Source organism: Entelurus aequoreus, linkage group LG15, assembly GCF_033978785.1.
Source record: "Entelurus aequoreus isolate RoL-2023_Sb linkage group LG15, RoL_Eaeq_v1.1, whole genome shotgun sequence".
Classification (NCBI taxonomy): Eukaryota; Metazoa; Chordata; class Actinopteri; order Syngnathiformes; family Syngnathidae; genus Entelurus; species Entelurus aequoreus.
The window spans coordinates 50,886,694-51,017,016 of record NC_084745.1 but is presented as its reverse complement, the minus strand read 5'-3'; the positions used below and the strand labels follow the sequence as shown (position 1 = coordinate 51,017,016).

At 39.2% G+C, this 130,323-nt stretch overlaps 2 protein-coding genes and 1 pseudogene across 3 annotated transcripts; 1 reads left to right on the top strand and 2 right to left on the bottom strand.

Moving 5' to 3' along the window:
* Positions 1-8,995: 8,995 nt before the first annotated feature.
* LOC133630564 (U2 spliceosomal RNA) lies at positions 8,996-9,173 on the bottom strand (annotated as a pseudogene).
* Positions 9,174-23,010: 13,837 nt separating this feature from the next.
* Positions 23,011-28,820, bottom strand: LOC133630243 (major histocompatibility complex class I-related gene protein-like). Its single transcript, XM_062021714.1, has 4 exons — positions 28,671-28,820; positions 27,718-27,984; positions 26,623-26,901; positions 23,011-24,608 (listed from the first exon to the last, which is right to left on the bottom strand). The coding sequence occupies exons 1-4, from the start codon at positions 28,768-28,770 to the stop codon at positions 23,971-23,973; spliced, it is 1,284 nt and encodes a 427-aa protein (XP_061877698.1). The 5' UTR covers positions 28,771-28,820; the 3' UTR covers positions 23,011-23,970.
* A 9,351-nt stretch (positions 28,821-38,171) lies between these two features.
* On the top strand, positions 38,172-92,164 carry rnpc3 (RNA-binding region (RNP1, RRM) containing 3). Of its 2 annotated transcripts, none has more exons than XM_062021703.1 (16): positions 38,172-38,286; positions 58,047-58,203; positions 59,790-59,837; positions 68,726-68,835; positions 68,935-69,024; positions 72,176-72,287; positions 72,794-72,862; positions 72,947-73,086; positions 76,027-76,152; positions 76,494-76,642; positions 81,242-81,448; positions 81,527-81,621; positions 81,798-81,856; positions 86,153-86,285; positions 89,250-89,327; positions 92,103-92,164. In XM_062021703.1, the coding sequence occupies exons 2-15, from the start codon at positions 58,051-58,053 to the stop codon at positions 89,316-89,318; spliced, it is 1,560 nt and encodes a 519-aa protein (XP_061877687.1). In that variant the 5' UTR covers positions 38,172-38,286; positions 58,047-58,050; the 3' UTR covers positions 89,319-89,327; positions 92,103-92,164. The 2 variants fall into 2 exon arrangements, with proteins under 2 accessions (XP_061877687.1, XP_061877686.1); XM_062021702.1 differs by having other exon boundaries at positions 91,848-92,164.
* The last annotated feature ends 38,159 nt before the right edge of the window (positions 92,165-130,323 follow it).

The following is a 130,323-nucleotide window of genomic DNA, read 5'->3' as shown; positions in this document are numbered from 1 at the left end:
ACCGCCGTAAACACCAATCATTTTATACGGACTGGTAAACATTTTTATTATACAACCTTAGTAATGGTAAAAGTAATAGTCTTTATGCCACAGTGCTCAACAACGATCTGCCCATATCAAACCTGACATTTTTGGACAAAGTCCTGAAAAAAGGTGTCTCTCAAAAGCTGGTGATGTGCAATACCACTGATTTTTATTCAGAACCGATACCGAGTAAAATCCAAGCTGGTATCGGCAATACGGGTCCGATACTGATACTTTGCGCACATATACATAATGGGTCTGGTAATGTTTAAAAAGTAGTATTTTAAGTGTTGTTGATCTTGGGGAATCATCTTCTAACGATATAAAGTCCGAGGGCGAAACAAATAATGGTGATATTCTGCACTAAATGCATTATCTTGTCTATAGTCAACTCTGTATGAAGTGTCTTCAAATAGTCTACATAAAAGGAAACATACACTTGCTGTTTTATAATACTGACTGACTCGTTTTACTTGCCGGTAATTGTCTTAAATAAACAAATGACCGACTGAAGGACTGAGCACAGCACAATGTACGTACTTACCTCTGCGGGAGAAAAAGTAGTTCCCACCAATCGCGTTTCATTTTGCCAAGCGCTCAGTGATTTAGTAACTTTACACTGTGTTCATGTTAATGATAGACATGATCTCAAATAACTAAAGTATCAAAACTATCAATATTTGGACTTGAGAATCGATATTAGAGCATAAAGAGCTGGTATCGGCCGTATTGAAATTTCAGTACATCTTTCCGTACATCACTACCAAAAGCTTGGTGACTTTCTCCTGTTTAACAATGTGTTTGATACTTTCCAATCAGGCTTTAGGTCCCACCACAGTGATACAGTGACAAATGATATCGGCCTGTGCAGATGCAGGACAAGTCTCAGTCTTGGCTCTGCTGGACCTGAGGGCTGCCTTTGACACCGTTGACCATACTATCTTATTACAGAGGGTACAAAAGTGGGTGGGAATATCCGGTTCTGCTCTTAACTGGTTCAAGTCCTATCTCGATCACAGGACATACTTTGTTGGAATTGGTAACTGTGTCTCTGACCAAATGGCTATGACCCGTGGGGTTCCTCTGGGCTCTATTCTGGGACCCTATTGTTCAACGTGGACATGCTGCAACTTGCACACCTTGACACTGTGAATATTCATGATAGACATAACAAGTCCGCCATTGTTTATTCATTTTAATAAGTGGTATGACCGTGTGAGAACTTCTGTAACTGAGACAAATCTACATGTGTGACACATTAGCCTGGTGAGAATGTTTCTTACCACCCTGCCACCAATGTATGTGACACGGTTGTCCGGTAAGGGACAGTTCTGAGGTGGTGTCCAGTTGGCATAGTCATGCTGGACAAGAACTCTTGGCACCACCTCAAAGGCATCTGGAATGCTGTCCTCCGAGTCCTTGGTCATAGGGAGGATCTTAGTGTTGTCTTGTGCTGTGGCATGTCCAGTTTTGCTGGGTTCAATGCCACAGTGTCCAGCCAGCTTGGCCTAGATTGAGTGGAATTGCTGTGTGTTGTTGCAGCCTCCTGTTTATAATAAGAGAAGAGTACATTAATAACATTGTGCATTAGCACCCTCATCTTACATTATTATTGGCGCATACCAGGGGTCACCAACACGTAGCCCGCTGGCCTGTTCTAAAAATAGCTCAAATAGCAGCACTGTAGCGGCGAACAGCTGTCTCGTCAGCTGATGCGCGAGCGCGTAACTGCGGCTGCTTGGCAACCAGCCAAACCCCACTTAATAAAATGATATTTTATTTTAGAGCACATCCACATCCCTATTCACCTAGGCAACCCCAGGAAATGTATATCATTCGGCATTATTATCAGTTGACGTTCACACGCAGGTATAACGCGGCGCGCTCCCGTCTCGTCTGCTGGTGCGCGAGCCCGGTAATTAGACAGCTGTGTCCAATCAAGGAGTACAAAAGACGCCAGCGCAGAGTGGAGAAAGGTTTGGTTCATTACAGATAACACAGAGTTGTGCCAAAAGTGTACCAGAAACCAAAAGCTGAACGGACAGCCGGTAAGATTGCACTTTATTTCTCTTTGTGGGTGTGGCGCACCTGTTGCGCAGGTGAGATGGGGGGTGCGGGGAGTTGTGTGCATGTAGCGTGCTTAGTCTGGAGGCTAAATACACACGGTGTTTTGTGTAACTGTTGTTTAGTAAGGAAGTGTTGTGATTCTTTGCTTAGTTTGATAAATGTTGGAGCAGTTTGCTTCATCAGGAGGGTGAAGTCGCTCAACTTAAAGTGTTGGATTTAACTGTGTTGGATCATTGGCTGCTGGTGAGGCCATAGAAAAAGGGTCTTTTTCTATCAGTAGACAGCGTTTAAGATTGAGTGTTTCACTGCTAAATTAATAATATATTGGATATGGATTTTAAATATGTATCTAAAATAGGTGGTTAATTGGTTAGGTATTTATGTATTTGCATATTGGGTTTTCTGCTGCATTTATCCATTGTGTTTCTGCTGTTAAATGTATTTTATATGTATCTTGGTGCATTTATGTTGAGACTATTTATTTAAAATCTGAATTAACTTAAAGGGAAAATATTAATCCATTTTCTTGCACTTGTTTAATTGTTAAGTGTTTGATCGCCTAATTAATAATTGTAAATTATGGGATTGATAATTGATTGATTTTTTACAGCATGTTAATCTTGTGGTGTTTTGTCCTTAAAGGTTTTTCACCTACTAAAGAAGCTAAAGGCTACTAAAGACAGCTAAAGAAACTAAAGTCTACTAACACTGCTAAAGACTGCTAAAAAGACTAAAGAAGAAAAAAGAAGCTGTTTCTTCGTTGGAAAAACGGTTGCAAACTAAAGGAAAATAAAAGGAAAAAAGTAACTACGGTCTGGTCTTTTGAGTGAAGTCCAGAAGCCACATTCAGCATTGGTACATCCCTTCAAGTGTGGGATAAGCACAGTGAAAAAAGCAAAACACTTGACAAGCACTAACCAGTGAGCTGCCTCTATTTTTTAAATGTTATTTATTTACTAGCAAGCTGGTCTCGCTTTGCTCGACATTTTTAATTCTAAGAGAGACAAAACTCAAAAAAAAAAGTAAAAATCCAAGAAAATGTTTTAAAGACTTCACTAACTGACAAAGAAACAGATAACATATTTGGTGTCCAGTTCAAAGTGTGACATGATTTATTTAAACATTTGAGAGTTGACTTTTGTATTTTACATGAGTTATTATTTGTACAAACATGGTGCAAAGTAATTCCTGATTTGTTCAAAAATGTTAGTGGCTAGCTAGTTAAAATGGGATATTGTGATTTCACAAGACTGTCTTAGAAGTGATCATTTGAAAATGTTCAATTTGAAAAATGTGCACTTAGAGAAAATATAAAAATAAAGTGTTACACATTGATATTTGTATCTATATATATTTATTGTGAGAAATCATTAAGATGATCAGTGTTTCCACAAAGATAAATATCATTAATTATTAATAATAACATAGAGTTAAAGGTAAATTGAGCAAATTGGCTATTTCTGGCAATTTATTTAAGTGTGTATCAAACTGGTAGCCCTTCGCATTAATCAGTACCCAAGAAGTAGCTCTTGCTTTCGAAAAGGTTGGTGACCCCTGAAGTAGAGGCTTAATGATAAACTTTTGAATTAAACCTTCATTATTTTGTCCTGGAGCAGAATACAGATGCTGGCGAGACAATAGAAGAGACCGAGCAAAGCCTGGATGACTTGATGGCTCAGATGAGAAAGTTGTAGACTGCACGGCCACCAAAATAAAACAACTAGTGTCCTTGACATTGCATTCTTTAATGACATCCCACAACTGGCCAATGGGAAAGAAAGAAAGAAAGGTGTGGATGCATGGAAATTGCTGGACAAAAAGAGGAATTCGATTTTTTGGACACTCAAAAGTGGAAAATATCTCTGTTGAAATGCTGCAATGCTTATGAAACAATATTATTAATCTTGTCTTAATAAACATATTTATTAGCAGAGTTTGTGAAATATTGGATTCCATCTTTTATTCCAAAACATTTATAAAAAACTACAAAAATGATAGAAATACACATTTACAGTACACAGTATACATGCACTGATAAAATAAAAAACACTAATTAGGTAATGTGGTCGCTATCTTTCTGCGATGAGGTGGCGACTTGTCCAGGGTGTACCCCGCCTTCCGCCCGAATGCAGCTGAGATAGGCTCCAGCGACCCCGTAAGGGACAAGCGGTAGAAAATGGATGGATGGATGGATGGGTCGCTATCTTTATTTAGAGTACAATATATATTTATTTTTTCAGATTAGGACTTAAATTCTTCTTAAATGACTTGAGAGGCTGTATGTTACAATACTAGCTGGCAAAGTATTGTTTTCACAAATACAAATATAAAACAATAATGAATTGATTAACGTTGAAAAACGTATTGGGGTGTTACCATTTAGTGGTCAATTGTACGGAATATAAACTGTACTGTTGACGACCAGAAGAAAGAATGCTGCCACAGAAAGACGTGTTTTATGCCTCTCCTACTTTGTCTCTATTTGTCCACCAAACTTTTTATACTGTGCGTGAATGCAAAAAGGCGAGCTTGGTTGATGTTATTGACTTGTGTGGAGTGCAAATCAGACATATTTGGTCACTGCATGACTGCAGGCTAATCGATGCCAACATGCTATTTATGCTAGCTGTATGTACATAATGTTAAAAGTTAAAGTACCAATGATTGTCACACACGCACACGAGGTGTGGCGAAATTATTCTCTGCATTTGACCCATCACCCTTGTTCACCCCATGGGAGGTGAGGAGAGCAGTGAGCAGCAGCGGTGCCGCGCCCAGGAATCATTTTTGGTGATTTAACCCCCAATTCCAACCCTTGATGCTGAGTGCCAAGCAGGGAGGTAATGGGTCCCATTTTTATAGTCTTTGGTATGACTCGGCCGGGGTTTGAACTCACAACCTACCCATCTCAGGGCGGACACTCTAACCACTAGGCCACTGAGTAGGCATAATGCATCATTATGCCTCGTATTTTAGGTATATTTGAGGTCATTTTATTTGCAGTTTCCTTCAACTTGAACACACACATCTTTACCTTTGGCCATTCTTAGCCAGTAATTTACAGGAGTTATCACACCTTCTGAAAAGCCTCCGTTTTGGTAATGTTTTCCAATGTTGTAAAAATGTGTAGAATAAATATTACAATTCAACATTTCTGTCAACGAAGATTTGCGTCAGCCTGCGACACATAGTCATTTTGATAGTAGTCTAATATAGACACTTACATCATGTGTTGCCTTCCTTATAACACTTGGAAAAGGCTTTACATTTTTTGCGGCTTTTTGTGCGTATTTTTGGTCCAATATGGCTCTTTCAACATTTTGGGTTGCCTACCCCTGCTATAAACCAATGCTATTTATAACCTACTCTATTTTAATTATTCTGTACACACTATTGTTCTTGTGGTACTCATTGGACTAAATCGAAGACATGGGATACTAAATTCTGTGCCATCTCATGTGTACAGTGAAGGGTGTGTACCTGAGCACGGCAAGATTCTTCAGAGTCTCTCCAACGCGGGGGTGTGAGCGTCCCAAAGCGTCCTCGTACTTGTAATATCTCTAATTCTGGTGGTGTTTTATGCTTTTTTCTTTTTGGAACATGTACTATACATATAATACAGTGGTTCTTAACCTGGGTTCGATGGAACCCTAGGGGTTCGGTGAGTCGGGCTCAGGGGTTCGGCGGAGGTCAAGACACACCCGACTCATCGTGTAAATACAAACTTCTCCCTATTGGCGGATTACGGATACGACAACAGCAGAAGTCACACTGATTTGCAGGTGTGTCATTTGTTGTGAGTTTATGCACTGTGTTGGTTTTGTTGTTTGAACAAGGTGATGTTCATGCACGCTTCATTTTGTGCACCAGTAATAAAACATGGTAACACTTTAGTATGGGGAACATATTCACTATTAATTAGTTGCTTATTAACATGCAAATTAGTAACATATTGGCTCTTAACTAGTCATTATTAAGTACTTATTAATGCCTTATTCGGTATGGCCTTTTTATAACCCTAACCCTCTAACCCTAACCAAATAACTCTAAATTAAGTCTTTGTTACTTAGAATATGTTCCCCTAGTGTCCAAAAAACTCTAAATTAAGTCTTTGTTACTTAGAATATGTTCCCCATACTAAAGTGCTACCAAAAACATAACTTTGTCTTGAATTTGACAAAAAAACAACATTGTATTTTTCACTAAAGAAGGGTTCGGTGAATGCGCATATGAAACTGGTGGGGTTCGGTACCTCCAACAAGGTTAAGAACCACTGATATAATACAATAAAGTCCCATATAAAGGTTTCTAGCAATACTTTAATTTTGCCTTTGAAAGTAACACTCCAACGTCCATTAGTGGAGCTGTACACATTTGTAAACAAGCATGATTGTCTAACAATAAAATAACTAGAAAAGCACTCGAAGAGGGTAGACTTACTCAGCGAAATGGGACATTAGTTTTAACGGTAGAAAAACTAGCAGCTAAATTTCCAGAATTAAAAGAAAGCCATAACAGCCATGTGGCCCTCAATGAAGACCAGTTTGCCATTCCTGGCCTAGAGTAAATTACTCCTTAATAGTAATTTAATTGAATTAAAATAAAACCCTTTAAGCCAGACCATTAAATTGTTCTTTGTAAGGCAGGGGTCCCCAAACTTTTTGACCCGGGGGCCGCATTGGGTTAAAAAAAATTATTTATATATATATATATATATATATATATATATATATATATATATATATATATATATATATATATATATATATATATATATATATATATATATATATATATATATATATATATATATATATATAAATACAATCTAAACTGTCTTTTCCTTAAACTGAACAAAAGTCATATGTCCACTGATATTTATAAACTCTACACTCGGAGTCTAATTTATGTTTCCCCAACGATTTCGCCATTTTTTCCCCTCGTGCACTAATTGACTGAAAGATCGCGCACTTGCCGCCTTTGTGGCGCAACGTGATGACGTCCCGTTACCGCTGGGAAAATGCATTTTTAGACAATATGATTTGCGGCTAGGAAACCCAATAACAAGCGGTAGAAAATGGATTGATGGATGGGCGAAAAAGGACAGATAAAACATTTTTTTATATACCTTTTTTTTTTTTAGTCGGGACTACCCGCGGGCCTGATTTTGGACGCTGGCGTGCCTTATCTGCGTAGGAGACCCAGTAACAAGTGGTAGAAAATAGATTGGTGGATGGGCGAAAAGGGACAGATTAAAACAAATAATAATTTAAAAAATTTTTTTTTTTTTTAAATTTTATTTTTATTTGGTATTACCCGCGGCCCGGATTTTGGGTGCTGGCGTGCCTTATCTGCCTAGGAGACCCAGTAACAAGCGGTAGAGAATGGATTGTAGGATGGGCGAAAAAAGGACAGATTAAAAAAAATTATAATAAAAAAATACAATTTTTATTTACTTTTTAGCCAAGACTACTTGCGGGCCGGATTTTGGACGCTGGCGTGCCGTATCTGCCTAGGAGACTCAGTAACAAGCGGTGGAAAATGGATTGATGGATGGGTGAAAAAGAACAGATTAGAACAAATAATAATTTAAAAAAAATAAAAAAATATATTTTTTTTACTTGGTATTACCCGCAGGCCGGTTTTTGGACACTGGCGGGCCGTAGTTTGGGGACCCCTGTTGTAGGGCTATGACAGGGGTGGGCAATTAATTTTTACCGGGGGCCGCATGAGCAACCCGAGCACTGCTGGAGGGCCACATCGACAATATTTCAATTAAATTTTGCTCAATATTATTTTGATATATACCGTAAGATAAATAATAATAATAATTAATAATAATAGTAATACTTCAACATAGTGTGTGTAACAGCATTCCATGACTAATATAAATAAATTAACATTAATAATAAATGACAGTAAAATAAGCACACGTATGACTGAGGAGTCATAGTGTAACTTTGTGTGGTGTTTGAGTTGTCCGACTTTTTGTGTGGCCATAAACGCACCAGTGGTTTAGTGCTATGCGTGTTGGTGACAGATGACAAGTTGGTTTTGGCCTGGTTTGTACGGCAGAAAATGACTAGTTTTGTCGAGATAGAATTGTTTTACTCATGTTTTTGGTGTGGTTATGTCCGAATATAAACAGTTTTGCTCAATAAAGTGATCGATATAATTCCTGTCCTCAAGCATCTCGATAGACGTTACAATAATTGAACGGTGTTCAATTGAACGGTGTTGACGAACACCATTAGGGCCGCTTGTTGTCACTGTCACTCAGAGTTGCATTGCAAAATTACACAGAATAAATATGTTTATTTTGTTTAGAATTCAGATGGGATTTGATTTGGTGCGCGGCATATATTTGCTGCGCGCAGCAGACGCTTGAGCAGTGCGCAATTGCGCAGGCGCGCACCTTAGAGGGAACGTTGCTTTGCAGTCCCTGTCTTGTTGAAAACACGCCATTCTTCATCAACTTTTCTCTTTTTAGCGTCTCGGGTGTAAACCGTGCATCACTTGTCGCTGCATGTGCACCTTCACTCGCAGGTTACACACGGACACACGCCCATAAATAATACTTTTCAAAATAAAAGCAGCACAGTTGTATTGCGCGCACGACATAGATGTTTTTTCAACTTTATTTTGTCATTTGTGATTGCAGCTGTTCACATTCACTCACAATCACGCACACGTCCACACGGAAGTAATACAAATAACGATTTTCAAAACAAAAGCAGCACCGTTGTATTGCACACTCGACATAGATACTTTTTAAAATGTATTTTGTAATTTATAATTTGCCTCACTCGGGCCGGACAGGGACGCACAAAGGGCCGGATGCGGCCCACGGGCCGCAAAATGCCCAGGTCCGATCCAGTTACTTGATAGTGATTTTCAACAAGAGAGGAGGTGCACCGTTCCTGGTGGTACTGCAATACCAGGTCGATGCGTGGAGTGGACGGAGCAAGCCCCTGTTCCACAAATCAATTTAATATAAGGTACCTGGATAGGGGACGAATCAGGTATTAAACTGATAAGAACAGATACTACACTTGATCTTAGCCAAAAGGCCGAGAAGCGATGCTGCTGGTTAGTCAGAAGGGAGGATGTCATTCCGGACACAACTAGCTAAAGTGACGGTTACACACACTAAATAACGATGACGTCACATATCAACACACCAAACAACAACCGTGACATTTTTGAATGATTGCATTGTTTTGAATGGCGTTAATACTTTTTATGAATGGAATTGTTGCCGACATATCCCAAAAACTCCTGGCTGCAGCCCGCAGATCGAGGAGGGGCTTATTTTCCCTCAATGTGGGCGGGTCTCAAGGTTGAGCCCGCGGGCTCCATCTGGTGGCGGAGATCCGGCAGCACACATTCTCAAACGTCAATAAAGCTACTTTTAACTTGTCAAATGTATTTTTTTTTTACCATGAAAAAACAATTTAAAAAAAAATATATATAATATATATATATATATATATATATATATATATATATATATATATATATATATATATATATATATATATATATATATATATATATATATATATATATATATATATATATATATATATATATGTATATATAAACCATAGTATGGAAAAAGGTTAATGTATTTGATAGACTTAGACATTCCTACTTGTTATAAATTCCCTTTGTCAGAAGATTAAGAGAAAGTTCCCTATTTAATATGATAATTGTTGAATATAATTGACTATATTATTGTTGACGTAAACAAGCTATTATTGTAGTCATGCACCTTTAAGTTACGTCTGTTTTGAGTCAGGCAGTTTACCGGGCAGCTATGTTTACTTTTCCGGGGTCCTTCGGGCAATGTGTTGAACAGTGTGTGTATGTGAGAGTGTGCTTAGCTGCTGCTGCTACAAAGCAATATATAAAGAAGAAGTTCAAAAGTAAAACGGTGTCCTTATTCCCTAACCGGAGTACGCTCACGGGTGAAGAGTCCCAGCACAACAACAACAACATCAGTTTAAACATATAGTTCTTTAATACTACTTTTAACTTGTCAAATGTATTTTTTTTTACCACGGGAGCTCCATCTGGTGGCGGAGATCCGGCAGCACATTCTCAAACGTCAATAAAGCTACTTTTAACTTGTCAAATGTATCTGCCATCTTTTTTGTAGTTTTATTCCTTTTTTATTATCTTTATTATTTTCTGTATTGATCCTACACTATTATTGTGGTTTTTTTGTTACTTCTGATATGGCCTTGCCACGGTTTACTTGCTTATTTATTTATTTATTTTTTGTGTCTTTTTATTTTGTATTTTTTTACATCTGATCAACTTCTGTGACTTTCCTTTTCTTTTTTAAGTGTGAACGGTGGAGAGGTTCTCGAGAGGTGATCTTGGGATCACTTCCTGAGGATCCTTGATGCCGAGGAATGTTCATCCATGGTCTGGATAGCCTGCTGATCCTGAGCCAGAGCGGGATATATATATATATATATATATATATATATATATATATATATATATATATATATATATATATATATATATATATATATATATATATATATATATATATATATATATATACAATATCTGGGTATCTTTTCTAATAATGTTTATACTGTAAACCTTGAATTGTTAAAGTTTAAGTGCACCTCTCTCCTCAAGTGTGCATGTGAGTGGGTATGAGTGGATGTGTGATTGTATGAAGGTTTTGCGTGACCAAAGTATGACTGTTAAATGTGATTTTAACTGTAAAATTCAATAAAAATATTTGCAAAAAAAAACAAACAAAAAAAAACTTGTCTGTCTTGGAGTTTCTGTCCCCAGTATGCTCTGTGTGCTGAAAACTTGTGGAGACTAGGGAAGTCTCCATGAGATCTCTGCTCACTGTCATCATTTACTAGTCTAGAAAGCAACAACCGAAAAATAAAATTAAGTGTGAAATGTCACATTTCTCATTTGAATGATGTGCAAAATAGAGCCAAAACTTTTTTATTTGAAGTTCCAACCTCTTCCTTATTCAGTTATATATATATATATATAATTATTATTTATTTTATTTTTTTCATTGTAAAAAAATACATTTGACAAGTTAAAAGTAGGAATGTCTAAGTCTATTAAATACATGAACCTTTTTCCATACTAAGTCATTGTGCTGTGCCGGATCTCCGCCACCAGATGGAGCCCGCGGGGGTGAACGTTGAGACCCGCCCACATTGAGGGAAAATAAGCTCCTCCTCGATCTGCGGGCTGCAGCCAGGGGTTACTCACATATCTCGCCCCAAATGGTCACGTGGTTCACGTCGGTCCAATAGTAAGCGGCGAAACAAATATTTCATACACTCGCAGCATAGCGGTGTCATTTAACCAAATAAAACAATGCATAGTCTTCAATATAAAATACATAAACGTTGGTCGGTGGTAGATCATTATTACTAAAAGCAAACAAGCCGTTCGGTCAACATTTGATCAATCCAATCGTCGAGCCCGCCTTGTCAACAAACTACTTCCGGTTTTCTTGCTGAGCCACGGAGACTAACGCTGGCGCCACCAAGTGACGTGGAGTGGTAACTACACCACTTTAAACTGGACATGAAGCCAACACATAAAAACATTTGTCACATGATAAGCGTTATAGTAACTGACGCGTAGTGAAATTCATTAAAATAAAATGCATAGAATGTATTAATAGTATTTTAAAACAACACAAGCATAGCTAGTCGCCGTAATATCTTAGTTTGAACTTTGCTTGTAATGCTAAAGTGCAGACTGCAAGTGTTACCAGTAGGTGGCAGTACAACCTTTCTGTACACTGCATTCTCAGTTAAAGACGACATATCATTTTAAAACGATATAACTATATACACAAACAACAATGTAACCATATAAACATCACAATGTAGATATTTATGAATATAAGATAGACGAGAAAATATTGACATGTTAATGCACGTGTTAAGGTTGTAGTTCTTACCTGTCGACAGCTACTTTCTTCCGTTTGGTTACTTCCAAACAAGTGAAAAAAGCACCAAGACAATTAGTATAAAAAACATTCAATGTTTTTGAAGAGGTTTAAATTGTATATTCAATGGGTAAAGATAGGAAAATGAGGCCTTGCACGGAGTTTGAAGGCCATGTCACTTCGCTGCGAAGCTAACATCACTCAACTATGTCGGCGTTGCCAGGTGGCAAATGACAAATTATCGTACCACAACCTGAAAATTGTATCTTGAGGGAAAATGATCATACATTACCGAGTTGATGTTGCTCAGAAAATCTTTAACAGTAAAAAAATTACCACAGATTCTGAATTATATATATTGTTATTGCAGTTTTATCTTTAAAAACCCCCTACAGCAGTGGTCCCCATGATTTCTTTTTTTTCTTTTTTTAATTAAAGTTTAACAACAAGTAAAAGAGTCAAAGCAGCACTTGTCTGATATTGCTATAGTGCTATCTCCAAATTGTCTCCACTCGCTTTACATTGGGAAGGCCAATGGTTGCAGAAAGTACAAAGTAATTTAATACACTTTTAAGAACCAAATGTTGAAACCGTGAGTCAGGATGGTGTGTGGAAAACCTAAATGCCTGTGTCAGTCTCCCAGTAAGAAAAATAGTAAAGCAACAGTTAGTAACAAAGTTCCGCTAAACAGTGACGTTGCATACTGGATTTGCCATTGACTGCTTGGTGATTTTGGATGGCAATTCAAAAAGTCTCAGACAGCAAAGAAGACTGACAATGTTCTATTAAAAACAAAAGTCTTGGACTTTGAAATGTTTTGAGTTGTTCTATCATTCAAACTAATTGGTTTGAGATATCAGTGAATGCCTTTGCAGAAAACACCACCTTAATGAATTATCTGTACCCCAGGAAATGTATATAAGTCGTGTATGTCCATGTATGTTAGTGTGGGACGTTTAACTGTCCCCCAGGAAATGTATATAAGTCGTGTATGTCCATGTATGTTAGTGTGGGACGTTTAACTGTCCCCCAGGAAATGTATATAAGTCGTGTATGTCCATGTATGTTAGTGTGGGACGTTTAACTGTCCCCCAGGAAATGTATATAAGTCGTGTATGTCCATGTATGTTAGTGTGGGACGTTTAACTGTACCCCAGGAAATGTATATAAGTCGTGTATGTCCATGTATGTTAGTGTGGGACGTTTAACTGTCCCCCAGGAAATGTATATAAGTCGTGTATGTCCATGTATGTTAGTGTGGGACGTCCTCTTGACCGATGCCCATGTGTTGGCTTCGGTCAAGAGAACAAAGTTGGATGAAAATAAATTCATAATTTTACCCAAAAATATGTAATTTTACAACTATAAAGTTATCATTTACAGAAAAAAAAATATTTCTTGCGAGAATAATTATTTAGTTTATTTGAAAATAAAATTACTAGTGTAAAATGTTTTTAATTTTTTTTAACAAGAATAAAGTAATCATTTTACAAAAATAAACTTATTACATGAATAAAGAAGTAATTTTACAAGAATAAAGTTGTAACTTATTACATAAATAAATAAATCATATTACAAGAATACAGTTATAATTTACAAGAATAAAGTTGTAACTTGTTACATAGATAATTAAGTCATTTTACAAGAATATACTAATAATTTTACAAGAATAAAATTGTAACTTATTACATGAATAAATAAGTATTTTTTTACCAGAATAAAGTTGGAATTTCACAAAAATAAATTTATAATTTTACCCCCAAAAATTGTAATTTATAAAAGTGTATAAAGTTATGATTTTAAAAAAAGCTGTTTTTTCAAGAAGAATGCTTTGGTTTATTTAAAAATAAAGTTAAAAGTCTGGGTAATAAAAGTTTAAATTTGAAGATAAAATTCCTTCTCTTGTACATGAATAAAGTTGTAATTTCTTTTTCAATTTTTTACAAGCATATAGTTGCAATTTATTACATAAATAAAGAGTGATATTTTTACAAAAATAAAGTCATTTTACACAAACACAGTTATAATAAATAATAAAGTAATAAATACATTTATAATTGTACACATTATTAATCATAATAATTATAATAATTAATATTATTAATCATACACAAATATGGTTGTATTTTTTGTAAGAATAAAGTTTTGGGTTGTTTTTTTAAGAATAAAGTTACACTCCTACAAAAATAGTTAACATTTTACAACAACAAAGTGTCAATTCCCGTACAAGAATAGAGTTGATTTTTTTATTTTTTTTTACAAGCATATCATTTTAATTTATTACATAAACAAAGTAACAATTTTAAAAGATAAAAATGATCATTTTACAAAAATAAAGTCGTAATTTCACTAAAACATATTTGGCATTTTACACAAATAAAGTTGTATTCTATTACAAGAATACAGTTGGGAAAGTGTGCAAAAATCCCCGAAATGTTCAAAAATCACACCCAGGTTTGAGTGCCACAAGTCCCGCAGCAGGTCACCCGAGTCCAGGGGTGCCCGACATGCACAAAGCGCCCCCAGCAAAGTCACGCCCTCCTGTGGACTTCCGCCGCAAATGCACCCAGAATTAAAGGCATTATTTCCAGGCCTTTTGGGGCGCTATTTTAAACAGTTTGTAGTATTTCGGTGACGCCGAGACGTCCATCTGGTCTTCCCGGGCAATGTGAGGCCTTTTGGGGCCATAAATTACAGTCATTAGGGGCCCTGGATGCCTTTTGGGGCCCTATTTTCAGACAGAAAACAGCAACCCTCTTACACTATAAAAAGGACAGCGGGGAATTAGAGCCCTCCTGTGGACTCCGGCTGCAATTGCACCCCTAAAGAAATGCATTATTTCCAAGTGTGCACTATAGAGAGAAACCCTACTTATGAAGGGAAATAAACCCCGGGCTGTTGCACATGTGTCTTAGGACAGCAATAGACGGGCTTTTTAAACAGAATCGCATATTTTGGGCTACCCGAGGTGTCCAGCGCGTGTCCCCAGGGAATGGGAGGCCCTTTGGGGCATGCGGACAGGAAATGTCCTGAACAATCCAAAATCACACCCAGGTTTGAGTGCCACAAGTCCCGCAGCAGGTCACCCGAGTCCAAGGGTGCCCGACATGTACAAAGCGCCCCCAGCAAAGTCACACTGTGCGTGGGGAAGAAAAGTTGGGAAAGTGGTCAAAAATCCCCAAAATGTTCAAAAATCACACCCAGGTTTGAGTGCCACAAGTCCCGCAGCAGGTCACCCGAGTCCAAGGGTGCCCGACATGTCCAAAGCTCCCCCAGCAAAGTCACACTGTGAGTGGGGAAGAAAAGTTGTGACAGTGGGCAAAAATCCCCAAAATGTTCTAAAATCACACCCAGGTTTGAGTGCCACAAGTCCCGCAGCAGGTCACCCGAGTCAAGGGGTGCCCGACATGTACAAAGCGCCCCCAGCAAAGTCACACTGTGCGTGGGGAAGAAAAGTTGGAAAAGTGGTCAAAAATCCCCAAAATGTTCAAAAATCACACCCAGGTTTGAGTGCCACAAGTCCCGCAGCAGGTCACCCGAGTCCAAGGGTGCCCGACATGTCCAAAGCTCCCCCAGCAAAGTCACACTGTGAGTGGGGAAGAAAAGTTGTGACAGTGGGCAAAAATCCCCAAAATGTTCTAAAATCACACCCAGGTTTGAGTGCCACAAGTCCCGCAGCCGGTCACCCGAGTCCAGGGATGCCCGACGTGTCCACAAGGCTCCCAGCAAAGTCACGCTGTGAGTGGGGGAGGAAAGTCAGAAAAGTAGGCAAAAGTCCCGAAATGTATAATCTATAATCATACATGAATAAAGTGATAAAAGTGGTAGTTTTATGTAAACAATACATTTTAAATTTATTTCAAGAATAAAGTTACAATTCTACAAAAAATGTGCTTAACATTTTACAAGAACAAAGTTCTTGTACATGAATAAAGTTGAATTTTTTACATTTAAAAAAGGTTGTAGTGTTGTAGAAAATGTTTTTTTACTTATTGTATAGGAGAGGAAAATAATTGTATCATATTGTTTGTCTCTATCAATGCTGCAGTAAAGTATGAGAAAACTAAAATGCTGACCGTCTCCAAAATATTATAACCAGCTCTCGGTATGACGCAAAACTATTTTACACAACTTCAACTACAAACCGAAGATAAATATGAATTTAATCAACTCGTCTGAAAAGTAACTTTTTTCTCCTTGAAACTCGTCTAAAAAGTGACTTTTTTAATGTTTTTGCGAATGATTGCACCTCATTACATAGTGTACCTAATGAAATGACCCTGTAAAATGTTATTTAAAGAAAAAAAAAATACTTTTAAAGATTCCATGCTTTCTGTGTCAATCACTCAATAAATATGATTACTGCTTGAGTTGAACTACAATGTGTGGAAACAGTGACCTCTGTTGGATAAAAGACACATAACAAAGAGTAATATGTAATATGGACCACCAGAGGGCGACATTGAAAACTAGATGAATTATAAGGCACACTACATGATGGAAAAAATTGGAAATAAAAATTTGATTTTATCTTTTTATTCATTTTTTCAGATAATAAAATAGAAGCAAAAGCTTTATTCATTTCATTAGTATTCCTATTATATATGAAAATATTAATACAACAAGGCATATATATATATATATATATATATATATATACATATATATATATATATATATATATATATATATATATATATATATATATATATATATATATATATATATATATATATATATATATATATATATATATATATATGTGTGTGTGTGTGTGTGTGTGTGTAAGTGTGTGTGTGTGTGGGGGGGGGGGGTTATGGTATTTAAAAAAAAAAAAGAAGTTTTGTCATAAAGAAATACAATCATGTGTGCTTACGGACTGTATACCTGCAGACTGTATTGATCTATATTGATATATAATGTATATATTGTGTTCTTTATGTTGATTTAATAAAAAATAAAAACATATTTTTATTTTTATTTTTTTTATTTCTTGTGCGGCCCGGTACCAATCGGCCCGGTGGTTGGGGACCACTGCCTTAATGAACTCATATCTTGGAGAAAGCACACCATCACTTTAAGTAAATAGTAGTATTTCAGTTTGAACACATCATTAAATATCGTATTTTTCGGAGTATAAGTCGCTCCGGAGTATAGGTCGCACGGCCGAAAATGCATAATAAAGAAGGAAAAAAACATATTTTAGTCGCTTTTTTTGGGGAAATTTATTTGATAAAACCCAACACCAAGAATAGACATTTGAAAGGCAATGTTATGTTCGTGAGGGTTGGAAGGAGACGACACCACGAAGAGCTTAAGGTTACCAGGTTTATTGTAACCTTTTGATGATTGTGTGGGATGTGTATGCTACTCTAAGTGTTGGATGCAGGATTAAGTGTAAAATTAACCATGTAAATAATTCAAGAGGATGTTGTACATGCGTGATGGATGAAAAACCTGTCTGACCAAGAGGGGAGGCACAAGGGAGATCCGGGGACAGGCAGATTGCAAGAAAAAAAGACTGGAATGTGCCCAATCCAGGACCCGGGGCCGAAGTTTGCGGTGGACGAACAGCTTGCCTGGCGGTCCGCTCCCAGGACCTGGACGAGCCTGAAGAGCCTTTTTCAACTGGTCCTCCACTCTCCAGGATACCATTCCCACAGTACGGGTTGATGGTAGAATGGTTTCGGGGGTAGTAGGGCAAGTGTTCTCCGCTAAGTGCACTCTAGATAGTGCGTCCGCCTTCTGGTTCTTGGATCCCGGTCTGTAAGACAGTATGTAGTCGAACCGGGAAAAAAACTGTTGCCATCTCGCCTGACGGTTGTTGATCCTTCGGGCTGATCGGATGGCGAGAAGGTTGCTATGGTCCGTCAGAATTTGGAACTGGTGCTTTGCCCCCTCCAACCAGTGTCTCCACTCCACTAACGCCTCGTGGACGGCCAACAGCTCTCTGTTCCCAGCATCATTAAGCTCTGCCGGAGAGAGTCGCCTGGAAAAAAATGCACATGGGTGAAGCAGGTTGTCAATTTTAGACCGCTGGGAAAGTATGGCCCCTATCCCTGAATCAGAGGCGTCCACCTCTACCAAAAATGGACAGTCCCAGTCAGGATGGATGAGAACAGGTGCGGAGACAAAGCTGGTCTTGAGCCCACGGAAAGCACGGTCGGCCTCGGGTGACCACAAAAAATTTACCTTGGACGAGGTGAGAGCATTGAGGGGTGCAGCGATGCGGCTGAAATTACGTATGAATCGTCTGTAAAATCCAGCGAAGCCCAAGAATCTCCTCAGTTCCGTTCTGGAAGCGGGTAGTGGCCAGGCTACCACTGCCTTGACCTTCCCGGGGTCAGCCCTGACGTGACCCCTCTCAACGATGAAGCCAAGGAAGTCCACCGATGAGGCATGAAAACAGCACTTCTCCGCCTTGACAAAGAGTCGGTTCTCCAGAAGTCGCTGAAGAACCAGACGAACATGCTGCTGATGTTCCTGCGGGTTGCGAGGAAAAAAAAGGATGTCATCCAAGTAAACCACAACAAACTGGTCCAGCATGTCACGAAGGATGTCGTTGACCAGCGTCTGGAAAACTGCGGGAGCAATAGTGAGACCAAAAGGCATGACCTTGTACTCATAGTGGCCGAGGTGAGTATTGAACTTAGTCGTCCATTTGTCACCCTTCTTGATCCCGACCAGGTGGTATGCATTGCGAAGGTCGAGCTTAGTGAAGATGGTGGCAGGTGCCAGGGGTTCAAAAGATGCGTTCAGAAGGGGCAGTGGGTACTTATTCTTGATAGTTATGTTGTTGAGGTGCCGGTAGTCAATGCAAGGTCGCAAGGACCCGTCCCTCTTGGTCACGAAGAAAAACCCTGCCGCCACAGGGGATTTGGACATGATTCCGGAAGCCAGTGATTCAGAAATGTAATTCTTCATGGTCTCTCTTTCGGGAAGGGACAAGTTGTAAAGACGGCTGGAAGGTAGGGGAGCCCCGGGAAGTAGCTCGATAGCACAGTCGTAAGGTCTATGCGGCGGAAGGGATTGAGCACGTTCCTTACTGAAAACTTCAGCGAGGTCATGATAGCACTCTGGGATGGTAGTGAGATCGACCGGGGTTTTATGGTTCTGAATGGTCCTGCTGGGGGCCGAGGCTGCTTTCAAGTAGTTAGCGTGGCAGCAGGTGATCCATGCCAAGATCTCTCCGGAGGTCCAAGAGATGTGCGGGTCGTGCTGCTTCAGCCATGATCTCCCTAAAACCACAGGCGCGACGGGAGCCTCCAGCACCCAGAAACGGATGGTCCCTGAATGGTTCACGGATAAAGAGAGTAGCAGGGACTCCGTGCGGTACCTGATGGGACCCAATGGGCGTCCGTCCAGAGCTTGGGCTGGGAGGTCCTTTTCCAAGGATACTATGGGAATCCCGTTCTGTTGGGCGAACCCGTAGTCCATCAGGCTATCGTCCGCCCCAGAGTCCAGAAAAGCCTGAACTTCCACTCTCCTGTTGCTCCACGTCACGGAGGCGGAAAACAGGATGCCCGAATTCCCTTGTTCCTGGGGAAGTGTCGAATGACTCACCAGGATCCCCCTTGCTGGTGAGCCTGGTCTTTTGGTTGGGACGGACAGTAGCGGACCATGTGTCCCGCACCCCCGCAGTAGAGGCAAAGGCGCTGCCTCAACCTTCTCTCCCTCTCCCCCGCCCCCAAACGGGTTCTTCCCACTTGCATGGGTTCATGTGCTGCCACTGCAACCGGTAATGGGGCAGGTTGTCCTCCGGAAGATTGGAGGGCAGGAAGAGCTATCATAGCTGGGGATCTCCTAGCGCCACTACGGGCTCTCTCGGTTGCTCGCTCAACAAGTCTCTGGTCGTACTGGAGTGCTAAGTCGATGAGGGCTCTACAAGAGGTCGGTCTGTCTCTCAGCAGACCGTCCTTGATTTCTTCAGAGAGTCCTTGACGAAAAGCACTCTGTAGAGCCTTGTCGTTTCAGCCGCTGTCTGCAGCAATGGTCCGGAACTCGAGGGTGTAAGCTGCCACTGAGCGAGTTCCTTGCTGGATGGTGTGCAGACGTCATGCGGAATCCCCCCCATCCTTGGGGTGGTCAAAAACGGCCAGGAACTCGGACCGGAAGGCTGCGTAGTCGGTGCCTAGGCCCAGTGACTTGTCCAAGGCTGCTGTAGCCCACTTGAGGGCAGGTCCGGCAAGTAGCGAAAAAACAAAAGCAATTTTAGCTCCATCAGAAGTGTAGCGTGATGGTTGGTGCAAAAAAATAAATTCACACTCCACCAAAAAGCCTCTACAGAGCTCAAAAGCACCTTCAAAAGTTCTTGGACTCGCAATCTTGGGTTGTCGGGCAAAGGGAACGCTTCCAGGGCTAGGGGCAGGTGTGGCATGCTGACTCGTTACCTGGTCTTGCACTGGGCTGGGGCCAAGCTGGTCCAACTTGGTGTACAGCTTGGTAAATGCCTTCTCTAAATTGTCCTCTAAAGCCTCAAAACGAGTCTGGTGCATCTTCAGGACTGAGCACATTACCTCCAAGTCCGGATTCCTGGGGGTCCAAGACTGGGGAGCGAGACTCGGCTTGGGGGTGTCGTCTGGTTCCGACATGGTTGGCCGGAACGTACTGTTATGTTTGTGAGGGTTGGAAGGAGACGACACCACGAAGAGCTTAAGGTTACCAGGTTTATTGTAACCTTTTGATGATTGTGTGGGATGTGTATGCTACTCTAAGTGTTGGATGCAGGATTAAGTGTAAAATTAACCATGTAAATAATTCAAGAGGATGTTGTACATGCGTGATGGATGAAAAACCTGTCTGACCAAGAGGGGAGGCACAAGGGAGATCCGGGGACAGGCAGATGGTCGAGGGCAGGCGGCAAGCAACAATGTCCAAGTCCAAATGAGTGATCGAGGATTGAGGAAGGCAGTCCAATTTCCAGGTGGAGGTCGAGGTACAGCGCTCGAGCACACAGAACAAGGCGGGCACTGCAAGGAGAACAGGGGACATCAGTCAACAAGACAAAAAGGGGCAAAAGACAAAAAAAGGCGAGGACAACGAGAGGGAAGCCAGAGACGTAATGCTTACTACAAGAGTTAACGACGTTCCGGCGTAGGTTCCAAGGAGTGACTGAACTTTATGCTGTCCTCCTGATTGCTGCCAGGTGCGCTGATTGATGAAAGCCAGCAGCTGCGGCGAAGTGTGGGTGTGAAGCGCACGACGCGTGCGGGGGCGTGTCCTGGCATGCTGCCAGACAGAGTGTTGGATCTTGCAATGGGAGGGTTGTGGGTTCGAAACTGAGCTGTGACAGGCAATTTAAAATAAATAAAGAATAGTGAACAACAGGCTGAATAAGTGTACTTTATATGAGGCATAAATGACCAACTGAGAAGGTGCCTGGTATGTTAACGTAACATATTATGGTAAGAGTCATTCAAATAACTATAACATATAGAACATGCTATACGTTTACCAAACAATCTGTCACTCCTAATCGCTAAATCCCATGAAATCTTATAAGTCTAGTCTCTTACGTGAATGAGCTAAATAATATTATTTGATATTTTACGCTAATGTGTTAATAATTTCACACATAAGTCGCTCCTGAGTATAAGTCGCACCCCCGGCCCAACTATGAAAAAAACTGCAGCTTATAGTCCGAAAAATACGGTAGTTAGTTTGACATTTGCATGTAGACTGGAGTAGTTCAGGCAATACATGGGCAATAAGATGGGATGTTGGTATGTGACAGGAAGGAGGAATATAAAACTGCTTCGGCTTCTCCAAGTTAGGAGTGCCACATTTTTTGGACTTGACCTCCTCCAGGAACTGCAGTTCTGTATGACCACGCTCGCTTGTAATAAAGCAACTTTTTGTTCAGTCAAGCGTCTCTGACCTCATTTTTGATCCAGCCGCACTGCCGCACAAGACCAGAAATACACCAGAAATACACGTCAAGACCAGAAATACACGTCAAGTTCAAATTGTTTAGTGATTGACAATAAGATAACAAGAAATGTCTTTTTTAAATATATGGCCACTCCTCCACCTTTTCCAGGACGATGGCATGGGAAGACATTATATGCATTAATAGCAACGTCCTTGTCAGAGACTGCTTTACTTAGCCACCTTAAGATAAGATAAGGAAGTCTGCATTTTCTTGCTGGAATCCAGATTTTGACTAAGTCTCATTTTGGCAGGAGACTCCTATTATTTAAATGGAGGCCTGACCCGGCTCTAAATTCATCAGCAGTACTGATGTTATTGAAGCTGGGTCCTGGATTTGGTTGCACATTGCCTGATAGCAGAAGTAAAAGCAATATCAAGATTTTCTCTTTCATTTTGGGAGATAACCCAATGAAAACATTCTTTGGCGGAATTGATTGTCACACACACACTAGGTGTGGTGAGATTATCCTCTGCATTTGACCCATCACCCTCACCCCATGACCAGGTGTGGCCAGGCTGCCAATCAGCGACAGGTGAGGAGGGAAAAGCGCTCAGGGAGACAAACAGGAAGTGGGACCAAAATAAGAGCGCTGACTAGGAGATAAACACAAACGCAAACAGACGATGTGACACCTGACAGGTCGTCACAGAAACGAGGGATGGATCTGAAGTTTATCCAGAGACTTAAGTGTTGAAAGTAAAAAAATAAATACATTTTTATGACATGTTTTAATTGTCATTGCTCAAAAAATAATGAATTGAAATCAATGATGTTATGAATTATTGACCTATTTAAGATTGCAATTACGTTTAGTAAAAATGATTAATTAGTGGTTTTGCCATAACAAAACAGGGTTTTGACAAAAAAGGCATAAAATATTAAAAAAAGAATATGATATGGACGGATAAACCACAAATTGATCTAGGGATTTAAGTGTTGAATGAAAAAATACAAGATGAATAAAAACGACCTATTTCTACCATCGTTATGAGCGAGACCCTTCCTGGTCCCCAAGAAAGCAGTGCGAGGCGAGTGGAGAACAAACGGATTTATTGACAGAGATGTGACACAATGTGATATTGATCATAAGCAGCGGCCATTCAAAGAAAGAAGAAATCCTCGTCATGATGTCAAGGCCATGAAACGTGAGCCCCGAATGATTTTATAGCCACCAACGTTTGATGTTGAAAGTATTTTAACGGCCAAAGAAGAATAGATGGAATAGCGTGAGGAGCAGTGGGATGAAGAACAAAGCACATCTCCATGACGTCCCTCAGCGATGGAGACATCTCTCTGTGTTCCAGTGCACAAAGCATCCTGGAGGAAGAAGATGACTCAGCACATTCCCAACAGAACCAAGTTGAACATCATCTTCACACAAGAACATTTGGAGGTGCAGACTTACTCAGCCTTCAGCCGCCACCCTCTCGGAGAGCTCCACGCCGCCGTGGCGAGCTGCGGGACAAACGCAAACGGTGAAGGAAGAACATCCAGAAGGTGCCTCGTCACTCACATCAGATCTTTGAGGTGTGACTTGGAAACATGAAGAAGCAGAGTGCTGCTCTTCTACTTCCTGACTAGGATACCTTCTTGATGAGTCAGCACACTTGAGGTCTCATTTGGCTGATCCTCATCATGAGGACTCATGTCAAACGTGAGATATGCCACACTTTGTATTGCGTGTGCTCACAGGAGGCTCTTTTATTGTGAAGGAGTCAGCCCAAGTTGGGATTTTCAGGCTAAACTTGTAACAAAGGTCCACATCAGACCTCCATGTGAGTGACGCTTCACCACGGCTTTGTTTCTTGCGGCTCAAAGAAAAGATGTTTTACTTACGAGCTGGATCGTACTGGGCTGAAATGAAAGGGAAACAAGGTGAAATGGACTTTTTCCTCACGTGTTTCTATGTGAGAGTGTGCGCTCTGTCTCTGTGGATCTTTGAGTGTTTGGCTGGAAGGCAACTAAAACATGCAGCCCGGATGAAAGCATCAACTCACGGCCTGGACCGAGAAGAAGAAGAAGAAGAAGACGGAGGACATTGGTGTCCCTCACCTTGTCTGTTTCTGTGACGCCTGACCATGACCATGATGATGGCCGCCAGGACGGCCGCCACAGCGACGACCGCCGCCGTGGCAGCGAGGGCGACGCTCAAGTTGTCTGTGGAGAGCAAAAAAGCACAAGTGGAGTGACAAAGCATGAAGAGGAAACCTTCATGACTACTTTGCATGCAGACGTCAAGCGTTGTCATGGTGACATGGATCAATAATGGTGACAGGTGGACTTGTGATGGGAAACATCTCCAACTAAATGTGTCTTTCTCACCTTCATGGCTTGCGTTGCTCAGGATGCTTCTTCTCTCCAGCTTGGTGACCAGGTCCTCCTTGACGCCAGACAGCTGGAACACACATTCGTACTTGCCCTCCACCTCGGCCGTCACCTCCACTTTCAGCTCCACCGACATCTGGAAGGTTCCGTCGTGGTTGGGGAGCAGCTCTCCGTGCTCCACGTCCTCCAACATCTGCTCGCCGTCTTTCCTCCAAAACAGGTCGGCGAAGTCGGGATAGAAACCTGTCGCCATGCAGGTGACTGGAGAGGATGGCGTCTTCTGGAGGAGGAACACCTCTGGAAGCTCTGCACAGGAAGTGATGTCACGTGTGAACAGAAGACAACGTGGGGAGAAGGTGTGGATGGAGGTAAAGATGGAGAGACGGTGTGGATGGAGGTAAAGATGGAGAGAAGGTGTGAATGGAGGTAAAGATGGAGAGAAGGTGTGGATGGAGGTAAAGATGGAGAGAAGGGGTGGATGGAGGTAAAGATGGAGAGAAGGTGTGGATGGAGGTAACGATGGAGAGAAGGTGTGGATGGAGGTAAAGATGGAGAGACGGTGTGGATGGAGGTAAAGATGGAGAGGAGGTGTGGATGGAGGTAAAGATGGAGAGAAGGTGTGGATGGAGGTAAAGATGGAGAGAAGGTGTGGATGGAGGTAAAGATGGAGAGGAGGTGTGGATGGAGGTAAAGATGGAGAGAAGGTGTGGATGGAGGTAAAGATGGAGAGACGGTGTGGATGGAGGTAAAGATGGAGAGAAGGTGTGGATGGAGGTAAAGATGGAGAGAAGGTGTGGATGGAGGTAAAGATGGAGAGACGGTGTGGATGGAGGTAAAGATGGAGAGGAGGTGTGGATGGAGGTAAAGATGGAGAGAAGGTGTGGATGGAGGTAAAGATGGAGAGGAGGTGTGGATGGAGGTAAAGATGGAGAGGAGGTGTGGATGGAGGTAAAGATGGAGAGGAGGTGTGGATGGAGGTAAAGATGGAGAGAAGGTGTGGATGGAGGTAAAGATGGAGAGACGGTGTGGATGGAGGTAAAGATGGAGAGAAGGTGTGGATGGAGGTAAAGATGGAGAGAAGGTGTGGATGGAGGTAAAGATGGAGAGAAGGTGTGGATGGAGGTAAAGATGGAGAGGAGGTGTGGATGGAGGTAAAGATGGAGAGAAGGTGTGGATGGAGGTAAAGATGGAGAGAAGGTGTGGATGGAGGTAAAGATGGAGAGACGGTGTGGATGGAGGTAAAGATGGAGAGGAGGTGTGGATGGAGGTAAAGATGGAGAGAAGGTGTGGATGGAGGTAAAGATGGAGAGAAGGTGTGGATGGAGGTAAAGATGGAGAGACGGTGTGGATGGAGGTAAAGATGGAGAGGAGGTGTGGATGGAGGTAAAGATGGAGAGAAGGTGTGGATGGAGGTAAAGATGGAGAGACGGTGTGGATGGAGGTAAAGATGGAGAGAAGGTGTGGATGGAGGTAAAGATGGAGAGAAGGTGTGGATGGAGGTAAAGATGGAGAGACGGTGTGGATGGAGGTAAAGATGGAGAGGAGGTGTGGATGGAGGTAAAGATGGAGAGAAGGTGTGGATGGAGGTAACGATGGAGAGAAGGTGTGGATGGAGGTAAAGATGGAGAGGCGGTGTGGATGGAGGTAAAGATGGAGAGGAGGTGTGGATGGAGGTAAAGATGGAGAGAAGGTGTGGATGGAGGTAAAGATGGAGAGACGGTGTGGATGGAGGTAAAGATGGAGAGAAGGTGTGGATGGAGGTAAAGATGGAGAGAAGGTGTGGATGGAGGTAAAGATGGAGAGAAGGTGTGGATGGAGGTAAAGATGGAGAGAAGGTGTGGATGGAGGTAAAGATGGAGAGAAGGTGTGGATGGAGGTAAATATGGAGAGAAGGTGTGGATGGAGGTAAAGATGGAGAGAAGGTGTGGGTGGAGGTAAAGATGCAGAGAAGGTGTGGATGGAGGTAAAGATGGAGAGGAGGTGTAGATGGAGGTATAAGTGGAGAGAAGGTGTGGATGGAGGTAAAGATGGAGAGACAGTGTGGATGGAGGTAAAGATGGAGAGAAGGTGTGGATGGAGGTAAAGATGGAGAGAAGGTGTGGATGGAGGTAAAGATGGAGAGAAGGTGTGGATGGAGGTAACGATGGAGAGAAGGTGTGGATGGAGGTAAAGATGGAGAGAAGGTGTGGATGGAGGTAAAGATGGAGAGAAGGTGAGAGAAAGAGAAAAGAGTATAAAGAGACAGAGTGTAATGTCAGTAATGTTCCTATAGGGGGAGTGCTAACATGTTAAAAGGTGAAAGTACAAGGTGTGCTTCTACCTGTTCTCATTAGGACCTTCTTCCCATACTTCACATACTTCTTCAAGTAAGAAGGACATTCCTCAGTGTAATAATACTTTTCATGGTCTAGTACAAATCTGTCCTGGTCCAACTGGAGTTTGGTGGGGAAAGCTTGTGGTTTTGCTGCAGTCCATGTCCATGTCTTCATGTCCAACGATATGTAATCTTCTCCATCATAACCGTGCTGATCCCAACCTGTAACCTCATCAGTCTCATCATTCCATTCACATCCTGACATCCTCTGAAAAATGTGAACACCTGAGACACACAAAGTGTTGTAAAGTAGTCACACACACACCACACACACACACACACACACACACACACACACACACACACACACACACACACACACACACACACACACACACACACACACACACACACACACAAACACACACACACACACGAAGACAAACACACACACAAACACACACACACAAACACACACACACAGAGAAACACACACACACAAACACACGCACACACACACACAAACACAAACACACACAAACACACACACACACACAAACACACACACACACACACAAACACACACACACACAAACACACACAAGCACACACACACACAAACACACCCACACACACAAACACACACACACACAAACACACTCACAAACACACACACAAACACAGACAAACACACACACACACACACAAACACACACAAGCACACACACACACAAACACACACACACACACAAACACACACACACACACAAACACACTCACAAACACACACACAAACACAGACAAACACACACACACACACACACACACACACAAACACACAAGCACACACACACACAAACACACCCACACACACAAACACACACACACACACACACACAAACACAGACAAACACACACACACACACACACACTCACAAACACACACACACACACACACACACACACACACACAGTATTAGTGTAGGTTATTATGGGATGGACAGAGACAAGGTATATCAGTGCAGTAATGTGTGTTTTACTACAGTATAACAAGAGTACATCAAATATATTTAAGTAGTAGAAAGTTCAACATAAACAAACCTCCAGTTTGGTTGAAACGCTTCTTAAGAACTTCAAGGTTGTGTTTGGCCCTAAACTCATTACCAACATTGATCTCTGTTTGTCTCTGCCAGTATTTTGGATCCTCTGCTGTGATTTTGTTCATCCAGTCCTGTTTGGATTCTGCTTTCCTGATGTTGTTGTCATAGTAACTAATCTCAACTCCATCAACATAACCAACACTCACAAACTCTGGGAAGTTTGGAACTTGAGAGGATGCAGTGTGGAAATACTGCAGCGTGTGAATCACTGAAAGAAGAACACAACAACAAGATGACTTTTTATTATTTAGTTTCATGTTCAACAATCTTGCACTGTGAATATTTGAGCTCATTCAGTCTTCAGTAGGGTCTTAAAGTCAACATCAAACACTGCTAGATATCACAGTCAAGACTCACATGGTGTTCTATGACAAGTACAACACATGAATAATATATTTTATTATTGGACATCTGTTGACACTTTCAACATTTTGAAAATAAACATATCTTTTCTCCAATGGAGGCTGAATATGAACACAAGCTGTTCTGCCCATTTGATGTCGACTCTTACTGACACCTTGTGGCGGGATGATGTTACTACACTTGATTACTTTCTAACACTTCCGTGGTTGAAGATTTCAGGAAGTCAGTGTTCCTTCTTACAAGCCTTGGACAAATAAGTCTTTCAACAAGAAAAAACTGAAGCCAAAACAAATAACGGATTTCTCTGCTTCTGGAACTTTCTTGGAACACTTTGAATATTTTGTTGAATGATGAAGAAAAAGGGAAAACAATAAAATATGTTTAAAAAGAACCAGGTTTAAGTAATAAAGGGCTTGAATAATATAAGAATGAATATAATGAATAAGTAATAGAAACCCTCAGAAGTCAAATAAGTGAAGGCACAAAGAGGATTGATGAATAATCATTTATAAAGTTATAAAAAGGACTTACCAGGCGTCACGCTGTGCATTTGCACGACCAGAAGAAAGAATAAAAACAAGTCCATGATGTCGGCACGAAACAAAAAGATGTTTGTCACTTTTAATGCCATTGACTGGCTGTGGCCAAAGTGCTGAACGTGGGGGAAAAGTGTGAGGCAGACGCTTCTGCTGGCACAATATCAAAGAAAGTGAAAGTGAAATTAGACACGGTGAAGCCAAACATTGACTGGATGCTTGTTTCTAAACGCAGCGACCGTCACGAAAGATAAAGATGGTTTCTTATGACAAATAAATAATTTTTATTATGTTTTTACTTTTATTTTGTTGTACCTGTCAAATGTGAACACACTTATCCACATAGGTGAGTAGTAACCAGTTACATTTACTTAGATAAGAAACACAACTTTTACTTTGCTATATAACATTGTTACATTTATTGATATCATAGTTATTTATCATCTATTTAATATTGCTTGTCAAGGCCCTTGCTGGGAATTGTGGTCCCTCTGAAAGAGTATCTTTGTGGGCCCCTCTACCCCATTCATTGCCACCTTCAATGTTTGTCTTTTTTACTCTTCTTGACAGTGCCTGGCGTCATGCACCCAATTTCTTTCATTTTCTTTCATGATGAACCACTTAACAAGTCAGAGTATTATTATGTAAATGCTGTATTATTATTCAATGACACATTTTACAAGAGCACATGAAACACATCATGATAAGGTAACTAAGGTCATTAGCAGAGGTGGGTAGTAACGCGCTTCATTTACTCCGTTACATCTACTTGAGTAACTATTGGGATACATTGTACTTCTAAGAGTAGTTTTAATGCATTATACTTTTACTTTTACTTGAGTATATTTATAGAGAAGAAACGCTACTTTTACTCCGCTCCATTTATCTACATTCAGCTCATTACTCGCTACTGATTTTTATCGATCTGTTAATGCACGCTTTGTTTGTTTTGGTTTGACAGACTGACCTTCAAAGTAGGATCTATCGCATGCCTGCGTTTCACCAATCAAATACAGTCACTGGTGACGTTTGACTCCGTTTCACCAATCAAACAGAGCCAGGCGGTCACGTGACCACCTTTCAGCGGCAAAACAACAAGTTTAAGCTTACATGAATTCAACATCAAATTTGAGGAAGCACATCGCGGTAAGTAACGTTAGTAGATATTTTGGCGGTCACCGTAGGCTGATGTTAGCTTCCCTGCTATGAATCACTGTCAAATTTACATCGTGTGGGGACATTTATTAACGCACTGCAGCCTCATAGACAGTCAGACAAAGACACACACAAACACACACACACACACACACACACACACACACACACACACACACACACACACACACACACACACACACACACACACACACACACACACACACACACACAAACAAACACACACACACACACACGCATAGAAACACCAATCAGAAGTGCACAGTGTGTTCCCAGGTGCAGCCCACACCTATCAGTTTATGGTTTGCGTAAAGGCTAACTTGTTATTTTCCTTTGTAATCTCTGCCTACTGAGCCTATGGTGCTGTTAAAGGCCTACTGAAAGCCACTACTAGCGACCACGCAGTCTGATAGTTTATATATCAATGATGAAATCTTAACATTGCAACACATGCCAATACGGTCGGGTTAACTTATAAAGTGCAATTTTAAATTTCCCGCGAAATAATTAGCTGAAAACGTCTCGGTATGATGACGTTTGCGCGTGACGTCACGGGTTGTAGCGGACATATTGGGACAGCATTGTGGCCAGCTATTAAGTCGTCTGTTTTCATCGCAAAATTCCACAGTATTCTGGACATCTGTGTTGGTGAATCTTTTGCAATTTGTTTAATGAACAATGAAGACAGCAAAGAAGAAAGCTGTAGGTGGGAAGCGGTGTATTAGCGGCCAGCTGCAGCAACACAACCAGGAGGACTTTGAGTTGGATAGCAGACGCCCTACCATGAGTACGCAGCTTAGGCTTCCAAACATTTGATCGCTTGCCCGTACGTGCGTGCCGCTATGTGCATGTCACGTACGTAACTTTGGGGAAATATATGTGCTGTATGAACTTTACGGAGGTGAACGGTACTTTGGGCTGTGGGATTGAGTGTGTTGTGCGGGTGTTTGAGTTGTTTTGGCGGGTTGTATGGACGGGAGGGGGGAGGTGTTTGTTATGCGGATTAATTTGTGGCATATTTAATATAAGCCTGGTTGTGTTGTGGCTAATAGAGTATATATATGTCTTGTGTTTATTTTCTGTTTTAGTCATTCCCAGCTGAATATCAGGTCCCACCCGCCTCTCACAGCATATTCCCTATCTGAATCGCTTCCACTGTCCTCTAATCCTTCACTCTCACTTTCCTCATCCACAAATCTTTCATCCTCGCTCAAATTAATGGGGTAATCGTCGCTTTCTCGGTCCGAAATGCTCTCGCTGCTGGTGGCCATGATTGTAAACAATGTGCAGATGTGAGGAGCTCCACAACCTGTGACGTCACGCTACTTCCGGTACAGGCAAGGCTTTTTTGTCAGCGACCAAAAGTTGCGAACTTTATCATCGATGTTCTCAACTAAATCCTTTCAGCAAAAATATGGCAATATTGCGAAATGATCAAGTATGACACATAGAATGAATCTGCTATCCCCGTTTAAATAAGAACATTTCATTTCAGTAGGCCTTTAATGTCTTTAATGTCCTTTGTGGTCTTTGATGATTCCCTCTTACACACATGTTTATTTGTGCTATGGCTATAAGGTTTTTTTCCCTTGGCCTCAGTCTGGACCCCCTCTCCAGGGGCCCAGGCTTACACTGATTTTTTTTTTCTCACCTCCCACCCCGACCCCAGCGTTTACCTGTTTTTCACCTTTTTTTAAGGGGCGCCGGAAGTTGGCAGACCCATCAGTGATCCTGTTCTGTCCCCCTGTAATGTTTGATCCTATTCTGTCTCCCTGTAATGTTTGATCCTGTTCTGTCTCCCTGTAATGTTTGTCTGCTCTTGAATGGGATTGTGCTGAAAATCTGTATTTCCCCTCTGGGATTATTAAAGTATTTCTGATTGTGATTCTGTATGTGGTATGTCTGGGTGGGTGTCCTACTGTGTAGAATATGAGACATGTAACCCTTTCAGAGATCACATTTTGTTCCCCTTCAAACATTCACATTTTTCACAATGAGATGTGTGCTGTTGCACAAGCATGGGATAAAGTGTGTCACTAATTGTCTGTAAAATACATCATTGCAGAGTTTTTTTTATTAGCATGTATATAATCTAGGAACAGCATTTCATAATTAATATCCAAAACCCCAAACCAGTGAAGTTGGCACGTTGTGTAATTCCTAAATAAAAACAGAATACAATCATTTGCAAATCCTGTTCAACTTATATTCAATTGAATAGACTTTCAAACAGATTTTCAATGGGAGACAGGTCTGGACTACAGGCAGGCCAGTCTAGTACCCGCACTCTTTTACTATGAAGCCACGCTGTTGTAACACGGGGCTTGGCATTGTCTTGCTGAAATAAGCAGGGGCGTCCATGATAACGTTGCTTGGATGGCAACACGTGTTGCTCCAAAACCTGTATGATGCCTTCACAGATGTGTAAGTTACCCATGCCTTGGGCACTAATACACCCCCATACCATTACACATGCTGGCTTTTACACTTTGCAACTAGAACAATCCGAATGGTTCTTTTCCTTTTTGGTCCAGAGGACACGACGTCCACAGTTTCCAAAAAATTTTTGAAATGTGGACTCGTCAGACCACACAACACTTTTCCACTTTGCATCAGTCCATCTTAGATGAGCTCGGGCCCAGCGAAGTCAGCGGCGTTTCTGGGTGTTGTTGATATATGGCTTTCGCTTTGCATAGCAGAGTTTTAACTTGCACTTACAGATGTAGCGACCAACTGTAGTTACTGACAGTGGTTTTCTGAAGTGTTCCTGAGCCCATGTGGTGATATCCTTTACACACTGATGCCGCTTTTTGATGCAGTACCACCTGAGGGATCGAAGGTCACAGGGATTCAATGTTGGTTTTCGGCCTTGTCGCTTACGTGCAGTGATTTCCCCAGATTCTCTGAACCTTTTGATGATATTACGTAGCGTAGATGGTGAAATCCCTAAATTCCTTGCAATAGCTGGTTGATAAATGTTGTTCTTAAACAATTTGCTCATTCATTTGTTGACAAAGTGGTGACCCTTGCCCCGTCCTTGTTTGTGAACGACTGAACATTTCATGGAAGCTGCTTTTATACCCAATCATGGCACCCACCTGTTCCCAATTAGCCTGTTCACCTGTGGAATGTTCCAAATAAGTGTTTGATGAGCATTCCTCAACTTTCTCAGTCTCTTTTGACACTTGTGCCAGCTTTTTTGAAACATGTTGCAGGCATCAAATTCCAAATTGCAAAAAATAAAGTTTTCCAGTTTGAACATTTAATATCTTGTCTTTGCAGTCTATTCAATTGAATATAAGTTGAAAAGGAATTGTTGTATTCTCTTTTTATTTACAATTTACACAACGAGACAACTTCACTGCTTTTGGGGTTTGTATATTGAAAAAAAGAACATGAAAAAAAAAATAAAGTCCACAAAAATGTATCAATCAAATGTGTTTTGATTAGCCCCTTAAGTGGTTTAGCAGCTATAAAATGATGTTGCTGAAAAGAGGATATGTGTAAAATGTGTGTGTGTGGAGCACAAGCACTGATCCTGCAGCCGTGTGTGGAAGTGTCAGTGTGCACACTTACTAAATAAAAACTAAATAGTGCTGGCATCCTGGAGAAGAGGATTGTACTTTGTCACACCTGTGCAACTTGGGTGTGCCACCTGAAGACTAAGCTCCTGCTGGTAGCTCTTAACCACAATAAGGTGACAATCTCAAATAGAAAAGTCAAATCAATTCAATAAAGTATCCTTGATCCACATTTTTCACGCCATTTATCTTAACTTGACGGCCTAATTCTTCAACTGAATGTTCACCTTTAGTAGGACTTCACACACAATAGTCAATATTTACAAAAGTGAAAAGTACAGTCCACTTATGAACAAAACAAAAACATTCTTCTCAAACTAGTTTATCAACAAGTCAGCTGCATCATGCCTCAAAGTTTCCGCATTCTCCACTTATTCACACACAGAGAAACTTAACAGCACTGCCTACACTCTAGACATAGTCATCTTTTTTTGCAGCTTGTCTTTTTAAAAAAATACAAAAATGAGGGGTATTTTATTTGAACTAAGCAAAATTATCTGCCAATAGAGCAATAAAATGTGGCTTGTCAAGACTTTCCAAAACAAGTAAAATTAGCTAACCTCAATGAACCCAAAAATATCTTAAAATAAGTATATTCTCACTAATAACAAGTGCACTTTTCTTGGTAGAAAAAAAAAGAGACCTTTTTGCTCAATATGTTGAAAAATATTCTTAAATGAAGTAAACGTTGGTGCCATTATCTTGACATAATGATATGCGCTCGGCATTACATTTCTTGAAACCAGCAAACTTATACTAAAAACTAGTTTATTGTTCTCAATGGAAAGGCAACAAGGCAAGCGCTTGTTACTCTCGGGGTCTCCTAGCCGCTCAGGCAAATCATATGGTCTAAAAATGCATTTTTCCATCCACAACATGACATCATCGCGCCAAGTGCGTGCTCTTTCAGTCAATTAGTGCGCATATATACAGCCCGGCCCCCGGCCAAAATGTTTTTAATTGTCATTTTGAAGAATTTATCTGAATGTGCATGAACTATTTCTGCTCAAAATAGTTAGAAATGTGAAATGTTTAAATATTAACTGTCAGTTTACTGTACTGTGCCAACTGTACTACTATATGAGTACGTGTTTTCTATTGTTTCATTGAAAATAAAACAGCAAAGTCCATTTGGCTGTCATCTGTTTTAATTATGAGACACAATTGTGTCAAAGTCATGATTTTTTATTTCATGCTTGAAATAAGAAATTATTACTTTAAAAAAGTAGTTTTATACTTGTGAGTGTTGATGACACAGCTTTGCAACAGTTGATATTCTAGTTTCAAGCATGTTTTACTCAATATAGGTCATCAAATCTCAGCAACAAGCTGTAATATCTTACTGAGATCATTTAGGAGCAAAACACTTAAAACAAGTAAAACACTCTAACATCAAATCTGCTTAGTGAGAAGAATGATCTTATCAGACAGCAAATAAGCAAATATCACCCTTATTTGAGATATTTCATCTTACTTAGATTTCAGTTTTTGCAGTGCACCCCCTGGTGGCGTTATTGCTGAAAAGTGGCAGCAGTCAACTGACAAGAAGTCTTCTACAAGCGCCCCTTGTGGCCACGTCAGGTAAATGCCTGCGTGGCTTTTCTGGGAAATCACCTGACCTGACAAGCACAACAGGTGTGACAAGTTTGCCGCCAAACTTCCTCATCGGCTGTTTTTCTACTGCTCACCAACTTATTCATTGAATCAAAGAAAAGAATAGAATAGAATGGACTTTATTGTCATTATATTTGCGTATAACGAGATGAAGGACTCCAACTTAAGGTGCGGTAGTGGGAACAAATAGGGGATAGTGTTTCAGGGCTGTGAAGTCATCAGAAAGCACTTCTCAATAACTCTTACAGTTATTAGAACATTTAGTGTTTTGCAATGGACAATGCAATGTATACAATGTATGAAAATGTATGTTGTCCTACAGCTGTGCTTTTCCATCTTTACACAAGCTCAACACGTTGAAGCTTCCAAGTAGCATGTTCTAAGACCTCACTAATGATCAAAGCAGCTCCATGCAAATGTTTTGGATGACCGCAAAAGTGTAGCTGAGGTTCAGGGCACGCATAAGTCCAAACAGCATAACAACAGCCAATGTGACATTGTCCAGATGGTCCAAAACCTTCATACCCTCAAGAACCATGCCCATGTCCTCTACTTCATGACTTGAACTTTGTCTAACAACCTAGATTCCAACTGTGGTGTTTTCAATGGCCCCCTCCAATCCAGAACTCTGTGTAAAAGCAAGGATCAGTGAAGCAAAGTTGGACAAAAGCAAGCTATACACCATGCAGGCTCCATCAAGAACAAGATCAAGATGAAATAGTGACACACTGACACTATGAATGCAGGTATGGTGATAGTGACATGGAGATACATTTACACACACCTCACTACACTCAATTAAAGACATTGTCAAATTGCAGGGATGTGAGCACCCTTTGATAAAAAACAAATATATTTATCAGCAGAAAGTGCTGCCACACAAACCCTGAAAGAAAATGTATGACTTAAGTGTTATTATGACAATGACAATAAAGGAATTGATTGATTGATTGATAGAAAATGAGGGTGGGGGGGGCGTGGTTGGGGGCGTGGTTAAGAGGGAAGGAGTATATTTACAGCTAGAATTAACCAACTCGAGTATTTCATATATATTTCATATATATATATATATATATATATATATATATATATATATATATATATATATATATATATATATATATATATATATATATTTATTTTATTGTACATATAAATTTATCATTATACATATAAATAAAAGAAATACTTGAATTTCAGTGGTCCGTAGGCTATCCAGTAGATGGCAGTATTGTCCTGTTTAAGAGTGTCACAACATTGCTGTTCACGGCAGACGAACTGCTTTACGGTAGACGAAAACGTGACTGCTGTTGTTGTGTGTTGTTACCGCGCTGGGAGGACGTTAATGAAACTGCCTAACAATAAACCCACATAAGAAACCAAGAACTCGCCCTCGACCATTCTATAGTTATAACGTGATTGGGCAGGCACGCTGTTTATATCGTGGGAAAGTGGACGTGAAAACAGACTGTCGCCGCTGTCCCCACTCAGGTCCGCATGGAGCTGGAGGGGGCGTGGCCTCCAGCTCCGGCTGAATTCCGGGAGATTTTCGGGAGAACATTTCTTCCGGGAGGTTTTCGGGAGAGGCGCTGAATTCCGGGAGTCTCCCGGAAAATCCGGGAGGGTTGGCAAGTATGGGTTACTTCCTTCTGGAGCATCAGCTGTGTTTCTCACTTTACACATGGAGGAGAACAGGAGCTGAACTCATTCACGTATGACTATCATCAGTAGATAATAATAATAATCACTCCACAACCCCTATTGACCTGTAGGAGTCAGGGCAGAGGAGCACAGAAAGTGAGAGGGGAGAGGCCTCTACTGGAAAGGTGAGTAGGAGAATAATGATACAATAAATAAATATTAAAATATATTTTTTTTCTAAATGGCTTATCGAAAAGCCATTTGTTTTATTTATTTCTGGGTGGATCATGTTGACTATTGGTCCTCCTAATTGTCAATCATTCTGGTGATGTTACGTAAGGACAATACGGAGGCACTTGAAGAAAAATGGGCTGCATGGTCGAGTGGCCAAAAAGTTCAATGTTGGTCTCATCACTCCAAATTACTTTGTTCCAGAAGTTTTGAGGCTTGTCTCTGGGCTGTTTAGCGTATAATGTAAGCGGGATACTTTGTGACATTTTTTACTTTGTGAAACGGCTTTTTTCTGGCGACTCGACCATGCAGCACATTTTTCTGCAAGTGCCTCCTTATTGTGCATCTTGAAACAGCCACACCACAATTTTTCAGAGAGTCCTGTATTTCAGCTGAAGTTATTTGTGGATTTTTCTTTGCATCTCGAATAATTTTCCTGGCAGTTGTGGCTGAAATATTTGCTGGTCTACCTGAATCCCTCATTTTCCACTTCTTAATCAGCAATTGAACACTGCTGATTGGCATTCTCAATTCCTTGGATATCTTTTTATACCCCTTTCCTTTACTTTACTCGCAGATCCTTTGACAATTCTTTTGCCTTGCCCATGACTCAGAATCCAGCAACATCTGTGCAGCACTGGATGAAAGATGCAATGGTCTGTCAGAAGCCCAGAAACTCACTGACCTTTTATACACACACATTAATTACAAACAAACAGGTCACAGTTGAGGATTGGAACCTTGATTAGCCATTCAAACCTGTTTTTGTCAATTTTTGTGCATGTTATCAGATCAAAGTCACTGGGGTATGTAAACTTTTGTTCAGGGTCATTTGGGTACTTTCTTTTGCCATTTCAGTTTAAAAAGAGTAAACACAGTTGTTTGCCAATAAATAGCTTCACAGAACCATTAAGCATGAGTGGAAGAAAGATTGTTGTGTTATCATTCATATTCTCTGAAGAATGGCCAAGAAATCATAAATTCTCCCAGGGTATGTATGTATATATATATATATATATATATATATATATATATATATATATATATATATATATATATATATATATATATATATATATATATATATATATATATATATATATATATATATATATATATATATATATATATATATATATATATATTCGGTGAAGTAAGTTATATATATATCCATCCATCCATTGCTACCGCTTATTCCCTATGGAATATATATATATTTGATGTGGATGTTTTAAACCTGAACAAAGGGGGCGACCGCGTACATTTCCACTTAGCGCACATGTTTTTGTCGGAAGAAGAAGAAAAAGCCGGAAGTTGAGTTTCTCCTAGCGTTTTTTGCTAACATACGGAACTATCGTCCAACGAAAGGTGAGCTTTTGTACACGTTTCTGTTCGGTTAACGGTGTTATGCAGGTGCTAACATGTGTCGGAAGTGGTACAAATGAAGAAAAGACAGTATAAACGATCAGAAAGTCGAGGCAACTCGTGTTTGTGTACGTAGTTTCACATTAGCATAAAGCTAAATGAGGGTCCTCCAGTAACACTTGCTGTTGCTTTATTATTGTACGGTGTAAAATAAGGCATATTTGGTGCTCATTTGGAGATAACACTACACTCTCTGATAGTGGTGAGTAACAATGCAGTCGTTTTTTTTTGGTAGTTATTGCTGCTTTGCTTTACCATGAATTGATGAACGTGGACCCCGAAAGGGACAAGCGGTAAAAAATGGATGGATGGATGGATGGATGGACCTCGACTTAAACAAGCTGATAAACTTATTCGGGTGTTACCAATAAATTGAAAGAGTAAATGAAACCAAATGTCTAGGTATAATGATTGATGATAAATTGGACTGGAAAATATACAACATAAAGTAGCAAGAAACACGTCAATATTCAATCAATCAATCAATCAATCAATGTTTACTTATATAGCCCTAAATCACGAGTTTCTCAAAGGGCTGCACAAGCCACAAAGACATCCCCGGCTCAGATCCCACATCAGGGAGAGAATGAATAAAGCAAAACATGAAAGGGACAAGCGGTAGAAAAATGGATGGATGGATGTTCTAGACCAAAAATCACTTCATATTCTCTACTGCTCGCTAGTGTTGCCATATCTGAGTTATTGTGCAGGAATATGGGGAAATAACTACAAAAGTACACTTCATTCATTAACCGTGTCACAAAAATGATCAGTTAGAATCAATCGATCGGCTCAGGTCCCACATCAGTGCATAATATTGTGAGAGTCCAGTCCATAGTGGATCTAGTATAATATTGTGAGAGTCCAGTCCATAGTGGATCTAGCATAATATTGTGAGAGTCCAGTCCATAGTGGATCTAGTATAATATTGTGAGAGTCCAGTCCATAGTGGATCTAGCATAATATTGTGAGAGTCCAGTCCATAGTGGATCTAGCATAACATTGTGAGAGTCCAGTCCATAGTGGATCTAACATAATAGTGAGAGTCCAGTCCATAGTGGATCTAACATAATAGTGTGAGATTCCAGTCCATAGTGGATCTATCATAATAGTGAGAGTCCAGTCCATAGTGGATCTAACATAATAGTGAGAGTCCAGTTCATAGTGGAAGTGGATCCAACATAATAGTGAGAGTCCAGTCCATGGTGGATCTAACATAATAGTATGAGAGTCCAGTCCATAGTGGATCTAACATAATAGTGAGAGTCCAGTCCATAGTGGATCTATCATAATAGTGAGAGTCCTGTCCATAGTGGATCTAACATAATAGTGAGAGTCCAGTCCATAGTGGATCTAGCATAATATTGTGAGAGTCCAGTCCAATATGGATCTAGCATAACATTGTGAGAGTCCAGTCCATAGTGGATCTAACATAATAGTGAGAGTCCAGTCCATAGTGGATCTAACATAATAGTGAGAGTCCAGTCCATAGTGGATCTAACATAATAGTGAGAGTCCAGTCCATAGTGGATCTAGCATAATATTGTGAGAGTCCAGTCCATAGTGGATCTAGCATAACATTGTGAGAGTCCAGTCCATAGTGGATCTAACATAATAGTGAGAGTCCAGTCCATAGTGGATCTAACATAATAGTGAGAGTCCAGTCCATAGTGGATCTAACATAATAGTGTGAGATTCCAGTCCATAGTGGATCTATCATAATAGTGAGAGTCCAGTCCATAGTGGATCTAACATAATAGTGTGAGAGTCCAGTCCATAGTGGATCTAACATAATAGTGAGAATCCAGTCCATAGTGGATCTAGCATAATAGTGAGAGTCCAGTCCATAATGGATCTAACATAATAGTGAGAGTCCAGTCCATAGTGGATCTAACATAATAGTGTGAGAGTCCAGTCCATAGTGGATCTAACATAATAGTGAGAGTACAGTCCATAGTGGATCTAACATAATAGTGAGAGTCCAGTCCATAGTGGATCTAACATAATAGTGAGAGTCCAGTCTATAGTGGATCTAACATAATAGTGAGAGTCCATTCCATAGTGGATCTAACATAATAGTGTGAGAGTCCATTCCATAGTGGATCTAACATAATAGTGTGAGAGTCCAGTCCATAGTGGATCTAACATAATAGTGAGAGTCCAGTCCATAGTGGATCCAACATAATAGTGAGAGTCCAGTCCATAGTGGATCTAACATAATAGTGTGAGAGTCCAGTCCATAGTGGATCTAACATAATAGTGACAGTCCAGTCCATAGTGGATCCAACATAATAGTGAGAGTCCAGTCCATAGTGGATCTAACAAAATAGTGAGAGTCCAGTCCATAGCGGATCTTACATAATAGTGAGAGTCCAGTCTATAGTGGATCTAACTTAATAGTGAGAGTCCAGTCCATAGTGGAAGTGGATCCAACATAATAGTGAGAGTCCAGTCCATGGTGGATCTAACATAATAGTGTGAGAGTCCAGTCCATAGTGGATCTAACATAATAGTGAGAGTCCAGTCCATAGTGGATCTATCATAATAGTGAGAGTCCAGTCCATAGTGGATCTAACATAATAGTGAGAGTCCAGTCCATAGTGGATCTAGCATAATATTGTGAGAGTCCAGTCCAATATGGATCTAGCATAACATTGTGAGAGTCCAGTCCATAGTGGATCTAACATAATAGTGAGAGTCCAGTCCATAGTGGATCTAACATAATAGTGAGAGTCCAGTCCATAGTGGATCTAGCATAATATTGTGAGAGTCCAGTCCATAGTGGATCTAGCATAACATTGTGAGAGTCCAGTCCATAGTGGATCTAACATAATAGTGAGAGTCCAGTCCATAGTGGATCTAACATAATAGTGAGAGTCCAGTCCATAGTGGATCTAACATAATAGTGTGAGATTCCAGTCCATAGTGGATCTATCATAATAGTGAGAGTCCAGTCCATAGTGGATCTAACATAATAGTGTGAGAGTCCAGTCCATAGTGGATCTAACATAATAGTGAGAATCCAGTCCATAGTGGATCTAGCATAATAGTGAGAGTCCAGTCCATAATGGATCTAACATAATAGTGAGAGTCCAGTCCATAGTGGATCTAACATAATAGTGTGAGAGTCCAGTCCATAGTGGATCTAACATAATAGTGAGAGTACAGTCCATAGTGGATCTAACATAATAGTGAGAGTCCAGTCCATAGTGGATCTAACATAATAGTGAGAGTCCAGTCCATAGTGGATCTAACATAATAGTGTGAGAGTCCATTCCATAGTGGATCTAACATAATAGTGTGAGAGTCCAGTCCATAGTGGATCTAACATAATAGTGAGAGTCCAGTCCATAGTGGATCTAACATAATAGTGAGAGTCCAGTCCATAGTGGATCTAACATAATAGTGTGAGAGTCCAGTCCATAGTGGATCTAACATAATAGTGACAGTCCAGTCCATAGTGGATCCAACATAATAGTGAGAGTCCAGTCCATAGTGGATCTAACAAAATAGTGAGAGTCCAGTCCATAGCGGATCTTACATAATAGTGAGAGTCCAGTCTATAGTGGATCTAACTTAATAGTGAGAGTCCAGTCCACAGTGGATCTAACATAATAGTGAGAGTCCAGTCCATAGTGGATCTAGCATAACATTGTGAGAGTCCAGTCCATAGTGGATCTAACATAATAGTGAGAGTCCAGTCCATAGTGGATCTAACATAATAGTGAGAGTCCAGTCCATAGTGGATCTAACATAATAGTGAGAGTCCAGTCCATAGTGGATCTAGCATAATAGTGAGAGTCCAGTCCATAGTGGATCTAACATAATAGTGAGAGTCCAGTCCATAGTGGATCTAACATAATAGTGAGAGTCCAGTCCATAGTGGATCTAACATAATAGTGAGAGTCCAGTCCATAGTGGATCTAACATAATAGTGAGAGTCCAGTCCATAGTGGATCTAGCATAATATTGTGAGAGTCCAGTCCATAGTGGATCTAGCATAACATTGTGAGAGTCCAGTCCATAGTGGATCTAACATAATAGTGTGAGATTCCAGTCCATAGTGGATCTATCATAATAGTGAGAGTCCAGTCCATAGTGGATCTAACATAATAGTGTGAGAGTCCAGTCCATAGTGGATCTAACATAATAGTGAGAATCCAGTCCATAGTGGATCTAGCATAATAGTGAGAGTCCAGTCCATAATGGATCTAACATAATAGTGAGAGTCCAGTCCATAGTGGATCTAACATAATAGTGTGAGAGTCCAGTCCATAGTGGATCTAACATAATAGTGTGAGAGTCCTGTCCATAGTGGATCTAACATAATAGTGAGAGTCCAGTCCATAGTGGATCTAAAATAATAGTGAGAGTCCAGTCCATAGTGGATCTAACATAATAGTGTGAGAGTCCAGTCCATAGTGGATCTAACATAATAGTGACAGTCCAGTCCATAGTGGATCCAACATAATAGTGAGAGTCCATTCCATAGTGGATCTAACATAATAGTGTGAGAGTCCATTCCATAGTGGATCTAACATAATAGTGTGAGAGTCCAGTCCATAGTGGATCTAACATAATAGTGAGAGTCCAGTCCATAGTGGATCTAACATAATAGTGAGAGTCCAGTCCATAGTGGATCTAACATAATAGTGTGAGAGTCCAGTCCATAGTGGATCTAACATAATAGTGACAGTCCAGTCCATAGTGGATCCAACATAATAGTGAGAGTCCAGTCCATAGTGGATCTAACAAAATAGTGAGAGTCCAGTCCATAGCGGATTTTACATAATAGTGAGAGTCCAGTCTATAGTGGATCTAACTTAATAGTGAGAGTCCAGTCCATAGTGGATCTAACATAATAGTGAGATTCCAGTCCATAGTGGATCTAGCATAACATTGTGAGAGTCCAGTCCATAGTGGATCTAACATAATAGTGAGAGTCCAGTCCATAGTGGATCTAACATAATAGTGAGAGTCCAGTCCATAGTGGATCTAACATAATAGTGAGAGTCCAGTCCATAGTGGATCTAACATAATAGTGAGAGTCCAGTCCATAGTGGATCTAGCATAATATTCTGAGAGTCCAGTCCATAGTGGATCTAGCATAACATTGTGAGAGTCCAGTCCATAGTGGATCTAACATAATAGTGAGAGTCCAGTCCATAGTGGATCTAACATAATAGTGAGAGTCCAGTCCATAGTGTATCTAACATAATAGTGTGAGAGTCCAGTCCATAGTGGATCTATCATAATAGTGAGAGTCCAGTCCATAGTGGATCTAACATAATAGTGTGAGAGTCCAGTCCATAGTGCATCAAACATAATAGTGAGAATCCAGTCCATAGTGGATCTAGCATAATAGTGGGAGTCCAGTCCATAATGGATCTAACATAATAGTGAGAGTCCAGTCCATAGTGGATCTAACATAATAGTGTGAGAGTCCCATCCATAGTGGATCTAACATAATAGTGAAAGTACAGTCCATAGTGGATCTAACATAATAGTGAGAGTCCAGTCCATAGTGGATCTAACATAATAGTGAGAGTCCAGTCTATAGTGGATCTAACATAATAGTGAGAGTCCATTCCATAGTGGATCCAACATAATAGTGTGAGAGTCCATTCCATAGTGGATCTAACATAATCGTGTGAGAGTCCAGTCCATAGTGGATCTAACATAATAGTGAGAGTCAAGTCCATAGTGGATCTAACATAATAGTGAGAGTCCAGTCCATAGTGGATCTAACATAATAGTGTGAGAGTCCAGTCCATAGTGGATCTAACATAATAGTGACAGTCCAGTCCATAGTGGATCCAACATAATAGTGAGAGTCCAGTCCATAGTGGATCTAACAAAATAGTGAGAGTCCAGTCCGTAGCGGATGTTACATAATAGTAAGAATCCAGTCTATAGTGGATCCAACTTAATAGTGACAGTCCAGTCCATAGTGGATCTAACATAATAGTGAGAGTCCATTCCATTGTGGATCTAACATAATAGTGAGAGTCCAGTCCATAGTGGATCTAACATAATATTGTGAGAGTCCAGTCCATAGTGGATCTAACATAATAGTGTGAGAGTCCAGTCCATAGTGGATCTAACATAATAGTGTGAGAGTCCAGTCCATAGTGGATCTAACATAATAGTGTGAGAGTCCAGTCCATAGTGGATCTAACATAATATTGTGAGAGTCCAGTCCATAGTGGATCTAGCATAATAGTGTGAGTCCAGTCCATAGTGGATCTAACATAATAGTGTGAGAGTCCAGTCCATAGTGGATCTAACATAATAGTGCGAGAGTCCAGTCCATAGTGGATCTAACATAATAGTGAGAGTCCAGTCCATAGTGGATCTAACATAATAGTGTGAGAGTCCAGTCCATAGTGGATCTAACATAATAGTGTGAGAGTCCAGTCCATAGTGGATCTAACATAATATTGAGAGTCCAGTCCATAGTGGATCTAACATAATAGTGAGAGTCCAGTCCATAGTGGATCTAACATAATAGTGAGAGTCCAGTCCATAGTGGATCTAACAAAATAGTGTGAGAGTCCAGTCCATAGTGGATCTAACATAATAGTGAGAGTCCAGTCCATAGTGGATCTAACATAATAGTGTGAGAGTCCAGTCCATAGTGGATCTAACATTATAGTGTGAGAGTCCAGTCCATAGTGGATCTAACATAATAGTGAGAGTACAGTCCATAGTGGATCCAACATAATAGTGAGAGTCCAGTCCATAGTGGATCTAACATAATAGTGAGAGTCTAAGGCTGAAACGACGCGTCGACGTAGTCGACGTCATCGGTTACGTAAATACGTCGACGCCGTTTTTGTGCGTCGACGCGTCGCATATTTACGTCACACTACCGTCATGGCGGACCGCAAAGCAGACGATGCGAGCGGTGCGAGCGAGGGGGGAAAAGCATGCCAAAAGTGGTCAAAAGTGTGGGAGTATTTCAATAAACGGCCTAATAATGTTGTTGTATGCACACTGTGTCGAGCGGAAATGGCCTATCATAGCAGCACAACGGCTATGAACGAACATTTGAAAAGAAAACCATCAACTAGTCAATCGTCCGCGCGAGCATACGTGGTCATCATTACACAAAAACATGACTGTGTCATTTGTATCTGCTAGGGGTGTAACGGTACATGTTTTGTATTGAACCGTTTCGGTACGGGGCTTTCGGTTCGGCACGGGGGTGTACCGAACGAGTTTCTAAGCTAAAGCTAACTTTAGCTGCTAAAGTCTTAACAAGCTGCTTCGCTCCTCTGCGTCTGTCTCAGCACGCAGCATTGTCCCACCCACACAACCATCTGATTGGTACACACGCAGCATTGTCCCACCCACACAACCATCTGATTGGTACACACGCAGCATTGTCCCACCCACACAACCATCTGATTGGTACACACGAAGCATTATCAGCCAATCAGCAGTGCGTATTCAGAGCGCATGTAGTCAGCGCTTCAGCGTGGAGCAGATAGGTGTTTAGCAGGTGAGCATCAGGCAGCGGACTCTCCCCAAATGATAATAAACACCTCCCAGTCAACTACTAGTAACATCACTATGAGCCCGTTGACCTTCTAGAAATATAAACTGCAGCTCAGCTCACTCGCAGTCCTGGCTTGAGGTGAAGGCTAATTACCTCTCGTTCCAGCCACATCGACCCCTTCTGAGCGCCTATTTTCAGCTGCTGGGAATATTGTAAACAAGAAAAGAACCAAACATGTACACATGCTAACCTTTCTTCATTACAACTGTTAGACACTCACTGGAATGAGTAGAATTGGTTATTGTGTACGGTGTTGGACTGGATGTTTATTTTGCACATTTTAAAAGCAATACTTAATGTTTACAGTGCTCCAGAATATTTAGATTGGCACTTTTTTGTATTGGATGTTTATCTTTATTTTTGCACATTTTAGCAAATAAGCAATACTTTCACTTTTGTTGAAATGTTTACACTGTTGTTACAGAATATTTCGTTTTGCACTTTTTTGTATTGGATGTTTATCTTTATTTTTGCACATTTTAAAGCAAAATAAGCAATACTTTTACTTTTGAAATGCTTATACTATTGCAGAATATTAAGATTTGCACTGGATGTTGACTTTTATATTTGCACATTAAAAAGCAAATAAGCTACTTTTAATTTTGTTAAATGTTAAAAGTTTTAAATGTTTACATTGTTACAGAATATTTAGTCATGTTGTTGTCAATGTTGACTGAGTGGCCATACTTCTTTTTTTTTGTAAATAAAAGCCATGCCTTTTGAAAAAACGGGCCTACATTTATTTTTTCATCTTCATTTTGAATAAAAAAAATAATCGGTAAAAGGAAAAATAATCTATAGATTAATCGGAAAAATAATCTACAGATTAACCGATTAATCGAAAAAATAATCTATAGATTAATCGATAGAAAAATAATCGTTAGCTGCAGCCTTATGAGAGTCCAGTCTATAGTGGATCTAACATAATAGTGAGAGTCCATTCCATAGTGGATCTAACATAATAGTGAGAGTCCAGTCCATAGTGGATCTAACATAATATTGTGAGAGTCCAGTCCATAGTGGATCTAACATAATAGTGTGAGAGTCCAGTCCATAGTGGATCTAACATAATAGTGTGAGAGTCCAGTCCATAGTGGATCTAACATAATAGTGTGAGAGTCCAGTCCATAGTGGATCTAACATAATATTGTGAGAGTCCAGTCCATAGTGGATCTAGCATAATAGTGTGAGTCCAGTCCATAGTGGATCTAACATAATAGTGTGAGAGTCCAGTCCATAGTGGATCTAACATAATAGTGCGAGAGTCCAGTCCATAGTGGATCTAACATAATAGTGAGAGTCCAGTCCATAGTGGATCTAACATAATAGTGTGAGAGTCCAGTCCATAGTGGATCTAACATAATAGTGTGAGAGTCCAGTCCATAGTGGATCTAACATAATATTGAGAGTCCAGTCCATAGTGGATCTAACATAATAGTGAGAGTCCAGTCCATAGTGGATCTAACATAATAGTGAGAGTCCAGTCCATAGTGGATCTAACAAAATAGTGTGAGAGTCCAGTCCATAGTGGATCTAACATAATAGTGAGAGTCCAGTCCATAGTGGATCTAACATAATAGTGTGAGAGTCCAGTCCATAGTGGATCTAACATTATAGTGTGAGAGTCCAGTCCATAGTGGATCTAACATAATAGTGAGAGTACAGTCCATAGTGGATCCAACATAATAGTGAGAGTCCAGTCCATAGTGGATCTAACATAATAGTGAGAGTCTAAGGCTGAAACGACGCGTCGACGTAGTCGACGTCATCGGTTACGTAAATACGTCGACGCCGTTTTTGTGCGTCGACGCGTCGCATATTTACGTCACACTACCGTCATGGCGGACCGCAAAGCAGACGATGCGAGCGGTGCGAGCGAGGGGGGAAAAGCATGCCAAAAGTGGTCAAAAGTGTGGGAGTATTTCAATAAACGGCCTAATAATGTTGTTGTATGCACACTGTGTCGAGCGGAAATGGCCTATCATAGCAGCACAACGGCTATGAACGAACATTTGAAAAGAAAACCATCAACTAGTCAATCGTCCGCGCGAGCATACGTGGTCATCATTACACAAAAACATGACTGTGTCATTTGTATCTGCTAGGGGTGTAACGGTACATGTTTTGTATTGAACCGTTTCGGTACGGGGCTTTCGGTTCGGCACGGGGGTGTACCGAACGAGTTTCTAAGCTAAAGCTAACTTTAGCTGCTAAAGTCTTAACAAGCTGCTTCGCTCCTCTGCGTCTGTCTCAGCACGCAGCATTGTCCCACCCACACAACCATCTGATTGGTACACACGCAGCATTGTCCCACCCACACAACCATCTGATTGGTACACACGCAGCATTGTCCCACCCACACAACCATCTGATTGGTACACACGAAGCATTATCAGCCAATCAGCAGTGCGTATTCAGAGCGCATGTAGTCAGCGCTTCAGCGTGGAGCAGATAGGTGTTTAGCAGGTGAGCATCAGGCAGCGGACTCTCCCCAAATGATAATAAACACCTCCCAGTCAACTACTAGTAACATCACTATGAGCCCGTTGACCTTCTAGAAATATAAACTGCAGCTCAGCTCACTCGCAGTCCTGGCTTGAGGTGAAGGCTAATTACCTCTCGTTCCAGCCACATCGACCCCTTCTGAGCGCCTATTTTCAGCTGCTGGGAATATTGTAAACAAGAAAAGAACCAAACATGTACACATGCTAACCTTTCTTCATTACAACTGTTAGACACTCACTGGAATGAGTAGAATTGGTTATTGTGTACGGTGTTGGACTGGATGTTTATTTTGCACATTTTAAAAGCAATACTTAATGTTTACAGTGCTCCAGAATATTTAGATTGGCACTTTTTTGTATTGGATGTTTATCTTTATTTTTGCACATTTTAGCAAATAAGCAATACTTTCACTTTTGTTGAAATGTTTACACTGTTGTTACAGAATATTTCGTTTTGCACTTTTTTGTATTGGATGTTTATCTTTATTTTTGCACATTTTAAAGCAAAATAAGCAATACTTTTACTTTTGAAATGCTTATACTATTGCAGAATATTAAGATTTGCACTGGATGTTGACTTTTATATTTGCACATTAAAAAGCAAATAAGCTACTTTTAATTTTGTTAAATGTTAAAAGTTTTAAATGTTTACATTGTTACAGAATATTTAGTCATGTTGTTGTCAATGTTGACTGAGTGGCCATACTTCTTTTTTTTTGTAAATAAAAGCCATGCCTTTTGAAAAAACGGGCCTACATTTATTTTTTCATCTTCATTTTGAATAAAAAAAATAATCGGTAAAAGGAAAAATAATCTATAGATTAATCGGAAAAATAATCTACAGATTAACCGATTAATCGAAAAAATAATCTATAGATTAATCGATAGAAAAATAATCGTTAGCTGCAGCCTTATGAGAGTCCAGTCTATAGTGGATCTAACATAATAGTGAGAGTCCATTCCATAGTGGATCTAACATAATAGTGTGAGAGTCCATTCCATAGTGGATCTAACATAATAGTGTGAGAGTCCTGTCCATAGTGGATCTAACATAATAGTGAGAGTCCAGTCCATAGTGGATCTAACATAATAGTGAGAGTCCAGTCCATAGTGGATCTAACATAATAGTGTGAGAGTCCAGTCCATAGTGGATCTAACATAATAGTGACAGTCCAGTCCATAGTGGATCCAACATAATAGTGAGAGTCCAGTCCATAGTGGATCTAACAAAATAGTGAGAGTCCAGTCCATAGCGGATCTTACATAATAGTGAGAGTCCAGTCCATAGTGGATCTAACATAATAGTGAGAGTCCAGTCCATAGTGGATCTAACATAATAGTGAGAGTCCTGTCCATAGTGGATCTAACATAATATTGTGAGAGTCCAGTCCATAGTGGATCTAACATAATAGTGTGAGAGTCCAGTCCATAGTGGATCTAACATAATAGTGTGAGAGTCCAGTCCATAGTGGATCTAACATAATAGTGTGAGAGTCCAGTCCATAGTGGATCTAACATTATATTGTGAGAGTCCAGTCCATAGTGGATCTAGCATAATAGTGTGAGTCCAGTCCATAGTGGATCTAACATAATAGTGTGAGAGTCCAGTCCATAGTGGATCTAACATAATAGTGAGAGTCCAGTCCATAGTGGATCTAACATAATAGTGTGAGAGTCCAGTCCATAGTGGATCTAACATAATAGTGTGAGAGTCCAGTCCATAGTGGATCTAACATAATATTGAGAGTCCAGTCCATAGTGGTTCTAACATAATAGTGAGAGTCCAGTCCATAGTGGATCTAACATAATAGTGAGAGTCCAGTCCATAGTGGATCTAACATAATAGTGTGAGAGTCCAGTCCATAGTGGATCTAACATAATAGTGAGAGTCCAGTCCATAGTGGATCTAACATAATAGTGTGAGAGTCCAGTCCATAGTGGATCTAACATAATAGTGAGAATCCAGTCCATAGTGGATCTAGCATAATAGTGAGAGTCCAGTCCATAATGGATCTAACATAATAGTGAGAGTCCAGTCCATAGTGGATCTAACATAATAGTGTGAGAGTCCAGTCCATAGTGGATCTAACATTATAGTGTGAGAGTCCCGTCCATAGTGGATCTAACATAATAGTGAGAGTACAGTCCATTCTGGATCTAACATAATAGTGAGAGTCCAGTCCATAGTGGATCTAACATAATAGTGAGAGTCCAGTCTATAGTGGATCTAACATAATAGTGAGAGTCCAGTCCATAGTGGATCTAACATAATATTTTGAGAGTCCAGTCCATAGTGGATCTAACATAATAGTGTGAGAGTCCAGTCCATAGTGGATCTAACATAATAGTGTGAGAGTCCAGTCCATAGTGGATCTAACATAATAGTGTGAGAGTCCAGTCCATAGTGGATCTAACATAATATTGTGAGAGTCCAGTCCATAGTGGATCTAGCATAATAGTGTGAGTCCAGTCCATAGTGGATCTAACATAATAGTGTGAGTGTCCAGTCCATAGTGGATCTAACATAATAGTGAGAGTCCAGTCCATAGTGGATCTAACATAATAGTGTGAGAGTCCAGTCCATAGTGGATCTAACATAATAGTGTGAGAGTCCAGTCCATAGTGGATCTAACATAATAGTGAGAGTCCAGTCCATAGTGGATCTAACATAATAGTGAGAGTCCAGTCCATAGTGGATCTAACATAATAGTGAGAGTCCAGTCCATAGTGGATCTAACATAATAGTGTGAGTGTCCAGTCCATAGTGGATCTAACATAATAGTGTGAGAGTCCAGTCCATAGTGGATCTAACATTATAGTGTGAGAGTCCCGTCCATAGTGGATCTAACATAATAGTGAGAGTACAGTCCATAGTGGATCCAACATAATAGTGAGAGTCCAGTCCATAGTGGATCTAACATAATAGTGAGAGTCCAGTCTATAGTGGATCTAACATAATAGTGAGAGTCCATTCCATAGTGGATCTAACATAATAGCGTGAGAGTCCATTCCATAGTGGATCTAACATAATAGTGTGAGAGTCCCGTCCATAGTGGATCTAACATAATAGTGAGAGTCCAGTCCATAGTGGATCTAACATAATAGTGAGAGTCCAGTCCATAGTGGATCTAACATTATAGTGTGAGAGTTCAGTCCATAGTGGATCTAACATAATAGTGACAGTCCAGTCCATAGTGGATCCAACATAATAGTGAGAGTCCAGTCCATAGTGGATCTAACAAAATAGTGAGTGTCCAGTCCATAGCGGATCTTACATAATAGTGAGAGTCCAGTCTATAGTGGATCTAACTTAATAGTGAGAGTCCAGTCCATAGTGGATCTAACATAATAGTGAGAGTCCAGTCCATAGTGGATCTAACATAATAGTGAGAGTCCAGTCCATAGTGGATCTAACATAATGTTGTGAGAGTCCAGTCCATAGTGGATCTAACATAATAGTGTGAGAGTCCAGTCCATAGTGGATCTAACATAATAGTGTGAGAGTCCAGTCCATAGTGGATCTAACATAATAGTGTGAGAGTCCAGTCCATAGTGGATCTAACATAATATTGTGAGAGTCCAGTCCATAGTGGATCTAGCATAATAGTGTGAGTCCAGTCCATAGTGGATCTAACATAATAGTGTGAGAGTCCAGTCCATAGTGGATCTAACATTATAGTGAGAGTCCAGTCCATAGTGGATCTAACATAATAGTGTGAGAGTCCAGTCCATAGTGGATCTAACATAATAGTGTGAGAGTCCAGTCCATAGTGGATCTAACATAATAGTGAGAGTCCAGTCCATAGTGGATCTAGCATAATAGTGTGAGTCCAGTCCATAGTGGATCTAACATAATAGTGTGAGAGTCCAGTCCATAGTGGATCTAACATTATAGTGAGAGTCCAGTTCATAGTGGATCTAACATAATAGTGTGAGAGTCCAGTCCATAGTGGATCTAACATAATAGTGTGAGAGTCCAGTCCATAGTGGATCTAACATAATAGTGAGAGTCCAGTCCATAGTGGATCTAACATAATAGTGAGAGTCCAGTCCATAGTGGATCTAACATAATAGTGTCAGAGTCCAGTCCATAGTGGATCTAACATAATAGTGAGAGTCCAGTCCATAGTGGATCTAACATAATAGTGTGAGAGTCCATTCCATAGTGGATCTAACATAATAGTGTGAGAGTCCAGTCCATAGTGGATCTAACATAATCGTGAGAGTCCAGTCCATAGTGGATCTAACATTATAGTGTGAGAGTCCCGTCCATAGTGGATCTAACATAATAGTGAGAGTACAGTCCATAGTGGATCCAACATAATAGTGAGAGTCCAGTCCATAGTGGATCTAACATAATATGGAGAGTCCAGTCTATAGTGGATCTAACATAATAGTGAGAGTCCATTCCATAGTGGATCTAACATAATAGTGTGAGAGTCCATTCCATAGTGGATCTAACATAATAGTGTGACAGTCCAGTCCATAGTGGATCTAACATAATAGTGAGAGTCCTGTCCATAGTGGATCTAACATAATAGTGAGAGTCCGGTCCATAGTGGATCTAACATAATAGTGTGAGAGTCTAGTCCATAGTGGATCTAACATAATAGTGACAGTCCAGTCCATAGTGGATCCAACATAATAGTGAGACTCCAGTCCATAGTGGATCTAACAAAATAGTGAGAGTCCAGTCCATAGCGGATCTTACATATTAGTGAGAGTCCAGTCTATAGTGGATCTAACTTAATAGTGAGAGTCCAGTCCATAGTGGATCTAACATAATAGTGAGAGTCCAGTCCATAGTGGATCTAACATAATAGTGAGAGTCCAGTCCATAGTGGATCTAACATAATATTGTGAGAGTCCAGTCCATAGTGGATCTAACATAATAGTGTGAGAGTCCAGTCCATAGTGGATCTTACATAATAGTGTGAGAGTCCAGTCCATAGTGGATCTAACATAATAGTGTGAGAGTCCAGTCCATAGTGGATCTAACATAATATTGTGAGAGTCCAGTCCATAGTGGATCTAGCATAATAGTGTGAGTCCAGTCCATAGTGGATCTAACATAATAGTGTGAGAGTCCAGTCCATAGTGGATCTAACATAATAATGAGAGTCCAGTCCATAGTGGATCTAACATAATAGTGTGAGAGTCCAGTCCATAGTGGATCTAACATAATAGTGTGAGAGTCCTGTCCATAGTGGATCTAACATAATATTGAGAGTCCAGTCCATAGTGGTTCCAACATAATAGTGAGAGTCCAGTTCATAGTGGATCTAACATAATAGTGAGAGTCCAGTCCATAGTGGATCCGACATAATAGTGTGAGAGTCCAGTCCATAGTGGATCTAACATAATAGTGAGAGTCCAGTCCATAGTGGATCTAACATAATAGTGTGAGAGTCCAGTCCATAGTGGTTTTAACATAATAGTGAGAGTCCAGTCCATAGTGGATCTAACATAATAGTGAGAGTCCAGTCCATAGTGGATCTAACATAATAGTGAGAGTCCAGTCCATAGTGGATCTAACATAATAGTGTGAGAGTCCAGTCCATAGTGGATCTAACATAATAGTGAGAATCCAGTCCATAGTGGATCTAGCATAATAGTGAGAGTCCAGTCCATAATGGATCTAACATAATAGTGAGAGTCCAGTCCATAGTGGATCTAACATAATAGTGTGAGAGTCCAGTCCATAGTGGATCTAACATTATAGTGTGAGAGTCCCGTCCATAGTGGATCTAACATAATAGTGAGAGTACAGTCCATTCTGGATCTAACATAATAGTGAGAGTCCAGTCCATAGTGGATCTAACATAATAGTGAGAGTCCAGTCTATAGTGGATCTAACATAATAGTGAGAGTCCAGTCCATAGTGGATCTAACATAATATTGTGAGAGTCCAGTCCATAGTGGATCTAACATAATAGTGTGAGAATCCAGTCCATAGTGGATCTAACATAATAGTGTGAGAGTCCAGTCCATAGTGGATCTAACATAATAGTGTGAGAGTCCAGTCCATAGTGGATCTAACATAATATTGTGAGAGTCCAGTCCATAGTGGATCTAGCATAATAGTGTGAGTCCAGTCCATAGTGGATCTAACATAATAGTGTGAGTGTCCAGTCCATAGTGGATCTAACATAATAGTGAGACTCCAGTCCATAGTGCATCTAACATAATAGTGTGAGAGTCCAGTCCATAGTGGATCTAACATAATAGTGTGAGAGTCCAGTCCATAGTGGATCTAACATAATAGTGAGAGTCCAGTCCATAGTGGATCTAACATAATAGTGAGAGTCCAGTCCATAGTGGATCTAACATAATAGTGAGAGTCCAGTCCATAGTGGATCTAACATAATAGTGTGAGTGTCCAGTCCATAGTGGATCTAACATAATAGTGTGAGAGTCCAGTCCATAGTGGATCTAACATTATAGTGTGAGAGTCCCGTCCATAGTGGATCTAACATAATAGTGAGAGTACAGTCCATAGTGGATCCAACATAATAGTGAGAGTCCAGTCCATAGTGGATCTAACATAATAGTGAGAGTCCAGTCTATAGTGGATCTAACATAATAGTGAGAGTCCATTCCATAGTGGATCTAACATAATAGCGTGAGAGTCCATTCCATAGTGGATCTAACATAATAGTGTGAGAGTCCCGTCCATAGTGGATCTAACATAATAGTGAGAGTCCAGTCCATAGTGGATCTAACATAATAGTGAGAGTCCAGTCCATAGTGGATCTAACATTATAGTGTGAGAGTTCAGTCCATAGTGGATCTAACATAATAGTGACAGTCCAGTCCATAGTGGATCCAACATAATAGTGAGAGTCCAGTCCATAGTGGATCTAACAAAATAGTGAGAGTCCAGTCCATAGCGGATCTTACATAATAGTGAGAGTCCAGTCTATAGTGGATCTAACTTAATAGTGAGAGTCCAGTCCATAGTGGATCTAACATAATAGTGAGAGTCCAGTCCATAGTGGATCTAACATAATAGTGAGAGTCCAGTCCATAGTGGATCTAACATAATATTGTGAGAGTCCAGTCCATAGTGGATCTAACATAATAGTGTGAGAGTCCAGTCCATAGTGGATCTAACATAATAGTGTGAGAGTCCAGTCCATAGTGGATCTAACATAATAGTGTGAGAGTCCAGTCCATAGTGGATCTAACATAATATTGTGAGAGTCCAGTCCATAGTGGATCTAGCATAATAGTGTGAGTCCAGTCCATAGTGGATCTAACATAATAGTGTGAGAGTCCAGTCCATAGTGGATCTAACATTATAGTGAGAGTCCAGTCCATAGTGGATCTAACATAATAGTGTGAGAGTCCAGTCCATAGTGGATCTAACATAATAGTGTGAGAGTCCAGTCCATAGTGGATCTAACATAATAGTCAGAGTCCAGTCCATAGTGGATCTAGCATAATAGTGTGAGTCCAGTCCATAGTGGATCTAACATAATAGTGTGAGAGTCCAGTCCATAGTGGATCTAACATTATAGTGAGAGTCCAGTCCATAGTGGATCTAACATAATAGTGTGAGAGTCCAGTCCATAGTGGATCTAACATAATAGTGTGAGAGTCCAGTCCATAGTGGATCTAACATAATAGTGAGAGTCCAGTCCATAGTGGATCTAACATAATAGTGAGAGTCCAGTCCATAGTGGATCTAACATAATAGTGTCAGAGTCCAGTCCATAGTGGATCTAACATAATAGTGAGAGTCCAGTCCATAGTGGATCTAACATAATAGTGTGAGAGTCCATTCCATAGTGGATCTAACATAATAGTGTGAGAGTCCAGTCCATAGTGGATCTAACATAATAGTGAGAGTCCAGTCCATAGTGGATCTAACATTATAGTGTGAGAGTCCCGTCCATAGTGGATCTAACATAATAGTGAGAGTACAGTCCATAGTGGATCCAACATAAAAGTGAGAGTCCAGTCCATAGTGGATCTAACATAATAGTGAGAGTCCAGTCTATAGTGGATCCAACATAATAGTGAGAGTCCATTCCATAGTGGATCTAACATAATAGTGTGAGAGTCCATTCCATAGTGGATCTAACATAATAGTGTGACAGTCCAGTCCATAGTGGATCTAACATAATAGTGAGAGTCCTGTCCATAGTGGATCTAACATAATAGTGAGAGTCCGGTCCATAGTGGATCTAACATAATAGTGTGAGAGTCTAGTCCATAGTGGATCTAACATAATAGTGACAGTCCAGTCCATAGTGGATCCAACATAATAGTGAGAGTCCAGTCCATAGTGGATCTAACAAAATAGTGAGAGTCCAGTCCATAGCGGATCTTACATATTAGTGAGAGTCCAGTCTATAGTGGATCTAACTTAATAGTGAGAGTCCAGTCCATAGTGGATCTAACATAATAGTGAGAGTCCAGTCCATAGTGGATCTAACATAATAGTGAGAGTCCAGTCCATAGTGGATCTAACATGATATTGTGAGAGTCCAGTCCATAGTGGATCTAACATAATATTGTGAGAGTCCAGTCCATAGTGGATCTAACATAATAGTGTGAGAGTCCAGTCCATAGTGGATCTTACATAATAGTGTGAGAGTCCAGTCCATAGTGGATCTAACATAATAGTGTGAGAGTCCAGTCCATAGTGGATCTAACATAATATTGTGAGAGTCCAGTCCATAGTGGATCTAGCATAATAGTGTGAGTCCAGTCCATAGTGGATCTAACATAATAGTGTGAGAGTCCAGTCCATAGTGGATCTAACATAATAGTGAGAGTCCAGTCCATAGTGGATCTAACATAATAGTGTGAGAGTCCAGTCCATAGTGGATCTAACATAATAGTGTGAGAGTCCTGTCCATAGTGGATCTAACATAATATTGAGAGTCCAGTCCATAGTGGTTCCAACATAATAGTGAGAATCCAGTTCATAGTGGATCTAACATAATAGTGAGAGTCCAGTCCATAGTGGATCCGACATAATAGTGTGAGAGTCCAGTCCATAGTGGATCTAACATAATAGTGAGAGTCCAGTCCATAGTGGATCTAACATAATAGTGTGAGAGTCCAGTCCATAGTGGATCTAACATAATAGTGTGAGAGTCCAGTCCAGAGTGGATATAACATAATATTGAGAGTCCCGTCCATAGTGGATCTAACATAATAGTGAGAGTCCAGTCCATAGTGGATCTAACATAATAGTGAGAGTCCAGTCCATAGTAGATCTAATATAATAGTGAGAGTCCAGTCCATGATAAACATTCTGAATTTATTTCATCCATCCATTCATTTTCAAAATAATCTTACTCATCTCACTATATGAGTATTATTTATTTATTTATCTTTATTGTGATTACTTATGGAGTATATTGTGAATACATTGAGAACAGGAAGTAAACAAAAGTTTTAGCAACTGTTAAGTAAAAGAAATGGGGTAGGATTACCGTAGATAGGCTCTGCTGCTTCCTACTCCTTTTCGAACATGTTGAAAAGAGAATCTGGAAATTATGATGTATCATGTTGTATGCTTGCATGTTCCAAATAAACTCAAACCATTTAGTGGTCAATTGTACGGAATATGTACTGTACTGTGCAATCTACTAATAAAAGTTTCAAAAAAAACAAACCTGCAGACAAATGGAGATGTGTGAGGAAGCAGCCAGGAAAAGAGGCAGCAAGACTCTGCTGGTCCACCATCTGCCAGCCGAGTTGACTGAGGATGAAAAGGAGGATCTGCTCAAGTACTTTGGAGCGGAGTCCGTCAGAGTCTTCTCCAACTTTGGCCGTATGGTAGGATTAAACGTCTTTCTTTCTGTCTTTAGTTTATTTCGAACATGAACACACTTACAGCATAATACATCACACAATTTCATGTCATTTCACTTTGCATCATGTCCGAAAAGGAGTAGGAAGAAGCAAAGCTTATTTAATCCTGCCCTTTTCCCACTCCAGAGCGTTGACAAATATATACATTCATTTACTGACTTTTTATAGTAAAATTACATCCGTGAATGAGTAATACAACAGTTTTTAAGTCAGTCATTATTAACATACTGAGATGAAGAATATCTTATTTTCAATAAGGTTGAAAGTGTTTCTCATAATTCTTCTTCTTTGTACTTTGTAAGCACTACTAATTTGAACAACCTCTTAAACTTGGTCGTATCAGTACAATGTTTAACTTATTTACTTAATCCATTCCATAATTCAATTCCACATACTGATGTGCTAAAGGTTCTAAGTGATGTACGTGCATACAAATGTTTTAAATTACATTTTCCTCTATGGCTATATTTCTCCTCTTTAGTTCAGAAGAATTGTTGTACATTCTTTGGTAGCAGGTTATAGTTTGCTTTGTATATACCGTATTTTTCGAACTATAAATCACATTTTTTTTCATAGTTTGGCCGGGGGTGCGACTTATACTCAGGAGCGACTTATGTGTGAAATTATTAACACATTAGCGTAAAATATCAAATAATATTATTTATCTCATTCACGTAAGAGACTAGACGTATAAGATTTCATGGGATTTAGCGATTAGGAGTGACAGATTGTTTGGTAAACGTATAGCATGTTCTATATGTTATAGTTATTTGAATGACTCTTACCATAATATGTTACGTTAACATACCAGGCACCTTCTCAGTTGGTTATTTATGCCTCATATAACGTACACTTATTCAGCCTGTTGTTCACTATTCTTTATATATTTTAAATTTCCTTTCAAATGTCTATTCTTGGTGTTGGCTTTTATCAAATAAATTTCCCTCAAAAATGCGACCTATACTCCATTGCCACTTATATATGTTTTTTCCTTCTTTATTATGCATTTTCGGCAGGTGCGACTTATACTCCGAAAAATACGGTAATTTTAGCTGTTAGCAATTTTACCATCGGATTTTAATATTTTTAACTCAATAAATAAAATGTTTGTATGTTCTCTATATCCATCATTATATATTATTCTTATTGATCTTTTTTGTAACACGGTTAATGAATGAAGTGTACTTTTGTAGTTATTTCCCCATATTTCTGCACATAAACTCAGATATGTAACACTAGCGAGCAGTAGAGAATATGAAGTGATTTTTGGCCCAGGACGTATTTTGTCTTGTTCATTATTGAAATGTTTCTTGCCACCTTATGTTGTATATTTTTTATATGAGATTTCCAGTTCGTTTTATCATCTATTAATACTCCCGAAAATGTCGTTTCTTTTAATCTTTCAGTATCTACTCCGTCTATTTGTATTCGTGTATCATGCTCTTTTCTACTGTTGCAAATAGCATTATTTTAGTTTTACTGAGATTCAAGGACTTCCCCAAACACTTTGAGAGACTTTTAGTTGTACTCATGTCTTTTCTTCTCCACAGAAACATGCAGCATTTGCAGCTTTTCGCAGTGAAAAAGCTGCAGAGAAGGTGAGTGTGTTTTTATTAGCATATATTGTATAGTGTACCTCAATATACGAGTGTAATTGTAGAGGTGGGAATCTTTGGCCAACGCACAATTTGATTAAAAAGCCGTTATTGATACATTTTTGATTTACAGCAGTGGTCTATAGACTACGGCCCGCCAACGTCCAAAATCCGGCCCACGGGAAGCACAGAATTTAAAAAAAAAGTTTTTATTTGTGTTTGTATTATTTTTTTGTCCTTTCTAGCCCAACTATCAATCCATTTTCTACCACTTGTTACTCTCAGGGTCTTTTAGCTGCTCAGGGAAATCATATTGTCTAAAAATGTTCCTACTGACAACGTGACGTCATCACGCTCGCGCGGCAAGTGCACCCTCTTTCAGTCAATTAGTGCACGAGGAAAAAAATGGCGAAATCATTGGGGGAAATGTAAAATAGATTCCGAGTGTAGAGTTTTTAAACATCAGTGGACATTTGACTTATTTTTTTTGTTTAGTGTAAGGAGAAGGCAGTTTGTCTAATCCCGATGAGCTTCAAGAGGCAGTCACCTGAAATGGCTTTCACTTCACAGGTGTGCTTGAAGCTCATCGAGAGAATGCCAAGAGTGTGCAAAACAGTAATCAGAGCAAAGGGTGGCTATTTTGAAGAAAGTAGAATATAAAACATGTTTTCAGTTATTTCACCTTTTTTTGTTACGTACATTCAGTAACTCCATATGTGTTCATTCATAGTTTTGATGCCTGCAGTGACAATCTACAATGTAAATAGTCATTAAAATAAAGACACATTGAATAAGAAGGTGTGTCCAAACTTTTGGCCTGTACTGTATTATATTGTGGCAGTTTTACATTTATTTTCGTTTCACTAAGCGTTTATCACTTGCAACTGTTAAAAACATTTGTAATAGGAAATTCCCATCACATGTTTTATAATTCATGGAAATGTGTGTCAAACTGGAATAAAAGTGCCCTATAATAAATTACCTGGTCGGATCTCTCGGTGAGGTGGCTCGCTGCAGTCAGCCAAATTTTAAAACTGTCTGAGATACTTTATTTACAATAAATAAATCGATTATTGCCGTTTACTAATTGATTTTATAATCGTCATGTCCAAATTGCAATGCATAAAAAAATTGATTATTTCCCCCACTTGTATTTAATTGGTCTTAACTTAAGAACCCTTGTCTTAAATCAACACCTGACATTGAAATCAATTTAAATGTCGCTTGGCCCCTCCAGAAGAGCACCATTTTAACATGTAACATGCTTTTTAAAAAGGAAATTTAACTTAGTGATGTTGCTACACTGCAAAAACTGAGATCTAAGTAAGATGAAATATCTCAAATAAGGGTGATATTTGCTTATTTTCTGTCTGATAAGATAATTCTTCTCACTAAGCAGATGTTATGTTAGTGTTTTACTTGTTGTAAGGGTTTTGGTCCTAAATGATCTCAGTAAGATATTACAGCTTGTTGCTGACATTTTATGACCTATATTGAGTAAAACATGCTTGAAACTAGAATATCAACTGTTGCAAAGCTGTGTCATCAACACTCACAAGTATACAACTATTTTTTTAAAGTAATAATTTTTTATTTCAAGCTTGAAAAAAAAATCATGACTTTGACACAATTGTCTCATAATTAAAACAGATGACAGCCAAATGGACTTTGCTGTTTTATTTTCAATGAAACAATAGAAAACATGTACTCATATAGTAGTACAGTTGGCACAGTACAGTAAACTGACAGTTAATATTTAAACATTTAACATGTGACTTTTCAAACAACTTTGAACAGATATAGTTCATGCATATTCAGATAAATTCTTCAAAAATACAATTAAAAAAAATTTGGCCGAGGGCCGGGCTGTATATATGCGCACTAATTGACTGAAAGAGCACACACTTGACGCGATGATGTCATGTTATCGATGGGAAAATGCATTTTTAGACCATATGATTTGCCTGAGCGGCAAGCGGCGAGAGTAACAAGCGCTTGCCTTGTTGCCTTTCCATTAAGAACAATACATTAGTTTTTAGTATAAGTTTGCTGGTTTCAAGAAATGTAATGCCGAGCGCATATCATTATGTCAAGATAATGGCACTAGCATTTACTTTATTTAAGAATATTTTTCAACATATTGAGCAAAAAGGTCTCTCTTTTTTTTCTACCGAGAAAAGTGCACTTGTTATTAGTGAGATAATACTTATTTTAAGGTATTTTTGGGTTCATTGAGGTTAGCTAATTTGACTTGTTTTGGAAAGTCTTGACAAGCCAACTTTTCTTGTTCTATTGGCAGATAATTTTGCTTAGTTCAAATAAAATACCCCTAATTTTTGTATTTTTTTCTTTTCTTGTTTTTGAACACTGAACACAGTGCAGGTATGCGTCTGCGTTGCTGATGCATTCAAACCTTAAATGACCCGGTAACCTAACAGTCTATGTGTCCCAGAGACGCACCTCATTAATTCATACAGCACACTTCGCACACGGGCAAGTCAAAGTGCTTTATAGGAAATTACAATAAGGCAAAAATTAAATAATCATAAAAACAATCACAATTCAAATTAAAATCAGAGTGTGGATAGAATATTTTTAGTTGTCATATGCACAATTAAATAGTTTTTTTTTTTTAGCCTGGATTTTCCCATTGAAAAACAATACACTGTGAACAAATCGTGTTTGAAAATCACAGTTACGAACAAAAATATTTGTTGCCAGCCAACTTGACAAGCGCTGTTTCAACCCTCTGCAATCTGAGATGCTCAACACAGCATCACAACGTGCTAGTTTAGTCGCTACTATCCATTCATCGCAGATTTCATTTCAACGATTAAAGATACTTATGTAATTACAAATACACCCCCATTTCAACTGTTTGATATTGTGCTCATTCATGTCGGTGGTGTTTTAACGTTTATTACAGGGGCTCTTAACCTTTTTGAACTTGAAGCCCACTCAGATATTAATGCTGAATTAGTCGTCTTACTCGTGATTTTAATCGCATTAGCTAAAAAAAGTGTCATAAGGCATTCACACAATTGAATATACTGCAACACAAAGGACACATCACACATCACATAACTAAGGTTAAGAAACACTGGTTTTCAGATTAGTTTTTATGTACTGCAACATTTTCACTACTCATAACACAGGAACATCTATAGCGGTTAAGAATGTTTTGTTTGTGTTAAAATCAGCACTTTTATTTATATTTTTTTGGTACTACTTGTTTTCATTTTCATTTTAGTCATTTATTTTGGTGCTTTTTATGTTGCTACATGTCATGTCCCTGTTTCAATAGTCTTTTGTTTAATTTCAGATATACTTTCAACATAAATTCATACATCCGTTATTTATAACCATGCCACCATTAAAAGAATTTAATACTACATTTTTAGAAAAATAAGAACATAAAAACTAGAATGAAATATATATATTTTTTTTTAAAGGGGCTGTTTGCAAATTGATCTGTTAGATTACAAAATGAATTACAATTACAAAAAATCGAACAAGAACACCACCGGCTGGCTAGCTTATGTTACCATTCGTGGTTTAACAGGACATACCTTCTTTTTTTTTTTAAGTTTTCCAGATTTTTTTTTACAAATGACCAATTATATAGAATAAAAATTGCTCGTCGGCCCGAGAAATTTGTATGGCGCTCATGCTTTACTGATATAAATGTAGCTTAAATGTAGATAATGGGTTTTTCAATTTAAAGCACTTTGAGTCACTAGAGAAAAAACTATATATAAATATAATTCACTTTACGCCACGGCTTGTCACTAACCATGCCGTGTACACACGGACGCATTTCAGCTGTGTGTGTCAGCCTTCAAAGATGAAAAAAAGCGTTTAGGAAATAAAAGACAATTAGGCCAAACACAATAACTGAGGGCACATCTTAACATGTATAATTAAACCTTAATTAAGCAAAAATATGATTTATTCAATTAATCGATTGGGATATTCGATATAATACTCGATTACTAAAATATTCGATAGCTGCAGCTCTACATACGTTCATTTACTGACTTCTTTTTGTAGCACACTGACAGCAGTGAATTATTAATACAGCAGTTTTTGTTATAGATAATTAAGTCAATCATGATAACCATACTGAGATGAAGAATATCCCATTTTCAATAAGGTTGACAGTGTTTCTCATAATTCTTCTTCTTTGTACTTTACGCCACTGCTTGTCACTAACCATGCTGTGTACACACACACACACACGTACACACACAAGTCCAGTCCCAGAGAAGCAACTAACAATTTACAGCCGTCTTGTTATGATAGACACATTCAATGATTGCTAATGCTAGCTTAAAAATCCTTGGAAAGAGTTTGCTAATATCGCAGACACATGTAATCGATTGACTCCTGCACACATGACACATGTTCTGGTCCTGTCCTTGTCTGACAGCCTACTGGATTAATATTTTTAAACATCTTGCAGTTCTGGTCCTGTCCCTGTCTGACAGCCTACTGGATTAATATTTTTAAACATCTTGCAGGTGCACTAAATTTTAAGTTGACTCCTTGGCTATTTTTGGAATTCTACCAAGCTCTCAAAAAATTGAGCAGACTTTTAAGGATAGTATCGACTTTGCATCAATACTAGCTCGTAAAAGGATTTTGTTGGCGTGGAAATCAGTTTGCCCCCGAGGCCTCCTATGACCTCATGTTTTACTTACATCTAAAGAACATTAAAGGCCTACTGAAAGCCACTACTACCGACCACGCAGTCTGATAGTTTATACATCAATGATGAAATCTTAACATTGCAACACATGCCAATACGGCCGGGTTAGATTAGTAAAGTGCAATTTTAAATTTCCCGCAAAATATCCTGCTGAAAACGTCTCGGTATGATGGCGCCTGCGCGTGACGTCACGGATTGTAGCGGACATTTTGGGACACCATTGTGGCCAGCTATTAAGTCGTCTGTTTTCATCGCAAAATTCCACAGTATTCTGGACATCTGTGTTAGTGAATTTTTTACAATTTGTTTAATGAACAATGAAGACAGCAAAGAAGAAAGCTGTAGGTGGGAAGCGTTGTATTAGCGGCCGGCTGCAGCAACACAAACACGTAGAGAACTGGGACAACAGAGACTCTTACCAGGAGGACTTTGAGTTGGATACGCGCTACCGTTAGTACGCAGCTGCGGCTTCCAAACATTTGATCGCTTGCCCGTACGTGTGTGCCGCTATGTGCATGTCACGTACGTGACTTTGGGGAAATATATGTGCTGTATGAACTTTGCGGAGGTGAACGGTACTTTGGGCTGTGGGATCCAGTGTGTTGTGCGGGTGTTTGATTTGTATCGGCGGGTTATATGGACGGGAGGGGGGAGGTGTTTGTTATGCGCGATTAATTTGTGGCATATTAAATACCGTAATTTCCGGACTATAAGCCGCTACTTTTTCCCCTCGTTCTGGTCCCTGCGGCTTATACAACGGTGCGGCTTATATACGGCCTGTTCTTCTCCGACACCGACGGAAGAGGATTTCGGTGGTTTTAGTACACAGGAGGAAGATTAAATGATTAAAGACTGACTTTTCATATACCGGTAGGCTGGTTATTTTGATAACGTACAGGCGAGCACTTTGTATTACTTTGCACCGTTGTATTATTTGTACTCTGCATGAATGCTGTTCGCCATGTCAAAGATGTGAAAGTTTGATTGAATGATTGAAAGATTTATTGTTAATAAATGGGACGCTTTGGGTTCCCAAACAGTCATCTCTGTCCCAACAATCCCCTCTGTGGTAGCAGGAACCCCTATATACTACGGTAATTACACATCAAAACCCTGCGGCTTATAGTCGGGTCCGGCTTATATATGGAGCAATCTGTATTTTCCCCTAAATTTAGCTGGTGCGGCTTATAGTCAGGTGCGGCTTATAGTCCGGAAATTACGGTATAAGCCTGGTTGTGTTGTGGCTAATAGAGTATATATATGCCTTGTGTTTATTTACTGTTTTAGTCATTCCCATCTGAATATCAGGTCCCACCCGCCTCTCACAGCATCTTCCCTATCTGAATCGCTTCCACTGCCCTCTAATCCTTCACTCTCACTTTCCTCATCCACAAATCTTTCATCCTCGCTCAAATTAATGGGATAATCGTCGCTTTCTCGGTCCAAATCGCTCTCGCTGCTGGTGGCCATGATTGTAAACAATGTGCAGATGTGAGGAGCTCCACAACCTGTGATGTCACGCTACTTCCGGTACAGGCAAGGCTTTTTTATCATCGACCAAAAGTTGCGATCTTTATCGTCGATGTTCTCTGCTAAATCCTTTCAGCAAAAATATGGCAATATCGCAAAATGATCAAGTATGACACAGAATGGATCTGCTATCCCCGTTTAAATAAGAAAATCTCATTTCAGTAGGCCTTTAAATATAATCTGAGGGGTACACCAAAACAATTGGACTTGACCTGGGGCTGTATGATTAGTGATATAGCTAAATTAAAGACACTATAGGACAAATGTGACACTCACTGTTGACAATTAACCTTTCTGTAGTTTCCTAATGAAGCCTTAGCTTGACGCTCCTCTACTTTCTCCTGGTCCAGCTTGCTGCGGCAACAACAAACACAACTCCAGACGCTCCTCTTCCTTTTATATCGTTTACTTGTGAACTTTAATCATTCCAAAACGTAAAACAATAACGATATGGGAACAAATGAATGGCAAAATAAAGCGAGTTTGTTACAGTAAGAAAGAGTTAAAAAAAGTTAGAGTAAGGTAAAAAAAACTGTGTGGCTCGATTCTACCATACCCGACTGCCATTACCCATAATACATTGTGTCCAAACCATATTACCACACAGATCCTTCCGCCATATATGCAATTAAACAGTTACGTAATCTTCACTGTATTAAAGCAGTATAAAATAGTACGTCATCAAATTATTCAGACAAATGTAATAATTACAAATAGTGTACCTTATAATTATTCTAAGCATGCAATATATACATTTTCGTATTATGCAAATAAAGTAAACAGTCCCCTTTTGGCTGACTAAACATAAAGCACCTTCCATAAAATGTAAATTAACTTAAACATCATTTAGGCTCCTACACTTTCCACTTACCTCAATTCACTTTGTTTTGTTTTTATTCAGTGACACTTGTCTGTATGTTTTTTTAATTTTTTTTTAATTTTTAGTCAGTTCGTTTGATTTTATCTGCTTGTGGTGAAGAGGAAGGCAGTACATTGCCACCCACAGTGATTGTGACTGAAATGTAGGACAGGGAGGCAGGGGGAGGAAAGTTTAATTTTCTTTTTTCTTTTTTTCTTAATTATTCTTTTTTTCCTAATAACATAATTTTTTTGTTTTGGTTTTACTTTTATTGATTTATTTTTTTTGGGGGGAGGGTAGTTTGTTTCTCAGTACCTGTATTATTTTCCCTATCAAATGAATAAACAAATATTTTTTTAAAAATCATTGGAAAGCTAGCACATTAGCGTTAAGGTTACAAACAGCCCCTTTTAGTGGGGAATCACTGAATTTTTCATGGTCCCAACATATTTTACAATCAAGCGAAACGCAACAAAAATCCTACAAACACAGCGAAATATGAACGCGAAGGGTAAAAAAAAAATCCTCCTACTATTTGATGTATCTGATATATCACCAAGCTTTAAAACTTTGTTGTAAAAATCTCCTTCCACGTCTGTCCCTGACACCCACATTTCAGGCTGGCCGCTCTGGAAACACTCTGTGGAAACGCTCCCCACCCACACTGCTTGGTGCCTCGTCTGAGCTGCTGTGAATTTGATTACCATAGTAACTAATTATATGACCATGGTCACTAGCATATCATGCAAAAAGGCATATTGCAACCATTGAAATACTTTGTAGTAGGGGTGTGGGAAAAAATCGATTCGAATTTGAATCGCGATTCTCACGTTGTGCGATACAGAATCGATTCTCATTTTAAAAAAAATGTATTTTTAAAATTGTATTATTATTATTTTTAAATTTAAAAAAAAAAGTATTTTTATTTTTTTAAATCAATCATGCCAACAAAACAATACACAGCAATACCATAACAATGCAATCCAATTCCAAAACCAAACCCGACCCAGCAACACTCAGAACTGCAATAAACAGAGCAATTGAGAGGAGATACAAACACGACACAGAACAAACCAAAAGTAGTGAAACAAAAATGAATATTATCAACAACAGTATCAATATTAGTTACAATTTCAACATAGCAGTGATTAAAAATCCCTCATTGACATTATCATTAGACATTTATAAAAAATAAAAAAAAAGAACAATAGTGTCACAGTGGCTTACACTTGCATCGCATCTCATAAGCTTGACAACACACTGTGTCCAATATTTTCACAAAGATAAAATAAGTCATATTTTTGGTTCATTTAATAGTTAAAACAAATTTACATTATTGCAATCAGTTGATAAAACATTGTCCTTTACAATTATAAAAGCTTTTTACAAAAATCTACTACTCTGCTTGCATGTCAGCAGACTGGGGTAGATCCTGCTGAAATCTACGTATTGAAAGAATAGAGAATCGTTTTGAATCGAATCGTGACCCCAAGAATCGATATTGAATCGAATCGTGGGACACCCAAAGATTCACAGCCCTACTTTGTATAGTTCAAGACTTACAGTCATTGGAAAACATCACTGCACATCATTATAGCAGCTACACTTTCCATCTTAAAGATCTAAATAAATTATTTGGGAATGTCCGGAGGGCCAGATTAGATTGAAAGACTTAACGGGCCGCATGTGGCCCCCGGGCCTTAATTTTTGCCCAGGTCTGCTCTAAGGTCACATGGTATAACCCCCCCCAACAATTACTTTGAGTCACCTGCGCTTATTGTCTTTCTTTTAAAGGCTCTCGCGCGCCTCCATCAGTTAGAGATTCTCAACCGGAAGCTCATTGTGGAATTTGCAAAGGGCCAGGATAATATCACAGTATTAAAGGATCCACCTGTGACAGAAAGGTACGTGACCGCACTGACAACCAAACGTTCCATTGTTCTCAGATTGACATATTTAATATCCCAGTTTGCATCTGATTTTTTTTCCCTTCTTCCTCGCAGTAATAAACATGGCGCAGAAGCGAAGAACAAACAGGAAACGAAGCAGCCAAATGTTCCTCTTATAGAGACCGGCATCGCTCCAAGTCTTGGGTGAGTAATGTGTGTGGTTGTATCAGCTTTTTGTTCGTTTGTAAGTTCATGTTACGGTTGGGCATGCTTTGCTCAAATAAGAAACATGAATGATTTGTAAAATTTGGGTATGCTCAGTACCCTGCTGGGTAGGTTGACCATCAATCCGGAGCTGATTGTGATATATATATATATATATATATATATATATATATATATATATATATATATATATATATATATATATATATATATATATATATATATATATATATATATATATATATATATATATATATATATATATATATATATATATATATTCTAACACTATACACTAATTGACTGAAAAGAGCATGTACTTGGCGCGATGATGTCATGTTATCGATGGGAAAATGCCTTTTTAGACAATATGATTTGCCTGAGCGGCTCGTAGACCCCGAGAGTAACAAGCGGTTGCCTTGTTGCCTTTCCATTAAGAACAATAAACTCGTTTTTAGTATAAGTTTGCTGGTTTCAAGAAATGTAATGCCGAGCGCATATCATTATGTCAAGATAAAAGCACGAGCATTTACTTTATTTAACAATATTTTTCAACATATTGAGAAAAAAAATCTCATATTTGTTTTTCTATCAAGAAAAGTGCACTTGTTATTAGTGAGAATATACTTATTTTAAGGTATTTTGGGGTTTATTGAGGTTAGCAAATTTTACTTGACAAGCCACATTTTCTTGTTCTATTGGCAGATAATTTTGCTTAGTTCAAGTAAAATACCCCTAATTTTTGTATTTTTTTCCCTTGTTTTTGAACACTGACTTTTTGTATACAACGTTCAGAAGTTGATCATATTTTTTTCATAACATGAGAAAAAAACAGTTGACTCAAAATCACACATTTTCATCATCATGATTTTAATTTTTTTTTAATTTATACAGAAATATAATTACTAGAGGTGGGAATCTTTGACCACCTCATGATTCGATTAGATATCTGTTATTATTATTTATGTATATTGATGCAGTTTTACATTTCTTTTTGTTTCACTAAATAAGCGTCTATCACTTGCAACTTTTAAAAACAGTTCATTTGTATTAAGACATTCCCATCACATTTATTAAATGAATGAACATGTGTGCATAACTGGAACATAACATAAAGGAGCTGGTCTGACCTCTTGTCGAGGTGGCTCGCTGCAGTCAGCCAAATTTTAGAACTGTCTGCATTACTTTATTTACAATAAATAAATCGATGATCAATTACTGACGTTTACTAATCGATTTTTATAATCATCCATATAAAACCTGGTTAAAAGACTTCCGTGTGGATAAGTACTTTTTGAGCACATTAAATCATTTTGGCCACAGTCATCGTGATGTGCAATTTAAAACTATCGTCTCGTATCATGTGGATAAGCAATTCATTGCGTTTATGTAAGTCTTTATGTTAATAAGTTGTGACAATAACAAAAACAGTTTAATTTGTTTGTTACAGCATGTTTGAATGTTGCAAACCCCGTTTCCATATGAGTTGGGAAATTGTGTTAGATGTAAATATAAACGGAATACAATGATTTGCAAATCCTTTTCAACCCATATTCAGTTGAATATGCTACAAAGACAACATATTTGATGTTCAAACTGATAAACATTTTTTTTTGTGCAAATAATCATTAACTTTAGAATTTGATGCCAGCAACACGTGACGAAGAAGTTGGGAAAGGTGGCAATAAATACTGATAAAGTTGAGGAATGCTCATCAAACACTTATTTGGAACATCCCACAGGTGAACAGGCAAATTGGGAACAGGTGGGTGCCATGATTGGGTATAAAAGTAGATTCCATGAAATGCTCAGTCATACACAAACAAGGAGGGGCGAGGGTCACCACTTTGTCAACAAATGCGTAAGCAAATTGTTGAACAGTTCAAGAAAAACCTTTCTCAACCAGCTATTGCAAGGAATTTAGGGATTTCACCATCTACGGTCCGTAATATCATCAAAGGGTTCAGAGAATCTGGAAAAATCACTGCACGTAAGCAGCTAAGCCCGTGACCTTCCATCCCTCAGGCTGTACTGCATCAAAAAGCGACATCGGTGTGTAAAGGATATCACCACATGGGCTCAGGAACACTTCAGAAACCCACTGTCAGTAACTACAGTTGGTCGCTACATCTGTAAGTGCAAGTTTAAACACTCCTATGCAAGGCGAAAACCGTTAATCAACAACACCCAGAAACGCCGTCGGCTTCGCTGGGCCTAAGCTCATCTAAGATGGACTGATACAAAGTGGAAAAGTGTTCTGTGGTCTGACGAGTCCACATTTCAAATTGTTTTTGGAAACTGAGGACGTTGTGTCCTCCGGACCAAAGAGGAAAAGAACCATCCAGATTGTTATAGGCGCAAAGTTGAAAAGCCAGCATGTGTGATGGTATGGGGGTGTATTAGTGCCCAAGACATGGGTAACTTACACATCTGTGAAGGCACCATTAATGCTGAAAGGTACATACAGGTTTTGGAGCAACATATGTTGCCATCCAAGCAATGTTACCATGGACGCCCCTGCTTATTTCAGCAAGACAATGCCAAGCCACGTGTTACATCAACGTGGCTTCATAGTAAAAGAGTGCAGGTACTAGACTGGCCTGCCTGTAGTCCAGACCTGTCTCCCATTGAAAATGTGTGGTGCATTATGAAGCCTAAAATACCACAACGGAGACCCCCGGACTGTTGAACAACTTAAGCTGTACATCAAGCAAGAATGGGAAAGAATTCCACCTGAGAAGCTTCAAAAATGTGTCTCCTCAGTTCCCAAACGTTTACTGAGTGTTGTTAAAAGAAAAGGTGATGTAACACAGTGGTGAACATGCCCTTTCCCAACTACTTTGGCACGTGTTGCAGCCATGAAATTCTAAGTTGAATATTATTTGCAAAAGAAAAAAAAAGTTTATGAGTTTGAACATCAAATATCTTGTCTTTGTAGTGCATTCAATTGAATACGGGTTGAAAAGGATTTGCAAATCATTGTATTCCGTTTATATTTACATCAAACACAATTTCCCAACTCATATGGAAACGGGGTTTGTATTTGTGTAACATATTTTTTCAAATTCCCATATAATTGATGAAGAACAGGAATTCCATATCGCTTTCTGACAACTGTATTCTCTTACAGGTTGAAATATCATCCAAATCCCACTTTGAAATATTTGTACCCGCCTCCTTCAAATATTGTCCTGGCAAACATCGCACATACCCTCATGTGTGTGCCCAAGTTTTATGTTCAAGTAAGTAAAAACTATTTTGTTCAACCTTTCCTATTCCCCAGTTCTGTTGTTAATTTCCCCACATCCCGCACTTTGCCTGCAGTTCAAATTTGACAGTAAATGTGATGATGTGTCATAAAAAAAGAATGTCGTTATGTCATTGCACTCTAAGCCTTGGGAATCGCTATTATAAAAGGAAAATATGAGGCTTCTGAACTGCATCCAGCATCCTTTAAAGATCATCCAGCAAAACATTTGCCTTTTTAAATTTCAATTTGCACAGTGTTAATAATAAACGCTGAGTAATGGGTCTAACATTTCCTCGGGAGCTCGGCTGCATGGATTTTCAAAGCTGCTGTTTGGAGCGTTCACATCTTGGTGGTGCTGTTGTAGTGTCACCCACATCTTACTTGGCTTCAGTCTCTCTTTGATCCATTTAGAAAGACGGTGCAATCTCTTTTGATGCGCTCTATGCTATATTTACAAGTACTGAACTGATCATATTTCTTTTATTTTCAAATGTGTAGGTTCTGCATTTAATGAACAAGATGAATTTACCGTGTCCGTTTGGACCGGTTACACCAAGACCCCCTTCGGTGAGCTTTTTATGATTAAGAAAGAGGACATTTTTTAAAAGTATTTATTTAGCAACGTCATTATATGCTGTGTTACCTTTGCAGTTTGAGCCCCTGCCTGCTGCCCCTCCCGTCCCCATGCCTCCCCCGTTGCCTCCTGACCTCCCACCGACACCCACTGAAGAGATGGTGTCTGGTGATGAAGAATCCGAGTACGAGAGTGGTGATGACGAAGACAAGGAGAGGTGAGGATTACGTTAAGGCAGGCCTGGGCAATTATTTTGACTTTTTTAGAGAAAAAAATGTGTCTGGGGGCCGGTATATCTGATTTTTAGGAATACTAATACAAAACCTCACAATAATGTCCGATTGAATGCTATAAACGTTATGACAGATCGCCTTAAATAACGGAATGCAATTTTACATTTTTTTTTACTGAATGAGACACCCAGAATGTACATGAAAATAAAGAATGGGGGGTTTACAATATTAACTATGAACGATAAAACACTGAATATTGACAACATATGAACGTCACACCCCCTCTCGATCAAAGCAAAATGCAACAAACACAGCAAGGTTTGAACGCGAAGGGTAAAAAAAAAAAAATACTATAATCTGATATATCTGTTGTATCACTAAGACAGGGATGTCCAAAGTGCGGCCCGGGGCCCATTTGTGGCATGCAGGTCATTCTTTAACGGCCCCACAGCACATTCTAAAAACACAATTAAAAAAATTAAAAACATAAAAAGTGTTATAAAAGAGCAAACAGGTGAAATGTAACAAGAAAATGTTGCAATGTTTACTCTAATAACACAAAGCTGCCATGCAGGCTGTTTCTTTCTTTAAAACATAATAATGAATCAAAATCAATGTCATTATGAATTATTGACCTATTCAAAGCTCCAATTACGTCACATTAAATTTTCCACTTTGAGATATTTTTTGGGGAAAATGTTTTTTGTTTGCCATATAAAAAACTGAGCTGTTTTTTTTAAAGAAGGGCCTAAAACGAACAAACAAAAAACATAAACAACAATAAACCTTATAGTTGACGGATAGATCTGTAGTTGATTTTGAGATTATTGTGTTAAAAGTAAACAGTAAAAAAAAAATTATAATTTATTTTTTAGCACTTTAATGAGTAGGACCCTTTTGGATCCCCAATAATTTTAGTGTGATTTGTTTTTTGAAGTGTCATTGCTAAAAAATAATAATGAATCAATGTTGTTATGAGTTATTGACCTTTTTAAGGCTCCAATTATTATAAAATCTCAAATATTCCACTTAAAAAATTTATTGGGGGAAAATATTGCATATTTTGTGTTTTTTCCATAAAAAACAGAGTTTTCTTTGGCAAAAAGTGCATACAACTTAAATCTTTAAAAACTGTATATTGACAGATAGACCTAATGTTGATCTAGAGATTTAAACCTTGAATAATAATACAAATAATAATACTGAATAATGACACATTTTTTATTTTTTTTGACGAAAACCCTTTGGGTTACCCGGGATCAAGCCTGAGTGGAGGCCTAAATGTATATTTTTATACATATAGTATATTGGCTTTTAAATAAAAAATATCAAAATGGCCCCCGCTTGCTTTTATTTTTTTAGTGTGCGGCCCTCAGTGGAAAACGTTTGGACACCCCTGCACTAAGCTTTAGAACTTTCTTGTAAAAACCTCACCCGCATTTCAGGCCGGCCGCTCTAAAAACACTCTGTATATGAAAATGTATATCGATGCTTTTCGATACTTTTCCAAATTAAGGGAACTACGAAAAAGTGGCTTTATTTTAACAGAACATTTTGCAATACAATAAACATATGTTTCCTATTGCACTCAAAAAACAATTTTAGAAGGTTAAAATATAATTTAAAAGGCATTAAACACATTGTGTTTTCTTGTTGCACTCATAGAACGATTTGCAATTTTCCATATTACATATAGTCAGCCATAATCAAGGATTAGAATATAATAAAAACACTTCATTTACATTATTTTAAATGCTTCATGATTTACGGTTGCCAATCCTGGTCGGTGCTTTAGGAAAACACAATTATTAGTAAGTACTAAAAACAAAACTATGGATAAATGTACCCAGTTATAAAGAGTTTGTTAAAGATAAAACACGAATTGTAGCAATTTGTTCCCAAATTCAATCTTTTTACTTGCACTACTTGACGTTAGCTGGGCGGTCTTAACTCCGCTAATATTTGGCATGCGCGTCTACGTATCTACATATTTTGTATAAACATGTGCACAACAGAGGAGCTGTTAACTCATGAGAGTAGCGTACAGTATGTGTGTTTGTGAGAATGTCAATGTGTTGTCTGAGTGACGTCAGTAAGTGAGTGGGTGGGCGAGTACAGAGAAAGAGGAGCGTGTGCACTGCGCGGTAAAGTGATGCATGGGTCCGGTTGTGTCCTGCAAAACTAATAATAAAGTAACCGGATTTTCACAAATCGGCGGCCTCAAATTCTTACCGGAAAGTGGATCTTAGCAGACACATTGCGGGGTAAAGTGAACTGAAGGGAACGTCTCCCCTGCCCTCCTCTACTACGGTCTGCACCGGGGCGAACAGCAGGACAGGTGTAGCAACTACAATATTACCTGTCACTCTTTATAACTCCCAGAATGCCTATTATTTAAATGTTGACCTAAGTTTAAAGCAAAGGTGGTAATACTAATCGCCACATTTGGCGAGGCGTGTTTTAAAGCAACACTTGAAGCGCGCAGCTTTCTTGTTTTAAGCGTCCCCTTTATCGTTAGTTTTGCATCCCAAATACCTCCATATTGTGCTTCACGCACCCTCTTTATTAACCAGTAGAATTGTCGTTTTTTGACATTCTTCCCCATCACGGTGTTATTGCTTGTATGCACTTTGTGTGTGCGTTTTGACACACTCAACATCATGCGCCTTGGCTCTGTAGTCACCGCCACACCGCGGCACTTAAATGACAGAACGGTACCGGTGCTTTTCAAAGGCAGTATAGTACCGATTTCAATCAATTAGTATCGCGGTGCTTTATTAGTACCGGTATACCAAACAACCCATATTCATACATAACTGAAGTTGTTTGATAGAAGAATTCTTGTAATATCTATTGTATATTTCCCGTTGTGCGTGCATAGCTGACGATCCCTTCTATTGTTCTCCCTCCTTGATTCATCTCAGGATTGTTCGTCTGATGGGCCTGGTCAACCAGGCATGCAAGAGACCCCTGAGACCCAAAACATCTTCAAAGAGAAAAAAACCCAAGATCAAGGATCTGCTCTTTGCGCCCAAACCGGACTCTCAAAGGTAGTAGGCACTCGTGCATGTCCTCACGCAAGAAACTATTCATCATTATCCAAAAAAAAAAGCCCCAAAACTTTAGGCGATGTGTATTTGTCATAAAAGCAGACTGGTTGGATTTAGGAGGAATGTTTCAGCACTGCACATGCACACACTCCCTTAATGACACACCACAAAAAACACTATACAAGCAACGGGGCCCATTGTCTCCCGACCGCATGTGAGCAGACTGGGAATTGGCTGGGTTGACCAAATGAAGAGAACTCCAATGCAGGAGCCAGGTTTTATTGCTGGTGTTTTAAGACGTGTGTGCTCAGGGAAGTGGCGATTGTCTCTGCTGTCTTCAGCGCTCCAGTCATGCAGCCGTCAGACGTATTTGAGCAGCCTAACCCCGCTGGATCCAAGAAAATAGAATTCCACATTTCGGTTCCGGAGGTGACAGCCAGGGTGGAAGGAAGCACACCTGGTCAAGGGACTCAGTGCGAAGAAGGCCTAGGTAAGGCTTCTGTTTCCTTATTCTTATTTTGATTCACTTTAATGACTTTTATTTTGGCCCAAATTGACTATCAGTATTTCATTTGAATAGAAATTTACCAATATAAAACTGAAAATAGGTATAAGCTTAAATTGCAGACATTTATTTTGCGTTTTACAAGATGTATTCAGCAACAATTAAATCAAACTGTTTATTTAAGCGTTGTAAGTGGAAAAACAAACAACAACTTTGATTTCATATCGCTTCCCCCAAAACATGTACGGTACTCACATTTAACAGCTACCATCATCATCTTCGGCGATCACTCGAACGAGTATGACAACCCTCCTGATAGGGGTGTATCCCTTTTATGGAGGATGCCTGTGCGTGACTATGTTTTACGTGGGGAGACTGGTGCACAGACAGCCACCACACGATCCTTGACAGAATCGGGTCAGGGTCCAGTGGCATGGAGTCCGAGATGACTGGGGACCCTTTTCTGCTGCAGCCTTCTGCCGCCATCGCAGCCGTTGTGGTAGTTCTTAAATCTACCGTCTTCCGCCTGCTCCGCCGTTGAGGTCTTCACCGTGTCCCTGGCTAGGGGGCAGTCAGGTACTAGGCCTTTGCCAAGGGCCACCTGGGGTAACAGTAGTAAAGGGGTTATCCTCCTAGTGCCCCAAGACCCCATAGAGGAGCCTCCACTGCCGGATGCACTTTAACGTCATGCCCAGGACAAGCTACAACATTAGGTACACCCGCACAGTCTAATCATCCTTTTTCTGTGGTGTTATCTAATGTAGCTTCGAATATGGGATACCAGTGTTTCCCATAAACTGCCAAGATACCTGTGGCGGTGGGGGCGTGGCTATGGGCGTGGTCACCATGACATCGAGTAATTTGCATAATTTACTACAATGATATGATTTTCTCTAAAAAGGCTCAAAAAATGTATACTTACTAATTAATAATAACAGTTTTGTTTTAAACGTCCATCCATCATCCATCCATCCATCCATTTTACAATATAATTACAACACTTTATGTACATATTTATATACAGATTTGAACAATAAGTTATTCACTGAAATATATTTATTAATTGTGGTTCTTACAAAAAAAATATCTTATAAAAATATAAAAGCTAAAATGTCTTTTAAAGCTCTGCCCCTTTAATTAATGCATACTAAATAATTTAACTTTAGCCTACTACTACAACTATATTATTTACCAGCAACATAAAGTGAAACAGAGGCAGAGGTGTCCTGCCACAGTCAGTAACAAATAAACAGAAAACAGTAGTGGTGGTAGATAGACACAAAGCTTCATCAAACATCTGATCCACTGAACAAAGAGCTCCAAAAATCTTGATTCTACACTTCTCTTTTGTAAAGTAAATCTGAACAGCCGATATGGGCATCTACATAAACTATATGATTTGCCTGAGAAGCTGGAGAGGACAAAAAAAAATTATTAAAAAAAACAATAAAAAAAAAACAACATTTTTTTGTGGCGGCCTTAATTCTTTCGTGGCGGGCCGCCACAAATAAATGAATGTCTGGGAAACACCGGATACCGTTTTAGCAACAGCTTTCCGAACTACAACCACAATATAATATAGTTAAATGAAGACTTCTCAGACGACTTTCAACAGGTAGTGTGTGTCTCTAATTATTTTAGAATAATTAAAAATGTGTTTTTATGAACACAATGACCCTGTTTTGTCGCTTCTGTTGAATCTCTGGGAAGCAGCAGCAACAATAAATCACAGGAGCAACTGGCACTGAAAAGGTTTTGCCATTATCAGTGTGACGAAATGTCATGTGGGGACACCGTCTGTGTTACTTGTCAGCGGTGCACTTCTCAACCTTATGTATTTATTTTGACACTTTATCCAGCCGGCTTCACTGTCCCCACTCTTTAGCAAACTCCACAGACGAGTAAAACAAATCTCAAAGTCAAACACGGCACATTTCCTAAAGGCATGGAGGGAAAATAAACATTGACAGGTGGCTTTGGATTAGTCTTGTTTTGTCCGATAAACAAGCCATTTAAATGAGAACGTGAGAGGACGGCAGGAGATAAGCAGCAATACTAACATGTCTCGCTCGAGTAAACCTACTCCAGTTCTCATTCCAGTACAGGTTTACTACTTGTGATTCCTTGTTACGCAACCCGTGTGCTTTTGTCCTTCATGCCTTCAACATCAGATTATTATTACATTATTTTGATTCCATGCTTAAAACTTTGTGACAAGCGCATCTCCAACCCAGAGAAAGTTCATTATGCATTGGAGATGACCACTGAGCCTCAATAGTCGACCTCCAACTCGTTGGAATTGTAAAGCAAAGTTTCTCATAGGACACAATGGAAATAGTAAGAATCTGTTGCAGAGTCACACTGTATCCATCATCATAACAGGAAATATCAGTGTAAAGAATCAGTTAACCCCCGTCTAATTAGCAGTCATTGGCATTCTCTGCAGGCAACTTGCAGCTACAGCTAGTTGCTAACCGAAGCATCGGCTCCTTCTCATGCTTTTAAAGGCCTACTGAAACCCACTACTACCGACCACGCAGTCTGATAGTTTATATATCAATGATGAAATCTTAACATTGCAACACATGCCAATACGGCCGGGTTAACTTATAAAGTGCAATTTTAAATTTCCCGCGAAACTTCCGGTTGAAAACGTCTATGTATGATGACGTATGCGAGTGACGTCAATCGTCGCTTTCTCGGTCCAAATCGCTCTCGCTGCTGGTGTAAACAATGGGGAAATGTGAGGAGCCTTTCAACCTGCGACGTCACGCTACTTCCGGTACAGGCAAGGCTTTTTTTATCAGCGACCAAAAGTTGCAAACTTTATCGTCGATGTTCTCTACTAAATCCTTTCAGCAAAAATATGGCAATATCGCGAAATTATCAAGTATGACACATTGAATGGATCTGCTATCCCCGTTTAAATAAAACAATTTCATTTCAGTAGGCCTTTAAAGAGGTCATATCATGAATTTTTATTTTAATTCTTCAAACACTTCACTTTGGTTTACATAACATGTAATGATGGTTCTTTGGTCAAACTTCTGCATAGATCTTGCTTTAAGGACCTTTCTTTAGGCCACTATCTGGTTGCTTCTAAAAACGGTCCATCTTTAGAAGCAGTGTTCACAACACAACATCTCAGATCATATAGCGAGATCAGTGGCTCACAGTGGTTCGTTGTCGGGAGGAGATGACGCGGCGGACACAAAGCAAGGACGCCCAGTCGGAAATGTCCTACGATATGTTGGCTAAGGTTAAACTCCTACCAAGTCTCTCTTTCCAATGCTAAATCCCGAGGTATACATGTGCATATTAACAATACAATGTTACTGTAGAAGTTGCTTTTCAGCAGTTCCACTGTTAGACACGGCACAGGAGCCAAGCGTGCACTTTTTAACCAGCTTTTAATGTACATCGATTTTATCAAAGTTTTCACCAGCAAGACGTGGCTTTTCAGTCACCTCCGTATCCTCTCTCCCCTCCTGTTCCCGGCCGCTTACTGTTAAAGACAACAGATGATTAGATAACTCGTACCACCTGAGAGATCTAATCCCCTGTTCAGCTGTGTCTCGCCGTCAGCACTGCCACGCCCCCATCTGATGGCACTCTGTCCTCAGTACCATGGACAGAGGCGGGGACTTTTGCTCCTGCAAGCAGCGCTGGCCACACCTCCCTCCACAGTTATGTTGTTAATAAAACGTTTGTTAGCATCTTCGTCGCAAATCATGTTATTTTCACGCAGAATTTGAAAGAATGATCAAATAGTCTGCCAAATGCGTTGTTCAAGGTTGTAGCAATACAACTAAGGAAGGGGTCAGCCTGCATACATTTGCAAATGCTGGTAATATGAGGAAATTATGGACCTCTCCGGTCAAATTTTAAATGGAAAAGTATAATTTGCAGCGATCCTTTTTAAGGATTATGACCTCGGAGAGGAAGGGTTTTGGCCAAAGTTTGGATGGAAAAATGTTAAAGACTCCAGCCAAATGGGATACCGAAAAACAGGAGCACCCTTCAGGGGCGAAAGACTGAGTCCAAATCTGTGGAGAAAACGGAGAAAGAAAAGCAAGGCTCATGCTCAAAAACGAGCAAAAAAGAATAGGCTTTTAGTGTTCTATTTTGTGTCCTCTTCTCCTGATGTTTTCCTCAAGATGCTTGAAGAAATTCTGAGAGAGCATTAGGAATCGCAGGCTATGGTGTCAATGGAAGAGCAGGGAAGTCCAGAATAGCTGATTCTTTTATATTTATTTTTGCTCATAATGTTAACCTTATCAGTTTTGAAGTAATCGTGGACAAAAACATGGAATTAAGTGATAATAATAATAGTTTTAGATTTATCTACACTGTTTATGCAGGGAAATGGGCTCCAGTACCAAGAGGGGGCAGCTCATCGAGTCTTGCGATGGGAAGGGGGTGTTCCAAATACAGTTAGTTATCTGCCCATTACTCAAAAATTTATTAATATTATGGGAAATTGCGGCCAGATTATTTTTCAGGAGCAAAAAACACATAAGAGAACTTGTTAGTAAAATCTGGACGCTATGGGTCCTTTGAATTAATAACCTGCTCTTTTGCCAGCACCTGTGAGGCCTACAGAAATAAATGAGAGCAAGGCCACCATCAACAACAACAACAACGGCACGGAGGATACAGTAGGATTTGGGAAGCTCTACCCCAGCACCCAGACGTTCCAGCAGTGTGAAGAGCACAGCGACGACGAGCAGGATCTCCCGTCCGATGTCATCACAAGAAAAGAGCTTGAGAAAGGACGCCTGTCAAAAGACGGTAAACCACGAGGGTCACGCTCGATAACACACACACACTCAGATACGACCTCAAACTTTGTTTTGTTTTCCAAAACAGAGATTAAACGGATGTCAGTGTTTAAGAATTACGAGCCGGGCGAGCCAACCTGCAGGCTGTATGTGAAGAACATTGCAAAGCCAGTGGAAGAGAAAGTAGGTTGTTCTCTGGTGCTTGACCCACTTGTGTTTGTCCCTCTGCATGCAAAGTGTGTGTTTATTGCTGAAGTCATCACATTGTTGTGTTGCTGAATGTCAAGGTGAAAACATTCCATTATTAGCCCTGCTGCAGCTGTTATTTGTTGTCTTTATTTTCATCATTTATCTTCCAGGATCTAAAGTACATCTACGGGAGATACATCGATCCCTCCTCCGAAACCGAGCGAAACATGTAGGTGTCTATTTTTTTCCACCTTGATAGCAACAAAACAGTGAAGTTTTAAGGACCGTTTTGATAAGACGGGAGCAGGAGAAGCAAATATCTTGGAATCTACGCAGCCCCTCTTGTCCGTCCGCTATTTTTGACTCAGGCAATTTGTCACTTTCTCTTGAGAGATTTTAGTAATTCATGCTGACTTGGTGTTACGTTATTAAAAAAGGATCCAACCTGACACACAGATCAGGAGGGATGTCTTTTTATGTTTGCGCGTCAGCAGTACTTTAAAATGATATTCCACCAGGGCCAAGCCCAGCACGCATAACATACAGGACCAAACATTACAGCACAGCGTAATCAAATCCAATTCTCGTGTGCAACATTTCTAACATGTTTGCCTTTAGAAAGATGATGAATTAAAATCACACTATTTACAGTGGTGAAACTGTATTCTGCAGTATATTAAGATAGTAGAGATGTGCCAATACAACTTCTTCACTTCTGATATTGAGAACATAGACCTGTGTTTCTTGACTGTCACGTCCCGATAATGGTTGCCCACTATATATATGAACATATATGTACAGTGCATCCAGAAAGTATTCACAGTGCTTCACTTTTTCCACATTATGTTACAGCTGTATTCCAAAATGGAATATATACATTAATTGTCCTCAGAATTCTACAAACAATACCACATAACTAAATGAGGCAATTACTGAAGGAATTGCGTGTGAATGCTCCAATGCTGAAATTGAACTGAAATCCTGGATTTTTTTTAGAATTGTTGTAGAGCACACAATTCCCAAACAGGCTGAATATTTTGAAGTTGGAACAGTTTGAATCAGATTAAAATTGTGGTGAATATGGAACTTTGAAGAATGTCCCATTTATTTCGTTGGGAATTTCCAAGTGATTTGGGACTTTCGGGAAAAGCGGGAATTTTTTTGAAAATGGTAAAAAACTTGAATGTTCTGAGTGAGTTGAAATGGTTGGTGTTGGAATTTTTCAAATCGGTCAAGAAATGTTGACGTAGTAACATGTTGAATCGACCAATGGTATTCCGGAATTTCGGGAAAACCGGGAATTTTTCCAGGTCAAAAAAACAACTTTGTTTTTTTGTCCTGATTAAGAGGAATGTTTTGACGGTGGAACGGTTGAAGTGGGTTGAAAAATGTGGAAGGAGTAGTCGCCAGAAAAAAGGGTGGAAATAGGGCTTTGGAAAACCAGGAATTCTGGAAAATCCTGGAATTTTTTTTAACTTGGAAAAATGGTAGTTTAAATTTCCAGGATGGTGGACTATGTTAAAGGTGGAATGGTTTGAATAGGTTGAAACATGTGGAAATGGTGGCAGTTTGAAAATTGGCCTACTCATTTTGAATGGGAAAAATGTCCCGGAAAACCTGGAATTCTGGGAATTTTTGGAATTGGTCAAAGCCCGCCATTCCCGAATAGGCTGAAAAGTTTGAAATTAAAACGGTTTGAATCGGGTGAAAAATGTGGAAGGTAGAGCGTGTCAAAATCTGGAGAAGAAGAAGAAGAAGTTGAAGAAGTTTAATAAATAGATGAATTTTGGTGTAGAAAACCATGTGTGTGAATGCTTTGGAGCATTCACACAATGACTGTGAAAAAGTGTTTTTAGAGCTTTTTGCAAATGTATTAACGATTAAAAAATAAATAGCATGTACATAAGTATTCACAGGCTTTGCCATGAAGCTCAGAAGTGAGATCAGCTGCATCCTGTTTCAACTGATCATCCTTGGAATGTTCCAACAGCCTAATTGGAGTCCACCGGTGGAAATTTAGGTGATTGAACACGATTTGGAAAGGCAGACACCTGTCTATATACAGTATAAGGTCCCACATTCGACTTCGCATGGCAGAGCACAAAGCAGGCATGAAGTTAAAGGCATTGTTTCGAGGCACAAATCTTGGGAAGCATACAGAAAAATATCTGCCTTGAGAGTCCCAATGAGCACAGTGGCCTCCATCATTAGTAAGTGGAAGAAGCTTGGAACCACCAAGACTCTTCTTAAAGCTGGCCGGCCGTCTAAACTGAGCAATAGGGGGAGAAGGGCCCTAGTCAGGGAGCTGACCAAGAACCTGATGGTCACTCTGCCAGAGCTACAGCATCCAGAGGGACAACCAACGCTGCAGCAATCCACCAATCAGGCCTGTATAGCCAGTAAAAAAACGAATGGCAGCCCGCCTGGAGTTTTTCAAAATGCACCTGAAAGACTGAGACTGTGAGAAACAAAATTATCTGGTCCGATGAGACAAAGATTGAAGTCTTTGGCGTGAATGCCAGGCGTCGTGTTTGGAGGAAACCAGGCACCGCTCATCACCACGCCGATACCATCCCTACAGTGATAGTGGGAGACTAGTCAGGATAGAGCGAAATGTGAATGCAGCAATCTTCAGAGGTATACTTGATGAAAACCTGCTCCAGAGCGCTCTTGAACTCAGACTGGTTCATCCTTCAGCAGGACGACGACTCTAAGCACTCAGCCAAGATATCAAAGGAATATCTTCAGGACAACTCTGTAAATGTCCTGGAGCGGCCCAAACTTGAATCCATTGGACATCTCTGGAAAGATCTGAAAATGGCTGTGCACTGCCGCTTCCCACCCAACCTGATGGAGCTTGAGAGGTGCTGTAAAAAAGAACGGACGAAACTGCCCAAAGATAGGTGTGCCAAGCTTTTGGCATCGTGTTCAAAAAGACTTGGGGCTGTAATTTCTGCCAAAGGTGCATCAACAAAGTTTTGTGCGAAGGTTTTTGAGTACTTGTGTACTTGGGATTTCTTTGTTTATTTTTTTCAATACATTTGCAAAAATCTCTTAAACTGTCAGGTTCAAACACTGATGACATCTATTAAACAGGACAAGAAGCAAAGAATCAAACAGAGACATAATTCAATGTGGTTCAGTGAGGAGAAACGTGTACATCTGTACCCTTGCACAGTGTCATCACGCTCTAACAGAAACAGGTTCACGTCTCCTCCTTTATTTGGATATTCCCTGTTTACATAACAACAGCTGTTTCTAAAGGAATGGGGGGTATGTAAACAGCCCTTGTTTTTGGTCATATTAACATAAAAGAAAAGATGCCTCTGGCTTGGACTGGTCCTGGATCGAACTTGGGCAGGTCTTGGATGACAATAGATAACCCCTCCCGTCTCCTCCCATCGTACACAGCGGAATTTTCCAAGCCTTTGGCTTGGTGCAACAAAGACAGCTTTCGTCTGTTCACTGGGAACCCAGAGAACGGAAAGTTTTTTTGATAATTTACATACAATTTTTCTGACATAAACATTTTCACATGATCATTTTGGGGTATAGGGCTACCTGGGCATAATACAACATAATTAACATTTCAATGCAACCCGCTGGATATTTTCAAACTATATAAACAATTCCAATGGTTAAAATCTGCACTTTTGAATGACATACAGAGCTCTGGCAACGAACTGGGAGGGGTAGTGTGGGCGGGGCTTGTTTACAGACCAAAAAAGCCTGATAGCGAGTGTCAGACGAAGGCAGATTTCTGCAACAAAGTCCTGCAGAACCGTGATATGATATCAATATGTGAATGTTTCTTTTTACCTTCAGGGTTTATGTTTTGCCGTGTTTGCATCTTTGTTGTTTTTGCGATCAAGGAGGTGGTCACCAATGCAATTTGTAGACATATATAGCAAATACATAATATAATGTTTGATGAAACAATTCATGTAATAAGAGTTATTTAAAACTAAAACACACTTTCCTTAGTATTTATTACATCTAAAAGTATAATTTTTTTAAATTTAAGAAATACATAACTAATACTACTGAGTTTCCCCATATTTGCCCAAAGGAGATATAGCAAATAATACATCCTTACTCTTATTAGATTGTTTTGGTGTATTTAACCAAGAGTCCAAAGTCAGTGTATGATCCTTTTTGAATTGCATTTTTGTCAAATGGAAGCGATTAAACATGCCTCGCCAGTAGAAGGGATCGCGCCTAAGCTTTAGAGGATCGTTCTGGTTGCATCTCATCGCATTTTAAAAGCCCTCAAGAGTGTCGTGCGGGCTCGAGGAGGCCGCCTTTTTTTATAGACGAAAATGTAAAGCATTTTCATTTCCTGCTATGATATTTTCAGACCTTGCCGGAGTGCTGTAAAAGACCTGTTTTTGTAGACGAAGCACAGTTTCCCCTCCGAGTCTAACTGCTTTTCTGTGCAGTAGAAGAAGGGAAGCAGATTATTATTTTTTTCTTAGTGCAATACCACAAGTGATAACGTCTCCTGTGCTTCCTGTTTCTTTGGCAGGTTTGACGTGTTGCTAATGAAGGAGGGCCGGATGAAAGGACAGGCTTTTGTCGGACTTCCCAGTGAGACGAGTGCTGAGAAAGCCCTGCGGGAAACCAACGGTTTTGTTCTCTACGACAAACCCCTGGTGGTTGTATCCTTTTTACTTCTTCGTATTTTGTAGCGGAGCGCTCACTGCTCCCCTCACCTCCCAGTGGGTGGAACAAGGGGATGGGTCAAATGCAGAGGGTAATTTCACCACACCTAGTGTGTGTGTGACTATCAGTGGTACTTTAACTTTAACTTTAACTTAAAGAGTGCCACAAAAATTGATTTGTTTCTCAGCAAATTGTTGTGCTTAAGGCCCAAGCTGTTTGTTTACATGCTTTTTTTTATTTCTCTTTGCTATTTGGGCTTATTGGACCCTAATTAGAATAAAAACTAAGAATCATCTTTTTATATGATGTAGTCCATGAGTAACAAACGTATACTTCATGTTTAGTGACATGCTAATTCTTATTTTTACACTTTTTTTTTTCCAAATTCCATTGTATGTTATACTCTTCTGACACCCCCAGATGGCAGTATAAGTGTCCACATAAGGGCCATAAGATCCCAATTCAGTAGTGTACACAATTTTGGAAATAAGAGCTAAAAGGTGCTGTCCACGCATGTGGCCACTAAGTCTTTAGAAGTTTTAAATTAAGTTGCTAGCAAAAATTGGAGTTACAAGCATCCTCGCCATGAGTTGGCGTAGTAAATGTCACAATGAAACCTGCAAGAGCCGCCAAAAACAACTTAAGTGGATTTCCTTCTAAAAAAAAAAAATCATGTACCATATTTTTCGGACTATAAGGCGCACCCAAAATCCCTTCATTTTCTTACAACTCGACAGTGCGCCTTATAACCCGGTGCGCCTAATGTACGGAATAGTTCTGGTTGTGCTTACTGACCTCGAAGCTATTTTATTTGGTACATGTTGAAATGATAAGTGTGACCAGTAGGTGGCAGTCACACATAGAAAGTTGTTGTCGCAAATATTGGATATGACTTTAAACTAGGGATGTCCGATAATGGCTTTTTGCCGATATCCGATATTCCGATATTGTCCAACTCTTAATTACCGATACCAATATCAACCGATATTGATATCAACCGATACCGCTATATATACAGTCGTGGAATTAACACATTATTATGCCTAATTTGGACAACCAGGTATGGTGAAGATAAGGTCTTTTTTTTAAAAATTAAAATTTTCTTGAATAAAAAAGAAAGTAAAACAATATAAAAACAGTTACATAGAAACTAGTAATTAATGAAAATGAGTAAAATTAACTGTTAAAGGTTAGTACTATTAGTGGACCAGCAGCACGCACAATCATGTGTGCTTACGGACTGTATCCCTTGCAGACTGTATTGATATATATTGATATATAATGTAGGAACCAGAATATTAATAACAGAAAGAAACAACCCTTTTGTATGAATGAGTGTAAATGGGGGAGGGAGGTTTTTTGGGTTGGTTTAATAAAAAAAAATAAATAAAAATGATACCGATAATTAAAAAAACGATACCGATAATTTCCAATATTACATTTTAAAGCATTTATCGGCCGATATTATCGGACATCTCTACTTTAAACCATCACCAAGCATGCATCAACATAGCTCTAGTCTAAAAGTAGGTGTACTGTCACCACCTGTCACATCACACCATGACTTATTTGGACTTTTTTGCTGTTTTCCTGTGTGTAGTGTTTTACCTCTTGTCTTGCGCTCCTATTTTGGTGGCTTTTTCTCTTTTTTTGGTATTTTCCTGTAGCAGTTTCACATCTTCCTTTGAGCGATATTTCCCGCATCTACTTTGTTTTAGCAATCAAGAATATTTCAGTGGTTTTTATCCTTCTTTGTGGGGACATTATTGATCGTCATGTCATGTTCGGATGTACTTTGTGGACACTGTCTGCTCCACACGCTGTAAGTCTTTGCTGTCGTCCAGCATTCTGTTTTTGTTTACTTTGTAGCCAGTTCAGTTTTAGTTTCGTTCTCCTTAGCCTTCCCTAAGCTTCAATGCCTTTTCTTAGGGGCACTCACCTTTTGTTTAAGCAATAGACACCTTTTTACATTGACACTGCCTCCCGCTGTTTCCCACATCTACAACGCAATTAGCTACCTGCTGCCACTTACTGATATGGAAGAGTATTACACGGTTACTCTGCCGAGCTTAAGATAGTACAGAACTTCAACAACAACACATCATTTGCAGACTATATATACTGGTTTGCAAAACATTTTTAACCCAAATAGGTGAAATTAGATAATCTCCCACTGTATCTCCTGGCACACTAGTTGAAAAACACTGGTGTAGACTGCAATATGACTCAAGTAAACAACACAAACATTTCCATTGAAAATATAGAACATTACACACGGCGCTCAAAAACCTATCAATATGTTTTAGTAGGTTTGGTAAGCTATGAAGCCACACCGCTTGATGGATTGTACTGTGCTTCAACGTAGGAGTATTATTATGGTGTGTGTATAAGGTAAAACATATTATCTGGTGTTTTGTTTTGCAATATTATGCAAAAGCAAGGAAAATCGAAAGGTAATTGTGCATCCTTTTTGAAGGAATCTTCCTCGTTAGTACAATCTGCAGCTAATCAACCTATCAACGGTAATTTAATTAAGGCAAATATCGGCCTTGATCCAATCCCATGTTTTGGAATAGGGACATCTCTACTTCAAATAATCCTTTTTTAGGTTTGGCTCCCCTGTTAAGTGCTCCCCAGTCACAAGACCCTACATTTCATCACTCACCATGAGTGACAGTAGCTGTCCGCAGACCTCAAGGAAAAGGCAATAGCCTCAGTCTTATAAGAGGGGCATTTACAACCTGAGATTTTCTGGCATTTAGTGGAAAACAGCTGTGGCCTTTTCTAAAATGAGATTAATATGAGACAGCGAGTGACAGGAAGAGAGCATGACGTATTGAACATGGCTGCTGTCTTGAAGGGGTGTTAAAGCAAGACATTACTTTTACCTGGTATAGACAATTCCTTATGTTTGTAGAAACTTTGGTAACCCCTTAAAGCGCCTTAACTACAAACCACAGCAATTTGCTCGATCTGCCAGACCAAAACAGGACAACACAGACGCCAAGAAGGGAGCGAAGCAACGATAAACTCCCCAGGTATGTACAAGTTCAAAAATATTTCAATAATCTTGATTTTTTTATATAAATGCAGTAACTCATGTATATAATTTCCTCAAATAGTGGGCTTCTGCTATAGTAGATGGTAGACTTAATTAACCCTTGTGCAACCCAAGGGCCCAAAACAAGCATTATGTGATATGATTGTTCAGTTTGAAGGTTAGCAATTAGAAATTTTGAGTTTTTTTTCAGGTATTTAAAAAAACAAAAACATTTCTTAGTTGTTAGAATAGGATAAAAACATGAAGTATTACACACGTTCTCATAAAAAACTATTTTGGCCCTATTAACTCTCATTAGAGCTGCCATCTTTTAACAGACTGTAATCCTGGTACATGACAATACTTTTTTTATGAAAACCCAATGAATTTTCAGAATTTTTATGAGCGTAATTAAGTTAAACTGCCATTAAACATCTGGGATGCAATGAAAATAATCTTATAATCAGAGGTGGGTAGGGTAGCCAGAAATTGTACTCAAGTAAGAGTACTGTTACTTTAGAGATTTATTACTCAAGTAAAAGTAAGGAGTAGTCACCCAAATATTTACTTGAGTAAAAGTAAAAAGTAGTATGTGAAAAAACTACTCAAGTACTGAGTAACTGATGAGTAACCTGTTCGTTTAATGATGACGGCAACAAATAATGCACAAAAACATAAAAATAGCAATGAGCAAATTCAGAGCCAGGAATATCTCTTAAGCAACTAAAACAATAATATATATTAAATAATAAGACATTAACATTAAAAAAATTAAGGCAAATTGAGCCACAATAACTTAACAGCACCATAGGCTCAGTAGGCAGAGATTACAAAGGAAAATAACAAGTTAGCCTTTACGCAAACCATTAACTGATAGGTGTGGGCTGCACCTGGGAACACACTGTGCACTTCTAATTGGTGTTTGTATGCATGCGTGTGCGTGTGCGTGTGTGTGCGTGTGTGTGTGTGTGTGTATGTGTGTGTGTGTGTGTGTGTGTGTGTGTGTGTGTGTGTGTGTGTGTGTGTGTGTGTGTGTGTGTCTTTGTCTGTCTCTATGAGGCTGCAATGCGTTAATAAATGTCCCCACACGATGTAAATTTGACAGTGATTCATAGCAGGGAAGCTAACATCAGCCTACGGTGACAGCCAAAATATCTACTAACGTTACTTACCGCGATGTGCTTCCTCAAATTTGACGTTGAGTTCATGTAAGCTTAAGCTTGTTGCTGCTGAAACTTTATGTGCAGTTAATCACGTGACCGCCTGGCTCTGTTTGATTGGTGAAACGGAGTCAAACATCACCAGTGACTGTATTTGATTGGTGAAACGCAGGCATGCGATAGATCCTACTTTGAAGGTCTGTCTGACAAACCAAAACAAACAAAGCGTGCATTAGCAGATCGATAAAAATCAGTAGCGAGTAGCGAGCTGAATGTAGATAAATGGAACAGAGTAAAAGTAGCGTTTCTTCTCTATAAATATACTCAAGTAAAAGTATGTGGCATTAAAACTACTCTTAGAAGTACAATTTATCCCAAAAGTTACTCAAGTAGATGTAACGGAGTAAATGTAGCGCGTTACTACCCACCTCTGCGTATAAGTATGGTGTTCGTTTATTTCTAACATGCATGCACTTCCAATATGATACATCACATATTTCCAGTTTCTCATGACAGCATGTCCGAAAAGGAGTATGGAGAAGCAGAGTTTATTTAATCGTAGCCCTTTCCGGTTTATATAAATTTATAACACATTTGTTTGTGCTCAAATCTGTTAGACAAAAGTGAAACAATACATACACACATAAATAAGTACAGTAAATTACTAAAGAAGTATATCTAAAATAGATAAATGATGATACAAAAATAAAATATGTTATATCAGAGGAGTTGAATTTTTGCAGAAATAAACAAAAAGTCTGTTTAAAAATGATTCAGATTGAAAAAAAAAAATTCTCATTAAATAAATGTGTGTTTATTCTCCCAGCATGTGAAGAACATACAGTATATAGACATATTATTTTGGTTTATTGGGTCAGAAAAACTAACAACAAAATGACAGCAATTGCATGCATCCGAGCAGAGCTGCACACGTCTTTGGTAGCAGTCATGGCGCCTTTTTTAGTTGGCCATACTCTTTTTATACGAGTCTAGGCAGCAGTAATGACTATTTATGCACTCGTTACGCAGTCCAGATTATTCCATATAAAATAAATATAAATGGTTATACTGTACTTATTTACCTGTGTTTTATTATCTTATATTATTTGCGGGGAAATTAAAATATTTTTACATTTAATCGTAGTTATAAATTGGATTTACACCTTTCAAGGGAACAGTATATTACATTCTTCATATTATGTTACTTTTAAAAGAAAGGACTAATCACAAATAGGTGCCCGCTACATAAGTGACCCTATATGAGGAAATGCTACAATTGTTTTTCAGCAATTGTATCAAAAATAAGTGCCGTGACTCCGCTTTCTTTTACATTTGTGTTTATACTTTATTCATTCAAGATACCAAGGCTTGATTTTGTGGGCCAGCAGAAGCATTTGTATCCTTATTTGAGCATATCCTTTGGAAAAATACTGAAGAAAAAGAGGGCACTTCTATTTGTGGAAGCAATGGAACATGTTGACCTTTTAAGTTCATTGACCTAAATCCACAAGAACATGTCATTGTTTTTCTCTTTTTTAATCATGTCTTGTTGATTTAATGTGCTTAAATGGTATTTTAAAACATTCTCTCCCTCATTTTTTAACTGATTTCAGGTGATGGTCATCAGACGTCGTCATCTTTTAATAAATAAAAACAAAAAGGACTGTATAGAAAATGAGTTTGTCTCTTTTAATATCACACAAAAGACCAAACACATGCTACATGTTGAGTGCATTTCAGTCCCAAACACAAAGTAAGTACCACACACACATTCTTGTATGTGTTACCTTCTTGAGACATCTGAAAAATACCTACCTCTTCAGGACCAACCTTTCTACATATATAAAGATTTGTATTTACAATATTAATAATATATACATACTATGCAAATATTAAAAAAGTAAGCTTTTAGTTAATTATTTTTTTTTTTTGTAATTGTTTTTTAATCTTCATTATTTACTTTTTTATTACAGTATGTCTCTATTTACATACAGTATTTTTTATTTTTTTTATTAATTTGGCCAGAGGGGGCACATTTCAATTTCTTACACACACTTGTTATTACATATGTTGGCCAGAGGGGGAGCACTTTTTAAAACCGACACAGTCAATTTGAAAAATCCATCCTTTTTGGGACCACCCTCATTTTAATAGATTTCACCACCAGGGGTGCAACTGAGACATTCTCTATTAGATGCAATGCTTTTCCGTATTGGGACCATGATTTATGTCCTAACTTGTTCACACCTCCTCATATGGATGGTACTTTTCCTTGTTGATGTCTCAAGAAGTGTAAAAATAAAAGAACACACACACACACACACATTTTTGTATTTGTTACCTTCTTGAGACCTCCGAAAAATACCTCCCTCTTTAGGATCACCCTTTTCTAGATATATACAGATTTGTTCTTACAACATTAATAATATATACATACTATGCAAATATAAATAAGGTAAGCTTTTAGTTATATATTTTTTTGTGGATTTTTTGTTTGTATTTGGTTTTTAATTTTCATTATTTACTTCGTTATTACAGTATGTCTCTATATACATATTTGTTTTAAATTAATTTTGGCCAAAGGGGGCACATTTCAATTTCTTACACACACTTATTTCATATGTTGACCAGAGGGGGAGCACTTTTAAAACCGACACACAGTCAATTTGAAAAAAACCCTTCTTTTTGGGACCACCCTCATTTTGATAGATTTCACCACCAGGGGTGCAAATGAGACATTCTCTATTAGATGCAATGTTATTGGGACCATGATTTATGTCATCACTTGTTCACACCTCCTCATATGGAAGCTACTTTTCCTTGTTGTCTCAAGAAGTGTAAAAATACAAGAACGCACACATACATTTTTGTATTTGTTACCTTCTTGAGACCTCCGGAAAGTACCTCCCTCTTTAGGATCACCCTTTCTAGATATATAAAGATTTGTTCTTACAACATTAATAATATATACATACTATGCAAATATAAATAAGGTAAGCTTTTAGTTATTTATAATTTTGTGGAGTTTTTTGTTTGAAATTGGTTTTTAATCTTCATTATTTACTTCGTTATTACAGTATGTCTCTATATACATATATTTTTTAAATTAATTTTGGCCAAAGAAGGCACATTTAAATTTCTTACACACACTTGTTATTTCATAAGTTGACCAGAGGGGGAGCACTTTTAAAAGCGACACACAGTCAATTTGAAAAATCCCTTCTTTTTGGGACCACCCTAATTTTGATAGATTTCACCACCAGGGGTGCAACTGAGACATTCTCTATTAGATGCAATGCTTTTCCGTTTTGGGACCATGATTTATGTCATCACTTGTTCACACCTCCTCATATGGAAGCTACTTTTCTTTGTTGATGTCTCAAGAAGTGTAAAAATACAAGAACACACACACACACACACATTTTTGTATTTGTTACCTTCTTGAGACCTCCGAAAAATGCCTACCTCTTTAGGACCACCCTTTCTAGATATATAAAGATTTGTTCTTACAACATTAATAATATATACATACTATGCAAATATAAAAAAGGTAAGCTTTTAGTTATTTATATTTTTGTGGATTTTTTTGTTTGTAATTGGTTTTTAATCTTCATTATTTACTTCGTTATTACAGTATGTCTCTACATACATATATGTTTTAAATTAATTTTGGCCAAAGGGGGCACATTTCAATTTCTTACACACACTTGTTATTTCATATGTTGACCAGAGGGGGAGCACTTTTAAAACCGACACAGTCAATTTGAAAAATCCCTTCTTTTTGGGACCACCCTCATTTTGATAGATTTCACTACCAGGGGTGCAAATAAGACATTCTCTATTTATGATTGAAGTCCTAACTTGTTCACCGGTCCTCCTTGTTGATGTCTCAAGAAGGGTAGAAATACAAGAACACACACACTGCAAACAAACCAAATGGAGTGAAGTCTGTGGGAAATTGCTGCGCCTGCTTCAGCTTAAGTTTACAATCTGGTCTTGGCCCACCTGCATTATTACAGAGTAAACCTCGGAGAGTGAACTTTCCCCCTCAGCGTCCGTCATATTTGAGGATTTGGAAATCAAATAGTTTTTGTCCTCTGCGGGGTCAGGTAATACTGGAAGTGTGCCAGACAAACGGCAGTAAAAGGTGAATTAAACTTTGGGACGTCTTCTTCGACAAAACTAAGATGAGAAATGGCGAGGAGAAAATATATATCCCCCAAAAAATATTTTGAACAGTACTCTTCAAAAAGTGACGGTGCTCCTAAAAATCCTCACTGATGCTATGACTTTTAAAATGTTATCACGCTTCAATATAAGGGGTACTCTTATATTTGTCAACAAATCATCAATCATAAATACTTCCAAAATTATTTAGGTTTTTTAACAGTCTGTAATATTTCCATCTACAGGGATATTTCAACAAGTTAGAATACATACAAACCCCAAAAGCAGTGAAGTTGTCACGTGTAAATGCTAAATAAAAACAGAATACAACGATTTGCAAATCCTTTTCAACTTATATTCAATTGAATAGACTGCAGACAAGATATTTCATGTTCACACCGAGTAAGTCATTTTTTGTGTGTGCAAATAATCATTAACTTAAAATTTAATGGCAGCAACACATGTAGCACGTGGCTTGGCATTGTCTTGCTGGAATAAGCAGGGGCGTCCATGTTAACGTTGCTTGGATGGCAACATATGTTGCTCCAAAACCTGTATGTACCTTTCAGCATTAATGGTGCCTTCACAGATGTGTAAGTTACCCATGTCTTGGGCACTAATACACCCCCATACCATCACAGATGCTGGCTTTTACACTTTTCCTCTTCGGTCCGGAGGACACAACGTCCACAGTTTCCAAAAACAATTTGAAATGTGGACTCGTCAGACCACAGAACACTTTTCCACTTTGCATCAATCCATCTTAGATGAGCTCGGGCCCAGCGAAGCCGGCGGCGTTTCTGGGTGTTGTTGATAAATGGCTTTTGCTTTGCATAGTAGAGTTTTAACTTGCACTTACAGATGTAGCGACCAACTGTAGTTACTGACTGTGGTTTTCTGAAGTGTTCCTGAGCCCATGTGGTGATATCCTTTACACACCGATGTCGCTTTTTGATGCAGTACTGCCTGAGCGATCGAAGGTCCGTAATATCATCGCTTATGTGCGGTGATTTCTCCAGATTCTCTGAACATTTTGATGATATTACGAACCGTAGATGGTGAAATCCCTAAATTCCTTGCAATAGCTGGTTGAGAAATGTTGTTCTTATACAATTTGCTCACGCATTTGTTGACAAAGTGGTGACCCTCGCCCCGTCCTTGTTTGTGAATGACTGAGCATTTCATGGAAGCTGCTTTTTTACCCAATCATGGCACCCACCTGTTCCCAATTAGCCTGTTCACCTGTGGGATGTTCCAAATAAGTGTTGGATGAGCATTCCTCAACTTTCTCCGTCTTTTTTGCCACTTGTGCCAGCTTATTTGAAACATGTTGCAGGCATCAGATTCCAAATGAGCTAATATTTGCAAAAAAATAAAGTTTTCCAGTTGGAACGTTAAATATCTTGTCTTTGCAGTCTATTCAATTGAATATAAGTTGAAAAGGATTTATTGTATTCTGTTTTTATTTACCATTTACACAATGTGAAAACTTCACTGGTTTTGGGGTTTGTATATATTCACTACACAGAGTAAAAATAGTCAAGTTTTTCCTAGGAATTGTTCAATTATTAACACTTTGGATGATAATAGCTTGCAGCCAATACAAAATATAGTTTCTCATAAAGTGAGAGAAAGGGTCAACATTGTAATCGGCAAATAGGAAAGTTTATTTATAGAGCACACTTTGTACGCGAGGCAATTCAACGTGCTTTACAGGTGCATAAAAATACAAGAAGGTCAATACAGTTATGAATAAAAACGATCATGAATCAATTCAATTAAAATCAAAGAATGTAGAATAAAGTACTTTGAAGTTGTCATATGCACAATTAAAGGCCTGTTTTTACATCTTTTGTGAGACTTCAAGGAGCATAAAACTGAATGAAACTGCTAAAACTTCCTGAACCATTTAACGGTATCCTGAAATCTATTAACCTTTCACACTATGCGCACTTTTTTTTTTTTTTTAGTTTCTTCTGAACACAAAGTGGGTAAAATGCAGCTCCACCCTCCCGAGATCCATTTGAATCAGAATCAGTATTGTTGGCCGAGTATCTTTAACTGAAGAAATCTGACTTGGTAGACCGTGCTCTCTTTGCTCAGTGCGAGAAACATGGAAGAACTACCAGAGAGCACTTTAAAGGCCTACTGAAAGCCACTACTAGCGACCACGCAGTCTGATAGTTTATATATCAATGATGAAATCTTAACATTGCAACACATGCCAATACGGCCGGGTTAACTTATAAAGTGCCATTTTGAATTTCCCACTAAACTTCCGGTTGAAAACGTCTATGTATGATGACGTATGCGCGTGATGGTTGAAACGGAAGTATTCTGACCCATTGGATCCAATACAAAAAGCTCTGTTTTCATCGCAAAATTCCACAGTATTCTGGACATCTGTGTTGGTGAATCTTTTGCAATTTGTTTAATGAACAATGAAGACTGCAAAGAAGAAAGTTGTAGGTGGGATCGGTGTATTAGCGGCTGGCTGCAGCAACACAACCAGGAGGACTTTGAGATGGATAGCAGACGCGCTAGCCGCCGATCTCACTTTGACTTCCTCCGTCTCCGGGCCGCCGACCGCATCTATGATCGTCGCTCCGTCGATCGCTGGAACGCAGGTGAGCACGGGTGTTGATGAGCAGATGAGGGCTGGCGTAGGTGGATAGCTAATGTTTTTAGCATAGCTCTGTGAGGTCCCGTTGCTAAGTTAGCTTCAATGGCGTCGTTAGCAACAGCATTGTTAAGCTTCGCCAGGCTGGAAAGCATTAACCGTGTAGTTACATGTCCATGGTTTAATAGTATTGTTGATCTTCTGTCTATCCTTCCAGTCAGGGGTTTATTTCTTTTGTTTCTATCTGCATTTAAGCACAATGCTATCACGTTAGCTCCGTAGCTAAAGTGGTTCGCCGATGTATTGTCGTGGAGATAAAAGTCACTGTGAATGTCCATTTCGCGTTCTCCACTCTCATTTTCAAGAGGATATAGTATCCGAGGTGGTTTGAAATACAAATCCGTGATCCACAATAGAAAAAGGAGAAAGTGTGGAATCCAATGAGCCAGCTTGTACCTAAGTTACGGTCAGAGTGAAAAAAGATACGTCTTGCACTGCACTCTAGTCCTTCACTCTCACGTTCCTCATCCACAAATCTTTCATCCTGGCTCAAATTAATGGGGTAATCGTCGCTTTCTCGGTCCGAATCTCTCTCGCTGCTGGTGTAAACAATGGGGAAATGTGAGGAGCCTTTCAACCTGTGACGTCACGCTACTTCCGGTACAGGCAAGGCTTTTTTTTATCAGCGAGCAAAAGTTGCAAACTTTATCGTCGATGTTCTCTACTAAATCCTTTCAGCAAAAATATGGCAATATCGCGAAATGATCAAGTATGACACATAGAATGGATCTGCTATCCCCGTTTAAATAAAAAAATGTCATTTCAGTAGGCCTTTAAAGGAGCACTGAACTGATGCAAAAGGCGCCATTCCTACATACACCTACAAAATTAAAGCACAATGAATAAACAGACAAAAACACAAATACCATTTCAACACCCACATCTGCTGAGGAGCATGGTCGTAGACGGGATCAGACACAACAAAGAGAGCCTCCTCCGTCCTAGGCTGCCCACAAGCTCTCTTCCAATGTTCAGTCCGCTTGGATAAATGAAACTAAACATTCCTACATTTTAGAATTTTTCCACTAACAGCAAAGGTACACATTATTTGTCCATAACGACACAAAAGTCCACTGAACATTATTTTTAATCCCATGCATCCATGTTCTACCACTTGTCCAATGTAGTCCTGTTTGTTAACATTTTAATGTACAGGCTTTTATTTTATACTCATTTGTTTGTCCACAAGATGGTGCTACATTTGCCCATCTGAAGCATGCAGCAACATTAACATATTTCACTGATTTTCTGCACGGGTGAAGTTGGATGAGTTTTTAGTTGTGGTATCATGAATAATATCAGTCAGTTCAGAAGACTGCGTGAAAGTACCAAACCCTAAACCAGTGAAGTTGTCACGTTGTGTAAATGGTAAATAAAAACAGAATACAATGATTTGCAAATCCTTTTCAACTTATATTCAATTGAATAGACTGCAAAGACAACATATTTAACATTGGAACTGGAAAACTTAATTTTTTGCAAATATTAACTCATTTGGAATGTGATGCCTGCAACATGTTTCAAATAAGCTGGCACAAGTGGCAAAAAAGACTGAGAAAGTTGAGGGATGCTCATCAAACACTTATTTGGAATATCCCACATGTGAACGGGTTTATTGGGAACAGGTGGGTGCCATGATTGGGTATAAAAGCAGCTTCCATGAAATGCTCAGTCGTTCACAAACAAGGACGGGGCGAGGGTCACCACTTTGTCAACAAATGCGTGAACAAATTTTTTAAGAACAACATTTCTCAACCAGCTATTGCAAGGAATTTAGGGATTTCACCATCTACGCTACGTAATATCATCAAAAGGTTCAGAGAATCTGGAGAAATCACTGCACGTAAGCAATGATATTACGTACCTTGGATCCCTCAGGTGGTACTGCATCAAAAAGCAACATCAGTGTGTAAAGGATATCACCACATGGGCTCAGGAACACTTCAGAAAACCACTGTCAGTAACTACAGTTGGTCGCTACATCTGTAAGTGCAAGATAAAACTCTACTATGCAAAGCAAAAGCCATTTATCAACAACACCCAGAAACGCCGCCGGCTTCTCTGGGCCCGAGCTCATCTAAGATGGACCGATGCAAAGTGCAAAAGTGTTCTGTGGTCTGACGAGTTCACATTTCAAATTGTTTTTGGAAATTGTGGACGTCGTGTCCTCTGGACCAAAGAGGAAAAGAACCATCCGGATTGTTCTAGGCGCAAAGCGTAAAAGCCAGCATGTGTGATGGTATGGGGGTGTATTAGTGCCCAAGACATGGGTAACTTACACATCTGTGAAAGCACCATTAATGCTGAAAGGTACATACAGGTTTTGGAGCAACATATGTTGCCATCCAAGCAACGTTATCATGGACGCCCCTGCTTATTTCAGCAAGACAATGCCAAGCCACTTGTTACAACAGCAGGGCTTCATAGTAAAAGAGTGCGGGTACTAGACTGGCCTGCCTGTAGTCCAGACCTGTCTCCCATTGAAAATGTGTGGCGCATTATGAAGCCTAAAATAGCACAAGGGAGACCCCCGGACTGTTGAACAACTTAAGCTGTACATCAAGCAAGAATGGGAAAGAATTCCACCTGAGAAGCTTCAAAAATGTGTCTCCTCAGTTCCCAAACCTTTACTGAGTGTTGTTAAAAGGAAAGGCCATGTAACACAGTGGTGAACATGCCCTTTCCCAACTACTTTGGCACGTGTTGCAGCCATGAAATTCTAAGTTAATTATTATTTGCAAAAAAAAAACAACTTTTCCAGTTGGAGCGTTAAGTATCTTGTCTTTGCAGTCTATTCAGTTGAAAAGGATTTGCAAATCATTGTATTATCTTTTTATTTACGAATTACACAACGTGCCAACTTCACCGGTTTTGGGTTTTGTAGTAATATTTAACAGTATTGGGCTGCTTTTTTTCTACATGCTTCATTAAACTTCTGCGGTTCAGATCCAAACCAACAGGGTCGTCCATCTCGTGTGCTCATCTGCTCTGACCCTCATACCTCATACCTCACATGACGGGGGGGGGCGGGGGTCTCCATCTGTGGCTGACTTCCGTCCGCCACCCCAACGATGACAAATGTACCTCCCCCCTTGTGGAAATATCGAGTTACCGGGGAATTTATCAGGTAAGATTTGAACAAGATGAATGCTAACCTTTTGTAAATTGACTGGGATGAAGATTTGTGTTGTGCTTTTTCTGCTTGATACTGCGGCTGCAAATACTGTATGCGCTCCTCATTACAATATTTAATATACATTCATTTTTTTCCCCCATTTTACAATCTCAATCCCCAGGTCAATCCAGACCGGGGATATTCAACTAAAGCAGGGGTGTCAAACTCCTTTTAATTGAGGGCCATATTGTAGTTATGTTGGCCCTCAGAGGGCCACTTCTAACAGTGAATGATATTATTACACCATTGCCTATGCCAGGGGTGTCCAAACTTTTTCCACAGAGGGCCGCATTCTGAAAAATCAAAGCAAGCGGGGGCCATTTTGATATTTTTTATTTTAAAAACCAATACAATATATGTATAAAAAATATACATTTAGGCATCCACTCAGGCTTGATCCCGGGGACCCCGAAGGGTTTAGGTTCAAAAAATATAAAAAATGTGTCATTATTCAGTATTATTATTTTTTATTATTATTCAAGTTTTAAATCTCTAGATCAGCGGTGTCCAAAGTGCGGCCCGGGGGCCATTTGCGGCCCGCAGCTAATTGTTTACCGGCCCGCCACACATTCTGGAAATGCTATTGCAAAAATAAATAAAAAACATTAAAAAAAAAAGTGGAATGAGGTGAAATCTAACGAGAAAAAGTTGCAATGTTGACACAAAGCTGCCATGCAGGCTGTTTTTTTTTTCTTTTGTCTATCTTTATTTTATTTTTTTGCCATTGCTCAAAAAAAAAAAAAAAAAGACCTATTCAAGGCTCCAATTATTTCAAATATTTCACTTTAAAATGTTTTATGTGGAAAATATTGCATACATTGTGTGGTTGCCATACAAAAACATCAACGTTTTCTTTGACAAAAGAGCATAAAACAAACAAAATAATAGATATATCTGAAGTTGTTCTCGTAACTTAATTGTTAAAAGTAAAAAAAAAAACTAATGAAAATGTATCACTTTATGAGTGGGCCACCTTTTGGATCCCAAATATATTTAATGGGATTTTATTGATCTTTTCACTGTGATTACTCAAAAATAATAATGAATTAAAATCAATGGTGTCCTGCATTATTGATCTTTTTAAGGCTCTAATTACTTCACATCAAACATTGCTTTCTGAATGTTTTGGGCAGTGGGGAAAAAATACTGCATATTTCAGTTTTATTATAAAAAACAAAGTTGTCTTTGACAGAAAAGGCATAAAACCTTTTAGTTTTTTTTAACTTTATATCAACATGAAGTTGATATACTGTAGAGATTTACTGTAAGCGTTAAATAAATTAAAAACAAATAATAATTTGACTTGTTTTTAACATTTTAATGACTTCGACCCTGTATGGTCCCCGGGAGCCCTAAAGGTAAAAAAAATAAAAATGAATCCATATATTTTGTTATGGTTTGAAAATGAAAAATATCAAAAGGGCCCCAGCATGCTTTAATTTTTCCGTGTGCGGCCCTCATTGGAAAAAGTTTGGACACCCCTGCTCTAGATCAACATTAGGTCTATCTGTCAATATAACGGTTTTAAAGATTTAAGTTGTATGCTCTTGTTGTCAAAGAAAACCATGTTTTTTTATGGAAAAAATACAAAATATGCAATATTTTCACACAATAAAATTTTTAAGTGGAATATTTGAGATTATATAATAATTGGAGCCTTAAAAAGGTCAATAACTCATAACAACATTGATTTTAATTCATTATTATTTTTTGAGCAATGACACTTAAAAACAAATCACACTACAATTATTGGGGATCCAAATAATTATAGTGTTGAAAAATAAATTCCTTTTTTTTTTTACTGTTTACTTTTAACACAATAATCTCGAGATCAACTTCAGATCTATCCGTTAATTATACGTTTTATTGTTGTTTATGTTTTTCGTTTGTTCGTTTTAGGCCCTTCTTTATAAAAAACAGCTCAGTTATTTATATGGAAAACACAAAATATGCAACATTTTCCCCAAAAATATCTCAAATGTGATGTAATTGGAGCCTTGAATAGGTCAATAATTCATAATGACATTGATTTTGATTCATTATTATTTTTTAAAGAAAGAAACAGCCTGCATGGCAGCTTTGTGTTATTAGAGTAAACATTGTGACATTTTCTTGTTACATTTCACCTGTTTGCTCTTTTATACCACTTTTAATTTTTTTCAATCGTATTTTTAAAATGTGCCGTGGGGCCGTTAAAAAATGACCTGCGGGCCACAAATGGCCCCCGGGCCGCACTTTGGACACCCCTGGTCTATGCATTTTATTTTTTTTATTTTATTTACAATGTAAAAAAAAAATGTAGATTTTACAGTAAAAAGCTGACAGGTCAGTCGCAAAAAAATTTACGTAAAATTTACAGTGTTTTTTTTTCAGCATTTCTTTAAAAGGAAAAAACTGGCAGCTCAGTTGATAGAATTTTACTGTAAAATTTACAGTGTTTTTTTTTAACCATAAATATAAAACTGCATTTTTACAGTAAAATTCTGGCAATTTAGCTGCCGGGTTTTACCGTAAAAACGTGTAAGTGAATATTGTGAATAGGGAAACAATACCACCGGGTTTTTTTACAGTAAAAAAACTGACCGCTCTGATGCCAGCATTTTATGGTCAAAAAACACAGTACAGTACAATGCTGTAAAACCACAGTACATTTCATAAAGTCGCTGTAAAATGTATTTATACAATTTTTTCCAAAACCAGTGAAGTTTTCTTTCGCAATATTATGCAAACACAACTTTTCTTACCTTCTGGTGCCTGCTGATCTGTATTTGGGATCTGCATAAGTCCTGGAAATTTGCACGCATCCGCCTTTGCAGTCCGTGCCGACACCGTAGTCGATAAGCTTCGTCTTTGTCTCTATCTTCTTGTTATGGGACATTCAACCTCCACTGTTGCCATTTCTAATATAACGTAGTGTAAAGTTCTTACTTACATCTGTCAGTAAACTCGCCATGAAAGCGCTAAAACATACCGGTGTAGTGACTTTACATTATTCACACAAGGAACTTTAGTTATTAGAGAGTTCTGACTTGAAGATGATCTGTAAAACATCATCTATGCAACATTTTGACCAAAGAACCACCATCACATGTTATGTAGACCAGAACCTTTTTGTAGCTGCGGACCGATCAACGCTGGAAAATTTGTCCCACGGAGGGGGTGGGAGGTGTTTAATTATTATTATTTTTTTCTTTTTTTTTTTTCTTAAAGAAATACAATCATGTGTGCTTACGGACTGTATCCATGCAGACTGTATTGATCTATATTGATATATAATGTATATATTGTGTTTTTTATGTTGATTTTAATTAATTTTAACGCGCCCTATAATCCGGTGCGCCTTATATATGAAAAAATATCAAAAACAGACCATTCATCAGCAGTGCGCCTTATAACCCGGTGCGCCCTATGGTTTGGAAAATACGGTAGTCATGCAAATAAGGAACACACACCGAATGAGAAGGTGTGTCCAAACGTTTGGCCTGTACTGTACATTTTTGTCAATATTGTCCAATCCCGAGTACTTATGTCAATATTGTTGACTAGATAAATACTCACATTTCAACGTCGTCTTCCGGTGGTTCAGGGCCGAACTCACTTCTGCAGACTTCCTTCACACAAACGGGAGACATACAAATACTCGGTCACGGCCACCCCTGGGTTTTGCGAGTCAAAGTCACTTGGAAGGCAGAAGTGTCAATTCTAAAGGTAGGCGTATTCATTATGAAGAGAGTGATGGCTTCACCATGCATATTTCATGCGCTCCCAGCTTGCAAGTTTCATGAAGTTGTCCGAACTGGGTAGCCTGAAATCCGAAGTGAAGTAATGTGCCTCAATAATTTATCCTAAATGACTTAGATGAGAATTAAGACCGAAGTTGTTTCATTTATTTCAGTAGGGGGAGGTTTATTTAACTGTCCTTACAACCTTCTAGGGCACAGGTGTCAAAGTCAAGGCCCGGGGGCCACATTTGGCACGCCACATCATTTTATCTGGCCCGCAAACACCTGGAAATGATACGTGTCAATAAAGTACTTCATATTTTCTCACTAAATGTCATAGATTTTGTTCATTTTGACAGAAAAAATATATGTAGCAGTGTTTCCCATAAACTGCCAAGTTACCTGTGGCTGTGGGGGCGTGGCTATGGGTGTGGTCCCCATGACATCATCGAGTAATTTGCATAATTTACTACAATGATATGATTTTCTCTAAAAAGGCTCAAAAAATGTATACTTACTAATTAATAATAACAGTTTTGTTTTAAACGTCCATCCATCCATCCATTTTACAATATAATTACAACACTTTAAGTACATATTTATATACAGATTTGAACAATAAGTTATTCACTGAAATATATTTATTAATTGTGGTTCTTACAAAAAATATATCTTATAAAAATATAAAAGCTAAAAGGTCTCTTAAAGCTCTGCCCCTTTAATTAGTGCATACTAAATAATTTAACTTTAGCCTACTACTACAACCATATTATTTACCAGCAACATAAAGTGAAACAGAGGCAGAGGTGTCCTGCCACAGTCAGTAACAAATAAACAGAAAACAGTAGTGGTGGTAGATAGACACAAAGCTTCGTCAAACATCTGATCCACTGAACAAAGAGCTCCAAAAATCTTGATCCTACACTTCTCTTTAGTAAAGTAAATCTGAACAGCCGATATGGGCATCTACATCAACTATATGATTTGCCTGAGAAGCTGGACAAAAAAAAAAAAAAAAAAAGATTTGTGGCGGCTTTAATTATTTCGTGGCGGGCCGCAACAAATAAATGAATGTGTGGTAAACACTGTGTACTGCTTGAAATTGCATGCCTTTTTTTTTTTTACTATAGTATCCAATATTGCATCAAATATTACAGTATGTTAACATACTTTCCAAACAGTTTTTGTCTAAATAAAAATATTTAACTTTACAGCAAACTACCCACCAAATTAATAAAAGTGACAATACATTTTACGGTGTTTGTTACAGCATATTACTGTAAATTGAAAAAAAATACCTTTTTTTTTTTTGCGTTAAAATTCTGTTGATTGAGCTGCCATATTTTTACTGTTAAATATTGTTTTTAACGGCGTCTCACTGTCAGGTTCAAACACCGATGACATCTATTAAACAGACAAGAAGCAAGGAATTAAACAGAGACAGGATTCAATTTGGCTCATGAGGAGAAACGTCTGGGCTGTACTTTTGAACAGTCTTCCACCACGCTCTGACGAAATGGTTGCACGCCTCCTCTTTTATTTGGACTTTCCCTGATTACATAGCAACAGCTGTTTCGAAGGGGAGATGGGGTCGTAAAAAGCTGTTGCTCTCGGTCACAAAACTGTTCAAAGAAAAGATGCCTGGATGCACGCTTCCTCTCCGCTTTATAGATCTCGGGTCAAAACAAGATCTTCCTGTGGATCACAATAGATCAAAGAAACCGAAAACGACCACTTGATGGATTGTCGGCGCATTTTGGCTACCATAGTCAGACGTACTGTGCTTCACCATGCGGTATTATTATGGTGTGTGTATACGGACCCCAAAATGGCACCTATTGGGACACATTATCTGGCGTTTTGTTTCGCCCTATTATGCAAAAGCAATTTTGCTTACCAAATGAGCTGATATTTGCAAAAAATAACAACGTATCTTGTCTTTGCAGTCTATTCAATTGAATATAAGTTGAAAAGGATTTGCAAATCATTGTATTCTGTTTTTATTTACCATTTACACAATGTGCCAACTTCACTCGTTTTGGGTTTTGTATATTATTCGCTGTTACAAGCGGCCCCTCTGATGGCAGCCACAACTGCGACGTGGCCCTCAATGAACACCAGTTTGACATCCCTGTTCTAGGAGATCTTCGGAGTGCAAACTTCACTCAGTATGTAGTCCGACACCGACGTTTCATGTTGTCCGTGCAAGTTTGCGACTTGTCTGAGGCGCTTCCAAATGTTTTAGTCCGACTTTGGTAAGCTACGAAGCCACAACACTTGATGGATTGTCGGCGCATTTTGTCTACCATAGTCAGACGTACTGTGCTTCACCTTATGATATTATTATGGTGTGTGTATACGGACCCCAAAATGGCACCTATCACACATTATCTGGCGTTTTGTTTCGCCCTATTATGCAAAACCAATTTTGCTTACCATATGAGCTAATATTTTAAAAAAAAAAAGTTTTCCAGTACGAACATTAAGTATCTTGTCTTTGCAGTCTATTCAATAGAATATAGGTTGAATGAACACCAGTTTGACATCCCTGTTCTAGGAGTTCTTCGGAGTGCAAACCTCCCTCAGTATCTAGTCCGACACCGACGTTTCATGTTGTCCGTGCGAGTTTGCGACTTGTCTGAGGCGCTTCAAAATGTTTTAGTCCGACTTTGGCAAGCTACGAAGCCACAACACTTGATGGATTGTCGGTGTATTTTGGCTACCATAGTCAGACGTACTGTGCTTCAACATACGGTATTATTATGGTGTGTGTATTCGGACCCCAAAATGGTACCTATTGGGACACATTATCTGGTGTTTTGTTCCGCCCTATTGTGCAAAAGCAATTTTGCTTACCAAACGAGCTAATATTTGCAAAAAAATCATGTTTTCCAGTACGGACGTTAAGTATCTTGTCTTTGCAGTCTATTCAATTGAATATAAGTTGGAAATGATTTGCAAATATTCTGCAAGTATTACATTACACGTATATTACGCACGGCGCTCAAAATTCTGTCAAAATGTTTTATTTAGACTTTGGCAAGCTACGAAGCCACAACACTTGATGGACTGTTGCCGCAGTTTGGCTACCATAGTCATACGTACTGTGCTTCACCATACGGTATTATTATGGTGTCTGTATACGGACCCCAAAATGGTACCTATTGGCGACCATAGTCAGACGTACTTTGCTTCACCATACGGTATTATTATGGTGTGTGTATTCGGACCCCAAAATGGTACCTATTGGGACACATTATCTGGTGTTTTATTTCGCCCTATTATGCAAAAGCAATTTTGCTTACCAAATGAGCTGATATTTGCAAAAAATAACAACGTATCTTGTCTTTGCAGTCTATTCAATTGAATATAAGTTGAAAAGGATTTGCAAATCATTGTATTCTGTTTTTATTTACCATTTACACAATGTGCCAACTTCACTCGTTTTGGGTTTTGTACATTATTCGCTGTTACAAGCGGCCCCTCTGATGGCAGCCACAACTGCGACGTGGCCCTCAATGAACACCAGTTTGACATCCCTGTTCTAGGAGATCTTCGGAGTGCAAACCTCACTCAGTATGTAGTCCGACACCGACGTTTCATGTTGTCCGTGCAAGTTTGCGACTTGTCTGAGGCGCTTCCAAATGTTTTAGTCCGACTTTGGTAAGCTACGAAGCCACAACACTTGATGGATTGTCGGCGCATTTTGTCTACCATAGTCAGACGTACTGTGCTTCACCATATGATATTATTATGGTGTGTGTATACGGACCCCAAAATGGCACCTATCACACATTATCTGGTGTTTTGTTTCGCCATATTATGCAAAACCAATTTTGCTTACCATATGAGCTAATATTTAAAAAAAAAAAAGTTTTCCAGTACGAACATTAAGTATCTTGTCTTTGCAGTCTATTCAATAGAATATAGGTTGAATGAACACCAGTTTGACATCCCTGTTCTAGGAGATCTTCGGAGTGCAAACCTCACTCAGTATCTAGTCCGACACCCACGTTTCATGTTGTCCGTGCGAGTTTGCGACTTGTCTGAGGCGCTTCCAAATGTGTTAGTCCGACTTTGGCAAGCTACGAAGCCACAACACTTGATGGATTGTCGGCGCATTTTGGCTACCATAGTCAGACGTACTGTGCTTCAACATACGGTATTATTATGGTGTGTGTATACGGACCCCAAAATGGTACCTATTGGGACACAGTATCTGGTGTTTTGTTCCGCCCTATTATGCAAAAGCAATTTGGCTTACCAAATGAGCAGATATTTGCAAAAAATAACAACGCATCTTGTCTTTGCAGTCTATTCAATTGAATATAAGTTGAAAAGGATTTGCAAATCATTGTATTCTGTTTTTATTTACCATTTACACAATGTGCCAACTTCACTCGTTTTGGGTTTTGTACATTATTCGCTGTTACAAGCGGCCCCTCTGATGGCAGCCACAACTGCGACGTGGCCCTCAATGAACACCAGTTTGACATCCCTGTTCTAGGAGATCTTCGGAGTGCAAACCTCACTCAGTATGTAGTCTGACACCGACGTTTCATGTTGTCCGTGCAAGTTTGCGACTTGTCTGAGGCGCTTCCAAATGTTTTAGTCCGACTTTGGTAAGCTACGAAGCCACAACACTTGATGGATTGTCGGCGCATTTTGTCTACCATAGTCAGACGTACTGTGCTTCACCATATGATATTATTATGGTGTGTGTATACGGACCCCAAAATGGCACCTATCACACATTATCTGGTGTTTTGTTTCGCCATATTATGCAAAACCAATTTTGCTTACCATATGAGCTAATATTTAAAAAAAAAAAAGTTTTCCAGTACGAACATTAAGTATCTTGTCTTTGCAGTCTATTCAATAGAATATAGGTTGAATGAACACCAGTTTGACATCCCTGTTCTAGGAGATCTTCGGAGTGCAAACCTCACTCAGTATCTAGTCCGACACCCACGTTTCATGTTGTCCATGCGAGTTTGCGACTTGTCTGAGGTGCTTCCAAATGTGTTAGTCCGACTTTGGCAAGCTACGAAGCCACAACACTTGATGGATTGTCGGCGCATTTTGGCTACCATAGTCAGACGTACTGTGCTTCACCATACGGTATTATTATGGTGTGTGTATACGGACCCCAAAATGGTACCTATTGGGACACATTATCTGGTGTTTTGTTCCGCCCTATTATGCAAAAGCAATTTGGCTTACCAAACGAGCTAATATTTGCAAAAAAATCATGTTTTCCAGTACGGACGTTAAGTATCTTGTCTTTGCAGTCTATTCAATTGAATATAAGTTGGAAATGATTTGCAAATATCCTGCAAGTATTACATTACACGTATATTACACACGGCGCTCAAAATTCTGTCAAAATGTTTTATTTAGACTTTGGCAAGCTACGAAGCCACAACACTTGATGGACTGTTGCCGCAGTTTGGCTACCATAGTCAGACGTACTGTGCTTCACCATACGGTATTATTATGGTGTCTGTATACGGACCCCAAAATGGTACCTATTGGCGACCATAGTCAGACGTACTTTGCTTCACCATACGGTATTATTATGGTATCACATACGGACCCCAAAATGGTACCTATTGGGACACATTAGCTGGTGTTTTATTTCGCCCTATTATGCAAAAGCAATTTTGCTTACCAAATGAGCTGATATTTGCAAAAAATAACAACGTATCTTGTCTTTGCAGTCTATTCAATTGAATATAAGTTGAAAAGGATTTGCAAATCATTGTATTCTGTTTTTATTTACCATTTACACAACGTGCCAACTTCACTGGTTTTGGGTTTTGTACATTATTCGCTGTTACAAGCGGCCCCTCTGATGGCAGCCACAACTGCGACGTGGCCCTCAATGAACACCAGTTTGACATCCCTGTTCTAGGAGATCTTCGGAGTGCAAACCTCACTCAGTATCTAGTCCGACACTGACGTTTCATGTTGTCCGTGCGAGTTTGAGACTTGTCTGAGGCGCTTCCAAATGTGTTAGTCCGACTTTGGCAAGCTACGAAGCCACAACACTTGATGGATTGTCGGCGCATTTTGGCTACCATAGTCAGACGTACTGTGCTTCACCATACGGTATTATTATGGTGTGTGTATACGGACCCCAAAATGGTACCTATTGGGACACATTATCTGATGTTTTGTTCCGCCCTATTATACAAAAGCAATTTGGCTTACCAAATGAGCAGATATTTGCAAAAAATAACAACGTATCTTGTCTTTGCAGTCTATTCAATTGAATATAAGTTGAAAAGGATTTGCAAATCATTGTATTCTGTTTTTATTTACCATTTACACAACGTGCCAACTTCACTCGTTTTGGGTTTTGTACATTATTCGCTGTTACAAGCGGCCCCTCTGATGGCAGCCACAACTGCGACGTGGCCCTCAATGAACACCAGTTTGACATCCCTGTTCTAGGAGATCTTCGGAGTGCAAACCTCACTCAGTATGTAGTCCGACACCGACGTTTCATGTTGTCCGTGCAAGTTTGCGACTTGTCTGAGGCGCTTCCAAATGTTTTAGTCCGACTTTGGTAAGCTACGAAGCCACAACACTTGATGGATTGTCGGCGCATTTTGTCTACCATAGTCAGACGTACTGTGCTTCACCATATGATATTATTATGGTGTGTGTATACGGACCCCAAAATGGCACCTATCACACATTATCTGGCGTTTTGTTTCGCCCTATTATGCAAAACCAATTTTGCTTACCATATGAGCTAATATTTAAAAAAAAAAAAGTTTTCCAGTACGAATATTAAGTATCTTGTCTTTGCAGTCTATTCAATAGAATATAGGTTGAATGAACACCAGTTTGACATCCCTGTTCTAGGAGATCTTCGGAGTGCAAACCTCACTCAGTATCTAGTCCGACACCCACGTTTCATGTTGTCCGTGCGAGTTTGCGACTTGTCTGAGGCGCTTCCAAATGTGTTAGTCCGACTTTGGCAAGCTACGAAGCCACAACACTTGATGGATTGTCGGCGCATTTTGGCTACCATAGTCAGACGTACTGTGCTTCAACATACGGTATTATTATGGTGTGTGTATACGGACCCCAAAATGGTACCTATTGGGACACATTATCTGGCGTTTTGTTCCGCCCTATTGTGCAAAAGCGATTTTGCTTACCAAACGAGCTAATATTTGCAAAAAAATCACGTTTTCCAGTACGAACGTTAAGTATCTTGTCTTTGCAGTCTATTCAATTGAATATAAGTTGGAAATGATTTGCAAATATTCTGCAAGTATTACATTACACGTATATTACACACGGCGCTCAAAATTCTGTCAAAATGTTTTATTTAGACTTTGGCAAGCTACGAAGCCACAACACTTGATGGACTGTTGCCGCAGTTTGGCTACCATAGTCAGACGTACTGTGCTTCACCATACGGTTTTATTATGGTGTCTGTATACGGACCCCAAAATGGTACCTATTGGCGACCATAGTCAGACGTACTTTGCTTCACCATACGGTATTATTATGGTATCACATACGGACCCCAAAATGGTACCTATTGGGACACATTATCTGGTGTTTTATTTCGCCCTATTATGCAAAAGCAATTTGGCTTACCAAATGAGCTGATATTTGCAAAAAATAACAACGTATCTTGTCTTTGCAGTATATTCAATTGAATATAAGTTGAAAAGGATTTGCAAATCATTGTATTCTGTTTTTATTTACCATTTACACAACGTGCCAACTTCACTGGTTTTGGGGTATGTACATTATGCGCTGTTACAAGCCGTAACTGCGACATGGCCCTCAATGAAAACCGGTTTGACACCCCTGTTCTAGGAGACCTTCGGAGTGCCAACGCCACTCAGTATGTAGTCCGATACCGACGTTTGATGCTGTCCGAGCGAGTTTTGCGACTTGTCTGAGGCGCTTTTCTCCCACGTCTACAGTAACCTTGTGTATTCCCCACAGTGGCATTAGGAAAGCTGTGAAAGTATTTATGGGGGTACAAATGTGGGACAGCCAATCTAAGGTAAATCTATAAATCCTGGCCGTTGATTTCTCAGGGCCAGGAGGTGCAGGCGAGTGATCAGCACAGCCAGGGAGTATCCCCCCCGGGGGTGACTCTGTGTGACTAACGCGCAGAATCCGAGCAGCATGCCAAACAGTGTTGCAGCGACACTGTTGTGCTTTTAATGTGGCCAAGCTGGCCTTCGCCACTAAAGCGAGATGCGGCCCGGCTATCCATCTACCGCGGGCGGGTGTCGTTAGCTGGCACCCAACTGGGGACCGACTCAGCAATGTTGTGTGTAACAGAATTGAGAATGCCTCTCAGATGCATCGAGTCCCTGAATTGGAATGGAGGTTGCAAACAGAAAGGACGAATCTGATTCGATTTAAAGGAACTTTAAATCTCCCAAAAATTTGAAATTGATCATTTTGGAAGTCGGACACGTTTCCAGTGAGGGTTGGACTCCGCCAAGGCTGCCCTTTGTCACCCATTCTGTTCATAACTTTTATGGACATCATTTCTAGGCACAGTCAGGGCGTTGAGGGGATCCTGTTTGGTGGCTGCAGGATTAGGTCTCTTCTTTTTGCAGATGATGTGGTCCTGATGGCTTCATCTGGCCAGGATCTTCAGCTCTCACCGGATCGGTTCGCAGCCGAGTGTGAAGCGACTGGGATGGGAATCAGCACCTCCAAGTCCGAGTCCATGGTTCTCGCCCGGAAAAGGGTGCCATCTCCAGTTTGGGGAGGAGATCTTGCCCCAAGTGGAGGAGTTCAAGTATCTCAGAGTCTTGTTCACGAGTGAGGGAAGAGTGGATCGTGAGGTCGACAGGCGGATCGGTGCGGCGTCTTCAGTAATGCGGATCCGTTGTGTTGAAGAAGGAGCTGAGCCGGAAGGCAAAGCTCTCAATTTACCGGTCGATCTACGTTCCCATCCTCACCCATGGTCATGAGCTTTGGGTTATGACCAAAAGGACAAGATCACGGGTACAAGCGGCCGAAATGAGCTTCCTCCGCCGGGTGGCGGGGCTCTCCCTTAGAGATAGGGTGAGAAGCTCTGTCATCCGGGAGGAGCTCAAAGTTAAGCCGCTGCTCCTCCACATGGAGAGGAGCCAGATGAGGTGGTTCGGGCATCTGGTCAGGATGCCCCTCGAACGCCTCCCTAGGGAGGTGTTTCGGGCACGTCCAACCGGTAGGAGGCCACGGGGAAGACCCAGGACACGTTGGGAAGACTATCTCTCACGGCTGGCCTGGGAACGCCTCGGGACCAAGTGGCTGGGGAGAGGGAAGTCTGGTCTTCCCTGCTTAGGCTGCTGCCCCCGCGACCCGACCTCGGATAAGCGGAAGAAGATGGATGGATGGATGGAATTTTGGTGTATTACAGAATCAACTACTGTAGCCTATTATGACATTTCTCAACCGATTCAAACTGATCCAAAGTCAAAATGCTCATTCAAAACATTGAGCAATCTCTGTACTTGCTGCTGTCATGGTTGTGTACTACAGCGTTGGCATCTAGCATGCTAACAGCTGCCCTTTTAGCATTTGTACCAACTTTTGCAGGTATAAAATACAAAATAATGACTATTGTTACTTGGCCAGATCTTGCTAGGATGCTAAGTGTTAGCATTTCATCCCATTTTGTAGGTATAAAACTCAGTTATGTCTTTTTCACTTGACACAATCTTGTTAGCATGCTATCTGTTAGCCTGTGATCAATCTAGCCAATTTTTTAGGTGTAAAACTAAACGTTAATGGATATTGTAACTTCGCACATTCTTGTTAGCATGATAAGGTATAAAATTTAAAATAATGGATTTAGTTTTTGCCGCTGTCTTGCTATCATGCTAAGTGTTAGCATTTTAGCCAGTTCTATCGGTACGTTACTTGGCACGATCTTGTTAGCAGGCCTAACATTTTAGCCAATTTTTTAGGTGTTGTTAGCACGATAATTGTTAGCATATTAGCCAATTTCATAGGTGTAAAATATAAATCATAAATATTGTTACTTGGCACTGTCTCACCAGCATGTTAAGTGTTGACATTTTAGCTAATTTTGAAGGTATAACATTTAAAATAATGGGTTTAGTTTTTGGCGCTGTCTTGCTATCATGCTAAGTGTTAGCATTTTAGCCAGTTTTATCGGTACGTTACTTGGCACAATCTGGTTAGCAGGCGAACTGTTAGCCTCCGTACATTTTAGCCAATTTTGTAGGTATACAACTCAAATTTATAGATTGGCACGACCTTGTTAACATGCTAGCTGTTAGCCTGTTAACACTTTAGCTAATTTTGTAGGCGTAAAACTGAAGGTTATGGATATTGTTACTTGGCGCTATCTTGCTAGCATGCTAACTGTGAACATGTTAGCCAATTTTGTAGGTTTTAATAATTACTATTATTACTTGGCCAGATCTTGCTAGCATGCTAAGTGTTAGCATTTCAGCCATTTTTGTAGGTAAAAAACTCAGTTATGTTTTTTGTCACTTGGCACAATCTTGTTAGCATGCTATCTGTTAGCCTGTGATCAATCTAGCCAATTTTGTAGGTGTACAACTAAACGTTAATGGATATTGTTACTTTGCGGATGTCAAGTGTTAACATTTTAGACAATTTTGGAGGTATAAAATGTAAAATAATGGATTTAGTTTTTGTCGCTGTCTTGCTATCATGCTAAGTGTTAGAACTTTAGCCAGTTTTATCGGTACGTTACTTGGCACAATCTTGTTAGCAGGCTAACTGTTAGCCTCCAAACATTTTAGCCAATTTTGTAGGTATACAACTACAATTTATAGATTCATAGATAGATCAATCTAGTTTATGATGTCAGTATTTTCAAAGATGCATACAGTGACAATGTATTACATCACATATTTCGATACTATAGAGACTTATGAAGAAAATAATACGCTTTGCAAAGTCTCCCCAGTAACTGGTCTCTCTGCACTTTCATCTTTGATACGGTTTGCAGACCCTAGGAGACCGAGCACTATACGATATTAGAATCAATGATATGAGTAAACTTACCTGGACAATTTGCAATCTCCCGCTAAGCCAAAAGTCATCATTGACCTGAAATAACCCGACAAAAGGTTCTCCCCCCACTGTAGTCAAGTTAATAACAGGCCTGTGCTTTTAAATTGGATATTAATCCTTATATCAAGAATAATTACCACGGTAGGTTCTGAGGGAGTGAATTGACTGAGTGAAAAAGTACTACAAGGTATTACAGTACATGCAGTATTTAATCCACTTTTACTTTAATAGATTTATTTTGTAACTGAACATTGAAACCTGAGAGAGATTGTTTCTTTAAATGATTATCATCTGTTTTTTGTTTTTTTTTACATTTAAAGGGGAACTGCACTTTTATTTTTGGAATTTTGCTTATCGTTCACATTCATTATGAGAGACGTGATGATGAATGTTTTTTTTTTTTTTTGCTTTCCAAATATTAAATAAATGCGATCAAAAGTCAGCTTACAATGGAGCCTATGGAAGACGCTCAATTCTGCCTATAAAGCCCTTAAAAAAAAGTTAGTTATTATATACTTATAATAATTATTTTTCTTAAATAAATGAATTAATTATATTATATACTATTATATATATTAGTTGTATACCTAAAAAATTGGCTAAAATGTTAGGAGGCTAACAGTTAGCCTGCTAACAAGATTGTGCCAAGTAACGTACCGATAAAACTGGCTAAAATGCTAGCACGTAGCATGATAGCAAGACAGCGCCAAAAACTAAATCCATTTTTTTTAATTGTATACCTTCAAAATTGGCTAAAATGTTAACACTTAGCATGCTGGCGAGACAGTGCCAAGTAACAATATTCATGATTTATATTTTACACCTACCAAATTGGCTAATATGCTAACAATTATCATGCTAACAAGAATGTGCGAAGTTACAATATCCATTAACGTTTAGTTTTACACCTAAAAATTGGCTAGATTGAGCACAGGCTAACAGATAGCATGCTAACAAGATTGTGCCAAGAGACAAAAACCATAACTTTGAGTTTTATACCTACAAAATTGGCTGAAATGCTAACACTAAGCATAATAGCAAGATCTGGCCAAGTAATAATAGTCATTATTTAAACTTACAAAATTGGCTAACATGTTCACAGTTAGCATGCTTGCAAGATAGTGCCAAGTAACAATATCCATAACCTTTAGTTTTACGCCTACAACATTAGCTAAAGTGTAACAGGCTAACAGCTAGCACGTTAACAAGGTCGTGCCAATCTATACATTTTAGTTGTATACCTACAACATTTCCAGGTACCTCTTTTTTTAACTCTTTTACGACCTTTGCTTTGAACCGACCTTTTCTTTTGAACTGTTTTGTAATCAAAGGCGGCGGCTGTTTACGACCCCCGTCCCTTTAGAAACAGCTGTTGCCATGTAATCAGGGAAAGTCCAAATAAAAGAAGAGGCGTACAATCTTTCGGCAGAGCGTAATGACACTGTCCAAGGGTACAGATGTACACGTTTCTCCTCACTGAGCCAAATTGAATTCTGTCTCTGTTTGATTCCTTGCTTCTTGTCTTGTTTAATAGATGTCATCAGTGTTTGAACCTGACAAGCAGGGTGGGGAGACGGGGTGGAACAAGCGTCTTTTCGTGTTCGTTCTGGCCATTTTCCCATCCTAAATGGCTGTCAAAGTGTACCAACTTTGTCGGAATACCTACTCAAACTTCTTCTGTCCAGGTGAGAGACAAGATTTATGAACTAGAGTAAACTTACAGGAAGCGAGGAAGCATCAGACTCACAGGAAGTGATCACGTTGCCGCGATAAATAGTCCGTCTGCGTTAGCGCTTATAATATAATATAATATAATATAATATATATATATATATATATTTATATATATATATATATATATATATATATATATATATATATATATATATATATATATATATATATATATATATATAATATAATATAATATAATATAATAATATATTACGTATGTGGGCTCTGTACCGAGGATGTCGTTGTGGCTTGTACAGCCCTTTGAGACACTTGTGATTTAGGGCTATATAAATAAACATTGATTGATTGATAATAACAATATTACTAATAATTGTTAATATTCAAGTCGCGAAATGTAAATGGAGTATTGTTGACGCTTTTTGAATGGTTATTTATCGGATTTTATGGGCAAAATAGCGGAGCTTCCATCGGCTTGTAAGCAGACTTTTATTTACAAGTTAGAATGCATTAAAAAAATAAAATAAAAATCCATCCGTAGTCATGTCTTTCATATTTATTGTGAAGGATAGGCAAAATTCCCCCAAAAAGTGCAGTTCCCCTTTAAGTGCAGATGGTTACCCGTCATACGGTGAGCGATCAGGTCGATCCGTCAGTGCAAAGACGAATAAGGAGGCTCTCGCTGGGAATTTTCCATTCAAAATACACCCCGACTAAACTTTAGATAAAACCAAGGTACCGCAAACCGCAATTTACAGACCTTGGATTGGAAATTTGTCCCAATGTAAAGTATCCAAAAAACATGCGTATTACATTTTAGGTATTCACAGTACCGTGTTTTAACTCTCTAATAACTAAAGTTCCTTGGGTGAATAATGTAAGCTCACTACACCGGTATGTTTTAGTGCTTTCATGGTGAGTTTACTGACAGATATAAGTAAGAACTTTACACTACTTTATCTTAGAAATGGCAACAGTGGAGGATGAATGTCCCATAACAAGAAGATAGAGACAAAGAAGAAGCTTATCGACTACGGTGTCGGTACGGACTACAAAGGCGGACGCACGGAAATTTTCGGGACTTATGAAGATCCCAAATACAGATCAGCAGGTACCAAAAGGTAAGAAATGTTGCTTTTGCATAATATTGCGAAACAAAACGCCAGATAATATGTCTTACCTTATACACACACCATAATAATACTCCTGTGTTGAAGCACAGTACAATCCATCAAGCGGTGTGGCTTCATAGCTTACCAAAATCGTACTAAAACATTTTGATAGATTTTTCAGCACCGTGTGTAATGTTCTATATTTTCAATAAAACATATAAAATGTTGGTGTTGTTTACGTGAGTCATATTGCAGTCTACATGTATCTCTTATGTGTGACTGCCATCATATTGCAGTTTACACGAAAAAAAGTAGCTTCAAAGTCGGTAAGCACAACCAAAATTATTCTGTACATTAGGCGCACCGGGTTATAAGGCGCACTGTCAAGTTTTGAGAAAATGAAAGGATTTTAAGTGCGCCTTATAGTCCAAAAAATATGGTAAGTGATTTACTAAGGTTGCGCCTTATTTAAATGAGTATTTGGCGTGTACTGATCATGGGGAATTACCACGGAGACACTATAGTTTGCTGTGCATTTATGTTCCAAAGCTCCTAAATGTGTCCAGTGAAAAACCGTCCGACCGGAACTCTCTAATAACTAAAGTTCCTTGGGTGAATAATGTAAACTCACTATACCGGTATGTTTTAGCGCTTTCATGGCGAGTTTACTGACAGATATAAGTAAGAACTTTACACTACTTTATATTAGAAATGGCAACAGTGGAGGATGAATGTGCCATAACAAGAAGATAGAGAAAAAGAAGAAACTTATCGACTACGGTGTCATCAGGGACTACAAAGGCGGACGCGCGGAAATTTTTAGGACTTATGCAGATCCCAAATACACATCAGCAGGTACCAGAAGGTAAGAAACGTTGCTTTTGCATAATATTGTGAAACAAAACGCCAGATAATATGTCTTACCTTATACACACACCATAATAATACTCCTATGTTGAAGCACAGTACAATCCATCAAGCGGTGTGGCTTCATAGCTTACCAAAGTCCTACTAAAACATTTTGATAGATTTTTGAGCGCCGTGTGTAATGTTCTATATTTTCAATGGGACATATAAAATGTTGGTGTTGTTTACGTGAGTCATATTGCAGTCTACACGTATCTTTTATGTGTGACTGCCATCTACTGATCACACTTGTCATTACACCATGTACCAAATAAAATGACTTCGAGATAGGTAAGCACAACCAAAATTATTCTGTACATTAGGCGCACTGTCGAGTTTTGAGGGGAAAAAAAATATTTTAAGTGCGCCTTATAGTCCGGAAAATACGGTAAATTAACAAGTAGATTAGTAATAGTTGAGCAAATAATACAACTGGTAATGGCGTAATGTATATGTCAATTAGGAGCCTTTGGAAACTGTTAGTATTGTCATTTATATATACAGTCATGGTCAAAAGTTTACATACACTTGTAAAGAACATCATGTCATGGCTGTCTTGAGTTTCCAATAAATTGTTCAACTCTTATTTTTTGTGATAGAGTGATTGGAGCACATACTTGTTGGTCACAAAAAACATTCATTGAGTTTGGTTTGGTGATTTTAGGTTGTCCTGAAGAATTCGGAGGTAATCCTCCTTTTTCATTGTCCCATTTACTCTCTGTAAAGCACCAGTTCTATTGGTGGCAAAACAGGCCCAGAGCATAATACTACCACCACCATGCTTGACGGTAGGTGTGGTGTTCCTGGGATTAAAGGCCTCACCTTTTCTCCTCCAAACATATTGCTGGGTATTGTGGCCTAACAGTTCCATTTTTGTTTCATCTGACATCACACAGACAAAGATAAGACCTTCTGGAGGAAAGTTCTGTGATCAGATGAAACAAAAATGGAAAAAGGAGGATTAGCTCCAAATTCTTCAGGACAAGCTAAAATCATCAGCCCGGAGGTTGGGTCTTGGGCGCAGTTGGGTGTTCCAACAGGACAATGACCCCAAACACATGTCAAAAGTGGTAAAGGAATGGCTAAATCAGGCTAGAATGAAGTGTGACCAGTAGATGGCAGTGACACATAAGAGATACATGTAGACTGCAATATGACTCATGTAAACAACACCAACATTTTATATGTTTTATTGAAAATATAGAACATTACACACGACACTCAAAAATCTGAATTTTTTAGTACGATTTTGGTAAGCAATGAAGCCGCAAAATAAGACAAAATAAGAGTTGTAGAAATGATTGGAAACTCAAGACAGCCATGACATTATGTCCTTCACAAGTGTATGTAAACTTTTGACCACGACTGTATATATATATATATATATATATATATATATATATATATATATATATATATATATATATATATATATATGTATAATATATTATTTATATAGTTATCACAGGAGGCTGCAGTATGTATGGCTATATAGATTTTAGGCCGCATCTGTCAGGTTCAAACACTGATGACATTTATTAAACAGACAAGAAGCAAGGAATCATGCAGAGACAGAGTTCAATTTTGCTCAATTGAGGAGAGACGTTTATTGGGCTGTACTATGGTTTCAGATCCAAACTACGCTCTAAAGTCCTGCCCACATGCTTCCTCTCGACAGCTCCAGTTAGACACAAAATATGACTATTAATGAAATGCAAATGTGTTGATACTCGTGATATCGCCCTGTCTCTGCTTTGTCTGTGTCACGGCACTCGATGTTCGGCCTTGGCAGTCAGCAGGTCGATTCTGCAAACAAACACTGATACGAGAAAGTAGAAAAAGTACAACTTCAGCACAATTGATAATAACTATAGCAACGGCCCTTAAGCATAAGAGTTGTGTGATAATATATACATAATTATTCTAACAATATCTCCCATCCCTGCACTCTTTGCGCCCATTACCAAGCACTGAAGTGTCTTTGAATCCTAACCCGCGGTTTTTCCAAGCGACTCCGGAGCCGTCCAATAATCGTTTGCCATATAACTTTCAGTGTTAGCGAAACAAAGTTGTCAGTTCACGAATAAAGGCAAAGATTTTGATCTCCTCCCCGGCACAGCTTGTCAGGCTGAAAAAAATATAGCTGTCAACCTTGAAGGTGAAAACTGTCTGCCGTGTGGATGGGGACCTATTGTCTGGAGGATTGACAAGGGTTGATGCAACAGGCGACTGCGAGTCAAGGCCGACGCGTGCATAAAAAAACACTCTTTCTTCAGCCACACTTGCAGCTTCATCCCCCCGGAGAGGGTATTTTTCATGCGCTCAGCCACCCAGCAGTGACACGTCTTTGACACTCCTGCTTACTGTGACACCTCTTTGAGGCCAGTGGAGGTCTCCACCACAATGGCTCTTTTGATGGGGATTCTTACAAAAAAAAAATATATATATATATATATATCGCACAGCTGGAAGGACGGGCCTTTCTGGAAAAACAAGCAGTTTGCCGCACAAAGACACAGGCATGCCTGAGTTGTGCTCAAATTTGCTCAAAACTATAATGCACTTTGCTTTTGTCTGTGCAATTTTGCACCTTTAAAACACATCAATAAACATGTTAAATGCACAGCTCTCTGACACTAGGAATCGGCGACGTGGCCTCGAGTGTATATCGCAATTATATATCGCAGCCTCTTGCGATTCCGATATATTATTTGGTATCGGGTTGTACCTCCGTGGCTCCCACTCCCTCCCCTCTGTTGCAAGTTTTGTTGATTCTATGTAACATGTTTATGTGTACTTCGGCGATGAAGTTTTTGTTCCTTGGCCTCAGTCTGGACCCCAGCCTTTGACTGAATACCCCCGCCCAATATTCACCTGTTTCCCACCTTTAAGAGGCACCGTAAGCAGTCCTGTCTTGTCTCCCTGTATCAATCAATCAATCAATCAATGTTTATTTATATAGCTCTAAATCACAAGTGTCTCAAAGGGCTGCACAAGCCACAACGACATCCTCGGTTCAGATGCTGATGCTGTTATGGTTGGAGGAGGGAGTTGTGACAGCACAGAAGCACAAGGGGGCAATATTGCTCTATGTATTTATTATATGTATATAATAAATAATGAACAATATAATTGAATTAAACAACAAAGAAATGGTGTGTGTGAACTAGATCCAAAAGGGGTGTATGGTGGAAGACTATGTGTATGAATAATTAGCTGTTGAGTATTCCCATAGTTGTTGGTTGAGGAACCAGACAAATCCAAAGGGGCTAGGCAAAAGGGGTCCGTGATCCAAGCGAGGTCCGTGGGGCAGAGAGAGGCGTCAGAGTCCGTGTCCAGAGCGGGGGTCGAGGATCAAGGGAGGCAGTCGAGATCCAGGGCAAGGGAAGGAAAACACTGCGGGCACAAGGGAGAAGACAGGGGACAAATCAAGCACGGGGAAGAACACGGAGAGCAAAGAGCTAACGATCGCTTACGGGACAACGAAAGGTTGTATTCCGGCGAGGGATGGCAGGTTGTGAAAGCTTATGAAGGCAGGTCTGATCATCAGCTCCAGGTGTGCAGATTGCTGGATGTGGGCACAAGTCTCTCAAAGAGCTGCACAAGCCACAACGACATCCTCGGTTCAGATCCCACATAAGGGCAAGGAAAAACTCAACCCAGTGGGATGTCAATGAGAAACCTGAGAAACGCAGATGTGGGTCGAGTGGGTCTAGCATAATATTGTGAAAGTCCGGTCCATAGTGGATCTAACATAATAGTGAGAGTCCAGTCCATAGTGGGGTCAGCAGGAGACCATCCCGAGCGGGGACGGGTCAGCAGCGCAGAGATGTCCCCAACCGATGCACAGGCGAGCGGTCCACCCCAGGTCCCGGCTCTGGACAGACAGCACTTCATCCGTGGCCACCGGACCTGTGCCCCCCCTTCCACAATGTATGTCTGCTCTTAATGTAATTTAGTTTCAGCCTTGAGGACTGGCTTTTAGCCGTTAGCAAGGACTCTACAGTCCGTTGAGGACTATGTTGTCGTCTTGTTGCTGTCCTATCATCAGCATGCTCTATCATGATATGACAATAGTTTTAAAAGCTCTGTCGTCAGCCATATTTACAAACCCTGTTTCCATATGAGTTGGGAAATTGTGTTGGATGTAAATATAAATGGAATACAATGATTTGCAAATCTTTTTCAATCCATATTCAATTGAATGCACTACAAAGACAATATATTTGATGTTCAAACTCATAAACTTTATTTTTTTTTGCAAATAATAATTAACTTAGAATTTCATGGCTGCAACACGTGACAAAGAAGTTGGGAAAGGGCATGTTCACCACTGTGTTACATGGCCTTTCCTTTTAACAACACTCAGTAAAGGTTTGGGAACTGAGGAGACACATTTTTGAAGCTTCTCAGGTGGAATTCTTTCCCATTCTTGCTTGATGTACAGCTTAAGTTGTTCAACAGTCCGGGGGTCTCCCTTGTGCTATTTTAGGCTTCATAATGCGCCACACATTTTCAATGGGAGACAGGTCTGGACTACAGGCAGGCCAGTCTAGTACCCGCACTCTTTTACAATGAAGCCACGTTGATGTAACACGTGGCTTGGCATTGTCTTGCTGAAATAAGCAGGGGCGTCCATGATAACGTTGCTTGGATGGCAACATATGTTGCTCCAAAAGCTGTATGTACCTTTCAGCATTAATGGTGCCTTCACAGATGTGTAAGTTACCCATGTCTTGGGCACTAATACACCCCCATACCATCACACATGCTGGCTTTTACACTTTGCGCCTATAACAATCCGGATGTTTCTTTTCCTCTTTGGTCCGGAGGACACGACGTCCACAGTTTCCAAAAACTATTTGAAATGTGGACTTGTCAGACAACAGAACACTTTTCCACTTTGTATCAGTCCATCTTAGATGAGCTCAGGCCCAGCGAAGCCGACGGCGTTTCTGGGTGTTGTTGATTAACGATTTTCGCCTTGCATAGGAGAGTTTTAACTTGCACTTACAGATGTAGCGACCAACTGTAGTTACTGACAGTGGGTTTCTGAAGTGTTCCTGAGCCGATGTGGTGATATCCTTTACACACGGATGTCGCTTGTTGATGCAGTACCGCCTGAGGGATCGAAGGTCACAGGCTTAGCTGCTTACGTGCAGTGATTTCTCCAGATTCTCTGAACCCTTTGATGATATTACGGAGCGTAGATGGTGAAATCCCTAAATTCCTTGCAATAGCTGGTTGAGAAAGGTTTTTCTTAAACTGTTCAACAATTTGCTCAGGCATTTGTTGACAAAGTGGTGACCCTCGCCCCATCCTTGTTTGTGAATTAATGAGCATTTCATGGAATCTAATTTTATACCCAATCATGGCACCCACCTGTTCCCAATTAGCCTGTTCACCTGTGGGATGTTCCAAATAAGTGTTTGATGAGCATTCCTCAACTTTATCAGTATTTATTGCCACCTTTCCCAACTTCTTTGTCACATGTTGCTGGCATCAAATTCTAAAATTAATGATTATTTGCAAAAAAAAAAAATGTTTATCAGTTTGAACATCAAATATGTTGTCTTTGTAGCATATTCAACTGAATATGGGTTGAAAATTATTTGCAAATCATTGTATTCCGTTTATATTTACATCTAACACAATTTCCCTACTCATGGAAACGGGGTTTGTACATCCTTTCTGTTGTACTGTACTATCTGACAGTGTCTCTCATTCGCAGTTTTTTTTCCTTCCGCACCAAATGTTCTTAGCCCTATTTACCTGTTGTCCTGTCCAGTGAGATCCGTGTTGCGGAACAGCCCCTTGTTGTTGCTTGTGCCAGAGGGCGGCGTCACACCTTCATGAAGAACCCACGTCTGTTTCACATGACTGCCCCAGCGGCACTCGCCATGTGTGGCTCCGAGTGCGCATCACCGCACCGTCGCGTCCTTTTCTCTCTCGCTCTCTGCAATCCGTCCAGCGCTCTCCCCCGGGCGGGAGCAGGAACGGTTCCCCTCAAGGTCAGACCACACCTTCCTCTGTTTCCTTTGCTTGATTGCGGCCTTTTTCAGGAAACCCTACTGCCGTGTTTATGGATTTAACAAAAGCATTCGACCCAATCGGTCACAATATCTTAAAAAAACAAACTAGAAAGGTATGGCATCTGTCACGGCTTGGGCTCGAACTCGCTTTTCCCCGGCAGCCGGGTCTTCCAGCACCTCCGCTGGCAGCGGGCAGAGACACGCCCCTACATGCCGGCAAGGCTGTAGGTGATCCAGCAATCTGCACACCTGGAGCTGATGATCAGACCTGCCTTCATAAGCCTTCACAACCTGCCATCCATCGCCGGAATATAACCTTCCGTTGTCCCGTAAGTGATCGTTAGCTCTTTGCTCTCCGTGTTCTTCCCCATGCTTGATTTGTCCCCTGTCTTCTCCCTTGTGCCCGCAGCGTTTTCCTTCGCTTGCCCTGGATCTCGACTGCCTCCCTTGATCCTCGACCCCCGCTCTGGACACGGACTCTCACGCCTCTCTATGCCCCACGGACCCCTTTTGCCGAGCCCCTGTGGATTTGTCTGCTTCCTCATCCAACATTTATGGTAATACTCAACAGCTAATTATTCATACACATAGTCTTCCACCATACACCCCTTTTGGATCTAGTTCACACACACCATTCCTTTGTTGTTTAATTCAATTATATTGTTCATTATTTATTATATACATATGATAAATACATAGAGCAATATTGCCCCCTTGTGCTTCTGTGCCGTCACAACTCCCTCCTCCAACCAGAGGGTTGGTCTTGAACTGGGTAAGAAGCTACTTAACCAACAGGAAGCAGTACGTGAAGATAGGCAAACAAAGGTCTACAGAGCTGAAAATATCTTGTGGCGTACCTCAGGGATCAATACTACGACCAACATTGTTCAGTCTTTACATAAATTTACAAAGGACTTGAAGTTAGTATTTGGTCCTGAGTAGTCCCGGGTTCAATCTTGATCTTTCTGTGTGGAGTTTTCATGTTCTCCACGTGACTGCGTGGGTTCCCTCCGGGTACTCCGGCTTCCTCCCACCTCCAAAGACATGCACTTTGGGATAGGTTGATTGGCGACACTAAATTGGCCCTAGTGTGTGAATGTAAGTGTGAATGTTGTCTGTCTATCTGTGTTGGCCCTGTGATGAGGTGGCGACTTGTCCAGGGTGTACACCGCCTTCCGCCCGATTGTAGCTGAGATAGGCTCCAGCGCCCCCGCGACCCCGAAGGGAATAAGCGGTAGAAAATGGATGGATGGGATGGACTGCAAACAGCTAAAGTTATGTACACAGCAAACTATAACTTGCAATCGCTTTCTTGCACATAAAAATCGTCTCGTTCTAGGCGGCTAGCAACGCAGCTAATGGTAGCAATCAATTCTACCTCTAAATCCATTCAAAAAGCGTCAACAATACTTCATTTACGTTCTGTAACCCGTATAATAACCAAACTGTAGCAACATTGTTATTGTAAGAGTGAACACTGAGGAACTATTTTTCTGGCGTAGTAACACGTCGACGTGCTTCGGTATTAGCTGTAAAAGCTAGCTACGGAATGAGATAAGCTAGCTTCTACAACAACATGAAATGCGTTTTGAGTTTGTAATGCACAACACTGTGATAGGACAGCAATCTGTACTGAGTGAAAAACATGAACAATCATATTACAGTATCTGTAAAGTATTATTTGATGTTTTGTTTGTACACAGCTAGCCAGACAGTGTATGTAGTGTAGTTGTAATAACACGCATGACGTGCTGCGTGTATTATGATCGATATTAAAGTGTGACTCACTCCATGGACAGTTCTTCGTCTGGTTCAGCTGGCCGGGGACATTCTATCCAGTTTATTTGGGTAAGCACTCCATTTATGTCGAAATAGCTTGGCTCCAAGTTCCACATTTATAGTCGTCATTTTCACCTCACTCTCTCGTTTTCCGTCTGCTCCAACGTCTCACCCATCCTTCTTGCTCGCTTCCAGAAGCGGGAGTTCATCCTCCGTAGGTTCAGCTTCAAAAACATAAGGTTGTGAATCCTCATTTGTTTCCGGGAGTAGGAACACACATTTGTTGCCGGAAGTCGGACGTGCGCTGCCATGGAAACGGTAATAAATAAGCCGAGAAAATAAGTTCAAGCAATTATCAATATGACCAAAACACGGAAAATCTTGTACATATTACATGTTGTTATGAATGTGTCTGTTACTACATTAAATATATATACTTGCAGTGTGTATATTGTACATATTACATATTGTTATGAAGGTGTCTGTTACTACATTGTATATGTATACTTGCAGTGTGTATATTGTACATATTACATATTGTTATGAAGGTGTCTGTTACTACATTATATATATACTTGCAGTGTGTATATTGTACATATTACATATTGTTATGAAGGTGTCTGTTACTACATTATATATATACGTGCAGTGTGTATATTGTACTTATTACATATTGTTATGAAGGTGTCTGTTACAACATTATATATATACTTGCAGTGTGTATTTTGTACATATTACATATTGTTATGAAGGTGTCTGTTACTACATTATATATACTTGCAGTGTGTATATAAAACATACTGTTATGAAGGTGTCTGTTACTACATTATATATACTTGCAGTGTGTATATTGTACATATTACATATTGTTATGAAGGTGTCTGTTACTACATTATATTTATACCTGCAGTGTGTATATTGTACATATTACATATTGTTATGAAGGTGTCTGTTACTACATTATATATACTTGCAGTGTGTATATTGTACATATTACATATTGTTATGAAGGTGTCTGTTACTACATTATATATATACTTGCAGTGTGTATATTGTACATATTACATATTGTTATGAAGGTGTCTGTTACTACATTATATATATACTTGCAGTGTGTATATTGTACTTATTGCATATTGTTATGAAGGTGTCTGTTACAACATTATATATATACTTGCAGTGTGTATATTGTACATATTACATATTGTTATGAAGGTGTCTGTTACTACATTATATATATACGTGCTGTGTGTATATTGTACTTATTACATATTGTTATGAAGGTGTCTGTTACAACATTATATATATACTTGCAGTGTGTATATTGTACATATTACATATTGTTTTGAAGGTGTCTGTTACTACATTATATATATACTTGCAGTGTGTATATTGTACATATTACATATTGTTATGAAGGTGTCTGTTACTACATTATATATATACTTGCAGTGTGTATAAAAAACATATTGTTATGAAGGTGTCTGTTACTACATTATATATATACTTGCAGTGTGTATATTGTACATATTACATATTGTTATGAAGGTGTCTGTTACTACATTATATATACTTGCAGTGTGTATATAAAACATACTGTTATGAAGGTGTCTGTTACTACATTATATATACTTGCAGTGTGTATATTGTACATATTACATATTGTTATGAAGGTGTCTGTTACTACATTATATTTATACCTGCAGTGTGTATATTGTACATATTACATATTGTTATGAAGGTGTCTGTTACTACATTATATATACTTGCAGTGTGTATATTGTACATATTACATATTGTTATGAAGGTGTCTGTTACTACATTATATATATACTTGCAGTGTGTATATTGTACATATTACATATTGTTATGAAGGTGTCTGTTACTACATTATATATATACTTGCAGTGTGTATATTGTACTTATTGCATATTGTTATGAAGGTGTCTGTTACAACATTATATATATACTTGCAGTGTGTATATTGTACATATTACATATTGTTATGAAGGTGTCTGTTACTACATTATATATACTTGCAGTGTGTATATAAAACATACTGTTATGAAGGTGTCTGTTACTACATTATATATACTTGCAGTGTGTATATTGTACATATTACATATTGTTATGAAGGTGTCTGTTACTACATTATATTTATACCTGCAGTGTGTATATTGTACATATTACATATTGTTATGAAGGTGTCTGTTACTACATTATATATACTTGCAGTGTGTATATTGTACATATTACATATTGTTATGAAGGTGTCTGTTACTACATTATATATATACTTGCAGTGTGTATATTGTACATATTACATATTGTTATGAAGGTGTCTGTTACTACATTATATATATACTTGCAGTGTGTATATTGTACTTATTGCATATTGTTATGAAGGTGTCTGTTACAACATTATATATATACTTGCAGTGTGTATATTGTACATATTACATATTGTTATGAAGGTGTCTGTTACTACATTATATATATACGTGCTGTGTGTATATTGTACTTATTACATATTGTTATGAAGGTGTCTGTTACAACATTATATATATACTTGCAGTGTGTATATTGTACATATTACATATTGTTTTGAAGGTGTCTGTTACTACATTATATATATACTTGCAGTGTGTATATTGTACATATTACATATTGTTATGAAGGTGTCTGTTACTACATTATATATATACTTGCAGTGTGTATAAAAAACATATTGTTATGAAGGTGTCTGTTACTACATTATATATATACTTGCAGTGTGTATATTGTACATATTACATATTGTTATGAAGGTGTCTGTTACTACCTTATATATATACTTGCAGTGTGTATATTGTACATATTACATATTGTTATGAAGGTGTCTGTTACTACATTATATATATACTTGCAGTGTGTATAAAAAACATATTGTTATGAAGGTGTCTGTTACTACATTATATATATACTTGCAGTGTGTATATTGTACATATTACATATTGTTATGAAGGTGTCTGTTACTACATTATATATATACTTGCAGTGTGTATAATGTACATATGGCATATTGTTATGAAGGTGTCTGTTACTACATTATATATATACTTGCAGTGTGTATATAAAACATATTGTTATGAAGGTGTCTGTTACTACATTATATATATACTTGCAGTGTGTATATTGTACATATTACATATTGTTATGAAGGTGTCTGTTACTACATTATATATATACTTGCAGTGTGTATATTGTACATATTACATATTGTTATGAAGGTGTCTGTTACTACATTATAGGCAAAAAAAAAAAGGTGCAGTTCCCCTTTAAGTTTTCGTGTCATCCCGCCAACGTAAAAACAAGTCAAAACAAGAAGGCCGGTTGTCGGTTCCTTTGGGGGAATCTCAGGTGGAAGGCAGCATGTTTCTAGAGCAGAAAGTGTAAGCCAAGTGCTCTGACATTTTCACCAAACCAACATTTGATGACATTTTTCCCTGAGCAGAGGACACTGCAGGGATATTTTTCTTCT

Coding starts and splice junctions, on each gene's coding strand:
- LOC133630243 (XM_062021714.1), bottom strand. CDS start 28,770: ATGGCATTAAAAGTGACAAACATCTTTTTGTTTCGTGCCGACATCATG. Junction 27,985..28,670: donor AATGCACAGCGTGACGCCTG/GTAAGTCCTTTT, acceptor TTCTTCTTTCAG/TGATTCACACGCTGCAGTAT. Junction 24,609..26,622: donor GAAGGTCCTAATGAGAACAG/GTAGAAGCACAC, acceptor CTTCCTGTGCAG/AGCTTCCAGAGGTGTTCCTC.
- rnpc3 (XM_062021703.1), top strand. CDS start 58,051: ATGGAGATGTGTGAGGAAGCAGCCAGGAAAAGAGGCAGCAAGACTCTG. Junction 81,857..86,152: donor TCCGAAACCGAGCGAAACAT/GTAGGTGTCTAT, acceptor TTTCTTTGGCAG/GTTTGACGTGTTGCTAATGA. Junction 86,286..89,249: donor ACGACAAACCCCTGGTGGTT/GTATCCTTTTTA, acceptor TACAAACCACAG/CAATTTGCTCGATCTGCCAG.